Source organism: Heteronotia binoei, chromosome 4 (genome assembly GCF_032191835.1).
Source record: "Heteronotia binoei isolate CCM8104 ecotype False Entrance Well chromosome 4, APGP_CSIRO_Hbin_v1, whole genome shotgun sequence".
Lineage (NCBI taxonomy): Eukaryota > Metazoa > Chordata > Lepidosauria > Squamata > Gekkonidae > Heteronotia > Heteronotia binoei.
This window is the reverse complement of record NC_083226.1, coordinates 115,947,980-116,071,906: the sequence shown is the minus strand read 5'-3', so window position 1 is coordinate 116,071,906 and position 123,927 is coordinate 115,947,980. Positions and strand designations below refer to the sequence as shown.

The window sequence follows — 123,927 nt, the reverse complement described above, 5'->3', positions numbered from 1 at the left end:
TCCCGCCCTCCACTCCGAAGAGTCTCAGAGCAGCTCACAATCTCCTTTACCTTCCTCCCCCACAACAAACACCCTGTGAGGTGGGTGGGGCTGGAGAGGGCTCTCACAGTGGCTGCCCTTTCAAGGACAACCTCTGCCAGAGCTATGGCTGACCCAAGGCCATTCCAGCAGGTGGAAGTGGAGGAGTGGGGAATCAAACCCGGTTCTCCCAGATAAGAGTCTGCACACTTAACCACTACACCAAACTGGCTCTCTCTGGTAGGATTAGGCTGAAAAGTTGTAATGTATGGAAACTGACTAGAAAATGAGTACCTTAGAAATCTGTGGGATTTAGCTCAGCCTAACCCTATTTACCAAGTATATTACTTTGCTGGTATTTTATTGTTCATTATCTAAGTAATTGGCTCATGTTGTCATCAGAAAAAATAATGAACTAATTGAAAATCAATTTACCTTTCACCATTTGCTGATTTCAGTTCTGGGCATCTCATTTGTCTACAAATTTTTGTTTTCCTATATACTGAAGAAAATTAAAGCAAGGCTATTATAAATAGTAACATTTGCCATATACTTACAGGTCAGTTGAAATTAAATGGCAGGTTCTTTAAACTATTTCCTAGGCAATACCAACACAAGATTTGCTACCTTCCTTAGGTGACCTGTTCATTAATACCCACTCATTTATCTACACTGAAGAAAGATTAGATTCCTTCCCCCGCCCCTGCTTTGGGCTCTGCCTAATGAAAGCTGCCTCAATTATCTCTTGCAGAAGGGCTCTCCAGAGATGCTGAATGGGATGCTGTTCTATGCCCCTGCTGAGATCAACTTGGTTTGACAAACCAGGAAAACTGCAACTGGGACTTGTCCTGTTCATCTGCTAGCACAAGGATTTCTCTCTTTTCTAGTGGTTCTTAAGGTGCTGCAGACTGTTGGGAGAAGTGCTTTCCTCCTGGATGCAGGCAGGGTTGGGGTTTATCCAGTAGAAGGGCTTCTTTGCTTCCCACTTCAGCCCTACCCAGCAAGCAGACAGGACATTGTGAGCTTGCTCTATTAAGCAGCTCCACCTTTCTACTCAACCTTTAAAAAAATTGTGTCTTCTATTACATAAGAACATAAGAAGCCATGTTGGATCAGGCCAATGACCCATCCAGTCCAACACTCTGTATCACACAGTGGCCAAAAATTTATATACACACACACACTGTGGCTAATAGCTGCTGATGGACCTCTGCTCCATATTTTTATCTAATCCTCTCTTGAAGCTGGCTATGCTTATAGCCGCCACCACCTCCCGTGGCAGTGAATTCCACATGTTAATCACCCTTTGGATGAAGAAGTACCTCCTTTTATCCGTTCTAACCCGACTGCTCAGCAGTTTCATTGAATGCCTACGAGTTCTTGTATTGTGAGAAAGGGAGAAAAGTAAACCTCTATCATGTCACCCTGCAGTTGGCGTTTCTCCACGCTAAAGAGCCCCAAGCGTTTTAACCTTTCTTCATAGGGAAAGTGTTCCAAACCAGTAAACATTCTCGTTGCCCTTTTCTGCACTTCCAATGCTATATCCTTTTTGAGGTGTGGTGACCAGAATTGCACACAGTATTCCAAATGAGACCGCACCATCGATTTATACAGGGGCATTATGTTACTGGCTGATTTGTTTTCAATTCCCTTCCTAATAATACCCAGCATGGCGTTGGCCTTTTTTATTGCAATCGCCCACTGTCTTGACATTTTCAGTGAGTTATCTACCACGACCCCAAGATCTCTCTCTTGGTCAGTCTCTGCCAGTTCACACCCCATCAACTTGTATTTGCAGCTGGGATTCTTGGCCCCAATGTGCATTACTTTGCACTTGGCCACATTGAACCTCATCCACCACGTTGATGCCCACTCACCCAGCCTCAACAGATCCCTTTGGAGTGCCTCACAATCCTCTCTGGTTCTTACCACCCTGAAAAATTTAGTGTCATCCGCAAACTTGGCCACTTCACTGCTTACTCTCAACTCCAAATCATTTATGAACAAGTTAAAGAGCATGGAACCCAGTACTGAGCCCTGCGGCACTCCACTGCTTACCGTCCTCCACTGCGAAGACTGCCCATTTATACTCACTCTCTGCTTCCTATTAATTAGCCAGATTTTGATCCACAAGAGGACCTGTCCTTTTACTCCATGACTCTCGCGCTTACTAGGAAGCCTTTGATGAGGAACTATCAAAAGCTTTCTGGAATTCAAGGTAAACAATATCTATTGGGTCTCCTTTGTCCACATGTTTGTTCACCCCCTCAAAGAAATGTAACAGGTTAGTGAGGCAAGATCCTCCCTTACAGAACCCATGCTGAGTCTTCCTCAATAACTCGTGTTCATCAATGTGCCTACTCATTCTGTCCTTGATAATGGTTTCTACCAACTTTCCCGGTATTGAAGTCAGACTGACTGGCCTGTAGTTACCCGGATCTCCCCTGGAACCCTTTTTAAAGATGGGGGTGACATTTGCTACCTTCCAGTCCTCAGGAACGGAGGCGGATTTCAATGAAAGATTACATATTTTTGTCAAAAGATCCACAAGTTCATCTTTGAGTTCTTTCAGAACTCTTGGATGTATGCCATCCGGACCTGGTGACTTATTAGTTTTTAATTCATCCATCAGTTGTAGGACCTCCTCTCTTGTCACCTCAATCTGGCTCAGGTCTTTCAACATCCCTTCCAATAGAAGTGGTTCCGGAGCAGGCAAACACTTCTCATCTTCCACAGTGAAGACAGAGGCAAAAAATTCATTTAGCTTCTCAGCCATTTCCCTATCTTCCTTCAGTAATCCTTTGACCCCTTGGTCATCCAAGGGCCCCACTGCCTCCCTGGCTGGTTTCCTGCTTCTAATACATTTGAAGAAATTTTTATTGTTGGTCTTTATGTTTTTTGCAATATGCTCCTCATAGTCCCTTTTTGCCTGCCTGATCACAGTCTTGCATTTGATTTGCCATTGCCTGTGTTCCCTTTTATTAATTTCACTTGGACTAGCTTTCCATCGCTTAAAGGAGTCCTTCTTACCTTTTACAGCTTCCATTACTTTGTTAACCATGCAGGCTTTCTCTTATACCTGTTTGTACCTTTCCTGACTTGTGATATATATTTTATCTGTGCTTCTAGGATTATAGTTTTAAATAGCCTCCAAGCTTCCCCAAGGGTTTTGATTGTATTTACCTTTCCTTTCAGTTTCCTCTTCACATGCCTCCGCATCTCAGAGAATGTGCCCCTTTTAAAGTTAAACGTGGTTGTGCTGGTCCTTTTGGGCAACTCCCTATTTATACAAATAGTGAAATCAATAAAGTTATGGTCACTGCTCCCAAGCGGTGCGATCACTTTTACATCTCTCACCAGGTCTTGGGCATTACTTAGGACCATTTCCCTACTCCCTGATTTTAGTTGGGAGTGTGCAATGGCTTCTTCTGGGCCCCAATCTCTACCATCTTGGCGTATCTACCAGGCATGAAGCAGTGGACATTGAGGGGATGGCTTTGGTGGCAGCAATGGCTTTGTTTGATCCCAAAGAACAAAGAAAGTCCTGTACTTATGATAGCTTGAGGCTTGGGGACACCAACCTTTTTTTCAGCCTTACTTAAATCCCACTTCAAAGAGAGGTGAGGCTTGGGCAGCAGCAATGGCAGTGGCCTTGTTTGTAGCCCTGTTCTCAACAGAGGCAAACAAACATGTACAAAGGCAGGGAGCCTCAGCCCAGAACCATGCTTTGATATTAAAGTGGTGAGTTTAGCTGTCTTCCAAGCAGTTGACCTGGGTTTAATTAAGAACATCTGGATCAAACCAATAGTCCATCTAGTCTAGCATCCTGTCTCACACACTGGCCAACCATTTCCTCCGGAAGGCCAACAATGGGGCATAGAGACTGAGGCCTTCCCCTGATGTTGCTTCCTGGCCCTGGAATTCAGAAGATAATTGCCTCTGAATATAGAGGTTCCCCTCAATCACTGTGGCTAGTAGCCATTGACAGGCTTATCCTCCATGAAGCTATCTAATCCCTTGTTGAAGCTATTTATTCCTGTGGCCAACCTCTGGCTGCAGATTCCACATTTTCATCACTCTTTGTATAAAATAGTATTTCCTTTTGTCTGTCCTGATCTACTGCCCATCAGTATTTAGGGAGAGGGAGAAAAAATTATCTTTGTGAACTCTACTCCATACATACGGTAATTTTATAACATCTATTGTGCTCCCTCCCCTTTAGTTGTCTCTTTTCTAAATTGAAAAGTCCAAGACTTTTTAGCCTTTCCTCATAGGGAAAGTGCTCCAACCCCCTCATCTTTGTTGGTGACCTCAGTACTTTCCCCAAGTACTGCAATGTCCTTTTGGAGATACGGTAACCATAACTGTCCATGGTATTCCAAATGAGGTTGTACCATAGATCTATACAGGGGCATTACAATATTTGCTGTTTTATTTTCAATCCCTTTCCTAATAATCCCTAACATAGAGTTGCCTTTCCTAATAATCTCTAGCATAGTTTGCCTCTGCAGCATGGTTGGTTGCCACTTTCATTGAGGTATCCACTATGACCCCAAAATCTTTCCCAAAATCTTTCCCCCCTCTCAGTATCAGCAAGTTCAGACCCCATTAGCCCATACTTGAAGCTGGGTTTTTTTGTCCCAATGTGCATCACTTTACACTTACCAATGCTGAACATTTGCCACATTCCTGCCAATGTCCAGTTTCTGCAGAAACTGGACGTTGGCAACAATGTGGCAAATGTTCAGCTCTTTGGAGCTCTTCAGTCATTCTTAGTTTTCACTATTTAGAACAATTTTGTGTCATCTGCAGGCTTGGCCACTACACTACTAGATCTTTTATGAATAAATAGTACTGGCCCTAATACCAATCCTTGTGGGACTCCACTGCTTACTTCCTTTCTTTTAACCGGTTTTCAATCCGTAAGAGAACATGTCCTCTTATCCCATGAGTACTGTTTATTCAGCAATCTTTGGTGAGCTACCTTGTCAAAAGCCTTTTGAAAGTCCAGATATAAAGTCTGCCAGGTCACCATTGTCTACATGCCTGTTTGCTTTTACAAACAGTTCCAAAAGACTGGTGAGGTTGGACTTCCCTTTGCAGAAGCCATGCTGATTTTTCCTCAGCAAACTATACGCCTAACAATTCCATCTTTGATTACAGTTTCTACTAATTTGCCTGAGATTGAGGTTAGGCTGACTGGCCTGTAATTTCCCAGTTCCCCTCTGGATCCCTTTTTAAGAACTTGGTGTCACATTTGCTACTTTCCAGGCTTCTGGTACAGCTGCTGAATTTAGTGATAGGTTACATATATGGGTTTGTAGATCAATTATCTCACATCTGAATTCCTTAAGAACTCTCAGGTGTATGCTATCAGGACCTGGAGACATACCAGTTTTTAATTTCCCCAGTAGGTCTCGAATTTCATCTCTGGCCACATCAATTTGGTTTAGTTCCTTAGATTTCCTTCCTGAAAATAGGGTATGTGCCCCACACTTCATGCAGTGAACACAGAAGCAAAAAAAAGGCATTGACCTTCTCTGCCATCTCTCCATCTCCCTTTATTACTTAGTCAATCAAAGGCCTCACTGCTTCTCTGGATGGTTTCCTGCTCCAGATATATTTTAAAATGTTGTATAGATAAACACAAAGTCAGTGTTAGTGTCAGTTAAGGTTGCCATCCTCCAGGTGGTGGCTGGTGATCTCCCCCTATTACAACTGATCTCCAGGTGACAGACATCAGTTCATTTGGAGAAAATGGCCACTTTGAAAGGTGGATTCTATAACATTATACCCCATTGAAGTCCCTCCCACCTTCCTCAGGCTCCACCCCCAAATCTCCAGGTATTTCTCAACATGGAGCTAGCAACCCTAGCTTCAATATAATTATTGACTCTTTATTTCGGAGAAGAATCAATCCATAACTTGGGACTTTGGAGGTGGGGAACTATCTGTATTTCAAGAATGTTAAATAGGTTTGTGAATTCTGACTTGGGAAATTCCTGGAGTTTAGGAGGTGGTGTCTGGAGTTGGTAGAATTTGGGAAGGGAGCTCAGTAGGATGTAATGTCGTAGAATCTGCCCTGCAAAGCCACCATTTCCTCGAGGGAATCTCTAGTATAGAGATCAGTTATAATTCCAGAACTCCAGCTTTCTCCTGGAGATTAGTAACCCTACTGTTATGCAATCCAATCATGATCAAATCTTTTTGTAGCTACGTTACTGAACCACATAGGATGCTGTTTGCATTGGCAAATGTACATACAAAATGGATACACATATAGGAAAATATTGTAAAAAAATATCTTCTTGAGATAGATATGTCCTTTCTCTTACACACCCCTCTCCAGGGCTTTTTTTGTAGTAGAAACTCCTTTGCATATTAGGCTACACCCCCTAATGTAGCCAATCCTCCAAGAGCTTACAGGTCTCTTACTAAAGGGCCTACTGTAAGCTCTTGGAGGACTGGCTACATCAGGGGGATGTGGCCTATGCAAAGGAGTTCCTGCTAATTTTTTTTTTAAAAAAGACCTGCCCCTCTCCAACCAGAACTTATTGACACTGGGGTATTGGAAGATACTGCAAAGTATCCCCAGTTTGTGAAATTTCCATTACTTCCCATCTGTTTCCACACATGTACACTTGCCTCTTTTTGAAATGGTTACCAGTCCAATGTTCTGCCCCCCGCCCCCAGTGAAGATGCAGTGCTAATAGGAAAATGTTTTACTGGACTTGGGTTGGATCTTAGAGGCTTTCTACTTATGCACTTATTTTTTTTTCATCTACTCTGTCTCTCAGCCAGCCCCCTATGTCTTTTGAAAAGTCTTTACTGGGAGGGAGGATACCTGCAGTCATATGGAAGGCAGGCTACTGTAAGGAAAAGCAGTTGAGAGAAATTATCTGCATCCCTCTTGTATAACTTGTAGGATGTAGTCCAGTTACTCCAATCCCCAATGGCTGCCTCCTTGCAAGGCTTACAACAGTGGGCTATTCCTTAAACAATACTGACACTTCTGTCCTTTGCAGATATGCCAGTCTAAGTGTTGATTTCAATTGGTTTAGGCTGGAGTGACTTTTCAGTATTAGTAGTGCTGCTTGAACTATTTTTCCTGACAGAATTCAGAATAAAGTAATTAGAGCTGATTTTTATACACTCAGTTACTAAAACATTGCTGTTCGTCTTTGACTGTATGCAATTATTACTGTGATGTTTGAATTGTGTTCTGCATAATAGTATATACATTCATATACTTACTCTTCAAATTACTGCAATGGTCAAAGGAATCAGCTATAATGGATATTTTTTACTGCTGCCCTGGATGCTTTGTTAAAAGTTAAATAATTTATCTTCAAAACTCCCTTGGAGTATATGTATTTGCACATAAGTGATCTAATATAGCTCCTATGAACTGATCTCTCATGGAAAAACTCAAATGGAACCACACTGCACTTTTGGAAATTCTATTCCCCAGCAGGATAATCCTGGACACATTTGAAGGCACCTCTGAATCTCATATTTTCTAGACTCGAAGGAGTCATGAGGCTTGGAACGCCAGATGATCCCTGGCCACCTGTTTTCTTAGCTAATTGCTTCCCCTTGTTCTTCAGATTTTGCAAACCTCAACTTTAAATATCTGGGAGGGGGAGAAGTACTCTAGAACCAGATGTCCACTAAGCTGATATGTTCCCTTTGTCTTTCAAATTTTCCAAGTCTCTGATTTAATCATCTCAACTTTACAGGGAGGTTACTCCAGATGACTCACAGCTACCTGTGCACTGAATTGTTCACCTTCAAATTTCCCAAACCTCCATGTCACCTCAAGTTTACATATTTGGTGTAAGATTATTATGATTACTGTCTTAAAGTTTTATAGATTCCTGTCTTCTGCCTTAAAAATGGTGGGGTCAATTCGACTCCATTTACATTTTGTGGGGTTTTGATGTTGTCTATTAGGGGTATTTTTGACCCCAATTCCAAATTTACTCTTTGTCCAGCATTTCTGAAGGAAGTTATTCTTGAGTCCTGATTTTTTTTAATAGCTAATGCTATGATTGAGAGAGCTATCAAGTTTCCATTGCTTTATGCTGTAATGTGGGGTCACTCTGACCCCTATGCCAAAGTGGTATAGCTGAGTTTTTTTCCTTGGGAGGGTTAAACAGACATAAATTTCCTATGTTGAGATCATACACAACCTTCTTACACAAATTATTTCTTCAGATTCCTAAATGCTATTATTACTTAACCCTCTCTTTAATTATGAAATATTTCAAGTAAAACCCACTTATTTCCTGTTCTCCATACACTTTTCATCATCCTGCCCCCCCCCCCAATTGTATTACCTAGGAATCTATTTGGTATAGTTTTGCGATATATACTGGGATATATACTCGAAGAAACAACTGCTTGTCATTTTGTTCTCTGCATAAACTGGACATTTATATGAAAACTCTGCATGCATGCCTTACTCATTATTAGGAAACTATACACTTGCAGTAGCCTAGGTCCTAAAACTTGAACACATTTCGTTCCTGGAAAACTGCTGCCCATGTATATAAGGTGTGATGTTATAACTGCATGACCCAGGTTAGCCCAATCTTGTTAGAACTCAGAAATTAAGCAGTGTTGGCCCCAGTTAATCAGGGCTTTTTTTGAGCAGGAACACAACTTTGGAAACACAGTTCCCGCTGGCTTGGTGTCAGGGGGTGTGGCCTAATATGCAAATGAGTTCCCACTCGGCTTTACAAAAAAAGCCCTGGGTGGGATACTTCTAATGAAGTTCAGGGTTGCTGTGCAGAGGCAGGCAGTAGCAAACCACTATTCATCATATCTCAACCCTATGAGGTTGTCATAAGTCAGCTGTGACTTTATGGTATCTTCTACCACCAATGTTAGATCTGTAGACAGTTTCTGGATCATAATGGTAATAACATTAAGCAAACAACTGTAGATGCCATTCAGTCAACTTGTTGATGTGTCTTTCTGTAACAATTCACTATAGCACATAAGAGCCAAGTAAAACAGTTACTATCTCTTGTATTAAGAAATGTCATCATAATACTTCGAAAATTCACACTCCAAGTCAGTCCAGTCTGAGGTAAAGCTTGACTTTTGAGCATGTAGACAAGAACCAAAAGCATGAGAAGAAATAATAGTCCTCAAAGTAACATGAGATTCTTAACAAGATTTTATTCCAGCAAAAGTTCTGCTGATGGCAGCCTACTTTCACAGCTGTTAGGAGTGGATCCTCACTATGCAGACATTTATGTATGAAGTATATTAAAAAACATCAGGGTCAAGGAGCCTTGAAATGCAAGAAGCACAGGTTTGAAATACAACTATTTAAAAATTAAAATCTAATTACAAAATATACGAAGCCGTTCATCAATTATGCTAATCCACTTTTCAATGTTTGAATTTTACACAAAAACATATTGCGCTTCATGGCCACTTGACACTATCCTTTCCATACCTTCTACATAAATGTATGCAGCATAGTGACAATCCACTCTCTGCATCTGCAAAAGTAGCTCTAATCACCAAAGCTTATGCTGGAATAAGGCTTTCATGTTTACTTTTGCTGCAACAGACTAATATAGCTAGACTTCTGGGAAACTAATAAAAAAAGAGTTCTTAAAGCTGTAAATTAAGAAACTTCCAAGAGCAGAGGTCTCCAGGATTTAGATAACAATATACTTAACGTGTAAACATAATCTGTGCATGTACAGAATCGTGTCTTGTATTCCAAAGTAGAAAACTTATATACACTTGAATATTATAACTATACAAATTCATATTCTAAACAAATTATGAATTTCAGTGTCACTATAAAAACAGATGAGTTCATTAGGTAATAACATACTTCAATGCAATACTGTTTTACAAGCTCATTATTACAATAATCACAAACTGTTTTAGTTTCTCTTGTCATATGACAACAATAGAGATATAAAGTTTCCAGAAATTTTTAAGCCATGGGGAAAAATTCTTTCCTGGAAGAACAATGACATTTTGAGAAAAACTGTAATATATGCAATTTATGAAATACTTACTTTCCTAAATTACTTCTGATTGAACAACATAAAATGCTTCATTTATAATTTAGGATATAAAATGTACAATTTGGAATATTTACAGAATTATAAAGTATAAATATCTTCATTTTCTATGAGAAAAAAATTAAGTATATCCAATACTTGAAAATCCAGTACTGCATGCTATACTATCCTTAGCATACATATCTTCAATTTTTGCCATTTGAGAGGAAGGCAGAAAACAAAATCTGGAGTAAACAAGAAATATTATTTGGACAGAAACTCTCAGAGTTACAATAGACAGAACTGCTAACATGTTTGGATATTAAGCTAAACTTCGTAACATTGAAAATACCAAACTCTTTTAATAATTATCATTAAACACATAATAGCATAGATTCAAGTGGGAAGCTGTCTTGGTCTGAAGCAGCAGAACGACGTTTGAGTTCAGTGGAACCATTAAGACCATGCATCTTGACTCTAATTAGCCCTTCCTGGCAACACCCTTTGTATCCTTTACCTATATGTAACCATTAGTGACTTCTGTTTCAGTGTATCTGAAGAAGTGTGTATGCACACAAAAGCTTATACCCAGAATAAAACTTCATTGGTCTTAAAGGTGCTACTGGACTCAAACTTTGTTCTACATTATAGCATATTAATTGCTGCCAAAATAAATGAAAAAATCTTGAAATATTGTATATGTCTATCTTTTAAGAATTTGCCTTAATGGACCCTCCCAAATTTCCAAACAGAAAAACTGACAAAGTTCCTCAGACTTCTTCATTCTGTACCTTTGGAATGAGTGAATGCTTAAGGTTATTTCCTTCTCAAAGAGAGAAACTGTTTCACATTTTCTTTTCAGGGTTTCCCAAATTTTCCATTGAATTTTTTTAAAGACTTGGCGAAAGAATAGAAAAAGGCCCCCCCCCCCAATTTTTTTTTCCTATTTTTCTTCCAGGGCCTCACATCTCTCACCAACCACTGATGTACCCGTAATTATTTTAAACATTCATAGAAGACATTTCAAACTGTGACTCAGGATTAACAAGATTATATAGATCAACTGTGGCCCTTCATTTATGGAGAATTTTACGTTGACATTCAGTACTGTCCCTTTGCTAGTGATCTTGGGAACTAGCAGAAGAAAACCTTTAACAGTCTTGTCTTTATTAAAGTATACTTCTAATTTGCAGAAGTGTGATTCTGTGAATTCTGAATTCTTTACGTCCACGCTCATTTAGCGAGCTTTGTTAATTCTACAAAACTCCAGTAGGACCAAAACGATGTAATTTTTATATAATACCATATTATACAGTATAGTACTTTATAAAAACATAATTTCAGTTTATTAGTAATTCAATTTAAAATAAATAAAATTGCTAATAGAACGGGCAAAGAAGTTCCTTTTATGATTAGAGCACCACATCCATCAGTTGTTTTATTTTAAAAATAGTATTTTTAGATTAGATCAAGGTAGTCAAGTTAGAAAAGTCTGAGGGGGGAAAATTCATTTAATTAATTTACAATAATTTACAGCTATTTTGTAAAAAGGCATTACAGCTGATCAAACTGGAGAACGCCTGAATATTTTACAATTATCTAGGAACAGAATTTAAATATTCAAGCTTGTGATGAAAAGCGGCAAGGTGGTTGCAGTGTACAATGTAAACAAGTAGCTTTGGAAAGTTAAAGTCCTTTAATCTTTTTTTTTAAAATCCTCTTGATTCCTTCCTGAAATATGATCACAGATTAATACATGAATGCTCATCTACAAACATAATTTAACTTGCATTCAAGATAAAACCACTTTGACAAGAGTTCAGATTAACATCCAGTCTGAGTGGGGCAGTGTTGAGGTCCCTGTAAAAAGTAAACATCTTCAAATTCTTTTTTTAAAAAATGTGCTGCAACATTTGCAGCACAGTGCAGCATTAAAACTTTAAATACAAAAATATTTCTTCTTCTTGTTGGGATAATAGAACTAGCATACTGGAAAGTAGTAACAATACTGCTACTGATAGCACATCCGGTCCATGTTTTTCAAGTCATGTAAGGCAATTGTGTTAGTTTATTGTGTGTATGGCTAAAAAAAAAAAAAAGTCCAGAAATTGTTAGTCTTTGCTATGTTTTTCGACTATTCCACATATGTTCAGGGGTACTTTTGTGATCTGTTGAATGTTCAAAAGGAGATCTATGTCCTAAGGGAGATCTTGAATCATAAGGTGATCTTTGATCTAGTGGTGATCTAGGGCCACTACTAGAAGCTCTGTGGTCCATTTGCCAGTCTGAATGGTATCTATAGTCTCTTGAAGATTTATGATGACTGTAGTCTGAACTAGACCGATGATCTGAATGTGATCGACTGTCTTTTAAACTTCCCTCCAGATTAGACCTGTGATCTCTGCTCCTGTGGTCATCTAGTTTTCTGTGTTTACCGTCACTGTAGTATCTGAAAAATAAAAAGTAAAGTAATACTAGAGAAAGCAAACAGTATGTCATAAGAACTGCATCAATAATTAAATTTTATTTTTTTAAAATACATAATTTACATAGTTTCTTTTAAAAAAGGCTTTTTTGATACGTAGAGGGGCAAAAATGGCAAATCGTATTACTGGCTTCTGCTTGCCACTATTTTACCATTCTTGGCTGTTGTACCAAGCTTTGACTTAGGGGCATGCACAAAAACAAATTGGTATTTTTTGGGTTCGGGTATATTGGACTTGAAAAAAATAGGTATTTTCCAGTATTCCCAAATCGCAATATTGGTATGGTATTGGGATTTGGGAAATATTCTGTACTGCCAATTTTTCCCAGCTCAGTTATACCCTATGGGATCCAATACAGTCAATGGTTATGACTAAAATCTTATGGTCAATGACTGTAATAATACACTGAACTGAACTAGTCAATGGTCCCCATGGGTTATAATGGAGAATCAATCCGCAGTAACTGGGGGTTGGGGGGGGGATGTTTTTTAAGGTAGATTTGCAGCATAGGTGCCTGTGCCTCTTCTCAACCCTCCCTCCCCCCGCCCCCAGTTCAAAAATATTGGAATGGAGGTCCAATTCTATGGGCCTCAGGAGAAGATGCCCGCAGCCAGCATTACTTCCAATAGAGGGGGGAAATAGGCATTTAAGGACACGGTCCCTTTAAATACCTTCTCTAAGCTGCTGTGCGACTCAGTGCTGTGGCAAGTGAATTCCAAAGGCATTTAAAAGGATTGCAGTCCCTTTATAAATGTCTGAAAGTGCACTATGAAGGCATTTAAAGATACTGACAATGCGTTAAATGCCCTGTAACTGTGGCTATCCAGCAGTCCTGAAAAATCCCAAATACTTTCAGGATTTTGGGGGGTGGCCATTTTTGGGTAGCCTAATCACTAGCCCTCATTGTGACTGGCTGAGAAAATACCTGATGTCAGTAAGATATTATGCTCTTTATATTTATACCCCTATTCTCCTTGCCTATGTATCCATCCTCTTTCTATTACACAACCATTTCCCCCAGTACCTGAATGACCAGACATACCATTTGCAGGGGTTCCTGGGCTGTGTGTCCAGCACAATACTACTGTTCCATCAACTACAGTGCATTCTAAACAGAGCTACCTCTTTAACACAAATGGATTCCAGTGGACTTTAAAGGGAATGACACTGTTTACTTTGCTTAGGGTTATGTTTTTGATCGAATATTAGTGACCTGAAGCTAAGTTGAAAACCTAACACAGTTTCAGAATACCAGTAAAATCTCTTTCTCTAACCATTCACAACATGTTCCAAAATCCACATTATCTTGGGGGTTTGCAGGAAACAATACAATAAACTGCTCTTATGGCCAATGTTTTATTAACTTAAAATCAATTCCATCTTATTAATGAGTGATGTTGGACGTGATTACAGAGTAGGACACACAGTTGAATCACAGTGAACTAACCGGTTGTCTTGTTTGTAGTGATTCCAGTCCCGATGATCTTTTCCATTGCTGAAAGATGAATATGGCCTTTTCCTAGAGTCACTTTTTTTGTAGGCATCTCCATGAAGTCTGTCTTTGTGATGATCATGATACTGTGATAAATGTCTGTCAGAGGAATAACTGTCTCTGCTACTATCATCATGATTTGTGTTTTCTTTTAGTCGTTCCACATCTGCATACATAGAAATACAGAGGTTTGTTTACTGCAGACATTTAGATAGCATAAATGACTAGACTTTTTTAGATAAACAAAAATGACATTTCTGTAAAATAAATAGTCTAATTTGCAACACTAACATCCATACAAGTGAAGTTGAGCCTTTCCACTGTTGAACTTTCAGTGCAGGACAGGGGATGGCTGCAGTTTCTTTACCTCCACCAAAGCCTCAGTGGGGGAGAGAGGAGCAGCTGCTAAGGAGCTAGCTGCTGCTGCTGCTACACAAATGAGACTGTTCTGAAATGGGACAAGTAGTAGCGCCAGGCTTCAGCGACAGCTCAGCTCCCAGCTAGGCTAGGAACTCACGTTAAGAGCAAGATTTCTTTCTCTTCAACCCCACTGCAGAAGACGGTGACCAATTTCTTGTGCTTCAGCATTTTTGTTTTCTTGCTTCATTTGTTATGTTAAGTGGGGAAGCTGTCCAGCCACGGAATGGGCAGTGCATGGACAGGGTCCCCCTTCAATTGACAGATGAAGACCCACAAAATACATTTGCTTAAGCCCTGCCTCAGGAGAAAAAAGGAGGTATTACTCAATATTATGGATACTTTCCTCTACTGGCAGAGAAGAGGAAAATACTCCTGCTAGAAGATCCTTATGGAAGCTGACCCCAATGAAGAAGTGACCTCTCTCAGCCATTTCCCTTTGTTCTTAGACACCATGGTATCTGAGCCTGAATACGACATAATTGTTTAACCAGTGGAGGCAGTGTGGTTGCTGCACTTGTGCAGGAGGAGGTCTGGACATGGGCTGATCAAGCACATGTTGGACTGAGAAGTTTCTACAGGGAGGAGGCCCTGGGATCTGGGAAGGAGGATCCAGACTCTTCTGAAGAGTGGTGCCAATGGCTTGTGTCTTTTTATGTATCCTTTTGAAAGGAGAGCATGGGGAAGAAGAGAGAAAATTTCTTCCCTCTGAGACACCTCCCCTCTCCGCTCCTTTTTTGGGCAGCAGCCCTTTCTGTACATCCTTTACCACCAAGGGCATATATCCAGGTGAATGGAAGACCCATCAGGCATCACTGCTGCAGAAGCACAGGAGGAGCCTTTCCAGAAAGAATGCTTGGAAAGCTGCTGCTCCAATTGCTCTCCTGAGTGTTACCCATAGTCATAGGAATGAATGGAGTAGGACAGACTGGCCCTTGATGCCTTCAAGCTTTTTATGGTTGCTGGAGAAAGGCTGCCAAACTGCACTGGAGGTTCCCTTGTTGAGCCCAATCACTATGAGAGCTTTGGCATGGGGAACTGTTGGCTGTTTGTTCTCCATTCTGACTGGGACTTTGGCAAGGGAGTGGCAACAAAGAGAAAGTTGCTGGCCAGCCCCACATTGGCTTATCATTGGCCCTAGGAGGTCTATATGGCCATACAGAGCTCCAGCTGTGGCTTGACTTCAGCAGCTACAGCAGCAAAATCCCGCCCCTTTTTTTTCTTCATTGCTGCTGTTCTCATGTGGGAGATGGAAGAGATGGCTAATAAGACTTTTTGGCATGGTAACTGGAAACTAAAGGGAGAGCTACTGAAGCTTTAGTTTAAAATCAGACTGGTCAATGACTGTCCATCTCTAACCAGTTCTGGAAGCCTTGCAAAGAAATCTGTAAAAACCTTACCTGTGGAATAAGGAGGAGGTGTAACCCAATGTAAAGATATCTTCCTCTACTGATGGAACACATTCTCACATGTTCTAAACTGGATTTGAAAGCACTGAAGTGTACAACTTAACATACTGATTTGGAAACAAGTTCCACTGTATCCCAATGAACTATGGATGGTGTCCTTCATTACTATTTTGTATGCATTCTTCATTTTTTTTTAAAAAAAGCTAGAAGATACTGATAAAATCTGCTGCTCTGACAAATAATTGTATCTTTGTACTAACGCACCAGAAAACCATTGCACCTCGATAGCATATACTTCCAGATTTTTAAAAACTAGAATACTACATATAACCTCTATATAGAACACACACTCTATTTTATTTATTAAGATATTTATACCCGCCTTTCCTCTTGGCTCAAGGTGACTTATTTCATTATTTATTTTACTTTATGTTGTTATTTCTTATTTCAAAGCTCATATGATTTCTTTGAATATCTGAAAACACTCTGCAAGAGTTTCTTACCAGGATTTCTTATCAAATGAGTATTCACACTGCTGTTGATGTTTTGGTCATTGTGATGCTGAAAGAAATAAGGTAAATTATTACTGAGTTTTAATTTTGCAAGAACACAACTTCAATAAATCCCACTTGACAGTTTTATAACTATTCAAATATTTATTAGAAATACTTTCTAATTTTGTTTATTTACCACAATCTACTAATCCAGATTAAGAGACTGTAACACATTATCCATTACCTGAGTTTCTTGTCGTTTTTTAATTGCATGTTTATACAATTTGTGTAGTTTTCTGGCATCAAATTCTGTAAACTTAGAAACAAAAATCCACAAGTTTCTAGAATCAGAAAAAGGAAAAAAGTGATTTTAGTTTCCCAGTTTTTAAAAATGTTGTTAACACATATTCTTGGTTCTCCATTGTGTTGATCCAGTTGCACACCACCATCCCTACAATCTGGATGAGTTATTGTGGGGTCCACTATAAGACATTAAAAACCAAAAATAAAACTTCTGTATCTAGTTTAGCACTAAACTCTCTCACTCACTCACACACACATGAGTTCTCTGTAATTCTTTATGACTGATACATTTCAAAGTATTTGTGACAGACTAATTAGAATATGTACTCTGCAGCAAAATATTTAATCTTGGAACTATCGAATATTGAGGAAATATGCAAGCTATTTAAAAAAATTAAATGTACTAAAACACAAGACAGCTTTTACATTTGCACATCCCTCCAGAAGAGCTAGTTACCCTTCTTGCTGAAGAGCATACACATATTTCTGAAAAAGTGGCTGCCTTTTCAAATGCATTCACTGGGGCTAGATCCTGGTTGCTGAAAGAACTCTGTCAGTTCAACATGTGCAATTCCTACATTTTGTTTAAATTATTGTACAGAGAGAAGAGGATGAGAAGAAATTGTATTTTTACCTGCATTTACTCAGAGCGGCTTATGATCTCCTTCCCCACAACAAAAACCCTCGTGAGGTAGGTCAGGCTGAGAGAGCTCTCCGAGAACTGCTCTTGAGGGGAACAGCTCTGAAAGAATTATGACTGACCCAAGGTCACATCAGCAGGCACAGGTGGAAGAGTGGGGAATCAAACCTAGTTCTCCACTATTAGAGTCTGTGCACTTAACCACTACACCAAACTGGCTCCTATTGTATTAAATTACTTTATTAAATTATTCATTGTATTATTGTAATACTAAAAGGTCTGCTGACTGTATGATAATGCTGTCCCACTATATTTCAGACATTTTCACCAAATAACAGTGATTTAACAGAGTGTAGCCTCCATCTGGTGGTGAATGTACAGACTGCACTGTGATACAATAGCAAAACTTAATTTTCATTCTCAAAAATGTCATTCTTCTTTCATTTTGAGATACACCCTTAATTGAACACATTCATATTGTGAACATGCATAATGATTCGTCCTCAGCAATGTGCCTATTTTCGGTACACTGCCCCCACCCCCCTTTTTTTAAAGGCCCTAACAAAGAAACTATTTAAATAAAGGCAGGACTTGGACATTCAAAAGCCTGCCGGGCAGCACTTCCACTGCATGCAGCAAGCTAGATGACAGGATCATACAGGAATTGATAATGGTGGGATAACTACAGGCAGAGGCCAGGGTGAGGGATGCCCTTCCTATATGTAATTGCAAATGTTCCTGGAGGCAAAAAAATTAAACCAGTAAGAATCTATCCTGAATATTTTCCATACACTTTATTAATCTTCAAGAAAACACTGTCAATAAGAAACAAGGCATCCTGCCCCTCTCCCAAGGAAAAACACACACAGGAGCTGGACACAATGCATGTAGCCTTTTTATTGCCTCGGAATTTCTGCATCTCCCTCCCTCCCTCCATTTACCTCTATGCATAGCACAGTTTTGGTTCATAGTGCTATTAGAAACTTTTGATAAATTAACTATTAATGAGCAAGAATAGACACAAATATGGAATATGTATTAACTTCTTTGAACATTAAAGAACTGTCATACAAGTTTATGACAAGATGACTTATGACACTTCTGAAATTGCACTATATATGAAATCGGTCTACATATTTCCCAACTTACATTGGAAAGGCTCTGGTGGTTTTTATATGGTTGGTGGCACTTCCTCAAGACCTTACCATTCTGGGAAAAGGTATTATTCAGATACAAAACATTATAGGATAGAAAATCCCTTTAAAAATATCTATAGTGTTACTGGAAATGTTTGATTATAAAACAATAACCAAAATAAGACTGGAGCTAATTTCATTAGTCTTAGTAGCTGCTAAATTCCTATGTGCAGCATTGTTGGAAAAAAATAAAAATACCTTTGTTTTAAAAATATCTTAAAATTTGGGTTCTCTTGATCTTGGACAAAATCTCCTCCCAGTCTCAAACACAACTATTTCACACAACTATTTTCACAGATGACCCTTTTTGTATTCACTGAAAAATCTAAGGAGCAAATCCACAAAAGGTTTTTGAATACAGCTCCATCCTAGCTTATTAAGAAGAAGAAGATGATATTGGATTTATATCCCGCCCTCCAGTCCGAAGAGTCTCAGAGCGGCTCACAATCTCCTTTCCCTTCCTCCCCCACAACAGACACCCTGTGAGGTGGGTGGGGCTGAGAGAGTTCTCACAGCAGCTGCCCTTTCAAGGACAACCTCTGCCAGAGCTATGGCTGACCCAAGGCCATTCCAGCAGGTGCAAGTGGAGGAGTGGGGAATCAAACCCGGTTCTCCCAGATAAGAGTCCGCACACTTAACCACTACACCAAACTGGCTCATTACATTAAGCAGTAAAATGTATAGCATTTTAAATGTTTTTACTGATTATCCAAATGCTATATGATATAAAAGCTCACTGATCCAAGTATGCCTATTTAGGAACACCACTGGTCACTGTTGTCCTTCCTTCATAACTGTTTTGTTCACATTCTTTAGAATGTGTCATTACTGTTATTGTTATAATTATTATCTACAAATATCGGTAATAATGTTGAAAAATAAACTCATAACATTTCCTCTACCACTCCTTCGAAGGCAACTTACTTTCTCCACTGTTTGATTTGCTCAGGGTTTGTGTATTCTTTTAAACATTCAGTTATATGATCCCCTATTTTGATAAGACACTGTCTAGTATGCTCCAATTGTTCTCTTTCTGAAAGACCTTTCTCAGGTCTATCCAGCTGTTTCAGTGCTGCTTTAACAGGCCTCATTCTTTCTTTGCACTGTAAAAACAATGAAACAGTATACAATTCAGATTATTAAATTCTATCATATAATCTATCAATGACAATATTTATAGAGGAAACACAAAGACACTGTTAAAACTTTAAGATTCCTTTTATAGCATGTATGCCCTAAAATATAATTCAAGTTCAGTTTTGGAAATATATAGGATATCATGTGTAATTGTTCAAGTTCTTTGGTGAATAGTAATCTATTTAGCACTATATTGTTTGCCTGAGAATACACCTAAAATTTGCTGAGCAATAATGAAAGAAGCTAAAATTTGCTCAATAAACAACCTAGTCATGTATCACACAACATTATTCAACAATTAGCCTGCAGTTCCTAACAATTAGGAAATGAGGGTGGAATGACAACTCCTCAAATAAAGTGCCCTGCTGCCAAGTATAGTTTGCAGCACTCACTCTTTCCTCATTTAGACAGTTCCCTTCTAGGATTTTGGCTAGAAGCTGCAGGTTGTTGATCCCTTTCCTAATGAGAGAGACAGTGAGTCACATTTTTCATATTATCTTTAGTTAGCTGCTGCTCCTAAGAACAAAGCATTGGTAAATCTTTATCTGCAACAAAGAACAAGTCTTACTATACTGAATGTCTTTTGATCCAGCTCTTCAGATTCTTCAGATATAGGAACTGGCTCGCTGCTTGCTGTTATATGAACAGGAATGTCAGGAATTGGGGTTTTCTTGGGTTTATCTTTGCTATCAGATTTGGATTCATTTGTCTATAAATTAAAAAGAAAACAAATTCCTAAATAGACTGTGCCATAAACAAAATATGCTAAGCCACCAAGCATTTCATTTGTCGATATAGAGTACTTTTAATGACAAAACAGGAACATGGACATTTCTGCAGAGGCTTTCTTCCCCTTATGCAAACTGAAGTATACAACAGAGGTATTAAAAAAATAATGTGCCCATTGGTGGGTGGGAGAACTCAATTACCTTATCTTCCTTTACTTTGCTTTCCCTCTTTTCTTTCATGTCTTTTTCCCTTAACTCTTTCTTGTCTTCTTTTTCTTTTTTCTCTCTTTTAACATCCCTCTTGTTTTCCTTTGTCTCTCTTTTTTCATCAATCTCCCTTTTTATGCCAAGATCCACATCAGGATTTTCTTCATTTTCTTTTTCTGTTTTTATCTTTTTATTAGTATGTTTTACTGAAGCCATGTCATCCTGGAATACAGCACAATGTAAGGTTCAGATGGAAACAAATCACAATTCAAATTAGAAACTACGGACTCATTACTTTGTCACTTTTAACTACCTTTCCATCCATTTGCAGACTTCACACTAGCATCTATTTATTCTTTTTTCCATCCATCACTGGACTTAGCATGAAGATTTCGTCTCATCACTGGATACGAAAGTATACTTTTGTGTATTTTGCTCCCTCCTTCCACTTAACCCAAGGATATATGGGCAGAAAGAGGGAAGATGGAAACCTAGAGTGGAATGAATGAGGGGTTGGTGTGCAGGGTCACCAAATCCTCTGGAAAGGTACAGAGCGCTTTGCTGATAAGAAAGGACAGGAAGTTCTTAGATCCTCCTAAGAACTGAAGTGATTGCTATGAGAAAGGCTACCATGAAATATGGGATTCTTAGTAGAACCAACCTCAAAAAGGATATTATAGCATTGGAGAAAGTCCAGAGAAGGGCAACTAGAATGATTAAAGGGCTGGAGCACTTTCCCTATGAAGAAAGGTTGAAACGCTTGGGACTCTTTAGCTTGGAGAAACGTCGACTGCGGGGTGACATGATAGAGGTTTACAAGATAATGCATGGGATGGAGAAAGTAGAGAAAGAAGTACTTTTCTCCCTTTCTCACAATACAAGAACTCGTGGGCATTCGATGAAATTGCTGAGCAGACAGGTTAAAACGGATAAAAGGAAGTACTTCTTCACCCAAAGGGTGATTAACATGTGGAATTCACTGCCACAGGAGGTGGTGGCGGCCACAAGTATAGCCACCTTCAAGAAGGGTTTAGATAAAAATATGGAGCACAGGTCCATCAGTGGCTATTAGCCACAGTGTATGTGTGTATATAAAATTTTTTGCCACTGTGTGACACAGAGTGTTGGACTTGATGGGCCGTTGGCCTGATCCAACATGGCTTCTCTTATGTTCTTATGTTCAATGGTTCAAATGGAGGTTTATGTGGGAATCTCAGCATTTTGTTTAGCTCTCAGTAGGAAAACAATGTTAGATGGGATGACTGGATACTGCTGTTCCTCTTTGGAAACATTTTATGTGGCCGTGTCTAGAGAGAGGTTGTCCAGCAATGCAGCAGAGAATCGATGAGAGGGCCTCCAGCTGGCACTGGTGTGGGTCTGAGGCCCTGTTCTAGTTCACCCCAGAAGAACTGAAGAACCTCTGGAGCCTCTGCAGCAATTGCGTTAGCTTTCTTCGTGCAACATCACCTGTAAAAAGCTCTCCAAAGCGGTCTAATATTTTTTAAGATACAGGTCTTGTAGATGCCAGGGTCATTTTAATTATCTTTTCTGGGTAACTGTGACGCTCCAACACCCTCCTTTCTATTTCCACATGGAGAGGTAGAGCCAATGTAGACTGGGATGGACCAGGAATACTGCAAAAGAATGTCATGGGCCACCGGAATGAGCTAGGGTAGTAGTTGTGCCATTGCTATCAGATTGGAGATCTGCTATCAGGGTCTGCTCGGCTAGTGGGCTGATGAAGATCATGTCTGCTGCTTCTCTCCATATGTTGCTGACAGTTCTGGCTATGAGCAGTGTCGAAGGAAAGCCACAGAGAAGACCCTTTGGTCAAAAGGCTGAGTGCCTCTACCCCTCTCTGATGGGAACCTTGATACTTTGTTGATTGGAGCTGCAAAGAGGACACTACCCATCCTCCTGGTCAGTGTTTGGAAGACTCTGGGATTGAGGGCCCTTTCTCCTGGATCCAGGTCCTATAAACTGAGCCTACCTATTTTCAGATTGTAAATACCCTGAAGGTGTTGGTATGGAGGGCCCCTGCCCAATGAAAGAGATGGGCTATTTCCTTTTGGAGGGATCAAGACCTTGTGCCTCCCTGATGACTGACATGCATCTTTGCTGTCGTACTGTCAATGAGAACACAACAGTAGCATGTTGGAAGGAGAGAAGTGTGAGCCCAATTGCTCTTAGCTCCAACCAGTTAATGCTGTGCTCTTTTCTCTGATTTGTTTCACTTTCCTTTGGCAACTAGGTGTTGGCAACATGCTCTCTGGGTGGACAGTGGCATCCATGGGAAGTCAATTTCCACTGATAAGGGAGTGTTCACTGCCAGATGGGAGTCTTAGAGCCACAACTGGAAGCAGTACCATACACTGGGTGGAACAGAGATGTCTTTGTGATGAGAGTGAATGATGTCCCTTTGGTGTGGCAGCAGAAACTCCTGAAGGGGACAAGATGGAATTAGACCTAAGGAATAGTTTTGAGGCAGGAGATCATGAGATCTAGAACTCAGGGCTATCAGATCTGCAGTTGCTGCCTGTATGAGGGGCATAATTGCTGCCAGGGGCTGAGGCAACAATCTTCTGGCAGGAAGAAATACCACTGAGTTTTGTTGACTGACATCCCTGGATGAATGATAGTCAGTGAGGATGTGGGAATACTCTTGTGCTGGTTTACGAAGAACCTATGGGAGTGGAGGAGTTGTTTGGATGTCTTGAAGGACCTGTGCTCTGGATGGTGACATGATTAATAGACTGTCCAGGTAAAGATAAATATTCAGATGATGAGTCCTAAGATGCACTGTTGTTGTAACCATAATCAGAGGTGTCGAACTCATTTGTTACAAGGGCAAGATTTGACAGAAATGCTACTTTGTCCGGCTGGGTCATGTGTGCCATAAAATGTAATGCCAGGTACCTGAGATATAAATTTTATAAAGTACACAGGTAAACGCAATTAATGAAATTTTACTCAAAATTTTTAAAAAGCAATTGATTTCTAGCAGTGAAAGCAATTCATTTACTCGGGAACCCACAAAAGCCCCAATAAATCTTATACAAAACTAGTACTCCCCCAAGGGATATCATAAAATCAGTTATTTGTTGCATATATAGCACTTTTAGGAGAGGAGACCTTGCAAGTAAAATAGTTTTTCAGACTGCCCTCCCCATATGCCCAGCCTTAGCAGCTGAGCATGACTGCAATCTGTCTCTCACTCTCTCTTCTCCCTCTGAGGAGGCTTACCAAACTCCCCCCCCCCCGCCACTGCCTTATTCCTACCACCACAAACCCTGTTACATGGTTCAGGCTAAGCAACTGACCATGGGTGACCCACATGACAGGGACCTGGCTTGGGGGGGAGGGTGTCTGAACCCAGCTCTTCCAGATCCCCCCCCCCAAAAAAAATTCTCATCCCAATTGCATTTCCCACAGAAGCTGCAGGGCTGTATCTGAAACCTCCAGGATTTTTTAAAATTGTCCTCCCATGAACTCTTTTCCTTCATGGGCTGAAAACAGGTGGGGAGAAGAGAGGTCAACCGCCCAAACACTCACACTGCCTCCTGGTTCTGTGGCAGTTCAGACATGCAGCAGCGACATCAGCACCCCTTTTCCCTTTGAGGTCTTTTTCCTCAGAGCAGCATGAACATGACAGCCCAGCTGCCTCCTGATCCATGTGCCTGCCCTCCTCTCTTCCCTGCTGACCTCATACCCTCACTGGCAAACTGCTGTTCCACGTGCCCACTCTCACCCCCCTCCAGTCACCACTGAAAAAATGAGAAGGCAGCTGATGCAGTGGTGGCATTATCGGCCACTCGGCTCCACCTCCCTTGTAGTGGTTTTGTCACTCCTCATTGAGCCATGATGGGAGGGAAAAAACACCATGTCTCCTCTTTTTCCACCTTTGCTTCCATTCCTCCCACACTATTTACCTTACCCTCTTAGCCCTGCCTCCTAGCCATTTCCTTTTCATTTCTTGACAGCTTTGACCACATGTGTGCCTGTTCATCCACTGCCCCTCCCACAACCTCCTGCCTTTCCCTCCCTTGCACCAATTGTTCATGGGCCAGGTAAGAGTCCTGGATGGGCTGATCCTGGCCCCCAGGCCATATGTTTGACACCCCTGATAAATCTGGTAAGAACTCAGGACAAAAAGGACAGACCACCAAAAGGAAGCACCCTGTACTGAAAGTGTTGTTGATTGTATGCAAAATGAAGGTACTGTCTGGAGTTGGGATGTATGGGGACATGAAGGTATGCTTCCTTGAGAGCCTGGCTTCTCAGATGAATGACATTGGTACCTACTGGATCCCTTCCCTTGTTTTCTCCTGGGAGAGGAGGAAGAATGAGTAGATGGGGGGAGAACAGGAGACATTTTCCCCTCTTCTATGGCATTGCCTTTTTGCTCTCAGGTCATGCTTAACATATTTGACCACTTTTAGTAATGTAGGAAGAGGAAAGAAGCCTGTCACTTGAGGCTAGAGCTGTAGGTGTGTGGGGAATATCCTCTTGGAAGTGATACTTGCTGGGGCATCCTAGCCTTAACATACAGAGTAAGAAAGAGTCAGTGGGGCTCTGATGAGCTTAGAGAGCTTATGTCAGTGGGCTTGTCTACCTGTGAAACCTTGGGGCAGGAGAGGGTCTACTGCTCATACTCTGTCCCTGCTGGGACCTTGTCAGGGGAGAGGAGAGAGCAGCTGAAGGAACAAAGGATGTGGCTGCTGTGCTGACCTGTAGGCTCCATCAGACCAAATCCCTTAAAGAGGTGAGGCAGCTGGAAGAATTAGAAGCTTGACCACTCATGGAGTGGGCAGGGCATAGATCGGGGAGGTGAAACGTCTTCTTGGGTTAAATGGAAGCCTTTGCAAAATATCTGCATACGCCCTGCCCACAGAGAAATAAGCACAATGCAGGCAGACAAGAATACATTCCTGGAGACAATGCATTCCAATTTAATATCTCAGTGCACTTCCAATTCCAGTCGAGGAACTGAAACAAAGTTTAGTCTAGTAAACTTGCCAACTTCTAGCACATATACTAATTTGGTCATTTATAAAGAAAAGTTCTACAGAAATGCAGATTAGTAGTATCTCCAACATGAATAACTTGTGGAGAAACGCCATTTTGGCTAGTCTTTCACGGGGAGTTGGCTAGGAGGAAGTTGTCAAACTGGAGGCAGGCCTAGGCCTAGTCTCCTCCTCCTCCCCTCCTGTCTGAAACCAGCAATTCTTGGGGGGGGGGGCTACTAGAGAGACAGGAAGTCCTTCAGGCCTGTCTCCCAGAATGGTGCAAGAGAGATAAACCAGTTCCTGCCCAGGATTATATATAGGAGCTTTTGGGCGGAAACCCTCAGTCAGTTGAGTTCAGTTAGTCAGTCTGGCAACAGACTCAGGAAAGTATGGTCAGGCTTGCAACAGTCTAAGTAAGGTGCCTGCTAGGGTGGCCATAATATCTGCAGGCCAGCCAAGGACACCTTGAGGGGGGAATGAATGTGTGCGCAAACAGGAAGTGACGTCACTTCCTGTGACGTCATGCCACCACCAGAAACAGGAAGTGACATCACTTCCTGTGACATCGTTTTCCCCGCGCCACCTGCCGGAAGCAGGAAGTGACATCACTTCCTGTGACATCATTTCCCCCAAATGCCACTGCCGGAAACAGGAAGCGACATCACTTCCTTTGACAGCACTTCCTGTGATGTCATTTTCCCCAAATATCACCGCCGGAAACATGAATTGACATCACTTCCCCAAATTGCCACTGCTGGAAACAGAGACTTCTGGTGACATTACCACCCCCAAAATATACAACTTGAAAAAAGAAGAGAAACTTCATGATGTTCCCTGCTAAAGAAAAAAAGGCTCCAACAGCAACCCCTCTTGAGTCAGATTCACAGGAAAACAATCCACTATCCTTGATACCTGCTTGTGCTGACAAACATTTCAACAAGACTGTCCACAGTATCAAAGGGTCTTGATCATCCCAGTAAAAGCAACAAAGCAACCCTTATCATTTCCCTTAGCTTGAGGGAAATGTTTTTTATTGCTTTAAATTTTTGTATTTTGTTATTACTGATGTACATCAAGCAGAGCCTGGCATGAGCTGGGATGGGGCAATTGATAGAGAGAGAGAGAGGGAGAGGGAGGGGGAGAGAGGCGGAGAGAGAGAGATAGAGAAAGAAAGAAAGAAAGAAAGTGGGTGGCCTGGTGCCCACAGACGCCATGTTGGGGACCCCAACTGGGCACCCCATAGGACTCCTTGATATTATCAGTGCGGGGGAGGGAGGGTGGCAGAAGTTAGCCTGCCTAGGGTGCCAGTGTAGGGCCAGCCCTGCCAGCACACACTGGCATTCATTGGCACGGGCCAAACAGCTCCTTGGCCCTCAATGCAAACATCTGGATGATGCAAAAACCCCCACCAAACCACCTGGGGCGGCGGGAGGGAGTCTCCCCACCTGCTCTTATCAGCCGCGCACAACATTGACGTGACCCGCCATATGGCTTTCGCCTCCTGCCCCACTTTGCAGCCGGGGCCTGCGTGGGGGCTGTCTTTGGAGGGGGGGGGCTGTGAGGGCGGATAGACAGACGGGAGCCAAGGCCTCTCCGTCCGGGACCAGGAAGCTCAGGCGACGTGGGAGGGGGAGCAGTGCGGGCCGGCGGAGGGAACAGCCGCGTTCAGCAGAGCCGCGTTCAGCAGAAAGGAATGTCCTCTTAGGATGGCGGCGGCACTGAAGCGCGGCCAAGAATCCCTCCGACGCCGGCCCGCTCGCTCGCCCAGCCTTGAACCGGCATTGCAAAACAAGGCGAAGCCGGCCAGCCAGCCAACCTTCTCCAAACGGCCGCGTCCTCCCGCCTCCTCAAACCCCCCAAGTGACTCACTCCTGCCTAGGGTTGCCAATCCCCAGGTGGGAGCAGGGGATCCCCCGGTTTGGGGCCTCCCCGCGCGCTCTATGCCACCTCCAGGCTCTGGGGGCGCGCGCACGCCTGGCTGTTGCCTCGCCGTTTGCTGCTCTCTGCTGCGCTAATCCCCGGCCCGGCTGCCTGGGCACTCGGCTCCCGCATTCCCTCCCTCCTTTCTATAACTCAAAAGCTTGTCAGGCCCGTTGCAGACTGCTGGCGCCAGGCTACGCTCCGGGAAGAGGAGGCGGGGGGGGGGGAGAGGCGAACAGCCGAGCAAGAGAAAAGCAGGCGAGGCAAGGGAAAAAAAAGCCCCGCCCCCGCCGCAGGAACACACATCAAACCAGCCCTTTATCTCACCGGAATGTGCGCCTGCTGCCACCCCCCCCTCTTGCTTTGCACCACCAGATTTCTAAGCCTGGCTTCTCTCTCCCTCCCTCCCCCCCTCCTCTCTCTCGCTCTGCCCCTAATGAAGGAGGCTGGGAAGCGGCACGAAAACAAGCCCCCTTCTCTCTCGCTCTCTCCCGCCGGTAGACGAGAACAGAAAACGACGGAGCGGGCGGGGGGGGGGGGGGAGAGAAGGCAGAGCGAGGCAGGGAAGGAGAAAACACGAGATCTATTATTGATGGAGGGGGGGATCAATTATTTAACGCGCCGTCTCGGGGAAAAGGGGGTCTGGGGTGGGGGGGAGAGGAGGGAGGGGGAGGAAGGAGAGCAGCCCCCATCAGCCGTCGAGGGAAAGGGTGGCGGTGGGTGGGTGAGCGGAGCCCATGAAGGGGAGGGGGAGGGGAGCAGGCCAGCCCGCTCAGCCTACCTGGCAGCAGCGGCGCAGGACAGCGGCAGTCGGCAGAGCGGAGCCCATGAAGACGGGGAGGGGGCGGGAAGCAAGCCAGGCCCAGCCTGCTCCTTGCAAATGGCCGCTCAGCGCACGTGGCGGTGGCGGGCAGCGGGACAGCAGGCGGCAGTTGGCAGAGCGGAGCCCATGAAGGGGAGGGGGAAGGCCACTTACTGGGGAATCCTTTTCTCTTCTTCTCCGCTCTTCTCTCTCTCTCTCGGCAATGGCTGGCTGCTGAAGTGGAGCCTCACCGGTGTTGGCGAACCCGGGACTTGATTGGTCCCGAGTTAGCCAACCCGTGAGGCGGGAATTTGGGGGCGAGGGCGGGACTTTCCCGGGTGGGCGGGACGGTCTGGCCTTCCTAGTGCCTGCCTGCATGACATCCAGTATGGGCAAGTATTACAACAGGGAGAGAAGGAGCGTTTTTTCCCTACTTCAATTTGTTTCTTCTGTTCACTATTTTAAAATGCCTGTACATAGTTATATATTGTAAATAAATATTTTGTTTGTTTACAGTGGAGTCCCTCTGTACCACCTTGTTCCCCCAACCACTTGGAATGCTAGGAGTCAGTTAGGGAATCCCTAGGGTGTAGAGAAGTGGTGGAATAGCTGGTTGCCAACCCTCAAGGGAAGCCCCAAAGATTCCTAGGAAGCCCCAAGAAGGGTTCTTAGCAAATCCAGAGGGAGGTTAGGAGGCTGTCCCGCCTAACCAGAGCCCAGACAGGGACAGTAAGACAGTGGCAACAGCAAATACCCTGAAGTAGCAAAGTGGAACAGCTCCTTCAGGTCAGCATACTGGGGGAAGGGGTGGGCAGGGCCGGGGTCAGCTAACAGACGCAGGACTGAACTGCCACAACTCTAAAGACACTATTGCTTTAAAAGTTATTTCTAATAGGAAACATACATAATACAATAAAATGGGTGGGAAAAATTAATTTGTCTAAGCAATGGTATTTTAGTTTCTTTCTGTACATGGCTATTTCAGAACAGAGTTGATAATCAATCAGGAAGTTGCTAATTGAAATCAGATAATAAGTCACTAAACGACTTTTTGTAAACCACCATTTGCTGTAATTTTGTCCTCTGTTTGCAATCCAGACATTATCTGGGTGTCAACGTTTTAGTATGGTTCATAGACAAAAGCAACAACACTATAATTCTGATGTTACAAATACATGAGGTGCTTACCTTACTATCCTCTTCTTCTTCAGATTTATCAGAAGGAGGCGGGGAAGAATCACTTTTCATTTCCTCTTTAATTTTTACTTTTGCCATTTTGTTCTTCTTGATTCTCATTTTTCGCCTCTTTGAGCCTCCCTGATTATCAAAATAATTCATCATGTCAAATTATTTTAAACTTTTCTTTATTACTAATGCTTCTTTCTCAAGTTATTCTTCAAGCTAAGTTACACACTCAAGGAGAAATAATAAAAAACTATGGTTTGACATATTTATGAGTACAACCTTGCACTTAATTGCAACATGAAGAAAGCAATGTACAGATATTCTACGTAAGATACTTAAGGGATGCTGCAATTTATTTCTTCTGACAATGTTATTACTTACCACTCCAGAAAGTCTTAGTGCTTCCTTCTTTGCAAGATCCTTATTGAGTAATTTTATGAGGTAGTCTGCACGAGTCTGCAACTGCTTGGCCTGGGGTTTTTTATCTGGATCATCTGGCAGAATCTAAAAATGCAATTTCAAATGCTTTCTTTGAAGTATATGCAGTGTTTCATCACCTTTATAAATAGGAACAGACTGGGAAAGGTTGCTGAATTTAAGTCCAATGTAGTTCTACAACTAGGTGCTTGAAACCCACATATTCTTTGGAGTGCCTCTTATAGACTTAGCCCCAGAACTCATTTCCTAAGTTTCACATGCAGGGGGTCTTCACATGACAGGCCTGACACAGGGACTGTTTTGGGGTATCCAAAGATTAGGAATATGGTACAAAATGTTATTAGGAAACAGGTCTATAAGTTCCAAGTCAAACTGCTCACTGTGACCTTTAAAGCCCTAGAATGTTTGGGATGAGGATGCTTAATGAACCATTATGAAACCTGATGTTTGCCAAAGTCTTCTTTGAATGCTCTGCTTTGGCTGCCCCAAAGGACTTTTCAATTGTGGTACCCAGCCACATCCATTCATCTGACACATAGTCACCTGAGTTTTTGGCACTTTTCAAACATTCCTGTAAATGGATTTTTAAATTCTTATTTCCTCTTCTCCCTTTGTGTCCCAGTACTTTATACTCTCTGATTTATTATTCATGGGATGGTTGGTTTGTTTAAGATTTCTTGTTCTCTGTTTTTTTGTGCATTGATACTATTAGGCTTGCTGGCTTTCTGTTAGTTTTTACTGTGCTTTATCTATTTATTGTACTTCTTTTATTTATTTATTGTTCTTCTTTATCATATCACTGGCTGACCTGGTCTCAACTACATGACTCACTTCTGTCACAAAAACTGTCCCATTCACTGTACAATATATATAGGGGAACAAAGAACTTCTAAAGAAAGAAAAAACTGTGACAGTTTTCAGAAGATATCACAGAAATACTAATAAAAGGAGGAGAAAAGCAGCATCTGTATCAAGCATCCAAAGTACAGCCTGTTTGCTGCCCCAGTGATCTTTCTGCACACATTTTCTGAGTAACAATATGGTGGCGAGACGGAAAATAGGACTTACCTTGTGTGTTAAATTGAGATCTGGATCCATTTTTATCATTTCCCAGCTACCATATCCATATTCATAGATGCCTATTAGAAGATTGGAGTCATCTTCTTTCCCCCAGTCTATATCAAAATGAGCTGCCTTAGTATGACAAAGTATGGTGTATCTAAATGAAAATTAGAGTGTGAGCTCATTAGCTTTTATATATAGGCATTATTTATTAAGATGTTACAGAATACTGTTATAGAATTATATAATATTGAATGATCTTTCTTTAAGTCTGGGTAGCAGCAGCAAAAACCAAGGGCTTGTTCAGGAATGTGCTATGGCAGAATTGAAGGGCAATGGAGTTTTTAGTTCATTGTTATTCCATTCTTCCTCTAAAGACCTCAAGGTAGCACACATGATTCTCTTCCTCCATTTTATGCTAACAACTCTGTAAATTAGGTTCAACTGAGAATGACTGACAGGCCCAAAGCCACCCAACTGGTTTCATGACAAAGATTTGAACCTGGCTCCCCTCAGGTCTGTACCAACACTCCAAACTGCTACTTCACTTTGGATGTATGTGGGTGAAACATTTTAATTTATTACTCACTGTGTTAACCAAAACCAAAAAGTCATCAACTAACCTCTTTCTTTCCTCTGGATCTGAAGGAATGGATTTATGCAATGGTGCTAGTTCTTCTTCATGTGAGATGACTAGTTTTGCATTTACCTGAACTCCTGATATTCGGAAAGTTGGGCCTTTAACTTTGCCAAGTTTGCCCCCTTAAAATAGGAATACAACACAGATAAATATTTCATTAATTTTATATACAGTTGCTCCAAAACAACCCCAAATATCAAGGAACAGGATATATTTTAATATGGGTATCCTGCAGGAACATGCACCAATTTTCTACCAGATACTATCAAGGTAATAAGCACTGCCAACATGGTCTAACTTGCCTAAAGTTTGATAAAATGAAATTTGTACCTCTTACAGTACCTAACCAAACAGAAGTTACTACCAAACTAAGAAAATGCACTTTGTAATCTGTGACATAAAATGTATGTTGCTTAATCTCCTCTTTGGTTTACCTTTGCTTGTAGTGACATCCTAGAATAAGAAGTTTTATTTTGCATGATATTATAAGCAGCAGGACAGCATGTTTTATACAGAATTCCAGAATACTAAACAAGCTTCTCTATCTTAAGCTGACCAGTGCAGTGGAATGGGAGATGCTGAGGAAACTGCCTAATCATTTCAGATTTTTAGTGCTAATTCACAAAAGACTTATCTGCACAAGTAATCCAAACAGTCCTTAATTAAACACCAGTATGGACAATCATTACACATAGATAAAGCTCACAGAAATGGCTGGTAAAAGTGCAACTGCTACCAACTGTATCTAAGATGCTATGTTTGTTCACTCAGAGGCATGCCAAAGGTAGCATGGATAGAAAAAACATTGTGCAAGTTCTTTCTTATAGCTTTCAATATTTATTGCAGTTATTATACATTTTTCATGCGTGTTATACCTGCTCTTTCTTGTCCAGATGAACTATCCTTTAAAGCCTTGATGCATCCATTATGTACTAGCTCTCCAAGCCGTCTAAGATCTGTCTCAGATTTATCCACTAGTTCAGCATCTCTAGCTATTGCATCCAACCTGTAACAAAACACAAGTACTACATATCTAGTTTCCATACATGACAGATGCCTTCAACATTGACAATAGAAAAGACATCAGTGCTAGGTATTTGTATAACTCTCTTAATGAGGAAATGTGCAGTCAAGGCGCATCTGTATTAGCTTCCTGTAGAAATGAACAGAGGTCCTTCACTGGTGGCCAATACAGGTGGCAATGGATGCAGAGGGCTTCCAAGAGTACTTGCAGACATTTGCCCCTCTTAGTGTTCTAGCCAGGAGCACTTCTTAGCTACTGGTCTTCTGTTTCCTGCTTTTTTATTCTGGCAGAAGTGTTCCCTCTCCCACACTAAATAAAACAGGTAATCACCTTCTGTGCCTGAGTTAATATAGTCCTTTGCTATGATAAGAGACCATACATTTGTTTACTAACTTCAACAGATAGTAAAACCAAACAAAGGGACTAAGTAATAATCTCTATTAGGATCTAGGTAGATATAGGAAGCAGAACCGATATAAAAGGAGAAGCATTAAAAGGTCACTTATTCTAATTATATACGTGGAGACCTGTGAGAAACTGAGGGAAACTCTCGCTGGTCCCTGCTTTCTCCTCTGGCTTCTGACACTGCCCTGTCACCTTTCTGCACTCTTTTTCTCCCACTGCTGTCTCCTCCTCTCATTTTTCTTCCCACACTCTTCCACCCTTACCCCAACACTGGTACCATGTCCACTTACCCTCCTGCTGCCCCCTTTATGTACTAGCCTGACCTACTCCTCTCCTCTTCTCAGTGTCCTGCCCACCCACAAGTCCTACACTGACAGACAACCTTCCTCACTGCTCCACCTAACCTCCATCATGTGTTCACCATTTCATCTCACTTAGATGGCAGGCCTACCATGGAATGAAGGAGAAGTGATGACATTGTCTCTTCTGCACCTGACCCAGATGACAGTTGGCTCTCACACTCTCTCCCGCCACAGAAAGAGGGAGAGAGAAAGCCGGAGCTGTAGCTCCAGCACAAATGTGCTGTGTGTGCAAATGCTCCTAGGTGATTTCACACTCAGATTTTTCCCAAGGTTTCGCCCCCAAAAAAGTTTGCAGAAAAATGTCCATAGTCTGTACATTGCCCCAATCTGCATATATAGGCCTCCACAGATTTTGCCATGTTGAGAAACAGATGCATTGGTGGGAAAAAACTATAGTTTCAGTGAACATTCACTAAAATAATTTACAAATTTTCATTAAAACAATTTCAAATTCTCCACTAAAATAATTTCAAATTTGATTCTCAGCAAACACAAATAAGCTACAATTAAAATACTCTCTACAAACCCAGTTCTCCCAGATAAGAGTCTGCATACTTAACCACTACACCAAACTGGCTCTGGGGTGATTCCCCACTTCTCCACATGCACTTGCTGATGTGACCTTGGGTCAGCCACAAGTTCTCTCAGAGCTGTTCTGCTCAAGAGCAGTTCTTGGAGAGCTCTCTCAGCCACACTTACCTCACAGGGTGTCTGTTGTGAGGAGGGAAAAGGGAAAGGAGATTGTAAGCTGCTCTCAGACTCCTCCAGGTAGTGAAGGGTGGGATATAAATCCAATCTCCTCTTCTGATATGACTGGTATCAGATCAACAATATCTGATTTTGCACAAGGCTCTCCCCAATTCTGATATTTCCATTCCTGATAATATGGGAACTGAGAATCATGGGTAAGCAGCAAGAGCAGGGGGGGAGAGGAACTTTGCCCCAGCCCCCAGCTGGTCTGAGCACTTCAGCTCCTCAAACTTTAAAACTCCCTCCCTATTTCCCAAGGGGAGGGGAAATACTTGTTTTAATTTTTTTCAGAAAGGACATGATTACTATTTTCACTCAATTGGGAGTGGCATTCTGATATTTATTAAACCAAAAAATTTTCCCAATACAACTTTTCAGGAGGATAACAATACTTCTGATATTTAAGGAAATAAAAAACATGCCTTTCAACTTGCTGATCTGGAATTAAAATAATTTTTGAATCATGCATCATTAGAAATCACAGCAAGGTGGAAATCAGATCTTGTTTTTTTCAGGAAGAGTCATAGCTAATGAACCAGCCATGTTAGTTAAGATGCTGTATGCTACAGATGAGACCCAAGTCTCCAACCACAGGCATGGATCTTATTTCCCAAACTATGATCTTGTTAGGGTTTGTAGAATCTTTCGGGATCAAGTGCCGTGTTCTACTGGAGGAAGTTTTCCTTCCAGACGTTTCGTTCTCAGCTGCGGAGAACATCCTCAGTGGCACTGAAGCCAGAGCAGGCGCTCAGACCTTCTTGGCTGCTGTGCATTGAGTGGAGCCAGGGCTGCTGGAGAGCTGCTATTTCTAGGCTGGAGGGGGTGTGATGAAAGGGCAATTGGTTTGTGGATGAGCCCATTGTTTGGTGGGGCTTCCTGGAAGGGTAGTGATAAGGAAACTGGCTGTTGAATGTGACCATTCAACAGGGTGTACATTGGCACTACCCAACGCAGTATCAACACCCGTCTCACCGAACACAAGAGACACTGTCGCTTGTTTCAGCCAGAAAAATCAGCTGTAGCTGAACATGCACTTCAAGAAGGAGACCACGTCATCCACTTTAAAAGAACTGAAGTCCTTTCTACGGTCTCACATTATCATACCCGCCTGAACAGAGAAGCTATTGAGATTTACAAACACCAGCACAATTTTAACAGAAAGGAAGAAGGCATTTTCATCCACCAATCTTGGTACCCAGCTCTGCAAAACACCCTACAGACTATAAATTGCAGAAAGTCTCAGAACAACCAGCAAATTCCACAGAACAATCAGCACCGTCAACAACCATCTTCCTTATCTTCAAACCCCTTCCAACCCTCCCAGCAATTAACACGGAACAATGGTCACATTCAACAGCCAGTTTCCTTATCACTACCCTTCCAGGAAGCCCCACCAAACAATGGGCTCATCCACAAACCAATTGCCCTTTCATCACACCCCCTCCAGCCTAGAAATAGCAGCTCTCCAGCAGCCCTGGCCCCACTCAATGCACAGCAGCCAAGAAGGTCTGAGCGCCTGCTCCGGCTGCAACGCCACTGAGGATGTTCTCCGCAGCTGAGAACGAAACGTCTGGAAGGAAAACTTTCTCCAGTAGAACACGGCACTTGATCCCGAAAGATTCTACAAACCCTAATGATGTTACCAGCCGTGAAAACCTGAAATCTTTGATATGATCTTGTTCTTTCAAGAGGAGAGCAACCCTCCCCGGAACACTATGACACCTCAGATCCTGGCTGGCTATACTGCTAAACCAACATTACTTTTGTTTTAATTACACTGAATTTCAGTTTAATGTTTCAATATACCGTAATAAAAAAAGGAAGTCTTGGCTATCTGGTAGACTTACCTTTCAAGAGGACCCCCAAATTTCTTATAACTCTTGATAAACCTAATAGAAAACAATTGGATAGGTTAACTGCAAGATTTTTCAACTATCAAATCTCATTTAAGATATATCTATAAAATATGCATAGTGCACAAATAAAACAAACAGTATACTGTTAACTAAAAATTATTACAGACTTTTCTCTTTTGACAAAATATCAGAAGTTAACAAAATATGACGTACACCTGGGTCATATGATGTCACGGGTTTATACAGATTTACATGGTAATTTCAAATTGATATTTCATGTTGTGAAAATGAGGTAACCAAAAATCAAGACAATCAACCTGCATCTGTGTTTAGTAATATTTACACAGTACTGCTCTGACAATTCTCAAACCCACCCCAACAATCACTCCCCCTCCAAAAAACCTGCCATTAGAAACTCCTGTTTTGAGTTATAGGGATTACAGAAAACAAACACATATATGCAAATCATTTTCAACACCATACTTGTATTTAAACAAGCATGGATACACTTATTTCAGCAGCTGACTTCAATTCAACATAAAACTATACAAATTAATGTCCAATACACTAACTTTATCAAGATAATCCTTTAAATAAAAAGATACAATTTAAAAATTTAACTAAAACAATAAAATAAACTAAAATATATATTGATAAATAATGTTATGACAATTTAGGAGTGTTTTGTTCTTTTAATTTTTTTAAAATATACCAATCACACTTTGTTTGCTACTTTCCACATGTAGACCTTTTCCTTTGCTTCTTACCTCCTAATCTCAGAATCACTAAATCCCTTGATAGTTTCCCGTGGAATAGTTCGTGGTCTTCCACGTTTTTTGGGACGTTTTCTTTCTGATATAGAATCACTATCTGATCCAGAATATCTTCTGCTCCTACGCCTTCCCTCACTTCCATTAAAGCTGATCTATAGATTATTTTTTTTAAAAAAGGAAGAATACAAATATTAAGTGTCCAAATTTGATGTTAAACATTTTTCAGTTTTTTAAATGGAATCTGATCCAGTCCCAATAGGATGTGGGAGAAGACCTCTTAAAGGTAAAGCTCACCTGTTTTGCACAGTTTCTCATTCTTGGAAGCATATAAATTTCTTCCAATTCCTTTTGTCTTTCTTCTTCTTCTAGTCTTCGTCGGTGGACCTCTGGAATTATTTCCTCCCAGTTCCTTGAGTTTTGTTCAGGCTCCAGTTCAATGTCATCTTCATCCATATTGGAGAAATTAGCCACCTATCAAAACATTTGATTTTGCAAGAAATAGGTACAAATGATACACATCTGTGGAAATAGTAATCCAGTATACAACCAACCAGAGAGTACAATTTCCACCCTATGGACCAAACACCTACAGTTGATTTTTTTTTCAAATAAAATATCTTGGGATTGGATCAGGACCACTATGTCAAATGAACAGGAATAGAAAAAAAATGTTTCAGAACAGTTTTTGCTAAATATTTTTTTTTTATTTATTGGATTTATATCCCGCCCTCCACTCCGAAGAGTCTCAGAGCGGCTCACAATCTCCTTTACCTTCCTCCCCCACAACAAACACCCTGTGAGGTGGGTGGGGCTGGAGAGGGCTCTCACAGCAGCTGCCCTTTCAAGGACAACCTCTGTGATAACTATGGCTGACCCAAGGCCATTCCAGCAGGTGGAAGTGGAGGAGTGGGGAATCAAACCCGGTTCTCCCAGATAAGAGTCCGCACACTTAACCACTACACCAAACTGGCTCTCCAATATGTCTATTTAAATAAATATGTTTATTTAAAGCAGAAAATACTATTTCTTATTCCCTAACTGTTCTAATCAAACTTTTAAGAGGTACTTAAAGAGCTGTAAACACAGTTTGCTTCATGGTTGTCAGAATCAATTAAACTAGTGACCACTTAACTTTGGAACCTGTTCTGTTCTCAGTAAGGGAATAATTCTAGTTGCAGATGAGAGAATAAAATAGAAAACCAAATCTTGATAAATGTACCTTAAATAGATATTTTGGGAGGGGAGGGGTGTCGGAGCCTTCTAAGATGGACGCCTAGAGTACTTGCTCTGATTCTCCCTTTTACCTAAGCTCATCTAACTCACACAAACCAGCATATCACCTCTAATAAACATGAGTAAAACATCAACTGGAAAGTCCACAACAACCCCTGCAAATAATAAGGGGATCAAGGACTTCTTTACAATAAAAACTCCAGTGACAACTCAGAATATGGACCTGAGGAGCAAAGATGAAATGGCGGCTAAGGGAACAACTGCTTTCTTGCCCACCCCCGTTCCTAACAAGACAACTCTAGAAATGATGTTTAGCAATTTTGAAAAGAAAATAACAGATAACATGTCAGCAATAATTAAACCTCTGACAGATCAGTTTGCCTTATTTCAAATCACGCTCGAAAATGTAAGTAAAGCTGCGGATAGTGCAAGGGAAATCGGGCTGGTTTTACAGGAAGATGTAAAAACACTGAAGGCTAAAAATATTACTCTTAAAGAGAAAGTACTCTCACTAGAATTTTCTTCACGCTGTTCCAATTTGAAATTTAGGCGTTTTAATCAAGATCTCCCAAGCTTTATTGCAGAATGGTTAGCAAATGTATTAGATCTGGAAGATGATATCACTCCTTATATTTCTGCTGCCTACTGCCTTGGTTCCTCCTCACGAGCAGCAATCAGAGGTCCAAGAGACGTATTAGCAACCATTCCAGATCAGAGGGTCAGACAAAAAATACTTGAGTTAGCAAGGAGTCGGGGTGGCCTTCCTTTCAAAAATGACTCTATTCATGTATACCCAGACTTACCACAGGACGTATTGAACTGGAGACACGAGATGAAACCCATCACAGAAGCCCTACATGCAGCTAAAATTCGCTATAAATGGCTTCACAACAACAAGATGCAAGTCACTTTTAAGGACAGACTGTACTATGCTGAGAGTTTAGAAGCTGGTTATGCACTACTTAGCCCTTTTCATGTTCCAGTACCGATGGATTCCTCCAAGCCTTCACACTAATGGAAAATGCCAGCATCACCAATGAAAGACGCCAAACTGAACATTAAATAAATGCATTAATCTAATACTTATGACTGATACTTTACAAACTTTAAAGACAACATTTAATGTAGGCTGGTTTGTGCCTAATAATACATGTTAATTATTTAGACACTAGATTAAGCCATTTTACCTGTTTAAGTGTTAAAAGGGGGGGAGGAGTGGATATTATAATCAATTGCTAACCACTCATTATATATTCTGCATTAATTAAGCTCATTTTCATTTTATTCTTAACATAATAGATCCCTGTATCAACTTATAACTGCTTGTTTAGTGAATCAATTAACATTATTATTATTATTATTATTTAATTTCATTCTTTCTGATCACTAAATCACAATATTACTGATTACTTGTTAAAAACAGAGGGTTTGGGTGGGAGGGAAGTTCAATAATTTAATTTAACTACTGAATATTTATAAATTAAATTATATATCATAATATTTTTAACTATTTAAAAGTGTCAATCAATTTTTTATTCATTGATTAACTGTCTTTTAGCATTCATTATTGGAATTAATTACTCCTATTCACTGTGTGTATTTTAATACAGCCTAAATTTAACAAATTCATTTATTTATTGGCTCCATATTTATTGGTAATATTAAATACATCAGCTTTAGTGACACTAATAGCTTCACTTTCAACTATAATATTATATTACAGTTTTCACTACGCAATAACATTTTATTTTGCGTTTACATATAAAAGTAACACTTCTCTTAAGTTGCTGCTCAACTATCACTGCCATTCTAGTACTAATACAAAATAACAGCAACTACAAGAAAGGTAAGACCATGACTAGCACAGTGCTTTTCTTATTCATTTTTCCCCTTCTATTTTTCTCTTCATCTCTCTTTATATTCACTTATTTATATAACTTTATTCTGCATCAGTGCACACTCTGCTACAATGCCTCCTATTTTGAAAATTATTTCTCTGAATGTCCGAGGCCTTAACAATGTTGTTAAGAGGAAACACATCTTATCAAACCTAAAAAAACTTCAGAAAGACATAGCTCTAATGCAAGAAACCCACCTACACTCTCCTGCACAACCAACTCTCAAATCTCTCTGGATCCAACATCAGTATCATGCAAATGGAAATTCCAAGTCACGAGGGGTCTTGATATTAATATCTAAAAACATTAGATTCCAACATCATTCATCAAAAATTGACCCCAGAGGCCGTTATATCTTCATTAAAGGCCTACTTGATGAAGAGCTAGTTACAATTGGTTCTATATGCTCACCCAATGAAAGCCAACTATCATTTCTGGAGGAGACACTACACACTTTTAGAAACTTCCAAGAAGGCAAGGTCATTCTAGGAGGTGACCTAAATCACATTGCTAACTCTGACCTTGATCGATCCTACAATCCTTCCAAACCTTCTAAGAAAAAACAGGGCCCTACTAGGTTGTCATCAATATTCGAAGACTCACAACTTATTGATGTCTGGAGAGCTAGTCATAGTGAGGAAAGAGATTACACATATTTTTCTCCAAAACATAACATTCATACAAGAATTGACTTTATTCTTTTATCCAAGTCCTCACTATCTTCGGTGACTTCTGCTGATGCTGGCCCTGCCTTGTGGTCTGACCACTCCTGGGTGAGTTGCACTTTAACATCATCTTCTGACTGTCATGCACAATTTCACTGGACTCTAAATAAATCAATCCTGTACAATGATGATTGCATTACACAAATTGAAACAAACATTAAACAATATTTGGAGACAAATTGTACTGAAGATGGTTCAGCTTCAAATATTTGGGACGCTCTCAAAGCAGTCCTTCATGGCCAAATCATATCTCAGACAACACAACTCAAACGTAAAAAAGAAACCTTTTGCCTAGAGTTGAAGAAGAGAATCTCCTCTCTTGAAAAATCGCACAAAGACTCTGGATGCCTGTTCAAGTACAAAGAACTCATTTCTGAATGGAAGCTACTAGAAATCATTGAAAGTTCTCATATTAAAAAGAATCTCCTTTTGTCAAACAGAAATATTGGGTAAAGTCTCCAAAAACTTTAAGACTTCTCCTCCTGGAAAGTTAATGAAAGGAAATTTTCAAAATATGTGACAACTGCTCAAGACCAAACGGGAACTCTTCATCACAACTCCAGAAAAACCAATGACATTTTTACTCAATACTATCGCAACCTCTATTCCTCTAAAAATCCTTCGACAGATGACATCACTGATTATCTGAATTCACACCCTGAGATCAAGAAAACAAGAAACATTGCTCAATTATGGAACAACCAATTGAACCTCAAAAAGTCATTGCTGCTATTAAAAATCTAAAAAACAACAAATCTGCTGAACCAGATGGTTTTCCATCAGAGTTTTATAAAAAATTTGCACATCTACTAGCTCCACCACTCACCCAAGCTTGCAACAAAATACTCTTTGATGGCAAACTACCACCGCTCTGGAACTCAGCCTCAATAATTGTTCTACCAAAACAAGGCAAACACTTAACTAACCCATCCTCCTGCAGACCGATCTCCCTTTTAAATCAAGACTACAAGATTTTCACAGCAGTAATTACCAAGAGGCTAAATTCTTTTGTAACACAATATATTCATCCTGACCAAGAAGGTTTTATGCCCGGAAGAGACTTAACAACCAATATACATAAAACCAAAAATATTATTTCTAATACTAATCGCAAACGTTTGGAGGCACTTCTGCTGTCCTTAGATGTAGAGAAGGCCTTTGATTCTCTTGAAACATCAACCTTTTGAAGCTTCTCCATCAAATGAATTTTGGTAAGAATTTCTTGAGAATTATCAAAACTATTTATTCCGCACCTTCAGCACAAATCCACATAAATGGCCTAACATCAGAAACATTTAAGCTGTATCGGGAAACCAGACAAGGCTGCCCACTATCTCCAGTCCTTCTCGCTCTGGCTTTGGAACCGTTGGTATCGGCAATAAGTAATGACTCTGAGATTCATGGAGTAGAACTTGGCTCCCGCACATCCAAAATTAGTTTATTTGCAGATGATATGCTGTTATATTTAACAAATCCTAAAACATCACTGAAGAATCTGGAAACTACTCTCAAATGTTTTAGCAATATCTTGGCTTATGTATTAATCCAAATTTTCTATTCTACCTCTACAACTTACCTCAGATACGGAACTATATATTCGTCAACACTATAGATACCAATGATCATCAAAATCACTTACTTATTTAGGAGTTCAGATTCCTCGTAATCTCAACAATATTCTAAAATTCAACCACCTACGCCTCTCTCAAGAAATCCAAAAAACTACAAACAAATAGAACAAACTTAACACATCTTTTCATGTCATACTGCAGCTTGTTAAATCATTCCTCTTTCCTAAATGGCTCTTCTTATTTCGTACACTTCCAGTACACCTGCTAATCTACTTAAATCATGGCAAAAAAACCTAAATGAATTTTTATGGCAATGCAAAAAAACAAGAACTAGTTTTAAAATTCTTAAAAGGCAGACTTCTCGAGGAGGCTTAAACTTTCCAGACTTGGCTACATACTACAAAGCTACAATAATAGCAATGATAATTAAACTTCTTCAGAAATCAGAACAGGAAGATTGGACTACATTGTTGTCAATGTATACAGTTCCAACATCTATTAAAGAAATCATTTGGTCAAAAACACGTCCTCCTTCTGTAAGGAATAGCACCTTTCTATGGAATATGGGACATTCTCAGTAAAAAATTACTTCCGACTATTTCCAGATTCTCATCATTTTTATTCCAAAGCTGGTTTCCTCCAGGCAATGAAACAAAGGTTGCAGAAATCTGGAGACAAACAGGACTAACAAGACTAGTAGATATAACTAATAATTCTGGATTATTACCTAAAAATATATTGGAAAGAAAACTGCAACAACAGATTCCTTGGTATTTTTATTTGCAGCTTCAACATACCTCTTCTACTCTCAACTTGAAAAAAGTAATGTCATCTCCTCACTCTGATTTTGAACTACTTCTTAAACAATTGGACTATAATCACAAAGGCATAATTTCTAAAACTTATGCTATATTGATTTCTCTGGATAGTGTTCAACATTTACCATGCCAGTAAAAATGGCAACATAATTGTGGGATACCTCTCAGTGATGACCAATGGGACAAGATCTGGTCCTCTGATTTGTTCACACTGAACTGATCAGTTCAAAATCAATACCTTACAAAATTATAACGCAGTGGTACCTTACACCTAAAAGACTATCCTTAATATCATCTAAATCACTCTCCATTATACTGGAAAAACTGTGAAGTCGGTGATTTTGCCCACTGCTGGTGGAAGTGTCCTCATATTACTTCATTTTGGCATGAGATTTTACAACAAATCAAAATTATAACAGGATATGAAATTTCATTACTTCCTCAACTGATCTTCCTGGACATCCAACAGTACCTCAATTTAGGTGAACACTGATAACTAACATGCTGATAGCAGCAAAAACCCTAATTGCTTCAAAATGGAAATCACCTCAATTTCCATCAATCTCCAGCTGGTTATTAGGGGTGTGCATTCAGTTCAGCTGAACCGAATAAACCTCCGAATCCCCCCGATTCGGAAGTATACGGCGCCATATACTTCCAATTTACCAATTGGAAGTCATTATACGGGAGCTGTATATGGCTCCCCGTATACTTCTGAATCAATATTCGGAAGTATACGGAAGTTCTTAGAAAAGGCGGGAAAGGAGCTTCTGCAGCCTCAGGGGAGCTGCTTGCCTCCTTTCCCGCCTTTGGAAGCCTTTTCCCACCTCTCCCATAGCCTCCCTGGGATCAGGGAGGGAAGAGGAGGGGAAGAGGAGCCCCAGCAGCCAATCCAAAGCATGCATTTGCAAAATGCATTGCAAATGCATGCTTTGCAGGGCTGTTGTGTAGCTGATGGCTGGGCTAATCCCCCAGCCATCAGCAACATTGTTGTTCTTTTGTTTACTTGGGTATCCAAGTAAACAGTGTTCTCTGGCCAATCACAGAGCAGTGGTATTTTTTGAAACTGCTCTGTGTAGGGCCAGAGAACCTTTTTAAGGAGTGTGCCTGGCTGGACTCCATTCCATTGCTGCTGTGTTGGTGGTGGTGTAAGAGAGAGATTGTGCTGCGCTGGCCCTTGGCCTCAGCTGCTGCTGCTCTCTCTCAGCCTTGCCTGACCTGCCTGGAGAAGAGAAGACATCTAAGGTAAGACATTCTTGGGGTTCTTGTTTTTATTTCAGTTAGTAAAAGGACTTTTTAAGACTCAGAGTCCCTTTACTTATCCAGATTTGTGTGAGTAGGTACTGGGTAGCTTATTTGGGGTTAGGGGTTTCTGCTGAGGGTGGGGGCCTTGTGTGGGGGGTTTCCAATTTGCCTATATCTTACTTTAGTGAGAGGACTTTTAAAAGTGCAGTGTCCTTTTACTTTTCCTGATTAGGGTGGCTTGGATTTCTTGGGGTTAGGGTGAAGGTTTTTTTTGGGGGGAGGGGTTGGTAAAGTTCTTGTATTGTTAAAAGTAAAGTTTACTGTTTTAAAAGGATTCTGTGTTTGATTTGTTGCTGCTGTGTTGTGTTGCTGTTGTTCCATTTCTCTTCTGGTTCTTGGGGGGGGGGGGGCTGTTTGGCCTAATTGTCATTGTTAAAAAGGTCACTTTTTAACAGTTGAGTTTGTTGGCCTTTTCTCAGTGATTTGGATCTGTTGTTGGTTTTGCATCCTGTCCTGTTGTCCCTTTTCCTGGTTCTGGTTTTGGGGTGGGTGGGTTAAAAGTTAAGTTTCTTTCTGTCACATTTTTTTTAAATTACCTCTGGTTGGTGTGTGGGCTGTGTGGGGTGGGTCACTTTCATGTTTTTATGGAGTTATTTTTGGAGTCTGAGGGTGCTTTTGGTTTGGCTAGGGCAACTAAATAGGCTGCCACACTAATAAGGGTGTTTTTAGGGACTGTGTTTTTTGAAATTTAAAAAAAAATTAATCCAGTTTAGGGCTTTATCTTCTTTCAAAATTCAACTAGGCCAGATAGGGGCGATTTAAAAAGATTTTAGGTTTCTCATAAAAGGCAGCATGACTACTAGGCCACATCAGGATCCCTTTTAAAGAGACTAGGGTTGCAGTGCATCTTGCTTTCAGAAAACTGAAAGCTGGTGCATCCTTAGATTTCCATAGGGTAAACCAGAGCTTCTCTCTAGTTATAGGGGACACCTGATTTCTAGTTTGCAAGGAAATCTGGTTTGTCCTAGGATCTAGTTAGGAGAAGTTTAACTACAAGGATATAACAATGATTGCCTCCATCTCAAGGTAGCCTTTTAAAAACTGTAGCCAGGTAGAGGCAGGATCACATAGTCTCCTAAACTTTACCAGGCTACTACCACCTCAACCCAAAGAAGGAGAGGTTAGGGACCAAAAAACCAAACAAGTTTTGGTGGGAGGGTTTTTAAAAAGAAGTCAGGGCACCTGTTGGTTCAGGGTACAGTGTAGTGAGTTAGGTTTGTAAAAAACCCCACTCTCGGTTCAGGTTGTGTAAGACTGGCCAAGGGTGACATGAGTGACAGGCAGCAGAAGAGGTGCCCTGGGAGCAAGGCCAAGGAGAAAACTAGAGGGGTGGAGGGGAGGGGAAGGGGGAGGACCCAGTTCCCCCCCCCCCAACCTGTGCGTAGGACCACTCCACAGCCGCCTTCCAGCACTCCGAACTCTGGCCGGAGTGTGATAAAGAAGTCCTGCCTTGGGCCCTTCATCGAGGCCGCTGCTAGGGCGCCCACAGCAGAGGTGCCATTAGCTGCTGGCACAGAGCAGGGGTCTGCTGCTCAGGCAGTCTCTCCTCCAGCTGATGTCACTGGGCAGCAAAAGCAGCCCTCCTTGGGGATGAGCTTTGGGGACAGTTTTCTGTTCAAAACAATCACCCCAAGGAGGGTGCAGAGTGTCCTGCAGGAGCTGGAGGAGAAGCTGGTTGAGGAGGACCAGCCCCCTTCTTCGGTTCCTTCAGACACCAGCAGTCCTTCAGGGGATGGTCAGGAGGTGAGGCCACATGGGGTGGAGGAGGAAGAAAAGGAGACACACTAGGTGTCTCCATCTCCGCCCACTTCCCCCAGGTGGCCAGTCCCTCCTGCCACCCCGAGACACGATGTGTCTCTCCCGAGCACCTCACAGGAGGTGGCTCTGGACACCCAAGCTGTCGGTCAGCTTGGATATCCGTACACCTCTGAAGTCTGGAAGCATTTCCGACTTATGGAGGATCCACACTATGTGCAGTGCCAGCTGTGCAGGGCCCGGATCAGTCGTGGGTGGGACCCTGCCCACCTGACTCCGGGGGGGGGGGGGGATTCGGAACCACCTGTGGCAGCCAGCAGCCATAGCAATGCTGAGGTCCCTCTAATGGGACAGTGATAGCTGGTGTGTTGCTGCTGAGCTGAGAGAGAAGGAATGGTTCCCTTCCTCTCACACAATCTGAGGCCCTCTCAGTGATCTTCCTCATTTGGGGTGCGACTCTGGCTCACCATCTCGTGGTGCACCCTGGGTAACGCAAAAGAGCCTGGACCAGCCAACCATCCATCACTCAAGATAAGTCTAAATGCTTCTTGCTTTGTGTCAGATAAAGAATGATGTAGAGCTAGGTGTGGCCCACCACTTTCTTGTTTGAGAGTTGTGTTGTTTGGGGCAGGGCTGGAGAGCTGGCATCTGTAGATTGTGTGTTCTGTGGCAGGGAAGCTGGCATCTGGGTGAAAGACCCAGAACCAGCATGCTTGTTGTGCTTGGCCAGCTCTCCCCATGTTGTTTGGGGCAGTGCTGGAGGGCTGGCATCTGTAGACTGTGTGTTCTGTGGCAGGGAAACTGGCACCTGGGTGAGAGACCCAGAGCCAGCATGCTTGTTGTGCTTGGCCAGCTCTCCCCGTGTTGTTTGGGGCAGGGCTGGAGAGCTGGCATCTGGGTTTGCTGCAGCCAGCGTTTGCTGCAGCCTTGAGCAGATTGTGTTTTGTGTGGCAGTGACGTTGGCAACTGGGTTTATATTGGTTCCAGGCCAGAAGGTTCATAGAGTAGATAAATGGATGTATTTATTTATTTTATTCGATTTATATCCCGCCCTACCCCACCAAGGTGGGCTCAAATGTAGTGCATTTGGGTCCTGTAGAGATTCTCTGGTGTTAAGTTAGGTTTGGCTTTGGGTGCCCCAGGAATTGGACCCCCTGATCCAATTTTCTTTTGCCTTGTGGGTTTTGTGTGGGACAGTGCCCTGAAGCTACACAGCAGTTTGGGGGGCTCTCCTCAAAACCCCCTGCTCCCTAGAGCCACTTTTTTCACGACAATTACAGTGGGAGAAGTGGCTATAATTGGTTTTTTCTCACCATTGGGAACAGTGTTCCTTTTGGGTGCCCACAGTTGGGCCAAGGGGGTTGCATATGGGGGAGTCCCCTGAAGCTGCCCTGCAGTTTTGGGGCCTCTCAAACCCCCCTCTGGGCAGAGCCACTTTCCCCACAGCAATTATAGTGGAGGAAGTGGTTAATTGGGCTTTCCCCAGCATTGATGGCAATGGGCCCTTTGGGGAGTCCAAAGATAGGGACCCCCAGGCCCAATCCTTTTCGTACTTGGGAGTTTTGTAGGGGAGAGTCCCCTGTGGGTTCTTTGAAGTTTTGGGGGCTCTCCCTCAAACCCCCTGCCCCTCAGTAGCCTCTAATTATGCCCTATGTTGCCATTGATTTCAATGGCCCATAGGGTATAATGGTGGAATAGGGGCACCCTCTTTGGCTGCCCCTGGAATGGGACCTCCTGGCCCAATATTTTTGGAGCTTGGGAGGTTTGTAGGGGAGAGTTCCCTGCAAATTTGGGGGCTTTCCCTCAAACCCCCTCCCCTCCAGGTGGCTTCCAAGATACCCTTTTTTGCCATTGATTTCAATGGCCCATAGGGTATAATTGAGCCGTATATTCGGAAATAGCCATATATCTCCTGTATATATGGCTATTCCAAGTACTGGTATTCGGAAATATACGGTATTCCAAATATTTTGGCTCCGTATATTTCCGAATCCGATTTTTTCTGAATTTTTTTTTTTTTTGCAAAGTCCTACTGGTTATCCAAGGTTTGGGACATTCTCATACTAGAAAAAATTATAGATCATATCCCACATTCAAACTTAGACAACGATAACTCGAAATTCACAGAGAAATGGTTTCCTTTTATTGAGTTCATTTCAGTAAATGACATTCAACGACACAAACCAGAATTGTCAAGTCTGCTTCAGCTCTGGTCAAGCCTGTATAACATCTTTGGTTCAGGGGAAAGCATTCTGGGTAAAAGCCATACTGTATGCCAATGCTAATTATAATTACCAGATAGTAAATTTTGGAATAACCTGTAATAGTTTGCATAAAGAATATTTAGGTAGTTAAGAATTCACAGCAATGCATAATTAATTGTTTCATGATAATATGAGTTCAATTAGATTAACTGTGTTTTGATACAGGAATTATTGTGTTAATCTTAATTTTGTTTTCATCTTGACCTCTCTCCTAGGATAGAAAATGGTCTACATATCTAGATACATCTTTATAACTTAAAATCCTTACTCGATATTTTATTATATGCATTTAAGTATTTATGCTTGTTTACAACCTGATTCCATAAGTTTAATTAATTGTATATGAATATTAATATTGATATTAACTTGTATATTTTTTAAAAAATTCAATAAAAATATAAAGAGAAAAAAAGATATTTTGAAACTTTCAATCAGGAGAGGTGAAACTGGCAGCAAGATACCAAAATATAGGGGGGAAACAGCAACCCGCCCCCCATGAAATTGCCACAATGCATAACTGGTAAAGGCCCAGAATATTCTACTAATATAACAGAAACAATCCCTTTCCACTCTACACTGTACTACAGTGATGCAACCAAGATATACTGCTGTGGAAAGAAACAAAATGCTTCCTTCTGATCAGGACACAGCAGCTAACAAATTGACGCCATCAAGAAATCTGATAATCCATTTTAAAATCTGTGTAATTGTGCACTTCTAAGAAAACACACTACGTTCTTCTTATCTATTTTAAGAAGCCCTGGTCTAAAACTTTGTAGATAAAGATTTTCCTACAATCATATTCACCTAACTACTGGGAATAATGAATTCCTGGAGTATCTGCTTCCTGAAGAAGCAAACATCCTCAGAGTTCTAATGCTGAAATAGGATGGAAGATATTATATTAGGCACAGTCTTCTAAAATAATTTTGACATCTCTGCATTTTTAAACATATTAAGGAAGAACAGAAGTATGAGCCATAATCAGTCTGCACCAAAAAATAATAAGCAGCAGCAGAAGCAAAACGTTTGATTTTTATACTCCACTTTTCACTACCCAATGGAGTTTCAGAGTGGCTTACAATTGCCTTCCCTTCCTCCTCCCAGCAAAATACACCTTGCAAGGTAGGTGGGACCGAGAGAGTTCTGAGAGAACTGTGACTGACCCAAGGTCGCCCAGCTGGCTTCATGTGGAGGAGCAGAGAATCAACCCGGTTCTCCAGATTAGAGTCTGCTGCTGTTAACCACTACATCACACTTGCTCTCAGAAGAATATCTGGGGTAAGCAAGGGAGGGAATTTATAAAACTGAAGTGTGTTTATCCATATGGCTGACGTGCTTTGCAAAATTAAAAAAGTAGTACCTTAAACTGGGAAAGCAACTCATCTCCCACGCTTAAAGGGCCAGATTCATTTTCCCGGGTTTCAGCCCTCTTCAAAATTTCATCTATGTCCATTTCCTGTAAAGAAATAAAAAGAAACTTTGTCACAATTGAAATGTGAAAAGAGAAGTAAAGCAAATGTATGTGATAAACTCTGTACCTGTGGCTCCTGTTCTTCACCTTCAGGTTCCTTAAAAAGTTCCTCAGCACCAAACTTTAAGATAGCTGAGAGTTCCTCTTTGTTAAAAGGAGCAGAACTGAAATGGAAGTAAAACGTTTTCATTTTCACTCTTAATGGGATTCTTTTAATTCAATAATACTACTATCCAGGCTTTGTAGTGCATATCCAATTCACTGTTACAATTCATTTTCTTAGTCAAAAAGAATAGGGTGGCCTGCTGGAAATTTAGCTGTTTTCCCCCCAACTGTGTCATCAAAACAAATACTACAGTAACCAGAGAAATTCCCTCTGGCAAAATACTTTCTCCTATTAAAAAAAATTATAGAAGCCTTTGCTGGTTTTGGATCTGATAACACTACCCTGTTCCTTGGCTCACCCCTCCTGAGCCTTAAAGATATTCTTGCCTGTCCACTCTCCTCCTATCAATAGCACACTGCACCTCTGCGTGTTTTCCTTTCCTTCATTCCTTCTTTATTTAATTGCATGCTTCTCTCACTCACATCTCTTGCTTGTATGCTCAGTACCTCTGTACTCACAAGTACTCTGACTCTTGTTGCCTGGTACTTTCATCTGTCTCATGCCAAAGCTGTCTGATATCAAACATTAAATAGATGGTTGGGTAAGTGGGGCTTGCAGACAGGAAAAAGTTGTAGCATAGATGTGACAAGCAAAGATCCTTTACTCCAGCAAAAAGTGAAGCATGTGTTGCAGAATCTGCAAGCAGGCAGAGAACAGCACAAGGAAGCTGCTGGCAAACCAATCATTAACCATCAAAGCCCTCCAGAAATATATGAGCATGAACACTGCCTTTAAAAGCTAGCTTTAGTTCAAGCAATCTAAAGCTACTACTATCCAGGCAATAATTTCACAATTGGTATGTGGGGTTAGTTTAATTTGCCTATTCTTCTCAGACTTTGATAAACCTTGCCCTTGGCTTGCCTATGGAACTCATTCAAAATGCTAAGACTAACTGATATGTGCATAAGAACATAAGAGGCCTGCAGGATCAGACCAATGGTTCCTCTAGTCCAGCATCCTGTCTCACACAGTGACCAACCAGTTACTCTGCTTGGCCAGCAACAAGACATAGAGGCTGAGGCCTTCCCCTGATGTTGCCTCCTGACTGTGGGATTCAGAAGTTTTGTGCTTCTGAATGTGGAGATTCCCTTCAGTCACCATGGCTAGTAGCCATCAATAGACTTATCCTCAAAGAATCTATCTAATTCCCTTTTAAAGCTGTTAAGAACATAAAGAGAAGCCATGTTGGATCAGGGCAATGACCCATCCAGTCCAACACTCTGTGTCACACAGTGGCAAAAAAAAAAATGTGTATACACACACACTGTGGCTAATAGCCACTGATGGACCTCTGCTCCATATTTTTATCTAACCCCCTCTTGAAGCTGTCTATGCTTGTAGCTGCCACCACCTCCTGTGGCAGTGAATTCCACATGTTAATCACCCTTTGGGAGAAGAAGTACTTCCTTTTATCCGTTTTAACCTGACTGCTCAGCAATACTGTGGTCCTAAATCCTGTTTAGTCCTGTGGTCATCACTACATCGCCTGGCAGCAAATTCCACATTTTAATTTCTTTGTGTAAAGTCACATCTTTTTTGTCTTCCATGAACTCACTGCATATCAGCTTCATTGGATGCCCTCTAGTATTTTGGGAGAGGGAGAAAATTTTATCTTTGTCAACTCTCCCTGCCCCATACACAATTTTATAAACCTCTATAATGTGCTCCCTTAGTCTTCTCTAAACTAAAATGTCCCAGACTTTTCAGACTTTCCTTGTAAGTAAGGTGCTTAACGCCCCCCCCCCCCCACTTTCATAATTTTGGTTGTCCTTTGTACTTTTTCCAGCTCTGCAATGTCCTTTTGGAGATATGGTGACCAGACCAAATCAGGCTGCACCACAGGGGCATTAGAGTATTAGCGATTTTATTATCAATCTTTTCCATGATAATCTCTAACATAAAGTTTGAAGAAGAAGAAGTTTGTCCTTTTCACTGCAGCACCACAGTGGGTTGACACTTATTGAGCTTTCTACTATGACTCCAAGATCTTTTTCCCTCTCATTCTTAGCAAGTTCAGACTCCATTAGCCTATACTTAGCAGGGGTTTTTTTGTCCCACTGTGCATCACCTTATGCTTACCAACACCAAACTTCATTTGCCACATTGTATAAAGATCATCCCAAATAATGTACCTAGAAGGAGCAGAGCCTGTGTGCAGCACCGTCTTTCCTGTAGTGTCCATTCTCTGTATCACTAGATGATCTAAAACCATCTTCTTTTTGGCTCTTTCCAGGATGTCTTCCTCAACTGATCCCTTAGTGACTAGCCGATAAATGTTAACCTATATATAACCAAACAAACAAAAACTTTTAAATTAACATAAAGATGTAATTTTATTAAGACTGGGAATGAATCTGTAATTGAATAAAGTATGTATGTAACAATCCTCAGATATTCAAACGAGAGCCAAAAAATGAAATATCTTTGTTTTCAGTGCTGGCATAGTGTCATGAGCTACAGCCTCCAAGAAGGAACCACAGGCATGCCTGATTTCATAGAATCAGAGTAGCTGGGACAGCCAGGTTAATCACAGAGCAAAGAACTCAAGCAAAGAAGAAGGTAATGTTTATCTGCTGAATTATGGAGTGCTAAGTGCATTTTGTACTTCAGAGAAGCCACTGGGACATATATGTGAGAAGAGACATCTGCTTGTGCAGCATGACTTTTTTCAACTTCTCCCTTTCCACTTCAGCTATTCAAAATGCTCTTCAGGAATAGCATTACAGGAGGAAGCGAGAAAGTCATGCTCCACAGATGGAAATCCTTCTGCCCACAGAAATGCTGTGCTGGATTCAAGCCCCTGCCCAGATAATTGCTAAGACAGGGAAGACTGAATACACTGAAGAAGGAACTCTGAGCCATTCGTGGGAAGGGCGGGATATAAATCTCGAATAAATAAATAAATAAATAAACTCCAGAATTCAGTGACTAGGTAAGTATCTGCCATTCTTCTCAGGATTGCTGCTGTGTGTTTTATCTTCAGCTGCAGTGTTTTGTCTTCCTGCAGAGGCAGGAATATGTATAATATGTGCGTGCTACACTGGAGCCACAGAACATAAAGCATGCTGACATACCTGCAGTTGCATTCCATCTTTATCTGGATCATTTTGCTGGCTTTTAGATGTAGGGCAGCAGCACTTATTCTGCACCTTATGGATGGTCACATTTATATTTACCATTAACTAAAAGAGTCACATTTACTTCCAAATCTAGGTAAGGCCTGAACTTCAGGGAAGCTTGCAATTTACCTATTCCTCCAGCAGCCACTGTTTCAAAGTGGAAATGATCAGCCAACCACAAGCCCCACTGGGCAAATGCCTGGGCTCCTGAAACATGGTGCAGGTGAATTGCGGAACAGTTCTGAGAAAAAGCCACATGTGGCTCCCAACCCACTGAGTATCACTGATGTAGGAAAAATTCCAATTCATACTGAATCTTTCAAAGCTGAATCTTTCAATTAAGCATAGCATAACAAAAAAACAAACAAAACCTGGGATATGAAGTTCGTTAATACAGCTGTAAAACCCTACCTAGTTATTTCAACTGTCAATGTAATGGAAAGATCCAGACGGGTAGCCCTGTTGGTCTGAAGCAATAGAATAAAGTTAGAGTCCAGTGGCACCTTAAAGACCGACTAAGTTTTATTCAAGGTATGAACTTTCATGTGCATGCACATTTCTTCAGTGTGCATGGACAAGAAAGCTCATACCTTGAATAAAACTTTGTTGGTCTTAAAGGTGCCACTGGACTCTAAATGTAACAGGAAATCACTGATTAAAAATATTTTACAGAACTGAAATATTAACTGCCAATGCTCCAACTATCAATTTGAGAATTTAGCACTTAAAACATCTTTTCATAGGTTTCATTAAAGATTATCTTGCAATAAATGGGCGTATCGAGGACACAAATAGTTATTAAGAGTTAAACAAGTCTAAAGAAAGAGCCTTGTTCCAATCAGAACTGGATAACATAAACAGCAAATTACTTCTGCTTGTGAAACATCCAAAAACTAGACTGGAGGCCATAGTAAAAATATATATACCTGTTTCTTTTGTCCAATTCTATGAGCTCTAGCCTGTGCTTGCAGATCATTCTGAGGGTTCCAGTCAGAATCAAATATAACTACAGTATCAGCAGATGCCAAATTTATACCTAGACCTCCAGCTCTAGTAGAAAGTAAAAAGCAGAAATCCTGAAATAAAGACAAAGGAATAGATTTAAAATCAAAACTGCAAGAGGCCCATCTGAAAATTATTTTGGGGGCAAGAAAGTAAATTCTATCAACCTATTCTTAGTAATCCATGTACAGTAATATGGCTGTCTTCAATGCAAGTATCAATTGCTTAAAGTTGAAGTGCTAGTTCAGACATTACAGATATAACCGTGAAGAAGAAGATATTGGATTTATATCCCGCCCTCCACTCCGAAGAGTCTCAGAGCGGCTCACAATCTCCTTTACCTTCTTCCCCCACAAGACACCCTGTGAGGTGGGTGGGGCTGGAGAGGGCTCTCACAGCAGCTGCCCTTTCAAGGACAACCCCTGCCAGAGCTATGGCTGACCCAAGGCCATGGCAGCAGGTGCAAGTGGAGGAGTGGGGAATCAAACCTGGTTCTCCCAGATAAGAGACCGCACACTTAACCACTACACCAAACTGGCTTATGTTATAGCTGTATGTAATAAGAGGACAATAGAACCCCATGGCGTAGAGTGGTAAAGCTGCAGTACTGTAGTCAGAGCCCTCTGCTCATGACCTGAGTTCGATCCCAGCGGAAGCTGGTTCAGGTAGCCGGCTCCAGGTTGACTCAGCCTTCCATCCTTCCGAGGTCGGTAAAAAGCTTGCTGGGGGGGAAGTGTAGATGACTGGGGAAGGCAATGGCAAACTGCCCCGGAAAAAGTCTGACGTGAAAACACTGTGAAAGTAACGTCACCCCAGAGTCGAAAAATGACTGGTTCTTGCACAGGGGACTACCTTTACCTTTTTAATAAGACAGATTTCATTTCCTGAATAGAAAAAAAAAGCGTTCTCTAATAACAAACAGGATACCTCAGAACCTTCTGCATTAAAATGATCCAGTGCTTGCTTCCTCAGTTCCCCTTTTATTGACCCATCTAGCCTCTGTGTGAAGAAAAAGAACCATTAGATGGAGACTACTCAAGTATGTACAAGACATTTGCCATTAACAGAAATAAATGTATGAGCAGTCCCACAGTTTAAAAATAAATCTTACTTGAAAAGGAAACTGACGGTATTTCAAATATTCAGCTAGGATGTCCAGCATCCGCACCATCTGAGAGAATATAAGCACTCTGCTGCCACGTTCTCTTAAGCGAATCAGTAGCTTGTCTAGAAGAATTAGCTTCCCACTACTACGGATTAAATTCTTTAACAAAGAAAGAAAGATTTCAGAAAGGTAGCCATCGTATGCCACAATAGTAGGGGGTATTGTTAATGAAAATTAAAGGCATTAGCAGCAGTTCAAAGTCTGAAACCATATATCAAAGATTTGTTGAAATTAGAAAGCTGTATTTGTTTCAATACACAATTAGAGATCAGAAGTCTAAAGCTAATTTGTTTCTTTGAGGAAGACAGTGGCTTCTACGTTACAGTTTTGCAGTCTAAGTAATTAACCCAGCAATAGTAACTATGCATACAAGCAGAAAACAGGATGTAGTACAAAACACCACATCAAAGAGGTTGTTCATTTTATATATCCCTTCCAACTGATTTCAGCACTAATACTCTATGATCCTCTCACTTCCTATAGGCCTGGAAGCCTCTGAGTCTGTATGGGGTGGGCCACCCACTGTATCTCCTCATGGTTCTCTGGACCCAGTAGAGCTCTGCTGGGCTCATCCAGTGCAGTTGGGGGATGGATGTGGAATGACCCGAAGTCTCAGGTCTGACAGCTCTGACACTGGCCCCTGATGCTGCAGATACATCCACTGTTCAATGCCTGAAGCCCCAGGCAGGAGAGGCCTGTCTCAACTGTCTCCATGTTCTTTCTAAGACTGGCAATGGGGCCCTTCCACAAGGCCTTTTTGTCTTCCATACAAGCAAGTTAAGAGACTCCAAAAGAGCAGGTATAGGCTCAGATCCAGTAGCTCTCTGCTGGGCTTTTTTCCTGTACAGTCGGGGGGGGGGGGGCAGCTGTGGAACAACCCAAACCTCAGGTGAGAGAGGCTTGTCTTCTGTCTCTTTTTTTCTTTTTAAGACTGACAATCTCCCGGAGGTTTCACGTAGATGTTAAGCAACACGAGGAACAAGATGGAATCCTACTGGACCCCACAGGATAAACACTATGGGTCTAAGCAGCAATCTCCAGCTCTACCTTCTGAAACTAACCAGTCAAGAAAGAGTGGAACCCCCAAAGCTTGGAATCCTGCATTCCCAGTTCAAAGAGCTTCTCCAGAAAGATACTGTGGTCAAATCAAACAGAAAATGGGTGCATTTTCCCTGCCACTCTCCTAGTGAAGATCATCCCATCAGGGTAACCAAGGCCATTTCCATCCCAAACCAAGGCCTGAATCCAGATCAAAACGAGTCTCCAAGACTATCTGAAGCTTCAAAGCCATCACCTATGGAAGTACCTTGGCCCAAAAATGGAATGCTGGAGATCAGGTGGTAATCACTTAGGTCAGTGGAGATCTAGAGCTGACTCTGTCAGGGGTCACATGTTCATTTCTTTTGAGGTAGTCATAACTACACAGTATCACAGAGTGGCATTTATTACTGTCCAATGCAGACCAGCTTAATACCAACTGCTATAAATGGCAAGGGTTGACTCAAGACCATGAGATAACTGTTCTTTCCTCCTATACCAACTTCTAGCATGAAGCTAGAAATCTGAATCATGCCAAGGCACAAATACTGCAGTCAGAACTATATTGGTAAATTAGGCAAATGTATTGTTGGGTCAAAAGCTTTAGGTTCTTGTTTTGGAAGAGAGGACAAATTACCACTGGAGAACAGAGAAGTATCTCACTTTTAGCTTGACAGCTATCCTTACAGAACTTAAGAAGTCACACTATGGATTCACACTATTGTTTATGAAATCAAGTATTCTGTACTGTTACACTATATTTATGGAGATCAATATCTCAGACAACTAACAGCAGGAAATAAGCAACAAAAAACAGTAACAGAAAAATGCATATGCTGGGCACAATCAAATCAGTTTAATAACAATAAACATTTACCTGTAAGGCCTCCTGTTTATTATAGAATTCATTATCATCTGGTGGTTTAATGAGGTAGCAGTGATTACAACACTTTTTAAGTTCCATCATGATATTCAGAAAGCCTGAGGTACTGCCCTTTGAACCCTTACTTAGGGCTTTGTAATTCCTTGTTAAAATCCACCTATGATACAAAAACAATTAAACTGTTGGAAACATGAAACAAAAACATGCAACGGATCAGCAAGGAATATATTGCAGATAGCACTGCATATAGCAATCCATGCATTCTGTAGTGGCTTCCCAGTGAATTACTTACTTGTAATATTGCTTTTGCAATGCACTCATCTCCATTCTTAAAATCTGTTCAACTTTGGCAGGCAGAGATTTTTCTACATCTTTCTTAACTCTCCTCAACAAAAAAGGTTCAAGTTCTTTGTGAAGACTTGCATAGCCAAATTCCCTCCCTTTGCCATGTTCCTCTTCAAAATCTTCCCAAGAAGAAAACCTTCAATATAAAACATAAAATTCTAAATGGAAAGGTTTTAAATATTAAAAATACAACCTCCAGCTACCAAATACAAAGAACAGACAGGAGGCAGCTATCACCATTTGGTTGGTGGAGACAGATGCCATGATCCCCATGGAATGGGAAACTGACAAATCCAGAAAGACAATTCAGGTTTGTAACATTCACTTTTCACTGGCAAGGATATCACTGTTTGAATAAAATTTAACTGTAATATTCCATAGGAGTCCTATGAATTTATTTCAAAATTTGTTAGTGGTGGCTGGGCTTGTAAAACTGGTGTTATTTCTTTTGCTACTCTGAAGTCCTCCGTAAAGAAACTAAACCTTAATGCTCCCCACCCATTGACTATTTTTAAAAAGAGTATTAAGAAGGTAAGAGGACTATTTCCAACAGAACAATTCTTCCAAGAGATATCTGTGTAACAGGTATTACTAGCATCCATTACTAATTTTAAATTTTATTCAGTCAAACCAGCCAGTTCAACTACTGATTTTCTCAAATAGTCAAAGGTAAATGCACTGACAATAAGTAGATAGCAATTTCATCAAGGTCATGATGTCAGCCTCAGAATACCAAAAACCAAAACAAGGGAATCCAGAGTATGAACTATATATAATATAATCATCCAAAACAGAGCAAGAGTCAGGGTAACAATGTAGGCCTCACAATGGGTTGGATAACAGGATTGTACTTGTAGCTCTTGTCTGAGTGGTTACCTGTGCAATCACTTGAGGCATGCAGTGGAGAGATTTTGAAGCTCAAAATCTTTAAAAGGTAGGCCTTCCCCCTTCTCTATGCTGCTTTCCTGTGTTTTCTAGTGTAAAAAGGAAGGGCAGAATGCCCTTTGCTCAGTTCCTCACTGCTGCTGTAGAAGAGAGCTAGTCTTACTTACCATTCGAGTTCACAGCAGGGCAGGAGGGACTGAACAGGTGAATACTCAATGAACAACAGTTACAGGTAAGCACTAGCCTGTTTTCATAATTGTGGTACTTATGTAGTCCCACATGGCAGAGTAGCAAGCTGACTTACCAAGTCTTGGAAGGTGAGTATGAGCTCTTAGACCCAAATTCAGCAACAAGCCTGAAACACAAGGGGACTGTGATGTTCCCCAGCACCACAAGCAATCTTCAAGCTGCCACTCTCCAAAGATGCCAGCTCCACTGTAATTGTCTTTTGCAAACTTTTATTTCCTGGATGGCATCATCCAACCACCCCAAATGTTACTCCCCATGTGCAAGCACACAGAGCTCATCCAGCAACTGTCTCTGCCATGTGCAAACTCAGCACAATTTTCTGAATGTCTACTCCTGTCCCTGGCTTTTGCCTCACCCCCTGCTGCCCCCACTTCCATTCAGACTGTTACACAAAGCAGAGCTTGCATGCAGGGAGCCCAGGAATAAATAAGCTTCATCTCTTTTTTAATCCTCCCTGCACTGCTGAGAAGGAAAATAGGAGAGAAACCACACACATTTGCGTCAGCCAATTAGAGGGCACCAGTTCACCCAACTTAATGAGCCTCCTCTGCCCCTGGCCCTTGCTGTTCTGCATGTGTTGTGCCCCTTGAATAAGCACGGGCCTTTTATCTTGCCTGGACTGGCCATTCACAAGCTTACACAAGCTCCATTCACAAGCTTACATAAGTGGATACATTTGGCAAGCAGACCATCAGCTGCTGTGGTCTGTGATGGACTGGAAAACAGCCGTGCAGCCAAGCTTGGAGCGAGTTAAAGAGCAAGCTCACTGGGATTGGCTGGACTGCCTCCAAGCAACCAACGTGACTTAAATAGGGGGCAGGGCCGAGATGAGAGGCTTTTTGCTTCAGTCGGGAGTTGCACAGACAGGAGAAAGACCTGTTTGAGCATTGAGAGCTGTAAGGGACAGAGCTGGCGACAAATAAAGCTCTGTTCTGAGGATATTTTTCTTTTCTTTTTAGAGGCCAAGTAAGTCTCGTTTAGGTGACAGCTCTCGTTTAGGAGTGCTAACAGGCCAATAGTCAGACTCCTGTGTAAAATCAGAACATCATATACACACTGATAGCTGAGGGGTTGAAGTTTGGTTATCAAAGGGGAGATCCAGGACAGACAAAGGCTTCAGACAAAAAGGGGCTTGACTCTGAAGTTGTGGGTTAGTGATAGAACCCTGAGGGAGAGTCAGTGTCCAGGGGTCTGGAAGCAGGGTCTGAGGTGGACCTTCAGCGATAACCAGTACCTCAAGTCTAGAAGTGCTTTTGAGTGTGTGGGACAGTGCCAACCAAAGTTATACTGGGCACAGCTGATTTTTGATTTTATTTGGGTTATAACTTAGGATAACCTAAGCTTCAGTTCATTCGTTTGAAGGCTCGGCCAGTCTTGGTAAGCACCAGTGGGAGTGAGGTGGTTTTCTTTGTATACTGTTCTGCCAACTGATTTACTTTATTACTTTATTTTATTTATGTAAATACATTCCCATCCCCTGCCTTTGAAAAACCAATAAACCTTTTCTTTTGATTTTAAAAATTAAAAACTTGTGTGTGTGCCACTATCTGCTCAGGGTATTTCTGTCAGCTGGCCAGGCTGGTCTGCGAGAAGAAAAGTTTTTATTAAGTGACTGCCTAGGCTGGGAAAAAGCTTTGGTTGGATAAGGGCTTCTTCACAGCTTCTTCTCCTCCAGGCTGCCTGCAAGTAGGAAGCCACTTGGTTGGGCTCGGGGAGGTGGGGCCAATCAGATTCTTCCTGCTTCACATGAATGCTGCTGCTTGAAGGGCACTTGGTGTAATTAGTCAACTGATCAAAGCCACCAAGTATTACACAATCTTTCAGTTTGCAAAAATATATTATAAGGATTGTGTACAAGACATAATAGACAATACAATAATGATAGAGGCCAGCAGTGCTAGGACCTTTTAAAGTAACAGAAAACCCCAAGGGGCCAAAAATCTCCATCTCCAAATGAAAAGACAGAAGTCCAAACTTGGAAATAGATCAACTGAAATTCAAAGGTGGGTGGCTCCTGAGGAGTGTAGCTTCAGCGCAGCTGTTTTCTTTAAAAGACGTCTCTCTAGATTTGGATGACATTTCAATTCTTTCTTCAGTTTGATGGCTGAATTATTTAGGAACCCTGTTCTACATTCTCTAATCACAACATTAAACTTCTCATTTCAGGCCTGATGTTCACACTGAAATGAGAAGCTTAATGCTGTGATTAGAGAATGTAGAACAGGGTTCCTAACAAATTAAGCCGTCAAACTGAAGAAAGAATTGAAATGTCATCAAAATCTAGAGAGACATCTTTTTAAGAAAGCGGCTGCATTGAAGCTATACTCCTCAGGAGCACCCGCCTTGTGAATTTCAGTTGGACTATTTCCAAGTTTGGATTTACATCTTTTCATTTGGAGATGGAGTTTTTTTGGCTCCTTGGGGTTTTCTGTTACTTTAAACGGCCCTAGCACCACCGACCTCTATCATTATTGTATTGTCTATTACGTGTTGTACACAATCCTTATAATATATTTTTGAAAATTGAAAGAAGGTGTAATACTTGGTGGCTTTGATCAGTTGCTTCACATGAACAGCTAGTCATCTCTGCAGCAGCCCAGGCAGGAGCCCAGCAAGCTCTGGCCAGAGGAAGAAGAGGTGATGGCAGGCAGTGCATCTCAGCCCGGTGCATTGGCCAAGGGCAGCAGGTAGGCCCCAAGAGGTCTGGCTGTGCAGAGCTTGAGGCTGAACCAGTTCTCTTCACCTCTTAAGGTTGCCAGCTCTGGGCTGGACAATCCCTAAAGATCTGGGGGAAAACCTTGGGAAGGACCTACCTTTGGGGAAAGGATGGATCTCAGCAGAGGTATAATATCCTAATATAGGTCTTTCTGGCCCACCTTAAGACTGATTTTCCCCAGTTGCTGATGGGCCAGTTCCAGCCTCTGGGCCATATGTTTGACATATCTGCTTTAAGGAATACTTTGGATACTCTTTGGGCAAAAGCCTATTTCCAGGGGCATATTGGCTGAGGAAGAAGACATAGCCCTGTGGACTAAATGACAGAGATAGTAAAAAAAAATTGACCAAGAGGGCATGACACTGAGTCTATCTGTTTCTGACTGACCCATGAGAAGCACTTCCATTCCATGGAGTATAAGTGCCATGCTGAAGGCTTTTCAGCATTTAGTAATGCCTGCTTCACAGGTTCTGAAAAACACTTGTTGGGGAATTAATAAGCAATACCAGTTATGTACTGTTTTTCTTTGAGCTAATGGTGGCACAGATGTCAGGGCCCTTCTAACACACCTTCCATGACAGGAAAGGTGAATGGACCAGTGCAGTTGGGTTGCAACACCTTGAAAACCAGATCTGTGGCCCTTGGAGTGGGCACAGGATATGCTGATTTTGAATCATCTTACTATACAGATGTTTTGCAATAGAGCTTAAAGTCTTCAGCAGGGGAATAAATGGATGGCTTCAGAAACTGGTCCTCAGAGACAAAAGCAAAACCCTACTCATTATGCAGAAACTGACTGTCGTCACAACAGGACTGAAAGTCTAATCCAAGTGCCAACAGAGAATCACAATGCCTTCTGGATGTTACTGGGGAATCTTGCATGACACTGATTGTACTAGAACCAAGAGGCATTATGAATTCCAATTGTAGTCATCATCATTTGCATCATACAGATCCTCTAGCTGAGGTCTCAGGGAAGAAACGGTAAGGTGTATCATCAGATCCAACTACTGTGCCAGATCCAATTGATGAGATAACAGCAAAGTCCAGAATCAATAAGTTCAACCTCTGACACTGATGGAGCTGTGACACTGATGATGGGAGTTTTCAGAACTGGTGAAGTTTCAGCAGCAGGTTCAATGGATGGCCATGTCGGAACCGTGGACATGACTTGCATAACTTCAGTGATGCTTTTCCCCCCGCGCTTGTACTTGTTATAAGCCTTTTTAGAAGACTCTGAAGCATTTCTCCCAGGAGATGTTGCTGTAGCAGAATACTGTGCCCTTTTCAATGCTGTGGCTGGAAATTGGTCTCCGATCCATTGGAAGCAATGACAATCAGATCCACTTATCCAGATTGAATCTCGGTGTCATGCTCAGATGATTGGTCAAAGTAGTACCAGAAAAACTCCCCCCCCCCCATGAAGCAGTTTTAAAAAATGCTCTGTAACAACTAGCTTTAAGAGTGAAATGTCTACATACCAGGCACCTTGGGACATGTGCTCTTCACTAAGGCATAAGACATAAGATGTGGTCATACATATGGGGAATTTTTAACCCTCAAGATACACATTTTTTAAAAAAAAGCTTTCTAGGCCTTGTTGTTTGAGGCTGCTTGCTCTTAATTCACTTTTGTAGTGAATTAAGAGCAAGCTTTTGTAGTGAATTAAGGTAAAAAAAGCTGAAAAGCTGCAATTTTCCTCATAAAGAGCTTCCAAAAGAGAAACTTCTCTCTACAGCAGCTGAGAGAGAACTGACTCCTTTTACATTGCAAAAGGGAAGAAAGCAGCATGGAGGAGAGAGAAAGGAACAGCTAGAGTTTTTAACCTTCAGAATCTCTTTGCAGCAGGCCTGCACTGTGCATATGGGACTGCACAGGCACACGACGACGAACCTAAGCTTCTTTATAGTAAGTGAGGAGTTTCCTCCTTCAGAACAAGAGTCTTCACTTAGCAGAAGGAAATTCTGTAATGTGATCATGGAAAATATGGCTGTGAGTTTAACTGTATTACATTTACTTACTTTTCTGGCATGATGAAATGCAATAAGGACCAAAGCTCTTTCAGGGAGTTTTGCAGAGGCGTACCAGTAATAAGGAGACGATGATTGGATTTGAAGTCTATCAAAGTCTTGTACAGGAGGGAATCATCATTTTTTAATCGATGAGCTTCATCCACTCCTATAAATGCCCAATTCAGACCACCAAGGAATGACTTTTGAAAACAAATGAATACACTAATGATACTCTGCTTCAAAGGGAAATCATATAACATAGCAGTTTAAACCAAGTTATTCTGAATTAACATTTAGAATCAAAACACTGGGAGATCTATCATCTTCCAAGCATTTCAAAAGAGTAATAGCTGATATGACAGCCACCAACATAGATCATGGCTAAACTGACACCTGTCCATATAACCAGCCAGCCATGGAAAGGGGATGGAGATATCTTTTCCACCTGTCTTGTTTTACCACCCCCCCTTTCCATGGCTAATGGTAGAGAATGGGAAAAGATGGAAAAGTGTTTCAAGTGGCAGAACCATGCAGCATCATATATATGAACGTATGAAGCTGCCTTATATTGAATCAGACTCTCTGTCCACCAAAGTCAGTATTCCCTACTCAAACTGGCAGCGGCTTTCCAGGGTCTCAAGTTGAGGTTTTTCACACCTATTTGCCTGGACCCTTTTTAGTTGGAGATGCCAGGGATTGAACCTAGGACCTTCTGCTTACCAAGCAGATGCTCTACCAATGAGCTACTGTCCCTCCCCAATTCTTATATATCTCCCCAGTACACCCTCAATTTAAAATGGGTCCCACTATTAGCAGCAGCTATTAACCTTCCAGCACACTGAGAACATCCAGTTATGTGTATCTTTTGCTTGGTCCTTAAACTATTGTAAGTTTTCTATTCCCCTCCACAAAAGAAAACTATTGAAAAATAATATTTTTCCATAATATAATTTACAGATAGTTTCATTGAAAGCAGGAGCAATGATGGGTTTGGAAGTGGCTGGCAATAATCTTACTTACTTTATCCTTCAGCAGTATTTCATAGGTTGTCAGAAGGATATTAAATTTTAATCGTTTTGTCTGTGGATGCATCCATTCATGTGTTCTTATCTACAAATAAAGTTCATGGGATATAAGGTTATGGAATTTACAAATATTTCTATAGTGTCTAATATATTTGGTGTCTTCAGCGGATGAATATTAGCATGCATATATGTATAAAGTGCTCACCAATGTGAGTGATATACGTATGTAAGAGGTGAAACTGCCCTTATTGCTGTATTGCATTTTCATTGTGCAGTACTATGAAACTGCAGAAAAGACCAAGGGTATCTCTGCTCAATTCCTCCCTCTTTCCCCATGCCCTTTTGTAATTTTTTTACATCTCCCTCCACCACACCCTCAATTTGAAATGGGTCCCACTATTAGCAGCAGCTATTAACCTTCCAGCACACTGATAACATCTTTTTTTCACCTATTGTATCTGAAGAAGTGAACTCTGTCTCATGAAAGCTCATATTGGGATAAATGTTAAGTCTTTTAAGGTGCCACTGGAATTCAGATTTGTTTTGCAACAACAATCGTGGCTACTCCAATTAAATTAAATTAAATTAAATTATCCTTCTTTTACCCAGCACAGATTTGCTTGTTCCTTGCAAAGTCTATGAATAAAAAAGAACTAGACTAGCTTTGGGTACAGGCAATATATACCATACATGAATAGCATCTTCCATTCCTTCGGTCACTGTTGTCTCCTTACAGATTGTCCATAGTATTTCAGATGCACATTTAGATTTTTTTCTTAGTCAACCAAATATGATAATACTAGGAAATACTAACTATATGTTGCCAACTTCCTTTGATAAAACAATTACAACTTAAAAGTAGATAGATCCAAGTGAGGAGCCATGTTGGTCTGAAGCAACAGAACAAAGCAGTAGACAAGTGCAGCTTTAAGACCAATTAAGTTTTATTCAGAATGTAAACTTTCGTAAGCTCTAAGCAGATACACACATCATACAACACAGAGATTTACTTACCACATTTCTGCTAGTAATATCTCCTAAATAAACTACTGCATTCATCTGAGGGGCCCATGTCTGGATTTCTCTTTGCCAAGATGTCAAAGTGGAAAGTGGAACTACCAGCAAGAAAGGGCCATACAACTGATGTTCGTGAAACAAGTAATTCAGAAAAGAGATTGTTTGTATTGTTTTGCCCAGGCCCATTTCATCTGCAAGAATACAACTGTTCCCCCTGCAAAGTGGATGAATAAATCAAATAAACACCACATATATAAATAAAAGTGATCTAAAGTCATACACTCAAACTTGGGCTGGTATACCAACCATGGCCCATCTACAGAAGTCTGACCTAGCCACAGTTACACATGCCCTGATAACTTACAGAGTGGCCTGCTGAAATGTGCCATGTGGTACTGCATTTGAAATTTTGTGAGAACTTCAGAACATATTGCCCACTTGTTGAGAAGGGCTAGCTATTTTATGAAAATTATACTTCCTTTAACTCAATGTCACAGACTTACAAGTCATTTTTGCATTTATTTCAAAGCACTGGTGATTTTTTAAAGTTCTATACAGCCTGCAATGGATATACATAAAGAACTGTCCCTTATTATTTAAAATTATATTGTATTCCATAATATAATTCACAGGTTTCTTTTACAGAAACAAAAAGTATTGATAGTATATCTAATACTTTTAATACTGTAATTTGTATGGTCTTCTGTACATACTTGCACCAGGAGTGAGCCAACCAGTTCAGCCCATTTAGCTGATAATCTCTTAGCTCTAAACCCTCATTTCCTCCAATATAAGAAGGCTGCTTCTTTAGAGCAACAAATCTTGGCCTCTGCTTTAAGACCTAGTAAAAGGGGAAAGCAGTGTTAGTTCTACTGCTAACTGTAGTTTCAATTACAAAGAAAAACAATTAATTTACTATTATTGAGAACATAACAATGAATCTACAATAAACAATGATCAAACTCTGCAGACTTTGATGTTTGATGAATGTTGTCAGCCACCCTGAGTCCGCTTGCAGAGAGGGCCGGATAGAAATTCAAAGTAATAAATAATAATAAATAAATGTTTCCAAAAGCCCTTTTTAAATTATTATCACTCTTAAATTTTATATCTGTTACCTACGGCCTAGTCTCAGCATCACCATAAAAGGAAAATTTTGAGTCTCAGCGTCACCATATCAGGAAAATATGTGGCTGAATGCTTCTCCGTAAAAAAAAAAAGCCCTACACACAAAAAGGCAGCAGGAAAAGCAGAAGACTCAACACAAGATGGATTGACTCTATAAAGGCACATTCTGCCCAGTAAGACTTGAGCGAGACTGTTAATGATAGGATATTCTGGATGACATTAATTCATAGGGTCGCCATGAGTTGGAAGAGACTTGACGGCTCTTAACACACATACACATAAAAAGTAACGTAAGAAAGACAGTATTCTAGCTATTCTAGTATTCTACGTTCAGGAGTATTGCAGGGCACTGGAAGAACACTGTCATCAAAGGCTAATTCATGTGCAGTCTGTCTAGATACAAATTTACTTCCTCACCTGTTCCTTGAGAAGTTGGCCTTAATGCTCATAAAGATAAAAATGATACTGTACTTACCTTACAGTCTTTAAAAGGTGTAGTCTTTGACTGATTTCTGCTAAAATACTCATCAATGCATGATTGGAATTTTTTGGCAATAAGAGCACCATCTTCCCAGCTGCACTCTGAGTAAGGGAGACCCTGCCACTTGCAATAATAATCTGGATAGCCTGCTGCTGATTTCTGATTAGAATGGGCTGTGGAATAAATTTGAAAAATGCAGTAGTCAAACTACTCCCTAATCCAAATAGATAACTTCTATAGTGCAATTATGTTAAAAAATAAGGGAACAGTTTGTATATTAAAGAACTCCTGAATAGGTTCTGCTCATCTGCATATATCTAGAGTTCTGATTCATAAAAGTTTATGTAAGAATAGATCCCCCCCTTTTTCTTCATTTTTAAGGAGCCAATAGACTTTTGACGTTTAATGCAACAGATTTACATAGCTACCTCTCTGGAAATAAGTTCAGGATTTTTAAAAAAAATCTATAAAAGGGTTACAAACTGTAAATGACTTTCAGCATATTAACAATGAAGAAAACTATAAACAAACCATGCTGGCATGCTGTTTAATTATCATCCATTCTAAAATCTGTCACCTACCAATTATTCTCTCTACTATTTGATACTGCTTGTGTAAATCATCTGTGAGTTCTTGCTGACAGTTGTAATATTCCACATCTTCTGGAGAAGCATTTTTTAACCTGTGAAGTAATTACAAAAATATCTATCATATAGATTCTATATAGGTGTTAAATAATTCGTAAATGCCAATAGAAGCATTAGAGGAAGACTGTTTACAAAACTGTAAACTACCAAGGGATAGTTTCAGGTGTCTGGTAGTCAACAGATCGCACATAAACTGTTCCCCTATCACCTCCTTTTTTGCTGCCTGAAATACTACTCCTGAAGGCCAAGAGGCCCAGTTACAGAAGAATTCAAAATCATATGAGAGGATAACAGTTCTAAGTGAAAGCAGGATTCCTACTCCCCCCCCCCCCCCAAAAGAAAGAACTATTTTCCTCTTGCACATGGATAGTATGTGTGAATTCTAGCCAATGATTTCCAGTGGGATATCTGTGCTGAGCTACATAGAATCATAGAGTTGGTAGGGACCTCCAGGGTCATTTAGTTCAACCCCCTGCACAATAGAACTTCACAAATACCCCCCCTCCACATCCCCAGTGACCCCTGTTTCATGCCCAGAGGACTGGGGGGGGGGGGAATCCTGCAGGATCCCTTGCTAAACTGGCCTGGAGAAATATTGCTGATTGACCCCAAAGTGGCAATCAGCATATTCCTGGGCATGTAAGAAAGGGCCACAAGAACTAAGCACTGATGCAACCCTTCCTGCCCTCCTTCTCATGAACTGTCTAATTCACAGAATCAGCATTACTGTCAGATAGTCACGTAGCCTTGGTCTAAAAACCTCCAAGGAAGGAGAACCCACCACCTCCTGAGGAAGCCTGTTCCACTGAGGAACCACTCTAAAGATATTAAAAGTCAACTGAGCATCTCTTGCTAAAAAAATAAACTAAGTAGTTCTCCATGTGGCAGATTATTTTTTCTAGGCTATAAGTTTAAATATCACACCATCATTCTCTGTGGTAGCTCCCACATTATAGAACACTCTGACCAAGGTTATTAGGAAAGCCCTAACATCTCTCATTTTACAAAATGTGCACGGAATATTTCAGGAGGGTATGCTTGTAGTAGAGGTATGCATTTGGTATAAGCTGAACCAATGAAATACCCCAAAAATGCCAATAATAAGGTATTTGGGGGTATTTATTCAGCCAAATAGAGATCAGAGATCTGTATTAGGCTACCAAAGCAACCCCACCCAAATAAAAGCTGATATCATTCTGCTTTTATTCAGGCATCCCTCCTAGAGTTGGGGTGCAGCTGCAGTGTGACTCCAGAGAGAAGACAAGGGGTTTCAACTTTAAACCCCTCCCCTCCCTGGAGTCAGGCCAAAGCTCTGGCGTGACTACAGAGAAAATCCAAATGTTGCATTATGTAATTTTATTTGTAATCTGCCTTTGAGTCCCACTAAAAAAAGCAGACTGAAAATGGATAAAACACAGATTGTCTGTAGTCAATTATGGGTAGAAAACATAGAAACAACATGGAAACTGGAAGGGATCCCAAAGGGTAATCTAGTTCAGCCCCTTGTACAATGCAGGAAATTCACAACTACATCCCCCCCCCCCTTCTTAGTGACCCTTGTTCTATGTCCCTAAAGTTTCTGGATATGTTGGTATTTCTATGTTATTGTACAATTAGCGCTGGGCTTGCATATTTTTGACTCAGGACAGACATAGATCAGTCTCAAGAGAAATGTTGCCTCTCAGTTTCCTATGCCATTTGGCTTTCAGAAGCAGAATGAGATACGAGATTAAACTGCTTATAAATCAATCATTTCCACCTGAATCACTGACTGCTGGTGGTTAACAAGGTAGAATGCTAGGTTATGTTGACTACTGAGCCAATCTATAGTGACAGTTATATTTTATTATGCTCTAAAATTAGAGTGGTTATTGCATATTGATCACATCAAATAACCCCAAATTACTACCAGAATTTTTGAGTGGGAGAAGAAACAATGTAGAATCCTAGTTATTCTCACTTCACTTGCTCTATGAAAATAACAGTCAGAACTAAGGATTAAATGAAGTGCTAAATTTCTACAGAATATTCAAGGACATAAGATTTAAGTAAAGCAACTGTTAGATATCAACTGAATAATTTTCCATAATAACATGCATTTAGAAAATATTTACTGGATACAACATTCATACATAGAATAAAGATAAGCTTGAACCATTATAAACCTCATTCTTTACCTAAACTGTGCATACAAACTCGCTCTAAGACTAAAAAGCAAAATATAAGCTAATAAACTTTCAGCATAGAGCTGAGCATTGCATAACAGCCAGAAATGCTTTGAACCTGAGAATCAACAGCACTGAAGTACTTTCTTCTATTTTTAAAAGACAACATTAATCACATCTGCATTTTATACGCATTTTGTAGTTATGCACTTGCACAGACACGAAAGATGTCATTATCATGTTACTACAATATATATACAGAATAGAATTTTACTATAGACAACATTCACCATCGTTTTGTTTCCTGGTCCTTTTTCTTATAGTTGTCCAGCTTTTTCATTCCTCTAACATTCTGTTGCTTCAAGGTTTCTTCAGTTTCCCAAGTGTTATGGATGTGGGACCAACCTTTCCATTTAATCAAGTACTGCATCTCACTGGGTTCTTTTGATTTATCAAACCCTCCATTGGGATCTCCATCAGCTTCAACTGCATAGATGGTGGTTGTAGCACCTGTAGCTGTAGAGGACAGCACAGCAAAAGCGTCATCCACAATAGTATATTAATCTATACACCTATTTAATATGCTCTAGCAATCCCATATCTATGGGGATCAACTGCTCTTCAAATCTGGGCAACAAGTGCATTTCCTTCTTGCTCAGACAAATGTCACACAGAGATTTATTAACAAGCTTTCTATCCTATAATTCCAGCCTAACGTTTCTCAAAGAGACAAGATGAATTGTTTCCAGAAGATGCAAACTTTTAAACACTTGATGAAGTAGTGCTAGAATTCTCTATTGCTGTGTAATTTAGAAGTTTAGCATAACCTAAATTCTGTATTTAAAAAAAAAAATTCAGGAAAGCTGCAGAATGGGCATCAATGAAGGGAAGACGAGGACAGTAGTTAAAACAGCAGAATAAATCCTGCTGGACACATTATGATATATTTGATCACTATACCAGATTCAGAGAAACAAAGCTTGAAAATATTAAGCTACCTTTATCCTCCTTAATTTAATATGCAAGGCTACATTCAAAAGTTAAAATAATCTAACATTAAGTTTATTGATCAGCCAAGTGGGGAAGGGACGGTAGTTCAGTAGTAGAGCATCTGCTTGGTAAGCAGAAGGTCCCAGGTTCAATCCCTGAATCTCCAAAGAAGGGTCCAGGCAAATTGGTGTGAAAAATCTCACCTTGAGACCCTGGAGAGCCGCTGCCAGTCTGAGTAGACAATACTGACTTTGATGGACCAAGGGTCTGATTCAGTATAAGGCAGCTTCATATGTTCATGTTCAAGTGTTCCTTCTTTCTCACATGAAAAGTTCAGTTAGAAACTAGCTGTTTACCCATGCTGTACAAATGGAGGCATGCCTTCCCTCTCAAACCAGAATTTTAAACCAAGGTTTAATCCAGATTTAAAGTCCTAGTTTGTATGGAGAAAGTCAACTTAAGTTCATCTATATACCTGGATTCATAGAACATGGATAATGAGTCACAGATAATGAGAGTTAGTGTTTAACCAGGATTTTCTATATAAAAAGAGAAGGGACCTCAACAATGAGCCAGACAACAAGCCAATTCTGTTCTGGTATAATATTGGCTTGTAATATCTGAATGCTGATACAGTCCATTAATGTGGCTGGCTTCAGTCTAAGGGTGCAAGTTGTGCAAACTTTAGACAACGTAAGATCCTAATCAAAATGTTGAGTCTTTGTTCTTCCATTCTTTTCTTACAAGTATTTCTAGTCACATTTTTAAAATTCATACATTTTGATGAATTTTTGTAAATCTACATAAAGTATACCTCCTTTTCGTCCAATACGACTATCCATAAATTTTTCTATTGTTTCAAACTCATCTTCTTCAGGTTGGGGGACATCCTCTCCACAGACTTCCAGTAAATCATCTGAATCTGTCTTTGCTTCTTCAGCTTCCTTATAACTAATATTTACTGTTGCCTGGCGGCGAGAACCTCTTTTATCATAATCATCATCATCATCATCTGATGATTCAAGCTGCCTTTTTTTCTGCCCAATGTTTTTCTTCCCACTCTTTTGTTTTATTCTGCAGCATTACAGAAAATAATAGTAATAATAATAATAATAGTAACAACAACAACAACAACACTCACCAGTAAGTGTCTCGGAATAAGTAACCAGTAAGTGTGCTCTGAGGTGTTATGTAGTTAGATTTTTAATTACTTTCTGCAAATAAATCCTGAGCCTATAGAGCTCTGTCACTACACACCAGCCAATTTCCTGCCTCTATAACTCCATACTTCCCACACATTGGTCATCATTACTTCAGTATCTCACAAGAAATGAAGCCAACTGCTGATTGAAACTAGTGATGCATTTTGAATATTGTAAAACAGAATTAGTTTATTAGTGAAATCTGTTCTCCAGATAATGATTATGTTTATTACAAGCAGTTTCCTTAGAGGACTTGCCTTGGGACTGGCCTAGGAGCTACCTTGCTTTTCCTCCTTGATGTGGCAATAACCTGTCCCTGCCAAAGAACAATCTTGGGACTAGCTTGGGAAAGAAGGGCAAGATGTTAGGCATCATATGCAGACTTGGAAGGCCTTGAGATTCCCCTTGGTTTTGACAATGCCTTATCCATACTGAATTATCTAGAGAAATGCTTTTCATACTATCTTTTAGAACAAGTAGACTTCATAAAACTTTTTTTTGCATATCTGACACATAAAGAACAGGAGCAAGAAGGGATGGACATTAGTTTACAATGGATATCCCTAACCCTCAGCAGTGGCACTTCAAAGCTTTCCCCCCTTGAAGTGCCTCTTCTGGGGGTTGGCTGGTGGCCACAGATCAATCACCCTTAAGATCCATCATGAAGATACCTTTCTGCCCATTTTGCACCCACTGGAATTTATCTATTCCAGGGCAGCAGAAACATAAGAAGAAACAATGAAGCTACCTGCCCCCCTCCCCAATGGAACTGGCTCATTGCAGAAGGGTGCCACAGAAAAGCAGCCAATGGGTCCAGTGACAGGAAAGTGGAGGCTGCCATTAGCCAGGGAAGAATACATTAACCAGTCATTGAAGGTTCAGGGGATCTGAAGTATCAAAAGGATCTGGGCCTAGCTTGGAAGGCTGCCTAATCAAAGATATGCCAGCTCACAGTTTAGTAGGGAGGCTATAAATGGATTTTTATTAGTACCTAGTGGCCACAAAAGCCTATCCCTATTTCTCACAATTTTCATAAAAGCAGCTCCCCTTCTCAATTTCCATGAGCGTATAGGAAGAAAGCCCATATATCTGGACCATCTTTTTACCATTCACACATATCTAACTGGGAGCTGTGCAAGTCCATGGCATTTGGCTATTAAGCCAAATGTTAGTACAACATACCCCTCCTGAAATTTCTTGCCTTTCTTCACTATCTTCAGTATGTGGACAAGAGAGATGATAGACAGCTGAGAAGATGGTCTGGCTATCTTTGGCACACAGGAATTATGCACAAGGAAGAAATCTGGCCTAACAAAGTTCTATGGGTCTTGAATTCATGTTTCTTCAGTGTAGCCTGCAAACAAAGGCAAACCCTGGCCTAAATCAGGCAAGCAGACCAGACACTGAACTGGTGACTGCTGGAAATTATAGCCAGAGACATACTGGATGTGTAAAGCAGACAGGATCCTTTTCCTTCCAGTCTTCCCCAGCCAAGCCTTTCTTCTAAAGAGCCCATTGCATTCCAGAGTATGCAAAGTGCACCCACTACAACGCAGTGGCAAAGAGCAGGGAGAACATAGTTTCACCCTAAAACATTTCTACATTCTAAAATAGCAATGCCATACCTGCTTGGAGGCTTCCGACTCTTTACTTTGTTTTTTGGCTCATAATCAGATTCACTCTCGTCACATGTAGTTTTATTTCTGCTTTCCTCCAAATCAGAATCTGAAGCAGTTCCAGAGACAGATCCTGACCCAGACATTTGCCAGTCTTCACTACATAGATTTGAAGTATGAAAATATATTTATATAGCTAAACTTTCAGAAGTAAGAACAATGTTGCTGTCAGTATCATATTTTTTTTAAAGTATCACTATGATAAAACATTTGGAAGTAAAAATTTGGAAGTAATATTAATAATGAAATAATTTACAGTAAAATGATACAAAACATTTTTAGTACCCAAAATATACACAAATTAGCTCAACTGAAATAAGTACTTAAAATTCTGCCAAGTATTCATAAAATATTTAGCTAACATTCATATACCACCATGTTTAATATGTTTCATGCACTGGAATGCTATCAGGATTAAATCCAGAATACTGCCTTTATGTCCTCAATCAAGGAAAAATGTGAAAGAAAAATCAAAGGAAATATGCTGGGTAAACTTGGTCTAGACACACACTCTCAGTCTAATCCTGGCAATGGATCATGAGAACATGAATAAAGGGAGAGGCTAACTCAGCTGCACCCATAACAAAACATACACACACACACACACACACTTTCTGTAGCTAGGCAAAACCCCATACCTTCACTAAAAAGTGGCTAGTCTTAAAAGTTGCTTTCTTTGCATCTCTCCAGTGGGGTCAAGAGAACTGGGCAACGAAAGCTCTCTCTCTCTCTTTCCCTCCTTCCCCAGGAGATGAGGGGGAAGAGCCTCAGCCACTAGAAGAAAGAATGGCATGGCTCAGCAGCTCTGCAGTGTGATTGACTGAGCCTGGCAAACTTAGCAGAGCTACAGAGCCAAGCTCCTCCATTGGCTGAGGCTCCTCCTCCCTTTGGAAAGAGGGAGCGGGAGCAAGGAAAGAGCAAGGCTGCTTTGCTCAGCTGCCTCCTCACAGAAGAGAAAGAAAAAATGGTGGTAAAAGAAGCAGGTGAGGAAGAAGGAAGCAGATAATGATTATTTGCTGGCAGATCTGATTGGAGCCCTTTGGGGGACTGATTGGGCCTGCAGGCTTTACATTTGACACCCCTAGTCTGTACTGTGCTGCATTTTCAATACACCTTAAAATGGCAATGTGATTGTGGGAATCTACTACCTCCATTTCTACACTTAAGAGGAAAGTCAGGGCTCATCTCTGTGATGCTGCACTTTCATAGCCACTTGGAACACTTTGGAAGCACAATGTGACTTCAGGGGTGTTCCCCACCTCCAGCCTCAAGCTCAAGTGGTTATCTGGGGCTTATCCATGTCAACCTGTGTTACAAGAAGCATGGAAAACTATCAAAGTGCAGTCAACAAAGAGTAGCTCCTCTTTTCCTACCCTGGTGCAGAAGGAAACGGGGGGTGTCTCATGTTATGCTTCATAAGCATTTGGAGCAGCTCCCTAACTCAGTGTGATATCATACCAGAGCCACCTCCCTTGTGGCAGAAAGGACATGGTCCATTTAACCACAAATGTTGGCTGATTATGAAGGCCACTCAAATTCTGTGTAGTCTTTAAGACCTGTACAGGAAATGATCTGAATGAATACTGCCTGATGCTCTTTAAGTTGCTGGAAAAGAATATTTTCAAGCAATTTACATTTTTAAATTTGTTTTATCTGCAAAGATCTTAACAAAATAAAATCTTGACAAACTACTAAATAATGCAGATATTCAAGTAAAAATAAATACCATCTCAGAAATAAACCCAAAACCCAAAGAAAAACAGATTTGAACTATGAATAATAAGGGTTGCAAAAAACCTCCTAAATATTTTGATTTTATGTTTTTAATTTCATTTCTTACTCTTTATGTTTCTTCCTCTTGACATCACTGGATGAGTCATCTACAGAATCTTCACTACTTGATGAGTCCTGCATTGAAAACCAATACAGGAACCATTAACGATACATTCTATTTCTCAAAATTGTGGTCCCAGTACTTGTTTACTGAAAGATGTTTTAATACAATAACAGCAGGCCTCACATACATGTAATAAAATCGTGAATATACCAGTTTTACTTGTATATGTAGAACAAAAGATGAAATATAACTTCCTTCACCTGTAGAAAGGGATAAAGCTAAGAGAAAATAAGTGAAACAACTTTTAACAAATGTCCAATATAAAATCTACTGCATTACAAATGTGAATTGCTTTATCAAAAACGGAATGTTTTCCCTTAAAAACAAAACCCTAAAAATTTCTATCAATCCATAAATATTTAAAATTTGTGCCAACAAAACTGAAGGGTTTTTTTCAGTAATAGAATGCATTTTAACAAATAATTTATACAAATTAGTTCTCATTCAGTGCCATATACTGTCCCTTAAATGGAAATTGGTTCCCACCCCCCACCCTATTTTAATTATACTAATTGAACATTCTAAAAATTGTGAAGGTATGACAAAATTTGTTGGCTTCTTCTACAGCAATTCTCACACCTTCTTTTACTGGTATGGTAGGAATTCTCACCACTAGAGGGTCACCCATCTCAAGTAGATAGGCAACAATGAACTACATCTTGGAGGAAAGCAAAAAACAACAATAGAGAGTAGGATTTCTCACAGGCTTCAAAGCTGAATAGCAGAAAAAGGATCATGTCTCTTGGTATCTTAGTGCAGGGGTCCCCAGACTGTGGCCTGTCAGCAACCAGGCCATGCAGCCTCTGCACTCCCTCCCCCTGCTGCACAGCCTCATACACCCCCCCCCCATGCCGCCTCCTCCATTTTTACATTAAGGCCAGGGAAAGAGCCTTCCAGAATCTTTAAAGGCTTACCCCTCCGCTGATAACCTGATCAGCGGGAGAATCCACAGCATCAGCGGCCAACGACTCACTGAACAAGCGGCGCTGCCCTTGCCTCCTCCGGGAAGCAGCCACGGGCAGCGCCGCTTGTTCAGTGGGTTGCTGGCCGCTGCTGCCGTGGTTTCCCCCGCTGATCAGGTGATCAGCGGGGCAGGTGGTGAGCCTTTAAAGAGATCAGAAGGTGCTTTCTCCAGCCTTAATGTAAAAATGGAGGGAGGAAGCATCGCCAGGGGGGGGGAGTGATGAGGCTGTGCGGCGCTGTGGGAGGGGGGGAAGGCAAAATTCGGTGCCCCCAGCCTGCTGGCCCTGTGGCCATCTGGCCCTGGGGTCGGTCCCTGGCGCCAAAAAGGTTGGAGACTGTCTTAGTGGAATGGGCTTGCAGAATTGTTGCTTTAACAAAACACATGCCAGAAAGATGTAATGTCTATACTTTCCATGCTTCTTTAAAGTTATTCTTTATTAATTTGTATTTACTTTATATTCCACTGAAATTCAAAGCAGATTACAAGATATAAACAGAGACAGCAGAAGACAACCAATGAACAATGCATTAGGACTAGGATTTCAGGATTAGGAAGCTATTTATAAACTAAAATTATACAGAAAGTAGATTACAAGATAAAGATTATCCAGGACGAAAAGATAACTATAACAATAATTGTAGTGGACTACTACTACTGGGCTTTTCATTCTACGACAGTTCTAACATTTCTTGAATTGAACATAGTAATTAATTGGAGCATCTACTGAATAGGCTAAGATGTGTGTTCCATCTGGTGCCCAGCAATAACTGGGCAATGACATTCTGCGCTAACTGGGTTTCCAAATTGTCTTTAAGGACAGTCCCACATGGAAAGTGTTAGAAGAAGAAGAGATTGGATTTATAACCCACCCTTCACTTAGGAGTCTCAGAGTGGCTTACAATCTCCTCACAACAGACATCCTGTGAGGTAGGTGGGGATGAGGCTCTTTGAGAACTGTTCTTGATAGAACAGCTTTGAGAGAACTGTGACTGACCCAAGATCACCCAGCAGCTGCAAGTGGAGGAGCAAGGAATCAAACCCAGTTCTCCAGATTAGAGTCCACTGCTCTTAACCACTACACCAAACTGGCTCATTACAGTGGTCTGGCTTTGACATAAGCAAAGCATGGATTTACTTAGCAAAATCAGTTAAGTCAAGGCAGGTGGCCGTTGTATAATGTATTCTGACTCACTGCACCCCATCTTACTCTCTCCAAATTACTGAATCATCTTCAGAGATAGGAAGTAATTATGTCAATAGGGCAAAGCAGCCAGTCTAGCTTCAGCTGCTACTGCACTCTAGATCTTCCTCCATTCCATTTAAATTAGTAGAACAGATTTTAAAGAGTATGCAATCTGGAAATGGCCAGCCTTTGCAGCTTAGGTGAAACAGTGTGGTAGCTTTTGGTCAGTAGCAATGCCAGGAATGTTAAATCTGACAGGAAGGGGAAGTGGCAACTGTTTTGGCATATCAGATGATTCTGGAGGTTAGGGAGATGGCTTGGTATGCAGAGAGAGACTTCAAGTGACTTCTCAAGGAGGGGGAGAGGGCGGTGGATTTGAGGGTGTCCTGGTGCAGCTAAACAGACTGAACTGTATCCATCTTTTTTTTTAACATAAGTACCAATATGGCCAAGAGAGAAGGTGGTATAGTACAGCCCAATCTCATCAGATCTCAGAAGCTAAGCAGGGTCAGCCCTAGTTAGTACTTGGATGGAAGACCACCAAGGAAGACTGCAGACTCACTTGCCTTCAAAGGCCCTTGTTGGGGTTACCATAAATTGGCTGCCACCTGACGGCACTTTACACAGACATGGAAATCTGATCTCTCATTTAAATAAATGTCCCCATAGGGGACAAAAATAGTACATTAGAATCTTGACAATACCTGCACATTGACCTATGTAATGTACATAAAAATTGTCCCAGGATCTAAAATTTATTTAGGTACATGAATGACTGATCTGGAGTATGATTTCAAGAGAAAATTCTTAATCCACTTTTGTCCTTAGAGTAATCTACTAGGCAGTGTATGAATCAATTAATGATGAATTATTCACCTCTTCAGAGCCACTGTTTGAGGATGCTGCTTTTGACTGCTGCTGTTGTTTCCTGAGCATTGCAGATCTTTGAACAGCCAGAATACTTGGGTTTGATTTCCAGAACTGAAGAGCAATTTAGACAAAAAAGCATGTAGACACATAAAACACAAGTAGTTTTAAATACACACCTAAATTAGCTAAATGAAAAAGCCATCTGTTATCCCATATTATAAGAAGTTTTAAGAGAGTAATCCATATCTGGCAACTTTCAGGGGCCTACTTAATCATGCTGTGAGATCACTAGCAGTGAGTGCTGCATTTTAGCAAGACTCATCTGGATTCCAGAACCTAACTTTTTGTTACAGAAACATATAACGTTTGGACAAGCCCTTGAATGGTGATACACAGAGACGTAAAATCTCCAAAAGGTATATTGGATCTGTCTACAGTAGGCATACGAATTACCATTATCTAATGCCGTAGCATTTTCTACAAAATCTTTCATGCTACTTAGCTTCAGTAAAACCTTGAGCTGGAGAGGTTTCATTCATTCAAAAACAAAAAAAGGGGGTGGTGGATCATAGGAGCATTTTTTTGAATTAAAACAATTTTATTTGGTAACATATGGCAACAAATTATATTTCTTGCATCATTAATAACTTCTTTTATCTATCCCATATATTACTTTCTACCCATCCCTCCCCCCGTTACTTGACCCCCGCCGGTGTTATTTACTTAACGTACTAATGTTTAAAGGTACCCTTAACTCATAAAAACAAAAATTAACATTCTTCTTTTTTCTAAGACTTAATCATTATCAAAAATTGTCCAATGTCCTTTTATTTTCCACTCTTTTTCTACTTATCTTCTGAACTTTTCCCACTCCATCTTAAAAACTTCTAAATCATAGTCTCTTAAAATTCTTGTTAATTTGTCCATTTTACTCCATGTCATAACTTTTACAATCCAATCCCATTTCTCTGGAATTTTTATTGCTTCCACAACTGCACATATAATGTCCTAGCAGCTGAAAGCAAGTACCAAATTATAGTTCTATCTTTCGGAAATTTTTCCATTTGTAATCCCAACAGAAAAGTCTCTGCAACTTTGTTAAATTCATATCCCAAGATCCTAGAAATTTCTTGTTGAATCATCTGCCAATACTTTTTTGCTCTTTCACAAGTCCACCACATATGGTAGAAAGACCCTTCATGTTTTTTACATTTCCAACATCTGTCTGGTATCTTATTATTCATCTTTGCCAATTTCTTAGGAGTCATATACCATCTATATATCATTTTAAAGCAGTTCTCTTTAATACTATGACACGTTGAAAGCTTCATAGAATTCATCCACAAATATTATAATAATATAATAATAATAATAAATTTTATTTCTATCCCGCCCTCCCCACCTCAGCAGGCTCAGGGCGGCTAACAACATTTTATAAAAACATACAATAATAATAATAAAACCTTTAAGTTTAACAATATAAAACATCAACAATAAACTTAATAACATTAAAAACCAGTTCAATAAATACAGTTATTCTGCGGTATAGTTCTTCAACCGCATTGGCGGCTCCTTAATTTCTGATCTTCCTAACAGTCCGGGTGTGCAAATTTAAAAAGGACGGTCTTGCAGGCCCTGCGGAACTGCTCAAGGTTCCGCAGGGCCCGCACCTCCTCGGGGAGTCGGTTCCACAGAGTAGGAGCCGCAATCGAGAATGCCCGTGCTCTGGTGCTCTGATATTTAATCTCCTTCGGCCCGGGGATGGTCATTAGATTTTTCCCGACTGACCTCAGTGCTCTCTGGGGTTCGTATGGGGAAAGACGGTCCCTCAGGTAGGCAGGTCCTCGGCCATATAAGGCTTTAAAGGTAACGACCAACACTTTGTACTGGACTCGGTATACAATCGGCAGCCAGTGCAGTTCACGCAGCCCCGGCTGTATATGCTCCCGTTTTGGGAGTCCCAACAACAGCCTGGCTGCCGCGTTCTGCACTAGCTGCAGTCTCCGAGTCCGGCACAGAGGTAGCCCCAAGTAGAGGGCGTTACAGTAGTCTAGTCTTGAGGTGACCGTTGCGTGGATCACTGTTGCGAGGTCCCGGCGCTCGAGGAAAGGGGCCAACTGCCTTGCCCGCTTCAGATGGAAGAATGCTGACTTGGCAGTGGCTGCTATCTGGGCCTCCATTGATAGTGAAGGCTCCAGTAAAACACCCAGGCTCTTTACCTGGCGCGCTGCTTTCAATAGCGCACCATCGAAGGCCGGGAAAGCTATTTCCCTTCCCAGAGCGCCGCGACCCACGCAAAGGACCTCTGTCTTCGCTGGGTTCAGTTTCAGCCCACTCAGCCTGAGCCATGTCGCAACAGCCTGTAAAGCCCGGTCGAGATTCCCTGGTGCGGAGTCGGGCCAGCTGTCCATTAGTAGATAGAGCTGGGTGTCATCTGCATATTGATGGCAACCCAGCCCAAACCGCCGGGCAATCTGGGCGAGGGGGCGCATATAGATGTTGAACAACATCGGGGAGAGAACTGCTCCCTGAGGCACCCCGCAATCCAGTGTGCGCCTCCGGGACCGTTCCCCCCCAATAGCCACCCTCTGTCCCCGACCTAGGAGAAAGGAGGAAAGCCATTGCAAGGCCGACCCCTCAACCCCAATGTCGACGAGGCGGCGCGTCAGTAGCCGATGGTCGACTGTATCGAATGCAGCCGACAGATCTAACAACATCAGCACCACAACGCCGCCTCGGTCCAGTTGCCGTTGGAGGTCATCCACCAAGGCGACCAGCACCGTCTCCGTCCCATGGCCCGGCCGGAAGCCCGACTGACATGGGTCCAGGACAGAAGCGTCATCCAGAAACCTCTGAAGCTGCAACGCCACAGCCCTCTCAATAATTTTACCTAGAAACGGTAAATTAGACACCGGTCGATAGTTCGCCAATTCGGCCGGGTCTGCTGTAGCTTTTTTCAAGAGAGGGCGGACCAAGGCCTCTTTTAGGGGTGTTGGAAATTGCCCCTCTAAGAGGGACCTGTTTACGATGTCCCGTAAAGGACATCTAAGCTCCCCCTGGCAAGATTTAATCAGCCAAGAGGGGCAAGGGTCCAGATCACATGTTGTCGGGCGAGCAGCAGAGAGGATTCTGTCGACTTCCTCCAGGCTGAGCGGGTCGAAGTGGTCCAGCACTAAACCTGAAGACAGGCACGGAACCTCAATTTCACTCACTGTATCCAAGGTGGTAGGCAGGTCTTGGCGGAGCAACGAGATTTTATCTGCAAAATATCTCGCAAATGCCTCACAGCCTATTTCCAATTCTCTAACGTTTGGTTTGCCTTGAGGCAACGTTATAAGATCCCCGATTATTCTAAATAATTGTGCTGGGCGCGAGTTTGCAGATGCAATCCTGGTTGCAAAGTATTCTTTCTTTGCAGCCTTGACTGCCATCTCATAAGACTTCATAAACGTTCTATAGGATGTTCTCGTTGCTTCGTCCCGAGTATGCCTCCACTGCCTCTCTAGTCGTCTGAGCCCTTGCTTCAGCCGGCGCAACCCCAAGGTGTACCATGGGGCCAGCTTCGTACGAGGGCGTAGAGGACGCCGGGGTGCAATTTCGTCGATAGCCCTGGATAACTGGCCCTGCCAGATCTCCACCAGGTCATCGAGGGAATTGCCAGTGGGCCAAGGATCCCTCAGGACCGTTTGGAACCGTTCCGGGTCCATCAGGCCCCGAGGGCGAGCCAAAATAGGCTCTCCGCCCATACAGGGTTGGGGCAGCATCCCCATACGGGCCTTAAGGGCTAGGTGATCCGACCATGGTACCGCTTCTACGGCGATATCGTTCACCAAAATCCCGGACGCAAAGATCAGGTCTAATGTGTGCCCGGCCTGATGCGTGGGAGTCGTGACAAATTGAGAGAGTCCTAGTGTCGCCATGGACGACACTAGGTCCATCGCCTGAGTGGAGGCCGTGTCGTCGGCATGGACGTTGAAGTCACCCAGGACCATAAGCCTCGGGTACTCCAACGCCCAGCCCGCCACTGCCTCCAATAGTGATGGTAAGGCATTGGCTGGTGCGTTAGGCGGACGGTACACCAGCCAAACTGCCAACCCCTCTCCAACATCCCACGCCAGACCGGCGCATTCAATCCCATCAATCTTTGGGCCCGGGAGAGCCCGAAAGGAGTAATCCTCCCGTATGAGTAGTGCTACGCCTCCCCCCCGCCCGCTACTCCGTGATTGGTGAAAGACCGAGTATCCCGGGGGGGACATCTGGGAGAGAGCTACTGTCTCCCCGTCCCTCACCCAGGTCTCGGTCACGCAAGCCAGGTCCACGTTCTGCTGTAGCAGAAACTCCCTAAGGGTTGCGGTCTTGTTATTTATGGACCTGGCGTTACATAACACCAATGACAGAGGCGAGCATTTCTTCTTAGACCCACTACCCGCCACCATTGGGATGGGAAGTAGACTGGAAGGTGGCCGAGCACCACTTTGTCTCTGTCTCCTTCCATTATATTTCTGTCTATTCCCACCGTCATATCTTCCCCTCCCCAGGAGCACTGGAATCCCCTGGCCGGACATCTGAATCGGCCCAAGATAAAGTCACCGGTATCACTCTCCACCTTGTCTCCACCTGCCACTTCAGTTTACCCTCCACACCAACCCCACCGATTCCTGGTTGGTAACTCACTATTTATGTCTCAAGTTAATTTAGTAACCCTCCCAATCCACCTTACAATCAATTAGTTCGGATTCTACAATTTCATTGGTTCTTAAACTTATTAATAAATAATCCCTCCCCCCCATCCTAAGTAATAAGTTAAGATTTTTTTTTTAAATCTGAATATTAATTTTATCGCTAATTATTCCCAAGTTTCCATCTGTATTTCTTTATTTACATTAATTGCCCACTTAATCATTTGAGATTTCAGTACTTCATCTTCCGTAGACCATTTTAAAAGTAATTTATATAATTTTGAAATTAATTTTTCATTGTCTCCAAGCAGAACTTTTTCCATTTCTGTTTGCTCTTTTCTTATTCCTTCAGTTTTAATGTCATTCTCCACCAAGCTCTTTATTTGATACATTTGAAACCAATCATATTTATTATTCAGCTCTTCAGCAGTTTTCAATTCTATTTTGCCACTCTGTATTTTTAATAGTTGATTATATGACAACCACTTTTCTTCACCGTCTCAGCTGTTATTTTTATCACTTCTGCTGGCACTATCCATAACGGTTTTCTCTCATCCATATTTCTTATATTTCATCCATGTATTTAGCAAGCTGTTTCTTATATAATGGTGAGAGAAAAAGCTCTATCTTTTTTTCCCCATAATACATATAAGCGTGCCAGCCAAATTTATATCCATGACCTTCCAACGCTAAGAGTTTTTTGTTTAACAACATTATCCATTCTTTTATCCATACTAAGCAAACTGCTTCATGATATAATTTTAAGTCTGGTAATTGAAATCCACCTCTCTCTTTTGCATCTGTTAAAATTTTCATTTTAATTCTTGGTTTCTTCCCTGCCCACACAAACTCTGAAATTTTTCTTTGCCATCTATTAAATTGTTTACTGTCTTTCACAATCGGAATAGTTTGAAACAAATACATTATTCTGGGTAGAATATTCATTTTAATTGCGGCTATTCTACCCAACAGTGACAAATTAAGTTTATTCCACGTTAACATATCTTCATCCATTTTACGTCATAGCTTCTCATAATTATTTTTGAACAAATCAATATTCTTGTTATCGCCACACCCAAATATTTTACCTTGGAGGTAACTTCACAGCCCGTTAGTCTCTACAATTCTTGTTGCTTATTTATTTGCATATTTTACACAGAAGTTTTGATTTTTCTTAATACAAAGACCCGCCAATTCCCCATATTCTTGTATTTTGGCTAACAACAAAGGTGTGACTTGTTTGGGGTTTTCATTTATAAACATTATATCATCTGCAAATGCTCTGTATTTGTAAGTAAATACTTTTACTTTTAATCCTTCTATTTCTTTATCTTCTTGAATTTGCAGCAGTAATATTTCAACAGTCACAACAACAACTGGCGAAAAAGAGATCTGCCTACCAAGCACATCTTGCTCAGCCCTCCTGTCCTAGGAAAAAAGCAACCTTTCGCGCTGTATGTAGCAACCTCCAGTGCAAGCTTCGAGACATTCAGAACGAGTGGTGGACCAAGCTTGCTGAGAGAACACAGCTGTGTGCAGACACTGGTGATTTAAGAGGGTTCTACGAAGCCCTGAAGGCAGTATATGGTCCATCATATCAGACTCAGAGTCCCTTGCGTAGTGCAGACGGCCAAGTGCTCCTCACAGACAAGACATCCATATTGAACCGGTGGTCAGAGTATTTTCAGGTTCTCTTCAGTGCCAACCGCGTAGTTCAAGATTCAGCAATTCACCTCACCCCACTTCAACCAGTGAAAACAGAGTTGGATGAGATCCCCACTCTAGAAGAGACTGTTAAAGCCATCAAGCAACTGAAAAGTGGCAAGGCAGCAGGAGTTGATGGAATTCCACCAGAGATCTGGAAGCATGGGGGCACAGTACTACATAGCTCACTTCATAAAGTACTTGTCACCTGCTGGGAACAAGGCAAATTACCACAGGACTTTCGCGATGCAATCATCATCACCCTATACAAGAACAAAGGGGAAAAGTCAGACTGCTCCAACTACCGGGGGATAACCCTGCTCTCCATCGCAGGCAAAATCCTTGCCAGAATATTCCTGAACAGACTGGTGCCCGCCATTGCAGAAGAACTCCTCCCAGAGAGCCAGTGTGGCTTCAGAGCTAACAGGAGCACCACCGACATGGTATTTGTTCTCAGGCAGCTCCAAGAGAAATGCAGGGAACAAAACAAGGCTCTGTATGTGACTTTTGTCGACCTTACCAAAGCTTTCGATACCGTTACCAGGAAAGGCCTGTGGCAAATCTTGGAACGTTTAGGATGTCCCCCAAGGTTCCTCAGCATGATCATCCAGCTACACGAAGACCAACGAGGCCAAGTCAGACACTGCAACGACCTCTCGGAGACCTTCCCAATAGGCACAGGTGTAAAGCAAGGCTGCGTTCTCGCGGCAACTCTCTTTACGATCTTCTTTAGCATGATGCTTCAAAGAGCCGCAGTAGATCTAGATGATGACGATGGTGTCTACATCCGCTATCGCACCGATGGCAGCCTGTTCAACCTGAGGCGACTAAAGGCCCACTCCAAGACAATGGAAAAACTCATCCGAGAGCTACTGTTTGCTGATGATGCTGCACTCGTCTCCCACTCGGTATCAGCTCTGCAGCATATGACGTCCTGCTTTGCAGAGGCTGCCAAGCTATTCGGCCTAGAAGTTAGTCTGAAGAAGACAGAAGTTCTCCACCAGCCTGCACCCCAGGAAGATTATCACCCTCCCTGCATCACTGTGGGTGAATCAGTTCTGAAGACAGTCCAGCAGTTCAGCTACCTGGGGTGCATCATCTCCTCAGATGCTAAGATCGACAAGGAGATCGACAACAGGCTGGCAAAGGCAAACCGTGCCTTTGGCCGACTGCACAAAAGAGTGTGGAGCAACAAGCATCTGAAAAAAGGCACAAAGATCAATGTTTACAAAGCGGTTGTGATGACAACCCTCATCTACGGCTCCGAATCGTGGGTTTTATACCATCATCACCTGTGACTCCTTGAGCGCTTTCATCAGCGCTGCCTTCGCACCATCCTCAACATCCACTGGAGTGACTTTGTGACCAACACTGAAGTTCTCAAGCGGGCGGAGGTTACCAGCATCGAGGCACTGCTGTTGAAGACGCAGCTGCGCTGGGCAGGGCATATTTCTAGGATGGAAAACCACCGCCTTCCCAAGATTGCCCTGTATGGCGAACTCTCCACCGGCCATCGAAATAGAGGGGAACCAAAGAAGAGGTACAAGGACTCCTTGAAGAAATCCCTTGGCACCTGTCGCATCAACCATCACCAGTGGTCTGACCTAGCCTCAGATCGCAAAGCATGGAGGCACACCATCCACCAGGCTGTCTCTTCTTTTGAGAACGCACGCATAGCTGGTCTTGAGGACAAAAGGAGATTGAGGAAGAATCACACTGCTACAGCACCAACCCTAAATCAGACTTTTCCCTGCAGCCACTGTGGCCGGACCTGCCTGTCCCGCATTGGTCTTGTCAGCCACCAGCGAGCCTGCAGCAGACGTGGACTATTGCACCCTTCTTAAATCTTCGTTCGCAAAGCCAAGCCGAGAGAGAGAGAGAGAGACATTATAAACAAGAGTGGAGAAAGTGGACAACCTTATCTTGTACCTTTACTAATTATCATGTCTTCTGTAAGCTCAGCATTTATACATAGCCTTGCACGTTGTTCAGTATATATTGCTTTTATCATTCTTATAAAGCTTTCTCCCAGCTCCATTTTCTCCATTACTGCAAACATAAAATCCCAATTTAAATTGTCAAATGCTTTCTCTGCTTCCGCAAAGAATAATGCTACTTCCTTTTCTGGATGTGTTTCATAATATTCTACAATATTTACAACAGTTCTGATATTGTCTCTTATTTGCCTTTTGGAAGAAACCCCGCTTGATCTTCCTTTATAAAATTTATCAAATATTGTTTAAACCATTCTGCCAAGATTCTTGTATATATTTTATAGTCATTATTTAATAATGAAATTGGTCTATAATTTTTTATGTTCGTAACATCTCTATCTTCCTTTGGAATCAACGAAATAACAGCTTCCTTCCACATATTTGGTATTTTCCCTTTTGTTCTTATCATATTCATCAATTTCTGAAGTTTCGGGATTAACTCCTCTTTGAGAGTTTTAAAAAATTTAGCTGTATATCCATCTGGCCCAGGTGCTTTTCCATTTTCCATTGCATTAATTGCTGCTTCAATTTCTATTTTTTCAATTGGATCGTTCAAAACTTTTCACATATTTTCTACTAGACTGGAAGGTAGCAAATGTCACCCCCATCTTTAAAAAGGGTTCCAGAGGAGATCCAGGAAATTACAGGCCAGTCAGTCTGACTTCAATACCGGGAAAGTTGGTAGAAACCATTATCAAGGACAGAATGAGTAGGCACATTGATGAACACAGGTTATTGAGGAAGACTCAGCATGGGTTCTGTAAGGGAAGATCTTGCCTCACTAACCTGTTACATTTCTTTGAGGGGGTAAACAAACTTGTGGACAAAGGAGACCCGATAGATGTTGTTTACCTTGACTTCCAGAAAGCTTTTGATAAAGTTCCTCATCAAAGGCTCCTTAGAAAGCTTGAGAGTCATGGAGTAAAAGGACAGGTCCTCTTGTGGATCAAAAACTGGCTGAGTAATAGGAAGCAGAGAGTGAGTATAAATGGGCAGTCTTCGCAGTGGAGGACGGTAAGCAGTGGGGTGCCGCAGGGCTCGGTACTGGGTCCCATCCTCTTTAACTTGTTCATAAATGATTTAGAGTTGGGAGTGAGCAGTGAAGTGGCCAAATTTGCGGATGACACTAAATTGTTCAGGGTGGTGAGAACCAGAGAGGATTGTGAGGAACTCCAAAGGGATCTGTTGAGGCTGGGTGAGTGGGCGTCAACGTGGCAGATGCGGTTCAATGTGGCCAAGTGCAAAGTAATGCACATTGGGGCCAAGAATCCCAGCTACAAATACAAGTTGATGGGGTGTGAACTGGCAGAGACTGACCAAGAGAGAGATCTTGGGGTCGTGGTAGATAATTCACTGAAAATGTCAAGGCAGTGTGCGTTTGCAATAAAAAAGGCCAACGCCATGCTGGGAATTATTAGGAAGGGAATTGAAAACAAATCAGCCAGTATCATAATGCCCCTGTATAAATCGATGGTGCGGTCTCATTTGGAGTACTGTGTGCAGTTCTGGTCGCCGCACCTCAAAAAGGATATTATAGCATTGGAGAAAGTTCAGAAAAGGGCAACTAGAATGATTAAAGGGCTGGAACACCTTCCTTATGAAGAAAGGTTGAAACGCTTAGGGCTCTTTAGCTTGGAGAAACGTCGACTGAGGGGTGACATGATAGAGGTTTACAAGATAATGCATGGGATGGAGAAAGTAGAGAAAGAAGTACTTTTCTCCCTTTCTCACAATACGAGAACTTGTGGGCATTCGATGAAATTGCTGAGCAGACAGGTTAAAACGGATAAAAGGAAGTACTTCTTCACCCAAAGGGTGATTAACATGTGGAATTCACTGCCACAGGAGGTGGTGGCAGCCACAAGCATGGCCACCTTCAAGAGGGGGTTAGATAAAAATATGGAGCAGAGGTCCATCAGTGGCTATTAGCCACAGTGTGTATGTGTGTGTGTGTGTGTGTATATATATATATATATATATTTGGCCGCTGTGTGACACAGAATGTTGGACTGGATGGGCCATTGGCCTGATCTAACATGGCTTCTCTTATGTTCTTACTATGTCTACATATTTTCTGCAATGGCTTTCCTCCTTCCTCCTAGGCCGGGGACAAAGGGTGGCTATTGGGGATGAGCAGTCCCAGAGGCACACACTGGACTGTGGAGTGCCTCAGGGAGCAGTTCTTTCCCCAATGTTGTTTAACATCTATATGCACCCCCTTGCCCAGATTGCCCGGAGGGTTGGGCTGGGTTGCCATCAATATGCAGATGACACCCAGCTCTATCTACTAATGGATGGCCGGACCGACTCCGCCCCAGGGAATCTGGACCGGGCCTTACAGGCTGTTGCGACGTGGCTTAGGCTGAGTGGGCTGAAGCTGAACCCAGCGAAGACAGAGGTCCTTTGTGTGGGTCGCGGCGTCCTGGGAGGGGAAATAGCTCTCCCGGCCTTCGACGGTGCGCCATTGAAAGCAGCGCGCCAGGTAAAGAGCCTGGGTGTCTTACTGGAGCCTTCATTATCAATGGAGGCCCAGATAACAGCCACTGCCAAGTCAGCGTTCTTCCATCTGAGGCAAACAAGGCAGTTGGCCCCCTTCCTAGAACGTCGGGACCTCGCAACAGTGATCCATGCAACGGTCACCTCAAGATTAGACTACTGTAATGCCCTCTACTTGGGGCTACCTTTGTGCCGGACCCGGAGGCTGCAGCTAGTGCAGAACGCGGCGGCCAGGCTGTTGTTGGGACTCCCGAGATGGGAGCACATACGGCCAGGGCTACGTGGACTGCACTGGCTGCCAATTACATACCGGATCCAGTACAAAGTGTTGGTCATTACCTTTAAAGCCTTATATGGCCGAGGACCGGCCTACCTGAGGGACCGTCTCTCCCCATATGAACCCCAGACGGCACTGAGGTCAGCCGGAAAAAATAAGATGACTATCCCTGGGCCGAAAGAGATCAAGCTTCAGAACACCCGAGCACGGGCCTTTTCAATCGCGGCCCCTGCCCTATGGAATCAGCTTCCTGAGGAGGTGCGGGCCCTGCGGAACCTTGATCAGTTCTGCAGGGCCTGCAAGACCACCCTCTTCAAATTAGCATACACGGACTGCTGAATAATGCTGTTAATCAAGGGTCCACCAACATGGTCCTGTCTAAGGACCTATGTCATCATGGAAATTATGCAAACTGACAGAATTTAGCGTCAAAATGCCATTATTACTGTCAGATTAAATTAAATTATATAATTTTAATTATATTGACTGGTTTTTAAAGGATGTTAAATTTAAAGTTTATATGGTTAAATTTAAAGTTTTTATATTTATTATTGTATGTTTATGAAATGTTGTTAGCCGCCCTGAGCCTGCCTATTTGTATCCCGCGGGGAGGGCGGGATACAAATAAAATTTTACTTACTTACTTACTAAGGGTGCTATTTTTATTTTTTGTAAGTACTCATCCATCTTTTCTTTCCTTATTTTAACACCTTTAAATAACTTGGCATAATACTTAAAGAATTCTCTTTTTATTCCTTCTTGATCTACCACCTCTCTTCCATCCACCACAATTTTATTAATAATTTTACTTTCTCTTTTTCTTCAGTTGCCAGGCCAAATATTTTCTGGGTTTCTTTGCTCCGTTGAAAGATTTCTGCTGCAATCTTTTCAGATTCCATTCCAGTTCTTTATTTAACAAATGTCTCATTTGCGTTTGTAATACTGTAATTTCCCTTATAATTTTGCTTTTTAATCCAATGAAACGTTGCCTTTCTTTTTTGTGGTGAATTTAGTCCATTTACATTCCAAGATAATAATTTGTAATCCATCATGGCACAAATTTTTATGTTCTTCATAAAACCTATGCAGTTCCTGTGTGCTTGTAATTGTAATCCTTTTTCCTTGCAGCTCAAAGCTCAGACCTTCAGGTATTATCCATCTATACCTAATTTCATTGTCACGTAGTTTTTCTGTCAATTTTTTGTATGCTTTTCTGTCATTTATCACTTGTCTTGGCAATTCTTTCATGATTCTTACTCTGCTGTCTCCCACTATCAATATCTTTTCAAAAATTTTATTCAAGATTTTTCCCACCATTTCTTTTGTCATATATCTTATAACCACATCTCTTGGTAGATTATTTTTCTTGGCATATAGTGAGTTCACTCTATACATATAGTCATACATGCTTCTAGTTCCTTCAGGATCTTCCTCCAAAAATTCTGCAATTATTCTTATTATATATCCTTTCAAATCAGTCTCTTCATCTTCAGGTACTCCTCTCAGACGTATCTGGTTTTCCATCAATTTGCAGTCATGAATTGCCACCTTTTCTTGCATTTTTAGCAAGGTGGAATCATGTACTTTCACTCGCTCTTCCATCTCTTGCACTTTCTTTGATGTTACCCCAGTCTCATTTCTGAGATCTTCTATATCTTTCCTTAGCTCTTCAATGTCTTTTCTAATTTCTTTTTTAGAAGCAATTATCATGTCTCTCACCCCTTTCATTATCCTGGCTTCCACTGCTTCTAACTGCTCTTGCATTTTCTCCATTGAGGCAGTCCTTGCACAGATTAACATATGCTCTGATATTTAAAAAAACACCAAAAATTTTGACCTCTCCAAAATAAATGTAAACTATCAGATTTGATAGAGCAAGGCTTGCCCTTTTCAATAAGCGTAATTTCGCCGTCCTCAGAGCCTCCTGGGCTCAGATATTAATTTTTAAAGTTTTTATTACTTCCAAAATGGCGGTCGCGACTTTCTGCTTCCCTTTAAAAAAAATTTTCCTTCAAAAGGCTTCTAAAATAATTATCAGCGATAATGTCCAATAGTATTTTTAATGTCCCGAACACCAATTTTTAATGTCCCGAACACTTTAAAAACTTTGTTTAAATTTTGTCCTAGCAATGGCTGCCGATGTTTTTCTATGATATTATAGTCCTAGAGTAGGCTAGCTGCTTCAATGATTTCCCCTTTCCATCTGACACGTCCTGCTTTTCTTGCCACCAAATCCCTTTTTCACTGGTAAAAAGATCTCGCGATGTTTGACGTATTTCCTGTGTTGACTGTGAAAGCTGCAAATCTGTGACGATGGGGCTTTTTCACAAAACCGCAAGTAGACAAAACAATAAATTCCTTTCCACTTTTAAGCACTGTCCTTTAAATTTACAAAGTTCAAATTTCGCCCCTTCTCCCCTTCTTCCAAGCTTTCTGAATCTTTATTTCTCACCTTCTGATTTTATTTTGTTTAACTTTAAATTGTCTCGGAATGAAGATAGTCATCAGTACCTTTTTCTGCAGTTATCCAGATCCAACACCGGTCTTATATAGCTTTAAATGTTTAGCAGTCTCAAAGAAGGTTAGGATCCTGTCGAGCTTATGTCAAATAAATGACTCTGGAAACTTCTGCAGATGATGAATATGCAACTCATCGCCGGAGACCCCTCAAAGGAGCCCCCGCCCCCAGGACTCCCTTTTAGCCAAGATAAATCTCCTCAGAGTTTCCTGTGCATATCTCGGACTGATCTCTGACTGAGAAAAGTAGGCAGTAGGCATTAAATTGCCCTCCACTACCCTGAACAAAGCCCCATCCTGCTCCCTTTCTGAGAAGCAATTCAGCTCGGCATTTTCCAACCCCGGAAGTCCGACCATAGGAGCATTTTTAGCACTCTGCAAAATTTTCTGTTGGAACAACTGAAAAAATTCTTAGACTATACTATACCTTTTGAGAAAAATAGTGCCTCACAAAGCAACTTATCCACAGCAGACTTTCTGCCACAGGCCCCCCTGAAATTCCTGATTTTTAAATCTTTTTTTTTCAGGTCCTCAAAAAAAAAAAAAGTGGATTTTTAAAAGAATTCCCTCCCCCAAGCCTTCACATCTCTACTGATGCACAAGATTCAAATCATTCTAATTCATAGAAATCTGTGTGTATTTTAAAGTAAAGAAAACTTGATTATGTAACTAAACCAAAACCATACCATAAGGTTTCTAAATATATTAATACATGAGGAATATACAATCACTATAAAAAAAAGGAATTCTGGTACATTAAAAAAAATTCCAGTTTTTGACAAGGATCTGGACACAATTGCATTTAGCAATTTATGAGTACCTTTCAACTTGTGGAAGAAGCTTTCAAAATTAAACAAAGAAACTGAAATTTTCTTTCTTCTAAAATTATTTTAAACTTTTTTTAAAGTTAAAAAGAAACTTGGGGGAGGGACGGTGGCTCAGTGGTAGAGCATCTGCTTGGGAAGCAGAAGGTCCCAGGTTCAATCCCTGGCATCTCCAAAAAAGGGTCCAGGCAAATAGGTATAAAAAACCTCAGCTTGAGACCCTGGAGAGCTGCTGCCAGTCTGAGTAGACAATACTGACTTTGATAGACCAAGGGTCTGATTCAGTAGAAGGCAGCTTCATATGTCCATATGTCCACAGACCATCACAAGCTAATTTATGCAGGTGTATTTATCCTGCTATAAAGAAGTTCACTCACAGAAGCTTCTCAACTTCAGTCAGCTGTTTCAAGGCATGCCCCTTCAAATACATGAATGGCACACTAAATATAAATTGGCACATGGTACAGTAACACCAAGTATCAAACCCAAACATTAAATCAAGTTTCTATGTTTAAACCTCATCAGCTTCATTTAGGAATGTTTGTCTTTACATTTTTAATGAAACAGAAACAGATCTATGCTGTTGGGCACCCCAAGCTGAGAAAAGTATGAACTAGTTATGTACTTCAGGTGTTTCTTGTGATATACTCAGACACTTCATTATCACGTACTAGAAAAGTGTTTTAGAATTTACAGTAATTGAGTAGATATCCACTTAAAAACATCCGTGTTATAGTAAGTCATAAGAACATAAGGGAAGCCATGCTGCAAACCTGTGGCCCATCCAGTCCAACAATGTGTGTCACACAGTGGCCAAAATCCAGGTGCCATCAGAAGGTCCACCAGTGGGGCCAAACTTCAGAAGCCCTCCCACAGGTGCCCCCAAGTACCAAGAATGCTGCCCCAGACATAGTATTCCATCCATACTTTACGGCTAATGGCCACGGATGGATCTCTGCTCCATATGTTTATATAATTCTATCTTGAAGCTGTCTATGCTTGTAGCCACCACCACTTCCTGTAGCAATGAATTCCATGTGTTAATTATAAAGGTAAAGGTAGTCCCCTGTGCAAGCATCAGTCGTTTTTGACTCTGGGGTGATGTTGCTTTCACAATATTTTCACAGCAGACTTTTTACGGGGTGATTTGTCATTGCCTTCCCCAGTCATCTACACTTAATTATATATATATTATGCGCTAATTATACTTTGGGTGAAAGTACTTCCTTTTATCTGTTGTAAACCTACTGCTCATCAATTTCATGGAGAGTTCTTGTATTGTGAGAAGGGGAGAAAAGTAATTCTCTTCCTGCTCTGTCCCATGCATAATTTTGTAAACTTCTATCATGTTACCCCTCAGTCATTGTTTCTGAAAGCTAAAGAGCCCTAACCTCTTTGATTCTTCTTCATAGGGAAAGTGTTCCATCCTCATAATCAGTTGCCCTTCTCTGCACTTTTCCAGATTCTGTAACTATACACAGTATTCCAAATGAGATGCACCATTGATTTATACAGTGGCATTATGATACTGGCTGATTTGTTTTCAGTAATATACAAAAGTAATATACAAAAAATGTAATATTTGAAAGTCAGTAATATACAAAAGTTTTACCTCAGTCCCATCAACCTTTGGTGGTTTAGCTTGGACCTTCTTTTCCTTAGAAGTATCAGACTCAGATTCTGACTGACTGCCAGACTCTGAACCAGAATCCGAATCACTGCTTCCTGACTGGCTACTACTTCCATCACTGCTGCTTCCAGAGCTGGAACCAGATCCAGAACCTGATGCTGAACCAGAATCATCATCTGATTGGCTGCAAAGACAAGTTAAAAGAAAATGTCATCAAACAGGTTGGGAAAAGATGACAACTAATCCAGATATCAAGTCACTTAATGTTAGCCTTTAAGAAATAGAATCTGCCTACTCACTATTGTGTCTAGATGATTTTTAATTTTTGCAATAATGTTTACATCTGCAGGTTGGGGATCTTCCCTATAAATCACTGTATTCATGAGCTATAAACAAGTTTTTGGACACCAGCAAAAATGATAAAGATGGAAGAAGGTATAGACCAAGTGCCTAGTTACTGAGCATCTTGGCCATTTGTGCAGGATCAAAGAATGTGGTACATCCAAACTGCTGATGACAACTATAAGGGGACTCCCCCTTTGATTCAAAATTATGCTGGAAAACAGCGAAGTTCATTTTAAGTTCTGTTCTGTAGACTCAGTCATTCTTCCAAAACAGGCAAAACTGACTCAATTGGAATATTCACTGTTGTTCCAATTAAGAGGTTGCAGAACAATGAAAGTGAGAGAGTGAATTCTTAGCATCCTCAACAATTTGCACAATGTAAGTGGTTGCACTTTTTCACATTATGCTAGAAACACACACCCCTCCACTGGGTCCTGCTTCACACCAGATGCTTAGTAAACTCCCCTCTACATACAGGGGGCATAAAGCAAAAGTAGAAAGAGATGTGCTGCTTTAACCTTCAATAGAGTCAAGTACACTTAACATCTTCTTCCTGATTTTCTAGCATATACTGAAGACTTAGATAAAGAAAGAAACTGCATGGGTTCTTCTTGTAGTGAAAGGACTGCATTTTCTTGCCTTTTCCAACACCCCATATGAAATGAAAGAGGGGAGGGGAGAAGCAGTGACAAATAATAGCTGACTAATAAGCCCAGCCAAAAAACTGTGGATTTCCCAATTAAGCCAATAGCTTCCAAAGAAACTGCAAGAACATAAAGGTATTTGCCCATCTAACCCTATTATGACACTATAGGCAGGGCTTCTTTTGTAGAAAAAGCACAGCAGGAATTCATTTGCATATTAGGCCACACACCTCTGACATCACCATTGTTTCACACAGGGATTTTTGTAGAAAAAAACCCAGCAGGAATTCATTTGCATATTAGGCCACACCCCGATACCAAGCCAGTCGGAACTGAGTTCCTGTGCATTCCTGCTCAAAAAAAGCCCTAAATACAGGTATTTTGCATTTTAAAGAAAGTTTTGCATAATATTAAAAGTAGTGCTATTAGTTTCTACACTAGACATTTCACCTCAAAAATAAAGATTAAAATATTACATTAAGCCCTTTATTTTCCTGAAAGTTTTCTCAAAGTTAAGAAATAATCCAAGTATTAGTGATACAAAGAAATTTAATTCCCTTAGCTAACCAAACTGATTTAAATTGTTGTACCTAAAGGAAAGCAGACAGTTTAAACATTAATTAAGGAACTTTAATTTTTTAAATTAAAACTACTGAGATTGTTGAATCAGTAAGTTTTCTGGCTCACTCATTTCATAGTAGGTATCTAATACAAGACAAAATATTTTTACCACATTAAGAGTGGTGATAAGAACACAAACGGATATTTTTAAAAGGATGTTTTCCACAGTAACAGGGTGTGGTTGCAACACAAGCAGTTTCTGCAAGACCATGCAAAAGGAAAGCTGGGCTCATGGCTCCAAGACAATCCTGCCATAGTTTCTCTGAATTAACCAAAAATGTTTTATTACAAGTTCCCAAACAGAATATTGTATTTTGTTTTCTAGAATAAGTCCAAAATAGCTTTACATCAGATTTATGAGTGCATAAGAAATTTAAAACTGAGTTTGGTTGATTAATTAGCTAAATTAAAAGCAAGATTTCTCCTATAAAATTTTGAGAGTTGTCATCTAAAAAGTATGTTTTTTCTATATTATTGGTTTTATTCATGAGACAATTTAAACTGACCAATCAACAAAAACTCAATTCAGCTGAAACGCAAAACTCAAACTGAGCCCATTATGGGAAAAGGCAGACTATAAATCCACAACATAAATAAAAAATAAATTAATTTACATTTCTCTAAGCAAGTGATTTTTTTTCTTCAGATTATTAAGTATTCGTCCAAGTATCAATTCTACTATGCTTCTTATAGCAAGTCGGCAAAGATCCAAGGCAACTAAAAACTTCTGTTCCTCCCCACAAATCAGACAAAAAACAGAATAATCTACATGGTACTTGAATAGTTAATTAAAAGCAAGCCTCACAAATAAAAGCAGCCCAAACCTAGCACCCTTACTGTACTAGACCTCTGAATAAACAGATACTCTATGGAAAATATTCTTAGAATCACACTACAAGTGAGTTATTATGTGGTCGAGGTCCTGAATTGCTGCCTGGCCACAGCAGTTAACTGGCTAAGTGAACAAATTGAAACAAACCTTGAAAAGTCAGAGGTAATGCCAGTTGAAAAGGAGATCTTGAAGGACATCACTCTCCCCACTTTTGACGGAGTTCAACTGACCCTTGCTGACTCACTTTAAAATGTTACAGAATCGTAGAGTTGGAAGAGACCACTAGGGTCATCTAGTCCAACCCACTGTACAATGCAGGAAACTCACAAATACCTCCCCCCCACACATTCCCAGTAACACCTGCTCCACGCCCAGAAGATAGCAAAAAACAAAAACCTGCAGGATCCCTGGCCAAACTGGCCTGGAGAAAAATTGGTGCCTGACACCAAAGTAGTGAACAGCATTCCCTGAGCATGTAAGAAGAGCCATGGGAACTAAACCCTGATACAACCCATCCTCCCCTCCTTCTCATGATCTGCCGAAGTTCACATAATCAGCATTTCTGTAAGATGACCATCTCTGTTTAAAAACCTCCCAGGAAGGAGAGCACACCACCTTTAGAGGAAACCTGTTCTACTGAGGAACTGCTATAACTGTCAAGAAGTTCTTCCTAATGTTTAGCCAGAAACTCTTTGATTTAATTTCAACCTGCTGGTGGTTCTGGTCCACAGAAAACAACTCCACTTCAACCTCTATATGACAGCCCTTCAAGTACTTGAAGACGGTGATCACATCATCTCTCATTTGTCTCCTCTCCAGGCTAAACATATATAGCTCCTTCAGTCTTGTAGGACAGTCTCCAGACCCATCACCATCTTTATTACTCTCCTCTGGGCACATTCCAGCTTCTCTTTATCCTTCTTAAATTGTGGGGCCCAAAACTGAACACAATACTCCAGCTGAGGTCTGATCAGAGCAGAGTAAAGCAATATTATCACTTCACATAATCACTACACCTCTGTTGATACAGCCCAAAAATTGCATTTACCTTTTTAGCTACCACATCATAATGCTGACTCATGTTCAGTGTAGAGTCCACTAAGACCCCTAGATCCTTTTCGCTCATACGACTGCCTAGACAAGTCTCCCCCATCCTATAATTATGCATTTGATTATTCCTACTTAAATGCAGACCTTTATACTTATCCCCTCTAAAATTCATTTTATTTGTTTTAGCCCAGTTTTCCAGCCTACAGATCATCCTGTATCCTGACTAAGACTATTACTGTATTTGCTACCCCTTCCAATTTAGAATCATCTGCAAATTTAATAAGCATTCCCTCTACTCCTTCATCCAAATCATTTATAAAAATATTAAACAAGACAGGTCCCAGGGCAGATCCTTGAAGCACTCCACTTGTCACTACTCTCCAAGAGGAACCATTAACAAGCACACTTTGGGTGTGATCTGTCAACCAGTAACAGATCCACCTAATAGCAATAGGATCCAAATAGCACTTTACCAATTTGTCAAGAAGAATATCATGTGAAACCTTATCAAAAGCCTTAGTGAAATCAAGATAAACTATGTCTACAGTAAAGGTGTCAAATTTTACTGTCAAACTCATCTGTTACGAGCGACAGATCTGACATAAATGGGTTGGGCTGGGCAATTTGTGTCTAATGTCGGGTAGTGGAGATATAAATTTTATAAAGGGGACAGACAAATACAATTAAAATTTAAAATAAAATATGCTTAAAACATTAGCACACTTGCAATGTTTTGTTTAACAGTCTCCGATTACTGACACCTCTTGCTCTGAATTGGAAAACTGGAGACAATGTCTGTGCTGAAGCAATCTTGAGTATGCTGTTCAGGTGTGCATCTGTAAGTTGTAAACCTACTTTTGATTTACTGACATTCATTACAGAAATCTCATGATCAGTGCTTTAACCCTAAGACCCAGAGAAAAACATGAAATGGCTGGGCATTGTGAGCTTTTGTACATAAACTGCTTCATGTAATGGTAAAGAACATATGAAGGCACCATGGCACAGACTGAGGGTTATGTGTTTGTCCACAAAACTATAGTCTTCCCTGGAAAAATAACTACAGCTCCTATATGACAGTGCAATAATAGCGAGACAGCCATGTATAGTGGTCACTATCAGCCTACTATCTGGGAAGGCTAAGTTCAAAAACCAAAGGAAATGTGCTGGGTGAACTTGGTCTCGACACACTCTTAGCCTGGTTGCTGTTATTCCTCTTGTGAAGGCATAAATACAGTGAAAAGGGGGAGGCAAATCCAGTTACAACCAGGAGAGCCCTAGCATAACGAACCAAAAAACACACACTCTGTGTAGCAAGGCAAAAAACATATATTGAGTAAAACATTGTTGGTTGGTCTTAAAAGTGCTTTCTTTGTATCTCTCCCATGCAACTGGTTAAGGAAGCTGGGCAAAGGAAACTCTCCCTTTTTCCCACCTGCCCTCCCCAGGGTACAAGGAGGGGGAGGAGCCTCAGCCAAAAAAGGGAAGAGAGGCTTGGCTCAGTAGCTCTGCAGTATAATTGAAAGAGCCTGGCAACCAGGCTATCTCAATCACACAGGAGAGCTACAGAGACAAGCTTCTCCATTGGATGAGATTCCTTCTCCTTCCTTTGGGAAGAGGGAGGGAAGAGGGAAGGAGCAAAAGTCTGCTTTGCTCAGCTGCCTCATCACAGGGGAGGAATAAAAAAATGGTGACCAAAGGAAGCAGGCAATGGCCAGTTGCTGGCGGGCCTGATTGGAGCCCTCTGGGGCCAGATTAGGTCCATAAAGTATGAAAGAAATGTCTTAAAGCAGGGGTCCCCAATCCCCGGTCCACGACCTGTTAGCAACTGGGCCATGCAGCCTCGCCATCCTGCCCCCCCACAGCACCCTGCCCCCCGCAGCGCCTCCTCCTTCCTCCGTTTTTACCATTTTAAGGTCTGGGAAGGGGCAGTAAAGCACCTCCCAGGCTCTTCAAAGGATGACTCCCCCCGCCGATAAGCAGAGAAAACTGCAGCAGCAATGCTGAGTGACCCACTGAAAAAGTGGTGCTGCCCTTTTTCAGCAGGTCCCTCATTGCTGCCGCCATGGTTTTCCCTGATCAGCAGGGGGGGGAATGGCTTTTAAAGAGCCCGGGAGGCACCTCACCAGCCCTTCCCAGGCCTTAAAATGGTGAAAACAGAGGGGAGAGGAGAAGGCGCCATGGGGGGGGGGGGCGGTGGCCGAATTCGGTGTCCCCATCCTGCCGACCCTGGTGTCGGTCCCTTCTGTCAAAAAGGTTGGGGATCACTGTCTTAAAGCATACTGCTCCTCTAGAAAACCTCTTCCAGTTTCTTATTCATGTTGAATAAGCTTGTATCCTTCAAAGCTATATCTCTTTCTTCTTGATCGGACACCATTCAAGTTCTTACACATTTCCTTTACTGATGTTCATGAAGTATCCACAGCCAAACAGCCAGTAATCACATACACATGGTTGTAGTAACAGCAAATATACTATAATAGGCACTAGAAAGTAGAAGTGGAAACGGAATAAACTGGGAGGCTCATCTATAAATTCATGGTACAAAGACGGGCATAATGCATTCCTTCAGTAACATGGATTTTTAAATTTTAACTGTACAATTTTTTCTTTCTTTCTCCTCTTATTCCAACAATGATATAATTTGTTTTAGTTTATTATTTATGCCATTAAAGGTTTGAGTTGATTTGAAAATTAATTTTATCATACCTGTACAATGATTTGATGTGTATCAGCAACTCAAAAAAAAAAAATTAAAGTAGCCCACAATATGCAATGATGCTTCTTTCATTTGAAATGCTCATGAATACTGGAGAACTGCAGAGAACTTGGCATGAGACCATAGCAATTTTGAAGCACCTAATGCAACACTACAAAAATGAAGTATCGATAATAATGTCTAGGCTACGATCAAGTAAGGAGGGAAGGGGCTATTCAACTGGCAGTTATTCAAAATCCACTGATACAGAATTTGTTTTTTTCTTTTATATCAGCCAGGAAGATAAACTATCTGAAACTCACTGCTAATGCTATAAATTTGTTTCCCACTCCCCACTCACTGCATTTCATTGTGAGCTTCCAGTTCCCTCTTCACCCAAAGATAATGTGATCTAAACCAGTGGCATACATTCTGATAGCTTTAAAAAAAATCTAGATAAAATAACTGGATAACATATTTCACAGCTGAGTTATTGTGCAACACAGTTTCAAACTTAAGCCACGACTATCACAAGGATTGTAAAAGTTAACTTGTGGATCTGGAAAAAGAGTCACACCCATAGTCAGATGTTTAGAATGCCATTCTAAGCAGACTTCCTTCCTTTTAAACCCACTGATGTTTAAACCCACTGAGAAAAACGTACCTCTATTTAGGATGCTACTAGTAATATATTCACAATACACTGCAGTTTGTTTAAACTACAATTAGTTACATAGACCCTCATCAGTCTACTGTATATAAACTGACCTTCATTAATGAGCAAATCCCAGAGTTCATTGCTTGCCTCCTCTCTCATGTCCTAGCAGAATCCCCAGATGCTATCGTAAGGTCCCTTGAATCTGCAGGCTGCTGACAAAACAAAGCCTCCCTGTTCATACAGCCCATTTACTATTGGTTGCTCACACAGCCAAGACTCTTCCTCCTTGCTCTTAAGCATCAGTCTCCTTTGCTTTCATCTTCCTGTCTATCTGCTTGCTTGCTTATTTATTTATTTTTCAGATTTTTATTCTGCCTTCCCCAGATGGGCTCAGGGTGGATTTCAACAACAGAATCAAAGACTCATTACAATAAATTAAAAACATTACAATAATAAAATTCAAGGCAGCAGGCAATGAAAAAAGACTTATTAAAGCCACAGCAATCGAGTCTGTGGTACTTGTACCTCAGTAAATTGGGAACTGGAGCAAGGAGGCCAATCTGAGGTGGATTACTGAATTTCATAATTTGGAAAAAATCCACATTATTTTATAATCCCCCCTAACCCCCAGAAGTGGATGAAACCTCTGAAACACATTCCTGCTGGTGACTCATCACTGGAATTGGGGGAGCAGAAAGCACAGAGGAAAGAATGTCAGCTAGAGTAACAAACTTTTCAGTTGCTTTGCTTCCTTTTCTGTATGTGGCAATCTTCACCAACTAGAGTTTCCAAATTGATTTTTAGGGGAGACCAATATACTGTGCCAACCTAGAAATAACCAGTGAATCCACATGTTTTTATTCATGTACTATGTATACATAAAGCAAGAGAGGTTTACAGAATACATGGTTAAGGAAAGCTAAACTCTTCCCTCAGTCTGGAATGAGACCCTGGAGAGCCGCTGGCAGTCTGAGTAGACAATACTGACTTTGATGGACCAAGGGTCTGATTCAGTATAAGGCAGCTTCATATGTTCATGTTCATATGTCTGACTTTTCAACATATTTTTCTCCCAACCTACCTGTGATTCTAGAAGTAAACCAGACTGTAAGAAAAACATGTATATTAAAAGAATGCAGCAGCATAGAGAAGGGGTGTAGCATTCTGACAATATTCTGGGCAGGAGTTGTTAAAAATGTCAAAAGACTTAAAAGTGACAGATAAGGCAAAACAAACACAAATGCTGGAGAGTTAATCCTCACAACTGCAAGGCAAGTAGCAATCCCTCCAACTAGAGACTCAGGGACAGAGAGATCCTAGCCCAGGGACGTCAAATATACAGCTCATAGGCAAGATCCATCCTCCGCAGTGCTCAGATCTGAATTCACAATCACGTTCTTTCTTCTGCCTAGTTTTCCAGGGCTGCTACTGCAGCTGCACCATAGCTTGCTCCCCCCCCCCACCGCAGCTCCCTCAGAGGTTCTTTCTTGCTTCTTTCTTCCCTCCTCCTCCTCTCTGAGAGAGAGAGAGAGAGAGAGATCCATGGCTGCTTCCTGTGGAGAGTGCCTTTCTTGTGTGTGTGTGCACACGCAGAGATTCTGCTTCCTTCTCTAGGGCTGCTCCTCTTCTTTGGGGGAGGAAGAGAAAGAGAGAACATGCACGAAGTTGGAGTTCCAGGGCAGCTTTTAAACCAACAACATTTTATTCCAGATATAGGCTTTTCTGTGTAAGCACACTTCTTCAGAGGGAGGGTGGATGGATTCTTCTGAAAAGCACAATTTACATTGAGGAACAGCTGATTCTGAAAAGTTTTTTTAAAAAACACACACGAAAGATTGGATTTTTCTGTTCCTATGTGGATTTTAATTTATTTTAAAAATACCAATTAGGACTCAGAACACTTGGATTGGTCCTTATATCTCAGAGAGTGGAGTGGTTTCAGATGCCAAATGATAACAGCACACATTGCTAATGAGACTGGAAAATTAGGTCTCAATTCACTCTTGGAGGATGCATTGTCTTGAGCTTCATTATCAATTGCAATTCAACAGTCTCTCTTTCTAATCTCACTTTGAAATTTCTTTGTAAGAACACTGCTATTCTTAGCAACTGAATGTTGTGGTTTCTAATGTCAGACTTACGTCCAGTTATTCTTTGCATCCTCCTGGACTGAATCCTCCTGGACAGAATTAAGACCTAGGTTCCCTGTCTCATTACCAACACTGGTATATCTACGCCTACTTCTCGCCTGCATATCACACCTAATCCAATTAAATCTGCTATTGTCATTCACCTGCTATTGCCATTTGGCATCTGAAATCTCCTTGATAAAGTTTATATCTCTGATACCTTATGTTACATTTTATGGCATGTATGGGCCTTGCCAGACCCAATGAAGTGACATTTATGTCAAATCTGGCCCTCATACCAAATGAATTCGACACTTCTGCCCTAGCCCTTCCAGGTATTGATCTAGATGTCAACTCTGCAAGGTGGGCAGTTGTAAGTTGAATTTCAAAACTAAACTAACTCTGGTAGCAGTACTCAATGAAGGACAAAGTAATTGCATTTAAACTGAAGTTCCAAAATCCAAAAAATACCACAGGATAATTAATAAGGTTTATTTTAAAAAACCATGCAAGAATACACAGCACGGAAAAAATAACAAGTCTAACTAGCTAACAAGATACTTATACAAGCTTTGGTTCTATAATTCAGATGCTACCTGATCAGACTGAGACACAGAATCTAGTTCCAGAGTCCAAGAAGCAAATGTTTTGGCCATGCAAGTCCCAACCTGGCTCAAAGGTGTCAAGAATCAAAAGATGTCCAAACTAGACAAGTACAAAACTAGAATGAATAATCTTCCTTTATGTCAAAGTGCTAGCAGTTAGCATGATCCTAGTTAACCAATCAAATGTGTTGCTAGCCAGATAACTCGACAAATCAGGTGTGTTCCTGGACATGTGACCATGTACTCTGCGGCTGCACATAGGCACAATTTAGAAAGTCATCTTCCCCCATCCAGGTTTCCTCATTCTAATATATGATGGGATGTGGAGGTGAAATTCCCTTCTGGTAGTCTGGCCTTGAAACCTTTAGGGCCCAATGATCTCACTTGCATCTATGTCATAAAGTTCCCAGATTTGTGAGACCCAAAGCCTGAACCAATGTTTCTGAAAAACCAAGAAACTGCTAGGCAAAGCTAGTTTCTTAACAGGAGTGATAGCCAAAAATGACATCTCGTTATGCATTATATAATATACATTCAAAATCCTGGATGTGATGCAAGTGTGTTGGGCGATGCTCTGGTCATCTCTGAAAATTCCAGCATCACCCAAAGCGCTTAAATCTCATCCAGGTTTTTGGGCAAATGAGACTTTGTGCATTGCCGGACAACACTGTTCCCTCTAATTTGAGTTAACGTGAGCTAGCTCACAGTTCTTTAGCCTCTGGATAACCCATTTTTGTCTTAGCTCAGGAAGGATGGCCTCAGAGCATATTAATTTATGCTGTAGTCAAATTGCTCACTCACAATTTTAATGCCAGCAAGCTCACAAAGTAGAATTTTTGCTTACAAGACTCCACAGCTTAGACAGATCATTGCTGGACATCATTTCTAGCCCAGGCTTTTTCTCTTTTCACTAGGAGGAACAAGAATTGGGGGGGGGGGCAACCACTGGGACCCCTCCTGCTGCAAGTGGACAAATGATCTCCCTAAAGGGGATGGAACTTTAGCTATCCTCACCAAAGTACCTATCTCTTGACAAGACTTTTTTTTTGTACAAAAAGCCCAGAAGGAACTTATTTGCATATTAGGCCACACTCCGATGGCAAGCCAGCCAGAACTGCATTCCTGCTTTAAAAAAAAAAATCCTGACTCTTGGTATACAAAACAGCTTTCCCCAAAAACCTTATGGATGAATGAGCAAATATCTGCATAAATATTATATTATTTTGTTTTATTATATTTTGTTTGTATATTATATTGTTTTATTTGAATCATGGAATTCCATGTCTGTGAGCCGCCCTGAGCCCGCCTTTGGCGGGGGAGGGCGGGATACAAAAAGAAAGTTATTATTATTATTATTATTATTATATAAGTATATGCCCAGCTAATGGTCCATTTAGTCCATAGCTGACTCAAGAACTTAAATATGTTGCTAGAACAAAATCAGGAAAAAATCTTGAATTAAAACATCAGAATCCACTGCAATATGCATTAATAAGTAGTGACTGCACATCAGTTCCACTGGTACACCATATTGACCCATTAAGATCAATAAAGTACTGTTCTAAGATTTAAATCCATTTCTTATAGGTGTTCTCCCCATAATCCTTATTACAGAATTTACTGTGTCACCTGAACACTCTTGAAATTCACATCTGAAACCTAGCTTTATAATTTCATCTTATAAACAAAGTACTACCATAATACCAATGACCTCCACTTCGGTCATCGTTGGAGGCCCTGCTTCAGGTGCCTTCACTATCTGAGGCAACAACAAAGGGCCTTCTCAGTTGTGGGTCTCTTTCCAGGGAGATTCATTTGTCTCCCCCTATCGTAGTCTTCCACCAGAGAATAGAGGTTTTCTGCTTTTGTTTGGCACACCTCCAATAACTTATTAGTCCTCCTCCTTGGTTGCGTTGCTATATATTTATAAAATTGCTTATTTTTGCATACATTATTTTAAGTACATTTTTAATACTGAACATTTTTAATGTCTCATGCCTTGGGGACCCAATTTGTATGAAAAAGTGGCAAAACAATTTTTAAAGACTGCTGATAGCAAACATAATTGAGTGTTTTTCCTCAACACACTCTCGATACTCCAGAGTAACTATTTGTAGGCCAATCTGGTTGAACATATGAAGCTGCCTTGTACTGAATCAGACCCTCGGTCCACCAAAGTCAGAATTGTCTATTCAGACTGGCAGCGGCTCTCCAGGGTCTCAAGTTGAGGTTTTTCACGCCTATTTGCCTGGACCCTTTTTAGTTGGAGATGCCAGGGACTGAACCTAGGACCTTCTTCTTACCAAGCAGAGGCTGTGGCAAATCAAATGCAAGACTGTGATCAGGCAGACAAAAAGGGACTGAGGAGCATATTGCAAAAAAACATAAAGACCAACAATAAAAATTTCTTCAAGTATATTCGAAGCAGGAAACCAGCCAGGGAGGCTGTGGGGCCCTTGCTAGAACAAAATCAAGGGATAAAAGGATTACTGAAGGAGGATAGGGAAATGGCTGAGAAGCTGAATGCATTTTTTGCCTCTGTCTTCACTGTGGAAAATGAGAAGTGTTTCCCCGCTCCAGAACCCCTTATTTTGGAAGGGGTGTTGAAAGACCTGAGTCAGATTGAGGTGACAAGAGAAGAGGGGGTTAGATAAAATGGAGCAGAGGTCCACCAGTGGCTATTAGCCACAGTGTGTGTGTGTATATAATATATATATATATATATATATTGGCCACTGTGTGACACAGAGTGTTGGGCTGGATGGGCCACTGGCCTGATCCAACATGGCTTCTCTTATGTTCTCTACCACTGAGCCACCATCCCTCCCCTCGTTCATGGGAAATAATTGCAATCCCCAATTCCCATCACAAATGGGATTCAACAGGTTACCCACACCTGTCTGTGTAGGTAGACACACGCTGAGCCAGTCAGTGTAGTGTGCGTTCAGCCCCGGACATCTAAGGGCATCACAGAGCTGTTATTGCTCAATCTCAGATGGCTGAACGCCACTTGTCCCTCTAAGAAGTTGGACGCCGACCGCTCGAGGGTCGCATAACTAGTTAGCATGCCAGAGTTTTGTTCATTATCGGAATTAACCAGACAGTTGAAAACAGAAAAGTCACTACTCATTTGGACTCGTGGATAGATCTGGACGTCTTCATTATCAGAGAATGGCTGAACAACAAACTATAAATGCTTCATTCTATTTCCAACTAATTTACCAATGGCATGAGAGCACTATTTTTTGTGTGTTTTGAGTAATTGTAACTGTTCTGAATTACATTTCTATGACAAATTTGTTAATGTTTAGGAAGTATTATTACCTAGTTCACAAAAGACTCTCAAATTTGGACTTTTGCAATTCTAACACTATCTGACAATTAGTCCTTCCTATGTATCCTGTGTTTGAGCCAAATAACCAACATAATTATCTTGCAAAAATTGCAAGCCATGCAAACAATCCTACTTCTTTAACAGTAACTCTCACATATGTTGTTAGGAATAACAACAGGTTATTTCAGCACCAGTTGCCATGATTTGAGCCACTTCAAGCCAATAGAAAAGCAACAAGGTTGTGATAATATTTCAAGAAACTACTATCCCAAACTCTGCTAGGCTACAGAAGTATGCAATCGTGCAGCAAGTATCAGCAGTGGGAAGGCAATTCAAACTGTCCAAACCAACCCAATGAAAATCCAAAATGTCATAATTGTTCCAGGGCTAGCCAAACTTGAATAAGTGAGAATTAAGAATCCACTGATGCTTGCACACTACAGCCAATACTAAGCGCCACAAGTGTTTTTGTTCTTCAAAATCTGTGATCATAATATTACACATGCAAGTAAACCTTGCCTTCCCCCCCCCCGCAGAACATACATTGAAACAGACAAAAATGGATCAGGATGTACTTATACCTTTATTTTAGTAAAAAAAAATTGCAACTATAGTGTTTTGACTATACATACATGATTTTTATTTGAAAATCATTTAAAGTACAAGAAGGTATAGTGTAAGTGACCTTGAAAGCTCAACTTTTAAGACCAGGGATAAGAATTTGTTTGTTTGTTTTATGCTATTCATAGTCTACTTTTCTCACAGGACTTAAAGCAGATTACATATTGTAAGTCACTACAACCAACAAAATGGAAAAAAGCAATAACCAATGAATTACGATTTTATATATTCGGAACCACCAGAAAGAAGTGGACCATAGCATTAAGCTAAGATCCAACTTACAATAAGATATACAAGCTATACAATAGGATCCTACTTACAATAAGCTATACACAGCCGTATAGGCCACAGTTCCTATCATTTATCCAAATAGGTATGTGAATCATTTTTCAGAGCGTAATCCTATTACCTGAGCCTTCTTGAATAATCCAGTTTTGCATAATTTGTATAAAGTCAAGAGAGTAGGAGTTTTCCTGACCTACTTGGGCAGGCCATTCCATAAAGATGGGAGCCACAACGGAGAAAACACATGTATAGGCAGTTGTTGATTTTGCCCATTACCAGGATGGCACCTGTAGAAGCCCCTGATGACTTAAGCAAACTTGTCATGGCAGAGCACAGGAGGGCAAATAAGAGGAGCCAAGGCCATTAAGGGCTTTGTATGTTACAGCCAATATCTTAAATTGAGCACTTGTTACAAGTGGGCAGCCAACTGAGTGTCTGCAGAACAAGAGTAATAGATTTGTTCTGTCTAGCTCCGTGACATGGCATTCTAGACCAGATGGAGTTTCTGAATTGATTTTGAAGACAGACAATGCACAGTGCATTACACCAGGGGTGGCCAACAGTAGCTCTCCAGATGTTTTTTTACCTACACTCCCATCAGCCCCAGCCAGCATGGCCAATGGCTGGGGCTGATGGGAGTTGTAGGCAAAAACATCTGGAGAGCTACCATTGGCCACCCCTGCATTACACTATTCTAGTCTTGATGTTACTGTGGCATGGGTCCAGATGGTCAAGTCAACCCCTATATACCTACTTCTGCCTCTATGCATCTCAACAAGATGACATAATCTACTGTATCGAAAGGTTGCAGACAAATCCAGTAAGAGCAACAGAGAGGCTTGGCTTTGTTCACACTAAGGAGAAGATCATCAACTAAAGCTGGTGCTATCTCTGTCCTGTAGCCTGGCCTGAAGGGGTCCAAAGCAGATGAGTTATCCAAGAGAAGACTTGGCATTGATCCACTACTGGTTTCTCATCAATTTGCCCAGAAATGGTAAATAAAAAGGTGGTGGTGGTGGGGTTTGGGAGGGGGGGGTCACTGGCCACATTATTTTTTCTGTAAGGATGGCCTTTTAAATAGAAGGCAGATAACCACCTCTTTGAGTGGCAGACAAATGGTGCCCTGAGTTAGTAACTGATTCATAATAGATACTAAGGGTTTGCTGATGTGGTCCTCACAAGATTTTAGCTGCCAGGACGTGCAAGAATCCAGGATACAAGCAGTGGCCTTCACAGATCCATCAAAATAAACAGGGTTAAAAAATTAAAAATGTATATCCCACTTCTATGTCTGCTCGAAGTGGTTAACTACCAAACTACATAAAACATAGTCCTTAAAAATACTGTAACCCTCCGAGTATGTAAAAACAACCACTGCACATAATCATTAAAAACTGGTAAATTCAACATGGTTCGTCAAGCTCCAAATAAAGCAAGTCACTGCTGTATCATTAGAAACAAACCAACAGACTGAAGAAGTTGCTGAAACAGCTTAATCAGAAGTGATCCATTGGAAGGATGATATCAAAGAAAAGGCCAAAGACCTTAAAGAAACCAGAAATACTACCTTCAAGGACAGCCCAAAGTACAGTGTATGGCGATAGCCAAATATTGCAGTTATAGAAGCACAGATTGGCATAGCAAAACTAACAGATTCAAAGACAACAAACTTCAAGGATGAGTCCTAAAGTAACCTTAAATGCTTTAACTGACTAGACAGTTTAACATCATCTAGAATAAAGTATATATAATCCCTCAAAATAATTTGTCTTCTCAGCCAACCTCATCCCAATCTTTTCTGGATCCAATTTCAGCTAAAATAACCCCAGTCTTTCTCAGTCAGCATTATCTCAATCTTTTCTGGATCCAATTTCAGCTAGGGTAATCCCAGTCTTTTAATTAACCAGTTGGCCAGAGAGAGTTGCAACACATAACTTGCCCAAACTACAGCACAAGTGCATAAATATAAAGAAGACACCCCTCTCCTCTCATCACTAACCATAAGTATAATATAAAGTAGGAACTGAAACATCACTGCAGCAGAAAATGTCACATGAAGGGATATGACAGCAATGGAACAGGCTTTTGCCTGGGGTAAAAACCAAGAACATACAAATTACCTAGCACTGAACCAACAGAAATGCACATAACATACCATACCAAATTTCCTGCATAGACTACAACTGCTGAAAAGATGTGCATACCTGAGCTGAGGTATTAAAACTATATTCATTACCATCAAACCATATGAAGCAAGATCTCTGTAGAGAAATCACAGTAATTTTTTCCAATAAAAAATACTGGAAGCAATACAATAAAAAGGACATACTGCAACAGCACCCTGTTTCGAAGTGTCAAACCAAAACTGATTACTTGCAGAATAAAATTCACTGAATTATTTACTGTGAATTTTATTCTGCAAGTAACCAGTTTTGGTTTGACACTTCAAAACAGATAATTTGGGTTGGATTTTTTTTTAGATTTGACATTCACAAAAATGTAAGAAACTTTGAAATCCCATAAATGCACTTTCTTACCTTGAGTCTCCACTGCTGTTCCGTGCACTTTCTTCATCACTGTGCCCATTCATTGTAGATGTTCACCAAGATAAAAATATAAATAAAGGGTTTCCCCTATTTTTCAAGCTGGACATAAAATGTCCACTTTAACAGAGTCCCTTCCACCAGGACACCAGATATTTCACATGTATCCTATTCCACTGAGTTCAGCAGTTTGTGTCCAAGTTATCTTTTAAAAAAGAAACAGATAAATAGTAAGAAGTACTTATAGTGTTTAAGTGTAAGCTTTGCAAAAACTCATAATAAATTATATGAAGGCATGCTAGGTCTTCTTTCTATAACAGCCCCCCATGCAATGCTAATAAGCCATATAATATGCCATGTAATAAAAAGATAAATCGTTATGGTAACATAATGATAGGAATATAACTGCCCTATTAAGATTATAATCCCACTATTTATTTTCACAGTAAACATACGTATGATTGAGTTGTGACAAAAGGAAGTTTCATTTGCCCTCTTCTGAACCAAAGTAAGTGCAAAATCAGAGATCGTGGCCACGATTTCTGTATCATTCCTTGAAAAATGTGTCATCAGAGCCAGCTCTGTTCAGATTAAAGATGCTTATCACGACACCAAACTCTTTACCATCTAACTTGGGCATTACACAAGTGAATTTAAAAATGCCACAGCACCAAAGTGCATTCCCACATGGCTCAGTCAGCTGAGTTATGAGCAGTTCTCTTTTAAGTGAACCCAAGCGAAAGGCGGGGCCACCGTTAAGAGTAGCAGGAAGGCACCACACATAGTCCCTGATAGCCAGCTTGTCAGCCAATGAGGAACGGGCCTCGTGGATTTAGTGGGTGCCAAAACAAATGGGCTTTCTCCCCTCCCCCTGGTTCCCCCATAGTGTGGCGGGTGTCACTCGAAGCTCTTTGCAGGGCGCCCTTTCCCACTCTAATTAGTGCCATCATTCTTCCACCTAGGACGGCCACAGTTCTGTCCTTCCCTCGCTCGCTTGCGAAAGCCCCGTTGCGTCTCCTAACTGTCCCTCCGCCGCCGCCACCTGGTAAACAAAGGGAGATGGCGGGGGAAGCGGAAAATGAGGAGCCGAGGCGAGAAGCAGCGTGGCCTGCTCGCCCCTGACCGCACTGATTGTCCGCACAAGGGAGCCGGCTCACCCGAGGCGCGAGGCCCGGTGGGGCTGAACAAAAGCGGCGTTTCTTCTCTACGCTCGCACCCGGTCTCCTCGCCGTGGCCCTTTCCCAACCGGTAGCAAAAACTCAACACCAAGCCAGGCTCTTCTCCTGCTTTCCCAACCCTCTCTCTACAGGCCGGAGCCCACGCCTCGGCTTCCTGCTTGCTCCGGCCGGGACTCCATTCACTCGCTCGCTCCCTCCTTTTCCCTCTCTCCGCCCTTCCCTTGCCCTGCCGAGGCCTGCACAGGGCAGCCTACGCAGGCCACAGCACGGGCGGCGGTTCCCAGCCCCGCAGCCTGCCGATCAGGACAGACTCGGTCCCCCGTCCCCTTACCTACAGTCTCCGGCAGGCCTCTCCTACCTGAGCACGGCCGGGCCTGCCCGGCTGCCTCGGCCTTCCCGACGGAAATAACACGACAAGCGCTGCAGCCCGGCCTTCAGGCTCTTAAGATGAAGAGGAAGCCGAGAAGCTGCTCCGGGGCCTGCCTGGATGTAGCTCTCACTTTCGGCCGTCTCTGTCGGTCACCCCGCTCGGCTTACCCAAAAAAATTAAAAATAAACGGCGTCCCTCAGGGGGAAAAAGAGGTGAGGGAAAACGGGTTTTAAAAAAGCGCCCACCCCGAGGTAAGCGGGGGTGCGTCGCCGTTGCTTTAAGTCCTCCCGGCCGCCGCCATCACGCCGCCGCCGAGTACAACCTCCTCCCCCTCCCTCGTCCGATGGAAACCCCGGGCGTGATGTCAGCCCTGGGACAGAGCGGGAAGGGGAGGGGGGAGGAGCGAGCGAGCGAGCGAGGCTGGGACGCGCGCAGCCGCCTGGCTGAGGGCTAGGACAAGGGCCGAGGCGGGGTTCCCAAGGAAGGGGGGGGGGGATAAGGACCGTGTGGGAAATCGTCTGGTGGCCTCGGGCACGGTGGCTTCGCGGGGCGGGGGTGCTAACGAAGTTATCACGAATTTTGTCTGAAGTCTACTCCAGATGGTTCTACATATCTATTTTACACTGTATCGCCCCGTATTTTCTTCCTTCCGGTCTGAAATTGCTCCCCCTCATCTTGTTCTCTTGGAGGATTCTTGTTGTTAAATGAATCTTGTAACAGTTGTCCCAGTTTGCAGTTCCGTTCACATTCGTATGAGAGCAAGTCTCTTCAAAGTTCAGACTCTTTTTTTTTTTCCGACGACACGTAGGATCGGTTTAGGGTCCTTCAGGTATCCCCAACTCTGTAACTTTGTATTTGGGCTTCTAAGGGAGTTTCTGCGTCAACAGTAGTTTAATTTGTATGGTTTTAAAGGAAGTTGACTGAAAGCCATTGCTCATATTCCAAGCTGGAATCCATCTAGACTAGGTTTTGCAGCTGGGGAAAAAAACCTCTTCCAATCAACCAGCCAGGAATTGAGTAATGGAGTGTTATGTAAAGTTATGAAATGAGGTTATGTTCAAGGCAATTATGATTAATGGTGGGAATCCAAAATCTGATTCGAAATTCTAGCCTGCATGCTGTCAGCATTATCAAGTACACACCTGTAGTTTGCCGGTTGGTCTTTTACCTTGACTTTCAGCTTGTGGGTCATGACCTCAGGTGGGTATTGAACCAGGATATGACTGCCTTTTTTGCTGCTGATTTTTGGAAAAGACCAGCTACTGGTGTGTATGTGTAAAAAAGCAAGCAAGTAAAGAGCATCCTGGCTTTCTTTGCATATATCATGTGAGAGACACAGCCAGGCATAGTTCCCTTTTAACACACATCCAGAGGCACCTCAACCTCTCCTTGTCAAACTCTCCTGAATCTTCCTCTTCCTGTCATGTGACTGATGTCAGATACGTTTCTTCCGTGTGCTTGCTGATCAGTGGGTTCTATGATACCACCTGAGAATTAAAAGTGAATCCCAGGACTACAAAGGCCATTGTTCTTGCAAATGCTTGAGGCAAAGAAATGAGAGTACTAATGCTCTTCAGGATCAGAACTCAAATTTATATCCTTCTCTTATATCCATTTCCCAGACTGGTAATGTTTCCTAAGTCAAGAGAAGTTTTCCTTGCATAATCAACATGATAGCAAAAGACAGTAATCCAGTCATGGGAAATATTTTTATTTAGTCTAATATCTTTCCTTTTTTTTTCTGCCTGTTATCACCAACTCTAGTTATCAGATATCTGTGCTTCTTAACAGGTCTTCACTAAGATGAAGGAAAGTTGCCTTCCATTTGGTCTGTCTGAAGACCAGCATGCTTCCCAGGCCTTGCTGTGGGCCACATTAGAACAGTTGCTGCAGAAATCTCAAATGGTTGGGAAGATCGTGAACAATATATGCTCTACTTCAGGGGTCCCCAATGTGGTGCCCATGGGCACCACGGCACCCACCAGCACCTTTTCTGGTGTCTGCCCAAAGTGAGTGGAGTCAAGTTGGGCTTTTGCCCAGCAAGGCTTCTGATTGATTATTGGAGATTTGATTGGCTGTGCAGATTTTTGTGGCCCCGTAGCCAGAACATTTTGGGTGGAGGGGCCCTGGAAGAAAAAAAAATGGTGGGGAGGCCGCAGGGCTTGGCTGCTTTTTCCCTCCAGCAGCCAACCCGCCTGGCTTCATCTCTCTCCCTCTCTATCCCCTTGCCTGCAGCCCGGGCTTTCTTAGTTCAGTTTCCGGGGAGTTGATGGCAGTACTGGAGTATGCCCACGGCAGCATGTCACAGAGACAAAATGTGCTGCTGCGTGCCAGAATACGGAGGGAGGGACGGTGGCTCAGTGGTAGAGCATCTGCTTGGGAAGCAGAAGGTCCCAGGTTCAATCCCTGGCATCTCCAAAAAAGGGTCCAGGCAAATAGGTGTGGAAAACCTCAGCTTGAGACCCTGGAGAGCCGCTGCCAGTCTGAGAAGACAATACTGACTTTGATGGACCAAGGGTCTGATTCAGTATAAGGCAGCTTCATATGTTCAACACCAAGGCCCGGGCTTCTGGGAAGGAGCAATTAAAAGGGAAGCCTCTTTTTCATGCATCTTGTCAGTGAGGTGGTCTCGGTCTCCCGGTAGCTACAGGCCTGCCTTGATGGCAGCTGCCACTACAGCATAAGGATCTAGACAATGTGACTGAAGTTAAGATGTGGCACCCATTTTGTGGCTGCCTCCACTGTACCCACCATGCTGCGTCAGAATTAGGCTTGCCGATCCCCAGGTCCCAGCGGGGGTTCTTCTGCATTCCCAGGCTCCTTCCCGCCCCAGTCAGCTGGCTGGTGGGGAAAAGCCCCGCCCCCAGAGAACCATGTGCCTTTCCACCTCCGGAGGCTTCTGTCTCCGATTGAAAGGCTTCCTCTTGGGATGGGGTGTCTGTGTTACTTCAAAGAAGTTGGCAGCAACTCGTGAGTAGAGAGGCCAATCCCCCTTCAGAGTCACCAGAAACGGGACGGGGGGAGGGAAATGTCTGCTGAGCACTTCATTATTCCCTACGTGGAGATCAATTCTCATAGGGTATAATGGGGAATTGATCTGGAGGTTTTGGGAGCTCTGGGGGAACTGGTTTTTTAGGCAGAGGCACCAATTTTTCAGTATAGCATCTAGTGCCTCTCCCCAAAATACTCCCCAATTTTCAAAACGATTGGACCAGGGGGTCCAATTCTATGAGCCCCAAAAGAAGGTGCCCCTATCCTTCATTGTTCCCTATGGAAGGAAAACATTTAAAAAGGTGTGCTGTCCCTTTAAATGTGATGGCCAGAACTCCCTTGGAGTTCAATTATGCTTGTCACACTCTTGTTCCTGGCTCCACCCCAATGTCTCCTGGCTCCACCCCCAATGTCCCCAGATATTTCTTGAATTGGACTTGGCAACCCTAGTCAGAATTCCAAATGTGCCTGCAGGCTCAAAAAGGTTAGGGACTCCTCCTCTACTGTGCCTCTAAGGTTTGACTTAAAAGATGGCATTTGTTAAGACAAAGATGCTTCATAGGATGTTTTGCATGAGCTCAGTCACTCTGGTATAATATGTACACAGCACCTGTGAGTGCTTAGCATGCCAGTGCAATATATTCAGAAGGATGACAGATCACCAACATTCACAGTAGACATGTAGCTGCTTTGTAGGAGTGGCAACAGAGTTTAAATGACATACTGAGTCCTTACAAAGCTCTTTTGCCTTATCTGTCTTGTATTTGTATCAGGCCTAAGATGTATTTTGCGTATGCTACAAAATGAGATGGTAGCATTTGGGGGTGGGACAATAAATTGCACCAATTCATAATTTTAATGTTTACATGTGTAAAAGCTCTCTGCAAATAAAACATAATGACTCTAGCTTAGCCCCTCATAGTATGTAAGTTTGTCAAATTTAGGGAGTTAAGCTGCACAAGATTCTTGAAAAATGTCTCTTTTCTACTATTGATCACTCTGTCACCTCACCCCCCCTCTCTCTTTTGTATTGTTCTAAGTTGTAAACTTCCTTGGAAATAGAACAAAATACGAGTCAATTGCATCTTTAAGACAAACTTAGTTTTATTCAGAATGTAAGCTTTCATGTGCATGCACACTTCAGATGAGGAATGAGGTACAGTAAGCAGAACCACATATAGCTGGTGGGATTTGGAATGCCACGTGGTACAAAGTTAAAAACCAATAGCAGAATAGTAAAATTAACAAATTCAGAAAACCTTTGATATGGATTGAATTAGCTTTGGAAACCATAAAACAATAACATCAGAATGTGAGAATGCCTGTTAATTATTCTATTGCTAATAAATCTGGATCAAAAAGAAGGCATTTCTTTCCCAGAAGTTTTTCCTCTCCAACTAATTTACCTTTTAACATGTAACATAAATATTTACATCATTCTAGTTTGCCATTAGGGAAAAATACATTAAAATATAGTAGATGATTGGTTTAATATATGTAATGAGATAAACAGCCAATATCCCTTGTTTGAGTGTGTCAATACAAAAGCATTATTCTGATACACTATCCTAAAAGAGAAATACATTGGAATACTGTGGATATATTGCCCTACTTGGTGAAAGTGGGTTTAGCATATGTAATGAGATTAAAAAAAAAAAAAACAATATCCCTGTTCAGTCCCGGGGAGGTGTTTGTTCCAGGTTTCATAACAAATTGCAATTCAGCAATTTCTCTCTCCATTCTGTTCTTGAAGTTCCTTTGCAGTAAAACAACTACTTTGAGGTCACCCACTGAATGCTTTGGAAGGTTAAAGTGTTCCCCCACAGGTTTCTCAGTTCTGTAATTCCTGATGTCAGATTTGTGTCCATTTATCCTTTGGTGAAGGGTTTGTCCTGTTTGCCCTATGTAGAGAACTGAAGGGTATTGTTGGCATTTAATGGCATATATAATGTTGGAAGATGAGCAAGTGAATGAGCCTGAGACAGTGTAGGTAATGCTGTTAGGTCCAGTGATTGTGTTGTCTGGGTATATGTGGCAGCAAAGTTGGCACTTTGGTTTATTGCAAGCTCTGGTACCAGTGTCCATGCTCAGATGAGATGTATTGTTGTGGGTGAGGAGTTGTTTGAGATTAGGGGGCTGTCTTGTGTGCAAGAAAAGGTTTACCCCCCAGTACTTTTGAAAGAGAGCTGTCACTATTCAATAGAGGTTATAAGTTGTTGATGATATGTTGAACTGTTTTCAGTTGAGAGTTGTGTGTGACCACTAGTGATGTTCTGTTATTGTCTTTTTTGGGTTTGTCTTGTAACAGGTTTTCTCTGGGTTTCATTCTGGCTTTGTTAATCTGTTTCCTGATTTCATCAGATGGGCACTTTAGTTCCAAAAAGGTTTGTTGTAGATCCCTCAGGTGAGAATCTCTGTCAGCAGAATTGGAACAAATGCTGCTGTAGCATAGAGCCTGGCTGTATACAATGGATCATTTGGTATGTTTGGGTATAAATCTTTGAAAGAGATAGTTTGAAAGGTAAAGTAAATGCATTGTACTTAGTACATTATGCAGTACAAATAAATTCTGTAAAGTGGGGTTTTAAAGCTTATTTAAAAAGAGTTGTTATATGCATATGTAGCACACCTGATCTTAAAGTATGTGTACACTGGGGAGGACAGACTCAGGGCCGGCCCTGCCACTAAGCAGACTAGGCAATTGCCTTCTGGGAGGTGCTGAATTGGGTACTCCCCATGTGACTCAGTGATGTTATCAATGTGTGTGTGTGGGGGGGGGAGTGCCAGACAGACTAGGCTGGCCCTGGACAGACCTCACATTTTTGGGAGCCAGTTAATTTTTTTCAAAAGCCTTGGGAATTACTGGTCATACAAATTGTGACTTGGCAGATGGAGCCAGTCACAAAATCGCAGCTTATTCAAAAAGTACTGCTTTTCAGTCAATATCTCTGGTAAGTACTTGGATGGAGAAACATTTGCTCTTATTTTCTCCCAAAGCAAACCATCATCTCAAAATGTAATTTGCCCCACAGGAGAAGATATAATTTATTTCTATATTTTCCCTGGAAGAGAAAAATAGCTTTACTGCTGGGAAAAATAAAACACCCCAAAATATTGAACCAGGGTGGGGGGTGCAGGAAAGGTTTCTTCAGTTTTCTGGGGGAAATTAAAATATATTAGATACATGCTTTCCTAATCTAACCTAATCTTTTACTGATTTAGCAATATAAAATACATCATTTATACCTTTTCATATTTAATTGTCTATTTGGCACATATATGGAATGTAAAAGTATAAGAATCTTAATTTGCTATCAGAAAAATTGCAAATATACCCAATATATGAGAAAGAGTTGCTAACAGCTGTATTACGTGTCACCAGGGGTCATTTTTTAGAAAAATAGGTGGTGGAGCTCATTAGCATAACTCAGTAGCATATGTTGATGCCACTCCTCCACCAGCCAAAAGCAACCCAACACAAGAAGGTAGAGTCCCTGGTGACTGAGGTCTGCTTGGGCTGGCTAGAGATCCAGCCAGCCCAAGCAGGCCTTGTTTACCTGGATCTCTCCTTGGCCACACACCCCCAACAGTCAAAAGGCCAGCAAGCCACCTGCCTCCCAGAATCACATAAGAAGTGGAGAAAGGATGGTGCTGGCTTCTCCAGGGGTTAATGAGGGCTGCTGCAAGTGTGGCAAGTCTCCTGGTGGCTGGCTGGCTGGCTGCCCGCTCCCCTAATCGATGGTTATGCAGCTGCACTTACTATTCAATGGTAGGTGGGGAGGAAGAGGGGGAACCTTCAGAAAAGTTCAGGAGCTGTTCTCCTGTGAGCTCCTGCTGAATTCAAGGCCTGTGTGCTACTATAGCTCATGTATTTTAGTGATTACCATCTGAGAACAGGAAAAATAAATGCTGAAGGTAGAAAATAAATTATTTCATAGCAGGGCTTTTTGTTTTAGCAGGAAGGCACAGGAACGCATTTTCAGTTGACTTGACATCAGGGAGTGTGGCCTAATATGCAAGTAAGTTCTTGCTGGGCTTTTTCTACAAAAAAGCCCTGTTTAATAGACAAAGTATATTATTTGGACTGAAATACTCTCAAACAATCACAATAGGTAGCATAAATTTGGATATTAAGTTACACATTGTAACAACTAAACACTGAATTCTTTAATAATGTGTTTATTATTGAAGACATTATAGCAGATGTTTCCAAATAATTTAAATTTAAACCAAAAAAAGATTAAATGTTGTATACAGGTTGGATCCAGGCTAATAATCCAATAGCAAAATGGGATTTTCTTGCCTCCCTCAACTCACTGCAGTGCACTGATTTCCACTAAATGCTGCTCTTGGGGGACAGGTGACCCTATGGAAAGCCATAAGGGTCAGCAGCAGGAAAATCAGTGGAAATTGCCACTTCAGTCTGGAGCCAACTGTATGTCTACAGTATCCATAGAAATTCCTTATTTTGTTTTACATTTAAGAAATTATGCTATTCATTTTGAGTAAAAGCTTCTTTATTTTACTCATTCCAGAAGCGTATAGATGTATGAGAAAGCAAGAAAGAGTTTTTCAATGTTCTCAAAATTTCCCTATTTTTCTGTTGATCAGTTCTAGTTTCTTTTACGGCTGATTAATTGCTGAGAGGCCTTGATTAAGGATCTGATGACCAGATAATTTATAAAGTGAGACGTGCTCCAATCTATTTTACTCCGGCTAGTTCTTAATCTTTTTGGCACTGTAACACCAGCATTACTTCCTTCCGTGTATAATCCACAAATAAGGAAAATCAAGATGAGTAACAATTATTTTTCCCTAATTTGTTTAATTCGGTTGTTAATAAAAATATAGTGTTCATAAGAATTAACCAAATTGGTTTAGCAGAGTGATCAGACATATGATCAAGCAAGGGAAATTGGAGTGATGGTTGAAATTGCTTTTTGATGAGTAGTGAGAGGTGGCACTTTGTCATAGCTGGAGAACTGCTATTGCAGCTGATCTCCAGGTAGCTGGCAACCCTAAGCTCGATGTTACATAATTTTAAAAGGTAGAACAGGCAGAATTCTTAGGCAGTGATCTTAAGATCAGACCTTATAAGTGTCTATGAGATACCAGCTGACAGCTTTGTTGCTGAGTTTCAGAGTTATAGCATTGTCTACTTTCAGTGTGTTTCAATAGGAACTCATGTCCTCATACTTGAATTCTTCTCCACTTAAAAAGATTTCAGAATTCATACATTCAACCCATGATGTTTTAAAGTAAGTATCTCCTGACAGACAGTGTCATGTAAAATAAGATCTGAACTATATTGTAAGTAAATGAATATCTTTTGTCATCTCAGGAATTTATTTATTTTATTTATTACTTTCAACTTTTATGTCGCCCTCTCCGCAAGCAGACTCAAGGCAGCTAAGCATCAGTTCAGACATTTACAATTATAGTTTTTAAAATGATAAAATACAATTTAAAACATTTTATGGTGCTGTTTAACTTCAACATGGCAGGATTTTACTTTCCTCTGACATTGTCACTTAAATTTTTCCTCTGTAGCAGTTTCTTCTTTCAGATGGGACACAGCTTCAGACTTTCTCCTTTGATAGCCATTGAAGAGTCAACAATGCATTGAATTTGGTTCTGACCTCTTCTCACAATGGATTTTATATGCAAGCACATGTATAGAAAACTATTTTAATGACCTTAAAGCAGACGTTGATGAACTGAGGGACATGAATTTTCATGAACAAAGCATACATGAGAAATATGAAGTTGGTGTGGTAGAGAGTGTGCTTGGCAACTTCCATTCTGAGCATTTGGAATTCAGAATGAATGCTAATCATTGATGGTGCTCCATTGGTGCATATGCTACCGCTTTGCGGGCAATTAATTTATCCTGAATTCATCTTTTCTGTGGGCAGTTGTGAACAGGTCACTGATTAAAAGAATAGGTAAAATCCCCTTTCAGGTTGCATTTCAGGTACTAGACGTACACAAACAACTGTGCAAAAGAAGATTTCTGTAGCTACATATCACAAAGATTTGACTTCGTATGGTGTTAACTAAAAATGAAATCAAGTCCATATCTGTCTTTTGTTGCTCCCTAAGGATGAGCCTCACTGATTTTCTATTAGACATGGCTTGACAAGATCTACTCCAAATACATGAGAGTTCTTACATTTAGCAGTGCAGTAAGTGGTTTCAAGGACAGTTTCATTTGTCTGAGCAAGTATTCTGTTGAATCTATGGGTGTTTCACACAGCAATTGTTTGCAAGTGGATTTTGCTATTATACAGTGAAAATCCAGTTGCAAAGCATGTTAGTATGTGTGAATGCACACTATGTGTGAAGATTTCAGGATTCAGTATCTTTTCCTATTATCACTGAGATTTTGTTCAAAGTGAGCCTTTAATACTCAGGGTTTCCTGGTCTCCTCTTTTTATTGCAAAGAAAACACTGAGGTTTCTTTAGTGGACTTGTCAGCAGTGCTTGCGAAGCCTCAGTGTAAAGATGCTTCTTTCACCATTTCTTTCCTGACCTTGAACTCTGACTATAGCTGTAACTTCCTGGGCCAGGTCACTTGGGGATGGGGGCTGCTCAGGAACTTTGTCATGTTGACTCTGTATCAGTTCTGTCTTCCCCAATCTAGATGTGGACCCAGTTTTCAGTTGCAGCTGTGGTGAAAGTGTGGTTTCTGTTCTGTTGCTAGTGATACTGCATCACGTCCAATCTTCTGACTGGATCACCAGAGGGATGAAGATATAACCTTACCTTGTGGATCTGCTTTCTCATATAGGCTCATCTGATATCTGTACTGTGACAGGAGTTGGATTGTGCTGCCCTTAGCTAGCTGTTGCTTTAGAACCACCTATACTTTTGTAGTTTACTACTCTGTCAAAAAAGCACTCTGCTTCAACATTCATCAGCCCTGTGACTGTAATAGTAAGGAGGACACTCTGGCCTAGAGATGCTGTGAATCTTTAAGTGAACTTGTTAGATGGATGAACTTACCTTCTTTGATGCTCACAATCAGACTGAACTGATCCAGGGATATGTGTGGATTGTACTGAGGAACCTGAACAGTTGCTGAACAAATTTGCAGGTACCTATTAGAAGCTGACTCACAGGAGATTAGCTGGGAGGCTGTTCTTATCCCCAGTTTGAAGCAAAATAGCTACATAGTAAAGCTCTGTCCTTTGCAACTGAGCAGGGGCCAGTGCAATGCTTTTAATCTCTGTATTGTAAAATGAAGAGGAAAAGGAACTTGTTTTTCTCCTTTTCTCTGCAGCACAATCCAACCGGTTGGAGTGGACAAATCGGAAGGGATATTGATTCCTCCTTCCCTAGTTTGCTTCATCCCAACAAGTCTGAGAGGCAGCAAGGTTTTCAGATCAGAACAACCTGACTTCCAGCTAACTTCCCCACTCACCACCCTAAAAATTCCACTGGTTACAAAGCAAAATTTTGCCAGAAGAGGGCCAGAATCCAACTCCTGGCTGGTCCCAGTCCCATATGCTGGCCATGAGACCCAGGGCCTTCTTTCTTGGTAAGCACCAAAGGAAGAAGAAGATAAGACTCTACAGCAAGTGGCCAAGGAGGAAACAGATATATCGAACACAAAAAATACCAGGGTTTGTTTGCACACATCTACTTTGTGTTTGGAGAATCAGTCCAGGAGTATCTGGAGCTCTGTGAACGCTGTTATTTTTCGAGGCAGAGGCACCAAATTTACAGCATAGCTGCTGGTGCCACTTCTCAAAAAAATAAAAAATGAACCCAAGTTTCAAAAAGATTGGACCAGGGGTCCAATTCTATGGGCCTCATAAGAGGGTGCCCCTATCCATTGTTTCCAATAGAAGGGGGGAAAGGCATTTAAAGGGAACATGGTTCTTTTTAATGCCATTTGCAAACCACAGCTGAACTTTTAAATGCCTTTTGCAAACCACAGTTCCTTTAAATGCCTTCTCCAAGCCACAGCTTTACCAGGAAGGTGTTTGAAGAGACTGCAATCCCTTTAAACACCAGCGGCTGTGAAAAATCCTGAATTTTTTCAGGCTCAGACATATCAAATAGCTAGGTAAATACCCTGGCTGAGACCCGGCTGGGAAGATATGTGTAAAACACTTGTAAGGTATGGTTCTGGTTTGGAAAAACCATACTCCTAACACAGACACAGCTTGCTGTTATGCTCATGTGCTCCCTCACTTCCCTTCAGTTGTGTGATTGAATTCTCTCATCTTTGGGAAGGCTTCAATC

General features: G+C 41.5%; 1 protein-coding gene across 1 annotated transcript; it reads right to left on the bottom strand.

Moving 5' to 3' along the window:
- Window positions 1-11,545: 11,545 nt before the first annotated feature.
- On the bottom strand, window positions 11,546-113,033 carry CHD1 (chromodomain helicase DNA binding protein 1). Its single transcript, XM_060235647.1, has 37 exons — window positions 112,675-113,033; window positions 111,133-111,343; window positions 94,756-94,957; window positions 78,659-78,763; window positions 75,579-75,646; window positions 73,688-73,837; window positions 71,675-71,934; window positions 70,161-70,386; window positions 67,640-67,740; window positions 67,053-67,231; window positions 66,163-66,290; window positions 65,447-65,663; window positions 64,428-64,517; window positions 63,417-63,607; window positions 57,493-57,681; window positions 57,195-57,357; window positions 55,226-55,378; window positions 55,042-55,113; window positions 54,039-54,188; window positions 52,126-52,274; window positions 49,895-49,991; window positions 49,717-49,812; window positions 37,079-37,255; window positions 36,779-36,936; window positions 36,003-36,044; window positions 32,490-32,620; window positions 31,598-31,736; window positions 30,981-31,131; window positions 29,856-29,978; window positions 29,478-29,606; window positions 20,556-20,783; window positions 20,195-20,335; window positions 19,414-19,592; window positions 16,595-16,691; window positions 16,360-16,417; window positions 13,986-14,196; window positions 11,546-12,501 (listed from the first exon to the last, which is right to left on the bottom strand). Exons 2-37 carry the CDS (start codon window positions 111,183-111,185, stop codon window positions 12,174-12,176), a joined length of 5,331 nt encoding a protein of 1,776 aa, XP_060091630.1. The 5' UTR covers window positions 111,186-111,343; window positions 112,675-113,033; the 3' UTR covers window positions 11,546-12,173.
- Window positions 113,034-123,927: the final 10,894 nt, after the last annotated feature.

Bases quoted from the DNA above. Each gene is read 5' to 3' on its own strand.
- CHD1 (XM_060235647.1), bottom strand. From the start codon at position 111,185: ATGAATGGGCACAGTGATGAAGAAAGTGCACGGAACAGCAGTGGAGAC. The intron at 55,114-55,225 runs GTAAGATTTATT...TTCTTCACACAG, and splicing joins ACCGTCAGTTTCCTTTTCAA to AGGCTAGATGGGTCAATAAA. The intron at 16,692-19,413 runs GTAAGTTGCCTT...TTCTGATTCTAG, and splicing joins CAAATCAAACAGTGGAGAAA to AAACTTGTGGATTTTTGTTT.